The sequence below is a fragment of the Bombina bombina genome, chromosome 3, assembly GCF_027579735.1.
Source record: "Bombina bombina isolate aBomBom1 chromosome 3, aBomBom1.pri, whole genome shotgun sequence".
Classification (NCBI taxonomy): domain Eukaryota; kingdom Metazoa; phylum Chordata; class Amphibia; order Anura; family Bombinatoridae; genus Bombina; species Bombina bombina.
This window is the reverse complement of record NC_069501.1, coordinates 26605312-26749490: the sequence shown is the minus strand read 5'-3', so window position 1 is coordinate 26749490 and position 144179 is coordinate 26605312.

Here is a 144179-nt window from a genome sequence, read left to right as displayed (position 1 = left end):
TAACTGACAGGAGCTTAAAGGGACAGTTTACTAAAAATTTGTTTCCAATGATCCACTTAACCTGCTGCAGTGTATTAAATTGTTTGCAGGTAGCTACTTTAACCTTATATTGGCATTTGAAATAGTTGATTTAGCATGTGGTATCCCCACCTATTCTGAAAGTTTGTGGCCGCAGGTCCAAGCTATAGATAAGCTTTGTAAACACAGCCAGCAGAAGAAATTACACTCCCAGTGGGATATAGCAGAGATAAGGTAATAAAATGTTGGTTTTCCATTGTTCTCTCCAAGTACTGGTGATTGTTTTATAGACAGATTTAAGATAAAGAAACAGGTATAGGTATACAATGTGATACAGTAATGAGATCTGATTACACCTACAAGCTCAACCCATTTTATTAGGTTGTGGCTTCAAAACACAAAATAAGAGCTTTAATATGCACAAATAAACCTTAAAAAGCTAATTTTCATAAATGTTTTACTTTTAGTTGGTAAAAAAAGCAATTGTAAACACATTAAGGGCAAAACTATTTTACAGTATACTGTCCCTTTAAGGACCAGGTCTGACTTAGAGTGTGAGTATAAAACTGACAGGAGCTTAGGCACCAGGTCTGACCTAGAGTGTGAGTATATAACTGACAGGAGCTTAAGGACCAGGTCTGACCTAGAGTGTGAGTATATAACTGACAGGAGCTTAAGGACCAGGTCTAACCAAGAGTGTGAGTATATAACTGACAGGAGCTTAGGCACCAGGTCTGACCTAGAGTGTGAGTATATGACTGACAGGAGCTTAAGGACTAGGTCTGACCTAGAGTGTGAGTATATAACTGACAGGAGCTTAAGGACCAGGTCTAACCAAGAGTGTGAGTATATAACTGACAGGAGCTTAGGCACCAGGTCTGACCTAGAGTTTGAGTATATGACTGACAGGAGCTTAAGGACTAGGTCTGACCTAGAGTGTGAGTATATAACTGACAGGAGCTTAAGGACTAGGTCTGACTTAGAGTGTGAGTATATAACTGCCAGGAGCTTAAGGACTAGGTCTGACTTAGAGTGTGAGTATATAACTGACAGGAGCTTAAGGACTAGGTCTGACTTAGAGTGTGAGTATATAACTGACAGGAGCTTAAGGACTATGTCTGACTTAGAGTATGAGTATATAACTGACAGGAGCTTAAGGACCAGGTCTGACCTAGAGTGTGAGTATATAACTGACAGGAGCTTAAGGACTAGGTCTGACCTAGAGTGTGAGTATATAACTGACAGGAGCTTAGGGACCAGGTCTGACCTAGAGTGTGAGTATATAACTGACAGGAGCTTAAGGACTAGGTCTGACCTAGAGTGTGAGTATATAACTGACAGGAGCTTAAGGACTAGGTCTGACTTAGAGTGTGAGTATATAACTGACAGGACCTTAAGGACTAGGTCTGACCTAGAGTGTGAGTATAAAACTGACAGGAGCTTAAGGACTAGGTCTGACCTAGAGTGTGAGTATATAACTGACAGGAGCTTAGGGACCAGGTCTGACATAGAGTGTGAGTATAAAACTGACAGGAGCTTAAGGACTAGGTCTGACTTAGAGTGTGAGTATATAACTGACAGGAGCTTAAGGACTAGGTCTGACCTAGAGTGTGAGTATATAACTGACAGGAGCTTAAGGACTAGGTCTGACTTAGAGTGTGAGTATATAACTGACAGGAGCTTAAGGACTAGGTCTGACTTAGAGTGTGAGTATATAACTGACAGGAGCTTAAGGACCAGGTCTGACCTAGAGTGTGAGTATATAACTGACAGGAGCTTAAGGACCAGGTCTGACCTAGAGTGTGAGTATATAACTGACAGGAGCTTAAGGACCAGGTCTGACCTAGAGTGTGAGTATATAACTGACAGGAGCTTAAGGACTAGGTCTGACCTAGAGTGTGAGTATATAACTGACAGGAGCTTAAGGACCAGGTCTGACTTAGAGTGTGAGTATAAAACTGACAGGAGCTTAAGGACCAGGTCTGACCTAGAGTGTGAGTATAAAACTGACAGGAGCTTAGGCACCAGGTCTGACCAAGAGTGTGAGTATATAACTGACAGGAGCTTAGGGACCAGGTCTGACCTAGAGTGTGAGTATATATCTGACAGGAGCTTAAGGACTAGGTCTGACTTAGAGTGTGAGTATATAACTGACAGGAGCTTAGGCACCAGGTCTGACCTAGAGTGTGAGTATATAACTGACAGGAGCTTAAGGACCAGGTCTAACCAAGAGTGTGAGTATATAACTGACAGGAGCTTAGGGACCAGGTCTGACCAAGAGTGTGAGTATATAACTGACAGGAGCTTAAGGACTAGGTCTGACCTAGAGTGTGAGTATATAACTGACAGGAGCTTAAGGACCAGGTCTGACCAAGAGTGTGAGTATATAACTGACAGGAGCTTAAGGACTAGGTCTGACCTAGAGTGTGAGTATATAACTGACAGGAGCTTAAGGACCAGGTCTGACCAAGAGTGTGAGTATATAACTGACAGGAGCTTAAGGACCAGGTCTGACCAAGAGTGTGAGTATAAAACTGACAGGAGCTTAAGGACTAGGTCTGACCTAGAGTGTGAGTATATAACTGACAGGAGCTTAAGGACTAGGTCTGACCTAGAGTGTGAGTATAAAACTGACAGGAGCTTAAGGACTAGGTCTGACCTAGAGTGTGAGTATAAAACTGACAGGAGCTTAAGGACTAGGTCTGACCTAGAGTGTGAGTATAAAACTGACAGGAGCTTAAGGACTAGGTCTGACCTAGAGTGTGAGTATATAACTGACAGGAGCTTAAGGACTAGGTCTGACCTGGAGTGTGAGTATATAACTGACAGGAGCCTAAGGACCAGGTCTGACCTAGAGTGTGAGTATAAAACTGACAGGAGCTTAAGGACTAGGTCTGACCTAGAGTGTGAGTATAAAACTGACAGGAGCTTAAGGACTAGGTCTGACCTAGAGTGTGAGTATATAACTGACAGGAGCTTAAGGACTAGGTCTGACTTAGAGTGTGAGTATATAACTGACAGGAGCCTAAGGACCAGGTCTGACCTAGAGTGTGAGTATAAAACTGACAGGAGCTTAGGGACCAGGTCTGACCTAGAGTGTGAGTATATAACTGACAGGAGCTTAAGGACTATGTCTGACTTAGAGTGTGAGTATAAAACTGACAGGAGCTTATGGACCAGGTCTGACCTAGAGTGTGAGTATATAAATGACAGGAGCCTAAGGACCAGGTCTGACCAAGAGTGTGAGTATATAACTGAGAGGAGCTTAAGGACTAGGTCTGACCTAGAGTGTGAGTATATAACTGACATGAGCCTAAGGACCAGGTCTGACCAAGAGTGTGAGTATATAACTGAGAGGAGCTTAAGGACTAGGTCTGACCTAGAGTGTGAGTATATAACTGACAGGAGCTTAAGGACCAGGTCTGACCAAGAGTGTGAGTATATAACTGACAGGAGCTTAAGGACCAGGTCTGACCTAGAGTGTGAGTATATAACTGACAGGAGCTTAGGGACCAGGTCTGACCTAGAGTGTGAGTATATAACTGACAGGAGCTTAAGGACTAGGTCTGACCTAGAGTGTGAGTTTATAACTGACAGGAGCTTAAGGACTAGGTCTGACTTAGAGTGTGAGTATATAACTGACAGGAGCTTAGGGACCAGGTCTGACCTAGAGTGTGAGTATAAAACTGACAGGAGCTTAAGGACTAGGTCTGACTTAGAGTGTGAGTATATAACTGACAGGAGCTTAGGGACCAGGTCTGACCTAGAGTGTGAGTATAAAACTGACAGGAGCTTAAGGACTAGGTCTGACCAAGAATGTGAGTATATAACTGACAGGAGCTTAGGGACCAGGTCTGACCTAGAGTGTGAGTATAAAACTGACAGGAGCTTAAGGGCTAGGTCTGACTTAGAGTGTGAGTATATAACTGACAGGAGCTTAAGGACTAGGTCTGACTTAGAGTGTGAGTATATAACTGACAGGAGCTTAAGGACCAGGTCTGACCTAGAGTGTGAGTATATAACTGACAGGAGCTTAAGGACCAGGTCTGACCTAAAGGGTGAGTATATAACTGACAGGAGCTTAAGGACTAGGTCTGACCTAGAGTGTGAGTATATAACTGACAGGAGCTTAAGGACTAGGTCTGGCTTAGAGTGTGAGTATATAACTGACAGGAGCTTAAGGACTAGGTCTGACCTAGAGTGTGAGTATATAACTGACAGGAGCTTAAGGACTAGGTCTGGCTTAGAGTGTGAGTATATAACTGACAGGAGCTTAAGGACTAGGTCTGACTTAGAGTGTGAGTATAAAACTGACAGGAACTTAAGGACTAGGTCTGACTTAGAGTGTGAGTATAAAACTAACAGGAGCTTAGGGACTAGGTCTGACCTAGAGTGTGAGTATAAAACTGACAGGAGCTTAAGGACTAGGTCTGACTTAGAGTGTGAGTATATAACTGACAGGAGCTTAAGGACTAGGTCTGACTTAGAGTGTGAGTATATAACTGACAGGAGCTTAAGGACTAGGTCTGACTTAGAGTGTGAGTATATAACTGACAGGAGCTTATGGACTAGGTCTGACCTAGAGTGTGAGTATATAACTGACAGGAGCTTAAGGACTAGGTCTGACCAAGAATGTGAGTATAAAACTGACAGGAGCTTAAGGACTAGGTCTGACTTAGAGTGTGAGTATATAACTGACAGGAGCTTAAGGACCAGGTCTTACTTAGAGTCTGAGTATATAACTGACAGGAGCTTAAGGACTAGGTCTGACCTAGAGTGTGAGTATATAACTGACAGGAGCTTAAGGACTAGGTCTGACTTAGAGTATGAGTATATAACTGACAGGAGTTTAAGGACCAGGTCTGACTTAGAGTGTGAGTATATAACTGACAGGAGTTTAAGGACTAGGTCTGACCTAGAGTGTGAGTATATAACTGACAGGAGCTTAAGGACTAGGTCTGACTTAGAGTGTGAGTATATAACTGACAGGAGCTTAAGGACTAGGTCTGACTTAGAGTGTGAGTATATAACTGACAGGAGCTTAAGGACTAGGTCTGACCTAGAGTGTGAGTATATAACTGAGAGGAGCTTAAGGACTAGGTCTGACTTAGAGTGTGAGTATATAACTGACATGAGCTTATGGACTAGGTCTGACCTAGAGTGTGAGTATATAACTGACAGGAGCTTAAGGACCAGGTCTGACTTAGAGTGTGAGTATATAACTGACAGGAGCATAAGGACTAGGTCTGACTTAGAGTATGAGTATATAACTGACAGGAGTTTAAGGACCAGGTCTGACTTAGAGTGTGAGTATATAACTGACAGGAGCTTAAGGACCAGGTCTGACCTAGAGTGTGAGTATATAACTGACAGGAGCTTAAGGACCAGGTCTGACTTAGAGTGTGAGTATATAACTGACAGGAGCTTAAGGACCAGGTCTGACCTAGAGTGTGAGTATATAACTGACAGGAGCTTAAGGACTAGGTCTGACTTAGAGTGTGAGTATATAACTGACAGGAGTTTAAGGACCAGGTCTGACTTAGAGTGTGAGTATATAACTGACAGGAGCTTAAGGACCAGGTCTGACCTAGAGTGTGAGTATATAATTGACAGGAGCTTAAGGACTAGGTCTGACTTAGAGTGTGAGTATATAACTGACAGGAGTTTAAGGACCAGGTCTGACTTAGAGTGTGAGTATATAACTGACAGGAGCTTAGGGACTAGGTCTGACCTAGAGTGTGAGTATATAACTGACAGGAGCTTAAGGACCAGGTCTGACCAAGAGTGTGAGTATATAACTGACAGGAGCTAAAGGACCAGGTCTGACCTAGAGTGTGAGTATATAACTGACAGGAGCTTAAGGACTAGGTCTGACTTACAGTGTGAGTATAAAACTGACAGGAGCTTAAGGACTAGGTCTGACTTAGAGTGTGAGTATATAACTAACAGGAGCTTAAGGACTAGGTCTGACCAAGAGTGTGAGTATATAACTGACAGGAGCTTAAGGACCAGGTCTGACTTAGAGTGTGAGTATAAAACTGACAGGAGCTTAAGGACTAGGTCTGACTTAGAGTGTGAGTATATAACTGACAGGAGCTTAAGGACTAGGTCTGACTTAGAGTGTGAGTATAAAACTGACAGGAGCTTAAGGACTAGGTCTGACTTAGAGTGTGAGTATAAAACTGACAGGAGCTTAAGGACTAGGTCTGAACTAGAGTGTGAGTATATAACTGACAGCAGCTTAAGGACTAGGTCTGGCTTAGAGTGTGAGTATATAACTGACAGGAGCTTAAGGACTAGGTCTGACCTAGAGTGTGAGTATATAACTGACAGGAGCTTAAGGACTAGGTCTGACCTAGAGTGTGAGTATATAACTGACAGGAGCTTAAGGACTAGGTCTGACCTAGAGTGTGAGTATATAACTGACAGGAGCTTAAGGACTAGGTCTGACTTAGAGTGTGAGTATATAACTGACAGGAGCTTAAGGACTAGGTCTGACCTAGAGTGTGAGTATAAAACTGACAGGAGCTTAAGGACTAGGTCTGACTTAGAGTGTGAGTATAAAACTGACAGGAGCTTAAGGACTAGGTCTGACTTAGAGTGTGAGTATAAAACTGACAGGAGCTTAAGGACTAGATCTGACTTAGAGTGTGAGTATAAAACTGACAGGAGCTTAAGGACTAGGTCTGACTTAGAGTGTGAGTATATAACTGACAGGAGCTTAAGGACTAGGTCTGACCAAGAGTGTGAGTATATAACTGACAGGAGCTTAAGGACCAGGTCTGACTTAGAGTGTGAGTATAAAACTGACAGGAGCTTAAGGACTAGGTCTGACTTAGAGTGTGAGTATATAACTGACAGGAGCTTAAGGACTAGGTCTGACTTAGAGTGTGAGTATATAACTGACAGGAGCTTAAGGACTAGGTCTGACCAAGAGTGTGAGTATATAACTGACAGGAGCTTAAGGACCAGGTCTGACTTAGAGTGTGAGTATAAAACTGACAGGAGCTTAAGGACTAGGTCTGACTTAGAGTGTGAGTATATAACTGACAGGAGCTTAAGGACTAGGTCTGACTTAGAGTGTGAGTATATAACTGACAGGAGCTTAAGGACTAGGTCTGACTTAGAGTGTGAGTATAAAACTGACAGGAGCTTAAGGACTAGGTCTGACTTAGAGTGTGAGTATAAAACTGACAGGAACTTAAGGACTAGGTCTGACTTAGAGTGTGAGTATAAAACTGACAGGAGCTTAGGGACTAGGTCTGACCTAGAGTGTGAGTATAAAACTGACAGGAGCTTAAGGACTAGTTCTGACTTAGAGTGTGAGTATATAACTGACAGGAGCTTAAGGACTAGGTCTGACTTAGAGTGTGAGTATATAACTGACAGGAGCTTAAGTACTAGGTCTGACTTAGAGTGTGAGTATATAACTGACAGGAGCCTAAGGACCAGGTCTGACCTAGAGTGTGAGTATATAACTGACAGGAGCTTAAGGACCAGGTCTGACCTAGAGTGTGAGTATAAAACTGACAGGAGCTTAGGGACCAGGTCTGACCTAGAGTGTGAGTATATAACTGACAGGAGCTTATGGACCAGGTCTGACCTAGAGTGTGAGTATATAACTGACAGGAGCCTAAGGACCAGGTCTGACCAAGAGTGTGAGTATATAACTGACAGGAGCTTAAGGACTAGGTCTGACCTAGAGTGTGAGTATATAACTGACATGAGCCTAAGGACCAGGTCTGACCAAGAGTGTGAGTATATAACTGAGAGGAGCTTAAGGACCAGGTCTGACCTAGAGTGTGAGTATATAACTGACAGGAGCTTAAGGACCAGGTCTGACCAAGAGTGTGAGTATATAACTGACAGGAGCTTAAGGACCAGGTCTGACCTAGAGTGTGAGTATATAACTGACAGGAGCTTAGGGACCAGGTCTGACCTAGAGTGTGAGTATATAACTGACAGGAGCTTAAGGACTAGGTCTGACCTAGAGTGTGAGTTTATAACTGACAGGAGCTTAAGAACTAGGTCTGACTTAGAGTGTGAGTATATAATTGACAGGAGCTTAGGGACCAGGTCTGACCTAGAGTGTGAGTATAAAACTGACAGGAGCTTAAGGACTAGGTCTGACCAAGAATTTGAGTATATAACTGACAGGAGCTTAAGAACTAGGTCTGACTTAGAGTGTGAGTATATAATTGACAGGAGCTTAGGGACTAGGTCTGACTTAGAGTGTGAGTATATAACTGACAGGAGCTTAAGGACTAGGTCTGACTTAGAGTGTGAGTATATAACTGACAGGAGCTTAAGGACCAGGTCTGACGTAGAGTGTGAGTATATAACTGACAGGAGCTTAAGGACCAGGTCTGACCTAGAGTGTGAGTATATAACTGACAGGAGCTTAGGGACCAGGTCTGACCTAGAGTGTGAGTATATAACTGACAGGAGCTTATGGGCTAGGTCTGACCTAGAGTGTGAGTATAAAACTGACAGGAGCTTAAGGACTAGGTCTGACTTAGAGTGTGAGTATATAACTGACAGGAGCTTAAGGACTAGGTCTGACTTAGAGTGTGAGTATATAACTGACAGGAGCTTAAGGACTAGGTCTGACTTAGAGTGTAAGTATAAAACTGACAGGAGCTTAAGGACTAGGTCTGACTTAGAGTGTGAGTATAAAACTGACAGGAACTTAAGGACTAGGTCTGACTTAGAGTGTGAGTATAAAACTGACAGGAGCTTAGGGACTAGGTCTGACCTAGAGTGTGAGTATAAAACTGACAGGAGCTTAAGGACTAGGTCTGACTTAGAGTGTGAGTATATAACTAACAGGAGCTTAAGGACTAGGTCTGACCAAGAGTGTGAGTATATAACTGACAGGAGCTTAAGGACCAGGTCTGACTTAGAGTGTGAGTATAAAACTGACAGGAGCTTAAGGACTAGGTCTGACTTAGAGTGTGAGTATATAACTGACAGGAGCTTAAGGACTAGGTCTGACTTAGAGTGTGAGTATAAAACTGACAGGAGCTTAAGGACTAGGTCTGACTTAGAGTGTGAGTATAAAACTGACAGGAGCTTAAGGACTAGGTCTGAACTAGAGTGTGAGTATATAACTGACAGCAGCTTAAGGACTAGGTCTGGCTTAGAGTGTGAGTATATAACTGACAGGAGCTTAAGGACTAGGTCTGACCTAGAGTGTGAGTATATAACTGACAGGAGCTTAAGGACTAGGTCTGACCAAGAGTGTGAGTATATAACTGACAGGAGCTTAAGGACCAGGTCTGACTTAGAGTGTGAGTATAAAACTGACAGGAGCTTAAGGACTAGGTCTGACTTAGAGTGTGAGTATATAACTGACAGGAGCTTAAGGACTAGGTCTGACTTAGAGTGTGAGTATATAACTGACAGGAGCTTAAGGACTAGGTCTGACCAAGAGTGTGAGTATATAACTGACAGGAGCTTAAGGACCAGGTCTGACTTAGAGTGTGAGTATAAAACTGACAGGAGCTTAAGGACTAGGTCTGACTTAGAGTGTGAGTATATAACTGACAGGAGCTTAAGGACTAGGTCTGACTTAGAGTGTGAGTATATAACTGACAGGAGCTTAAGGACTAGGTCTGACTTAGAGTGTAAGTATAAAACTGACAGGAGCTTAAGGACTAGGTCTGACTTAGAGTGTGAGTATAAAACTGACAGGAACTTAAGGACTAGGTCTGACTTAGAGTGTGAGTATAAAACTGACAGGAGCTTAGGGACTAGGTCTGACCTAGAGTGTGAGTATAAAACTGACAGGAGCTTAAGGACTAGTTCTGACTTAGAGTGTGAGTATATAACTGACAGGAGCTTAAGGACTAGGTCTGACTTAGAGTGTGAGTATATAACTGACAGGAGCTTAAGTACTAGGTCTGACTTAGAGTGTGAGTATATAACTGACAGGAGCCTAAGGACCAGGTCTGACCTAGAGTGTGAGTATATAACTGACAGGAGCTTAAGGACCAGGTCTGACCTAGAGTGTGAGTATAAAACTGACAGGAGCTTAGGGACCAGGTCTGACCTAGAGTGTGAGTATATAACTGACAGGAGCTTATGGACCAGGTCTGACCTAGAGTGTGAGTATATAACTGACAGGAGCCTAAGGACCAGGTCTGACCAAGAGTGTGAGTATATAACTGACAGGAGCTTAAGGACTAGGTCTGACCTAGAGTGTGAGTATATAACTGACATGAGCCTAAGGACCAGGTCTGACCAAGAGTGTGAGTATATAACTGAGAGGAGCTTAAGGACCAGGTCTGACCTAGAGTGTGAGTATATAACTGACAGGAGCTTAAGGACCAGGTCTGACCTAGAGTGTGAGTATATAACTGACAGGAGCTTAAGGACCAGGTCTGACCTAGAGTGTGAGTATATAACTGACAGGAGCTTAGGGACCAGGTCTGACCTAGAGTGTGAGTATATAACTGACAGGAGCTTAAGGACTAGGTCTGACCTAGAGTGTGAGTTTATAACTGACAGGAGCTTAAGAACTAGGTCTGACTTAGAGTGTGAGTATATAATTGACAGGAGCTTAGGGACCAGGTCTGACCTAGAGTGTGAGTATAAAACTGACAGGAGCTTAAGGACTAGGTCTGACCAAGAATTTGAGTATATAACTGACAGGAGCTTAAGAACTAGGTCTGACTTAGAGTGTGAGTATATAATTGACAGGAGCTTAGGGACTAGGTCTGACTTAGAGTGTGAGTATATAACTGACAGGAGCTTAAGGACTAGGTCTGACTTAGAGTGTGAGTATATAACTGACAGGAGCTTAAGGACCAGGTCTGACGTAGAGTGTGAGTATATAACTGACAGGAGCTTAAGGACCAGGTCTGACCTAGAGTGTGAGTATATAACTGACAGGAGCTTAGGGACCAGGTCTGACCTAGAGTGTGAGTATATAACTGACAGGAGCTTATGGGCTAGGTCTGACCTAGAGTGTGAGTATAAAACTGACAGGAGCTTAAGGACTAGGTCTGACTTAGAGTGTGAGTATATAACTGACAGGAGCTTAAGGACTAGGTCTGACTTAGAGTGTGAGTATATAACTGACAGGAGCTTAAGGACTAGGTCTGACTTAGAGTGTAAGTATAAAACTGACAGGAGCTTAAGGACTAGGTCTGACTTAGAGTGTGAGTATAAAACTGACAGGAACTTAAGGACTAGGTCTGACTTAGAGTGTGAGTATAAAACTGACAGGAGCTTAGGGACTAGGTCTGACCTAGAGTGTGAGTATAAAACTGACAGGAGCTTAAGGACTAGTTCTGACTTAGAGTGTGAGTATATAACTGACAGGAGCTTAAGGACTAGGTCTGACTTAGAGTGTGAGTATATAACTGACAGGAGCTTAAGTACTAGGTCTGACTTAGAGTGTGAGTATATAACTGACAGGAGCCTAAGGACCAGGTCTGACCTAGAGTGTGAGTATATAACTGACAGGAGCTTAAGGACTAGGTCTGACCTAGAGTGTGAGTATAAAACTGACAGGAGCTTAGGGACCAGGTCTGACCTAGAGTGTGAGTATATAACTGACAGGAGCTTATGGACCAGGTCTGACCTAGAGTGTGAGTATATAACTGACAGGAGCCTAAGGACCAGGTCTGACCAAGAGTGTGAGTATATAACTGACAGGAGCTTAAGGACTAGGTCTGACCTAGAGTGTGAGTATATAACTGACATGAGCCTAAGGACCAGGTCTGACCAAGAGTGTGAGTATATAACTGAGAGGAGCTTAAGGACCAGGTCTGACCTAGAGTGTGAGTATATAACTGACAGGAGCTTAAGGACCAGGTCTGACCAAGAGTGTGAGTATATAACTGACAGGAGCTTAAGGACCAGGTCTGACCTAGAGTGTGAGTATATAACTGACAGGAGCTTAGGGACCAGGTCTGACCTAGAGTGTGAGTATATAACTGACAGGAGCTTAAGGACTAGGTCTGACCTAGAGTGTGAGTTTATAACTGACAGGAGCTTAAGAACTAGGTCTGACTTAGAGTGTGAGTATATAATTGACAGGAGCTTAAGGACTAGGTCTGACCTAGAGTGTGAGTATAAAACTGACAGGAGCTTAAGGACTAGGTCTGACCAAGAATGTGAGTATATAACTGACAGGAGCTTAAGGACCAGGTCTGACTTAGAGTGTGAGTATAAAACTGACAGGAGCTTAAGGACTAGGTCTGACCTAGAGTGTGAGTATATAACTGACAGGAGCTTAAGGACTAGGTCTGACTTAGAGTGTGAGTATATAACTGACAGGAGCTTAAGGACTAGGTCTGACTTAGAGTGTGAGTATATAACTGACAGGAGCTTAAGGACCAGGTCTGACGTAGAGTGTGAGTATATAACTGACAGGAGCTTAAGGACCAGGTCTGACCTAGAGTGTGAGTATATAACTGACAGGAGCTTAAGGGACAGGTCTGACCTAGAGTGTGAGTATATAACTGACAGGAGCTTAAGGACTAGGTCTGACCTAGAGTGTGAGTATATAACTGACAGGAGCTTAAGGACCAGGTCTGACTTAGAGTGTGAGTATATAACTGACAGGAGCTTATGGACTAGGTCTGACCTAGAGTGTGAGTATATAACTGACAGGAGCTTAAGGACTAGGTCTGACCAAGAATGTGAGTATATAACTGACAGGAGCTTAAGGACTAGGTCTGACTTAGAGTGTGAGTATATAACTGACAGGAGCTTAAGGACTAGGTCTGACTTAGAGTGTGAGTATATAACTGACAGGAGCTTAAGGACCAGGTCTGACGTAGAGTGTGAGTATATAACTGACAGGAGCTTAAGGACCAGGTCTGACCTAGAGTGTGAGTATATAACTGACAGGAGCTTAGGGACCAGGTCTGACCTAGAGTGTGAGTATATAACTGACAGGAGCTTAAGGACTAGGTCTGACCTAGAGTGTGAGTATATAACTGACAGGAGCTTAAGGACTAGGTCTGGCTTAGAGTGTGAGTATATAACTGACAGGAGCTTAAGGACTAGGTCTGACCTAGAGTGTGAGTATATAACTGACAGGAGCTTAAGGACTAGGTCTGACTTAGAGTGTGAGTATATAACTGACAGGAGCTTATGGACTAGGTCTGACCTAGAGTGTGAGTATATAACTGACAGGAGCTTAAGGACCAGGTCTGACTTAGAGTGTGAGTATATAACTGACAGGAGCTTAAGGACTAGGTCTGACTTAGAGTGTGAGTATATAACTGACAGGAGTTTAAGGACCAGGTCTGACTTAGAGTGTGAGTATATAACTGACAGGAGCTTAAGGACCAGGTCTGATCTAGAGTGTGAGTATATAACTGACAGGAGCTTAAGGACTAGGTCTGACTTAGAGTGTGAGTATATAACTGACAGGAGCTTAAGGACCAGGTCTGACCTAGAGTGTGAGTATATAACTGACAGGAGCTTAAGGACTAGGTCTGACTTAGAGTGTGAGTATATAACTGACAGGAGCTTAAGGACTAGGTCTGACCTAGAGTGTGAGTATATAACTGACAGGAGCTTAAGGACCAGGTCTGACTTAGAGTGTGAGTATATAACTGACAGGAGCTTAAAGACTAGGTCTGACTTAGAGTATGAGTATATAACTGACAGGAGTTTAAGGACCAGGTCTGACTTAGAGTGTGAGTATATAACTGACAGGAGCTTAAGGACCAGGTCTGACCTAGAGTGTGAGTATATAACTGACAGGAGCTTAAGGACTAGGTCCGACTTAGATTGTGAGTATATAACTGACAGGAGTTTAAGGACCAGGTATGACTTAGAGTGTGAGTATATAACTGACAGGAGCTTAGGGACTAGGTCTGACCTAGAGTGTGAGTATATAACTGACAGGAGCTTAAGGACCAGGTCTGACCTAGAGTGTGAGTATATAACTGACAGGAGCTTAAGGACCAGGTCTGACCAAGAGTGTGAGTATATAACTGACAAGAGCTTAAGGACCAGGTCTGACCTAGAGTGTGAGTATATAACTGACAGGAGCTTAAGGACTAGGTCTGACCTAGAGTGTGAGTATAAAACTGACAGGAGCTTAAGGACTAGGTCTGACTTAGAGTGTGAGTATAAAACTGACAGGAGCTTAAGGACTAGGTCTGACTTAGAGTGTGAGTATAAAACTGAGAGGAGCTTAAGGACTAGGTCCGACTTAGAGTGTGAGTATATAACTGACAGGAGTTTAAGGACCAGGTATGACTTAGAGTGTGAGTATATAACTGACAGGAGCTTAGGGACTAGGTCTGACCTAGAGTGTGAGTATTTAACTGACAGGAGCTTAAGGACCAGGTCTGACTTAGAGTGTGAGTTTATAACTGACAGGAGCTTAAGGACTAGGTCTGACTTAGAGTGTGAGTATAAAACTGACAGGAGCTTAAGGACTAGGTCTGACTTAGAGTGTGAGTATAAAACTGACAGGAGCTTAAGGACTAGGTCTGACCTAGAGTGTGAGTATATAACTGACAGGAGCTTAAGGACTAGGTCTGGCTTAGAGTGTGAGTATATAACTGACAGGAGCTTAAGGACTAGGTCTGACTTAGAGTGTGAGTATATAACTGACAGGAGCTTATGGACTAGGTCTGACTTAGAGTGTGAGTATATAACTGACAGGAGCTTATGGACTAGGTCTGACCTAGAGTGTGAGTATATAACTGACAGGAGCTTAAGGACTATGTCTGACCTAGAGTGTGAGTATATAACTGACAGGAGCTTAAGGACTAGGTCTGACCTAGAGTGTGAGTATAAAACTGACAGGAGCTTAAGGACTAGGTCTGACTTAGAGTGTGAGTATATAACTGACAGGAGCTTAGGGACCAGGTCTGACCTAGAGTGTGAGTATAAAACTGACAGGAGCTTAAGGACTAGGTCTGACCTAGAGTGTGAGTATATAACTGACAGGAGCTTAAGGACTAGGTCTGACTTAGAGTGTGAGTATATAACTGACAGGAGCTTAAGGACTAGGTCTGACCTAGAGTGTGAGTATATAACTGACAGGAGCTTAAGGACCAGGTCTGACTTAGAGTGTGAGTATATAACTGACAGGTGCTTAAGGACCAGGGGTCTAACCTGAGGTCTCATGTTGGCATACAACTGACAGGCTTCAGATAGGGCATGTCATTTTAAACAACTTTCTAATTTATTTTTATCATCAAATTTGCTTTGTTCCTTTGGTATTCTTAGTTGAAAGCTAAACCTAGGTAGACTCATATGCTAATTTCTAAGCCCTTGAAGGCCACCTCTTATCTGAATGCATTTAACAGTTTTTCGCAGCTAGAGGCCGTTAGTTCATGTATTTCATATAGATAAAATTGTGCACATGCACATGAAGTTATTTAAGAGTCAGCACTAATTGCTTAGGCACCAGGTCTGACCTAGAGTGTGAGTATATAACTGACAGGAGCTTAAGGACCAGGTCTAACCAAGAGTGTGAGTATATAACTGACAGGAGCTTAGGGACCAGGTCTGACCAAGAGTGTGAGTTTATAACTGACAGGAGCTTAAGGACTAGGTCTGACCTAGAGTGTGAGTATATAACTGACAGGAGCTTTAAGGACCAGGTCTGACCTAGAGTGTGAGTATATAACTGACAGGAGCTTAAGGACCAGGTCTGACCAAGAGTGTGAGTATAAAACTGACAGGAGCTTAAGGACTAGGTCTGACCTAGAGTGTGAGTATATAACTGACAGGAGCTTAAGGACTAGGTCTGACCTAGAGTGTGAGTATAACACTGACAGGAGCTTAAGGACTAGGTCTGACCTAGAGTGTGAGTATAAAACTGACAGGAGCTTAAGGACTAGGTCTGACCTAGAGTGTGAGTATAAAACTGACAGGAGCTTAAGGACTAGGTCTGACCTAGAGTGTGAGTATATAACTGACAGGAGCTTAAGGACTAGGTCTGACCTAGAGTGTGAGTATATAACTGACAGGAGCCTAAGGACCAGGTCTGACCTAGAGTGTGAGTATAAAACTGACAGGAGCTTAAGGACTAGGTCTGACTTAGAGTGTGAGTATATAACTGACAGGAGCTTAAGGACTAGGTCTGACTTAGAGTGTGAGTATATAACTGACAGGAGCTTAAGGACTAGGTCTGACCTAGAGTGTGAGTATATAACTGACAGGAGCTTAAGGACTAGGTCTGACTTAGAGTGTGAGTATATAACTGACAGGAGCCTAAGGACCAGGTCTGACCTAGAGTGTGAGTATAAAACTGACAGGAGCTTAGGGACCAGGTCTGACCTAGAGTGTGAGTATATAACTGACAGGAGCTTAAGGACTATGTCTGACTTAGAGTGTGAGTATAAAACTGACAGGAGCTTATGGACCAGGTCTGACCTAGAGTGTGAGTATATAACTGACAGGAGCCTAAGGACCAGGTCTGACCAAGAGTGTGAGTATATAACTGACAGGAGCTTAAGGACTAGGTCTGACCTAGAGTGTGAGTATATAACTGACATGAGCCTAAGGACCAGGTCTGACCAAGAGTGTGAGTATATAACTGAGAGGAGCTTAAGGACTAGGTTTGACCTAGAGTGTGAGTATATAACTGACAGGAGCTTAAGGACCAGGTCTGACCAAGAGTGTGAGTATATAACTGACAGGAGCTTAAGGACCAGGTCTGACCTAGAGTGTGAGTATATAACTGACAGGAGCTTAGGGACCAGGTCTGACCTAGAGTGTGAGTATATAACTGACAGGAGCTTAAGGACTAGGTCTGACCTAGAGTGTGAGTTTATAACTGACAGGAGCTTAAGGACTAGGTCTGACTTAGAGTGTGAGTATATAACTGACAGGAGCTTAGGGACCAGGTCTGACCTAGAGTGTGAGTATAAAACTGACAGGAGCTTAAGGACTAGGTCTGACCAAGAATGTGAGTATATAACTGACAGGAGCTTAAGGACTAGGTCTGACCAAGAATGTGAGTATATAACTGACAGGAGCTTAGGGACCAGGTCTGACCTAGAGTGTGAGTTTAAAACTGACAGGAGCTTAAGGACTAGGTCTGACCAAGAATGTGAGTATATAACTGACAGGAGCTTAAGGACTAGGTCTGACTTAGAGTGTGAGTATATAACTGACAGGAGCTTAAGGACCAGGTCTGACCTAGAGTGTGAGTATATAACTGACAGGAGCTTAAGGACCAGGTCTGACCTAGAGTGTGAGTATATAACTGACAGGAGCTTAGGGACCAGGTCTGACCTAGAGTGTGAGTATATAACTGACAGGAGCTTAAGGACTAGGTCTGACCTAGAGTGTGAGTATATAACTGACAGGAGCTTAAGGACTAGGTCTGGCTTAGAGTGTGAGTATATAACTGACAGGAGCTTAAGGACTAGGTCTGACCTAGAGTGTGAGTATATAACTGACAGGAGCTTAAGGACTAGGTCTGACTTAGAGTGTAAGTATAAAACTGACAGGAGCTTAAGGACTAGGTCTGACTTAGAGTGTGAGTATAAAACTGACAGGAACTTAAGGACTAGGTCTGACTTACAGTGTGAGTATAAAACTGACAGGAGCTTAGGGACTAGGTCTGACCTAGAGTGTGAGTATAAAACTGACAGGAGCTTAAGGACTAGGTCTGACTTAGAGTGTGAGTATATAACTGACAGGAGCTTAAGGACTAGGTCTGACTTAGAGTGTGAGTATATAACTGACAGGAGCTTAAGGACTAGGTCTGACTTAGAGTGTGAGTATATAACTGACAGGAGCTTATGGACTAGGTCTGACCTAGAGTGTGAGTATATAACTGACAGGAGCTTAAGGACTAGGTCTGACCAAGAATGTGAGTATAAAACTGACAGGAGCTTAAGGACTAGGTCTGACCTAGAGTGTGAGTATATAACTGACAGGAGCTTAAGGACTAGGTCTGACTTAGAGTATGAGTATATAACTGACAGGAGTTTAAGGACCAGGTCTGACTTAGAGTGTGAGTATATAACTGACAGGAGCTTAAGGACTAGGTCTGACTTAGAGTATGAGTATATAACTGACAGGAGTTTAAGGACCAGGTCTGACTTAGAGTGTGAGTATATAACTGACAGGAGTTTAAGGACTAGGTCTGACCTAGAGTGTGAGTATATAACTGACAGGAGCTTAAGGACTAGGTCTGACTTAGAGTGTGAGTATATAACTGACAGGAGCTTAAGGACTAGGTCTGACTTAGAGTGTGAGTATATAACTGACAGGAGCTTATGGATTAGGTCTGACCTAGAGTGTGAGTATATAACTGACAGGAGCTTAAGGACTAGGTCTGACCTAGAGTGTGAGTATATAACTGACAGGAGCTTAAGGACTAGGTCTGACCTAGAGTGTGAGTATAAAACTGACAGGAGCTTAAGGACTAGGTCTGACTTAGAGTGTGAGTATAAAACTGACAGGAGCTTAAGGACTAGGTCTGACCTAGAGTGTGAGTATATAACTGACAGGAGCCTAAGGACCAGGTCTGACCTAGAGTGTGAGTATAAAACTGACAGGAGCTTAAGGACTAGGTCTGACTTAGAGTGTGAGTATAAAACTGACAGGAGCTTAAGGACTAGGTCTGACTTAGAGTGTGAGTATATAACTGACAGGAGCTTAAGGACTAGGTCTGACCAAGAGTGTGAGTATATAACTGACAGGAGCTTAAGGACCAGGTCTGACTTAGAGTGTGAGTATAAAACTGACAGGAGCTTAAGGACTAGGTCTGACTTAGAGTGTGAGTATATAACTGACAGGAGCTTAAGGACCAAGTCTGACTTAGAGTGTGAGTATAAAACTGACAGGATCTTAAGGACTAGGTCTGACTTAGAGTGTGAGTATAAAACTGACAGGAGCTTAAGGACCAGGTCTGACCTAGAGTGTGAGTATAAAACTGACAGGAGCTTAAGGACTAGGTCTGACTTAGAGTGTGAGTATAAAACTGACAGGAGCTTAAGGACTAGGTCTGACTTAGAGTGTGAGTATAAAACTGACAGGAGCTTAAGGACCAGGTCTGACCTAGAGTGTGAGTATATAACTGACAGGAGCTTAAGGACTAGGTCTGACTTAGAGTGTGAGTATATAACTGACAGGTGCTTAAGGACCAGGGGTCTAACCTGAGGTCTCATGTTGGCATACAACTGACAGGCTTCAGATAGGGCATGTCATTTTAAACAACTTTCTAATTTATTTTTATCATCAAATTTGCTTTGTTCCTTTGGTATTCTTAGTTGAAAGCTAAACCTAGGTAGACTCATATGCTAATTTCTAAGCCCTTGAAGGCCACCTCTTATCTGAATGCATTTAACAGTTTTTCACAGCTAGAGGCCGTTAGTTCATGTATTTCTTATAGATAAAATTGTGCACATGCACATGAAGTTATTTAAGAGTCAGCACTAATTGCTAGAAATGCAAGTCTGTCAAAAGATCTGAGATAAGGAGGCAGTCAGCAGATGCTTAGATACAAGGTAATCACAGAGGTAAAAAGTATATTTCTATAACAGTGTTGGTTATGCAAAACTAGGGAATGGTAAATAAAGGGATTATCTATCTTTTTAAACAATAACATTCTTGGTGTTTACTGTCTCTTTAAGTTCTAGTTAAAACATGAAGAAGCAGGAAATTCCTGGTTTGCTTAAAGGGACATGGAACCCACATTTTTACTTTCATGATTCAAAAAGAACATACAATTTTAAACAACTATACAATTTACTTCAATTATTTAATTTGCTTTCTTCTCTTGTTATCCTTTGCTGAAAGGTTTATCTAGGTAAGCTCAGGGGCAGCAAAGAACCTAAGTTCTAGCTGCTGATTGGTGGCTGCATATATATACCGATTGTCGTTGGCTCACGCATTTGCTCACTTAGAAATCAGTAGCGCATTGTTGCTCCTTCAACAAATGATACAAAGAGAATAAAGCAATTTTGATAATAGAAGTAAATTGGAAAGTTGCTTAAATTTGCATGTTCTATCTAATGCCTGAAAGAAAAAATGTGGTTGTTAAAGGAGCAGCAAGCTTTAAAATAATCTATTTTGCATATTAAAGAGCACTGCTTAATATTTATATATATTATTTATTTTTTACATTAAAGCATTTAAAGCCATTTATGTTCATTTTGAAGCTATTAGGAATTTCATGTCTGTATACAACCGGGCCTTAAAGGGACAGTACACACCTTTTAATTACAGATGTTTTGGTTGCGTTGCTATAGAATAAACCAAGTCTAAACATTTTTTTTAATTAACATCTTGTTTGCTGTGTTTGTTTTTCATTAGTCAATCTTAAGTCACAAATTGCTTTGTTTGGAGGAGCCAGTCCAGACTTTAATCTGGAGACAATAAGGCTCATTATTGTCAATATGTATAGACTGAATTATTTTTCAGTTGCTAAGTGCTGAAACCAATGAAATACATATATGTAGCAGAGTTGGCCAAGAGAAGTCAGCAGGGACATTTCCAGCTCTGGGAATTAGAAAATCCACAATTTTCAGAGCTAAATTACACGAAAAGGAGACAGAAAAAAATAATGAGAGTATATTGCAATGGTTTTTTTACTGTACATAACGAGTTATTTTATATACAACTCTCAGTGTTCACTGTCTAATTGCTCACTCACACGCACATCTCCCTCTGCTCTATAGGAGGACAGTGACTCACACAATACAGCAGCACCTGCTTATCAAGAAACTAACTACAATACATATTAAGACGCCCTTTGTTAGATGCAATAAAAAAACATTTACTGTCCCTTTAAATGAAGAGCTATTTGGTAATAACAGGGTCTTTTGCAGCTGTGCTACCAGGCAGCACCACTAGGGGGAGCATAGTGTTTAGGTTTTGCATTTCCATTATCCAAATTCCAAAACAAAGACTTTCTCTGCTTTTCTTTATTTGTGTGAGAAATGTAATTCAGACACTAACAAAGTTGTTTTGGCATTTAATTATACATAGAAAACAGAAAACTGTATTGTAGTGAATGAGTGATCCTTCTTACATATCTATAGTACAAATACTTAGGATCACTGTGTATTATTCACAGTTTTTCTGTCTTGTGACCCAATACACTTCCATAAACACAACAAGCTATGGGGCCGATGATTTAATCCTTGCCAGATCACACGTGGTTTTACCGCTGACCTTCACAAGGGCTTCCCTGGTGGATTTATCGTTAAAAAAAGGTGCAGTCCCAGCGAATGGCGAGAGTTCTCCTCTTGAAAGTAATGGAGCTCGCTGGAAAGGGAAACTTCTCTGTGTAGGGGGAAGTTAGCAGTGAGAAGGGGGTAACTTAAAAACAAAATCCTGTTGCCAATACAAATCACATTATGCCGCTTTCTGCGTACATCTTAAATTCGCCTACATTTTCGTTTGTGTATTTCTATTATGTTATTGAGTATTTTGGTAAAAACTCGCCACCTTTTAACTGGCGAGAAAAAACAGTGAGATCTGTAGGGCAGGAATCAGCGGCGAAACTATAGGGGGTGCAGAGGTCGCTTAAAAAAAAATATTTTTTTATTTTTTTTTACAATAAAAAACGTTGACCTGCCACTGGCTGCATTTATATCATGTGAGTGTGACATGATGCTTCACTAGTGTCTCTGACTACAGGGGTTAGTGTTTCTGTTTTACCCATTGGTGTTTATGTGTGTGTGTATTTATGCATGTATGTGTGTGTGTGTATGTTTGTGGAACCAGAAAATTACAGACCTTGTTACTACAGCATGAGGGGTGAGGGGTAAACAGTGTCAGTCTATACAGTACCACTATATACAGTACGGGGGGCTGGACCATGTCACAGACTACTGTGGTCACTTTATAAAGTACTGGGGCGGGTACGGTCAGGCCAGCCATCTCACAGATTACAGACTGTGTCACTGACTCACTATATACAGTGCTTGTCAAGGTATATGTGAAGATTAATATATATATTATTATATATTTGGCTAATCAGTACCAAATGATTCATTCATTCATAAAACATTAAATTATTTGACTGACCAAATTCAATCCTCCCCCATTCAGTATGCAAAGTTAAATGCATTCAAGTGAGGACAATAAAACATTTGGTTTACTTAACTTTAACAGCCATTTCAAGAGACCATATGGCCACTGCCTGAAAATGTGTGATACAATCTCCTACTCCTTACAAAGTAGCCTAGAAGTCTGGCGTAAGTGACATATTTTGTGGGAAAGTAACCATTTACATTTCAATGCAAATTAGTCCCTGCTGTGTAATTGAAGCAATGAAAATTTGACCAGCTAAAAACAAATTGTGACAGACCCTTCTGTCAGAACTGAAGGGGTTAACTTTGTTCAGCTTTAAGAAGCTATTTTCTAAATACAAGGTTGCTGGCATCAGCTATTGTGTGCTGTAATTAAGTTTAGTGATAAACATTCCCATTGTTTAATCACCTCCAGAGTCAGACTGTTGGTGATAAGGATTGTTTTCTTGTGTCTAAATTGTTTATCTGCTTAAGTAATGTAATTCTATTGTGGCATGTCAAAGGGCGTTTTCCCTCTATCTAAATGTACAATATTCTTTCAACCCCCCAGCTGGGGTCAGACCTGCATAAATACTAGGCATATAGCCTTTAATAAATGGCATTCTGTTTTAACCTTCAATGTGAAGCCTAGTCTCATGTTTGAGGGGGGAATTAGCTGGGTTGTGAGTTGCTGATCTCACATTCAGGGCATCGTCCATCTGGTATTAACCCTTGGTATCCTGTTGGTACCGTAACAATTGGTGGCAAGCGACGGGAGGATCCTTATCGCCCAGAAGAGCAACTACACAAGCCAGTAACCTCAGGAAGAGGGGGATTATTACAATACTGACTAAGATGGAAAGAGTACCAGGGACAGAAGGAACCAATGGGCCCAGCATATCAGACAGAACCCCTGAAGAAGCAAGCTTTGATCGGGCGGTTAAAATAAGACTGACATATTATGGCCCCAACCCATCTGCCGAAATTATCGACCGGGTCATAGCAGCTGTGGAGGCCAACCTACTTCGCCAAAGCGGCGCTGCAGCAGCCCAAGTCACAGCAACCCCAGTGGAAAAGGGAAAAGTAAATTTTGCAGCTTTTAAAAACTTCCTGGAAACAGAAGGAGAGATTGATGGGTACCTTGCGGATTTTGAGAGGCAATGTGCACTACAAAAGGTACCCGCAGAGGACTGGGTCACGATATTATGCAGAAAATTATCCGGCCGGGCCAGTGAGGCTTTTTGGGCCATTCCAGATGAGGAAGTCGGGGATTATAATACTGTGAAAGAGGCTCTGCTCTCCAGGTATGCGGTTACACCGGAGGCATACCGGAGGCGGTTCAGAGACACTGTTAAATTAGCTGGTGATTCCTACGTTGAGTGGGCATGTAAGGTGCACCGCACAGCAGCTCACTGGATAGCGGGGTGCCAAGCCGTATCTGGGGAAGAGGTGCTGCAGCTATTCCTGTTGGAACATTGCTTTGACAAGTTATCAGCAGGAGTTAGAGAGTGGGTTCGGGACCGTAAACCCTCCACCCTGCATGAAGCTGCTCGCTTGGCAGATGAGTATACAGATGCCCGCAAACTGGACACTGCTACCACTAAACCCCCTGCCAGAGTGGAGTACAGACCCCCAGTCACCCCAGCAGCTGCCAGTTACCAACCCCTGGCGCACCGCTATACCACACGGCCTCCGGCCACGAACTACCCTCAGAGAGCCCGGTTCAATTCGTGGGGCTACTCACAACCTATTCGGTGCTTTGGATGTAAGCAACTAGGGCACAAAAGACCAGAGTGTCCCCTAAACGCAGCGAACCAAGCACAGTCCTGGAGAAGACCCGCCGGCGGAATCCCACGTAATCCTCAGCCTGCGGCCCGCTACGTAGAGGAGCAAGAATGCTGGGGAATCCTACATGAGGCAGACCTTGTGCAAGCTGCCCACCGGAATAACCGGCAACTGGTTAAAGTGAATGGGAAGGAGGTCAGTGGTCTACGGGATACTGGTGCTACCATGACCTTGCTTCGAAAGAACTTGGTGTCTGAGAAACAGCACACTGGAGACACTGTGGCTGTGAGGGTAGCAGGGGTCACTGTGTTCCGCCTACCTGTTGCCAGGGTACATTTGGATTGGGGAGGGGGCGCTAGACCTGTGAATGTGGGGGTCAAGAAGGACTTACCTGCTGATGTTCTCCTTGGAAATAACTTGGCCCCCCTTGTTTCTGCCTATGCTCCCATGGGTCCCACTGATGTTAACCCTGTGACTACCCGTGCCCAGATCCGTACAGCAGAGACTGACCCACCTGCTGCTAAGCCCCAGGACTCTGAGCTCAGTAAATCTCTATCCGCTATTGATACGTGGAAGTCCCGTTACAATGCGCTGATGAAGGAGAAGAGTCAAGTAGAGGATGAAATGGTCACGTTAAACAATCACGTAACAGTGCTAGCGGGAGAGAAGAGGAGCGCAGAGGAAAAAGCGCGGTTAGAACAGGAATCTCTGCTAGACAAGCTGCACCGACAGACCGCAGAAAACACCAGATTGAGAGTGGAACATGAAACATTAAAGACAAACTTAGCGACACTGGAGGAGAAGCTGACGCTGGCCCATAGTGAGGTGCAGCAACTCAAGGGCAACCTACGTCAGCATGAAGGGATTCTGGATACCTATAAAGAGCAGGTACAAAAAACTCGTAAAGAAGCTGATGAGATTTTGAAGGACTATTTAGCCCTGGTCTGGGCACTGAAGAAGTTGAACCCTTATTTATACGGGCAGGAATTCTCTCTCATAACGGGAATACAGATGGATTGTCCCGGCAAACTGACATGCCTACCACCTCCTAGTCCGGTCATCCCCAGGTTGACCCGCCAAAGGGTCAAGCCGGGTCTGCCGGAGTGTTCCACAAGGGGGGAGCTATGTGACAGACCCTTCTGTCAGAACTGAAGGAGTTAACTTTGTTCAGCTTTAAGAAGCTATTTTCTAAATACAAGGTTGCTGGCATCAGCTATTGTGTGCTGTAATTAAGTTTAGTGATAAACATTCCCATTGTTTAATCACCTCCAGAGTCAGACTGTTGGTGATAAGGATTGTTTTCTTGTGTCTAAATTGTTTATCTGCTTAAGTAATGTAATTCTATTGTGGCATGTCAAAGGGCGTTTTCCCTCTATCTAAATGTACAATATTCTTTCAACCCCCCAGCTGGGGTCAGAACTGCATAAATACTAGGCATATAGCCTTTAATAAATGGCATTCTGTTTTAACCTTCAATGTGAAGCCTGGTCTCATGTTTGAGGGGGGAATTAGCTGGGTTGTGAGTTGCTGATCTCACATTCAGGGCATCGTCCATCTGGTATTAACCCTTGGTATCCTGTTGGTACCGTAACACAAATGTTTTTTAAATTATACTCTTAAACCCCATTGTTTAAATACTGCATAGAAATGAGTGCATGTGTATATATATATATATATACACACACATGTACATATGTATTTAGACAAAATATTTAATATATATACCTTAGACTGTATTACATTTCTATAATGAAATTCAGATTAAAATAAATTAGATGAATAACTACATTAGTAGATATAAAATGTTTACGTTATTCCAAAATTAATAAAATTTCTCTATATTACAGGAAGCTAATGGAAAATGAAAGGAAGAACATAAATGGATATGAAATTTTCTGTTCGTATGATATTAAATATGAATGTCTGCTAAATTAAAAATATAAATAACACTATTATTTAATTTCAGATCTGCATAGACAAGATTCATGCATTCAGGATTTATTAGAAATATGAAATATATTATATTCATGTTGGGATGCAGTGCAGTATTGAATATGAAATACGCTGTAGTTTTTATATAAATGCCAGGATACTGAAGACTATTTTAAATGGATTTTAAGCTAATCAGTTAGCAGAGTAAATTACTTTGATATAATATAATGTTAACAACATAATGTATTTGGTATTAGGGTAATTAGAAAAATGATATGATACTACCCCATCTATAATTAATATTGTAATTTATTAATGCAATAAATTATAGTATGTTTAATATAATCATTGTATTGGAAGATATTGGGATTGGCAGTGTGGGATGAATGTTAGAAATGATTAAATGTATTGCTGTTTGTTTGTCATGATGCCCCCGATGGCCAAAATCCGGTGTTGCGATGCAAGAATTACAGCCAAAAGGCAATTGGTTGTTAACAAAGATGCATCTCCCTAGCAACATACATTGCCAAAATGATCCAATCACAAAGCAGATCCGTAGGGCCACCCATTTGTTTCATCAATGATTAAAGCATATATAAGTCAATGCAAAAGAGGAACAGAACAGGCTGCTGAGCTGACTTGTAACTGGAAATTGGCTGCGTTTGTAATACAGTTTACTATAGCAAAGCTGGGCTAACTTTTCTCATTAATTGCAAAATATACTTATATTGTCTTCTGAGATGAAACAAGAAGTTTTCTGAAAATTGCATTATCGATTTTGGTCATTTTGGTAAAGTATAAAAGGTTGCTAATTACAGGTAATATTTTAAAACAAAATATATGCATAGTCACCGCAGTTAAATAACAACTGATAGACTTAAAGAGCATTATTTATATTTTAGAATATATTCATAGTCCTGAATAGCTTTTAGCTTGCCTTTTTGTATGCAAAATATTCAAAACAAACATTCATTGTTGCAGTAAGTAATAGATTCAAGAGAGCAGTTTTTTTTTATCTTATATTCATAGCCTGTGTATTTTAAACTAATCCTAAATTTTAAGTTGTTTATCTTTGCAAAACAAAAAAAATTATATATATATATATATATATATATATATATATATATATTAGAATTGGTCTTAATTGTAAGTAACTAACGCCTAGATTTAGAGTTTGGCGTTAGCCGTCAAAACCAGCGTTAGAGGCTCCTAACGCTGGTTTTGGGCTACCACTGGTATTTAGAGTCACTCAGGAAAGGGTCTAACGCTCACTTTGCAGCCGCGACTTTTCCATACCGCAGATCCCCCTATGCCATTTGCGTATCCTATCTTTTCAATGGGATCTTTCTAACGCCGGTATTTAGAGTCGTGGCTGAAGTGAGCGTTAGAAATCTAATGACAAAACTCCAGCCGCAGAAAAAAGCCAGGAGTTAAGAGCTTTCTGGGCTAACGCCGGTTCATAAAGCTCTTAACTACTGTGCTCTAAAGTACACTAACACCCATAAACTACCTATGTACCACTAAACCGAGGCCCCCCCACATCGCCGCCACTCTATTAAATTTTTTTAACGCCTAATCTGCCGACCGCACACCGCCGCCACCTACATTATCCCTATGTACCCCTAATCTGCTGCCCCTAACACCGCCGACCCCTATATTATATTTATTAACCCCTAATCTGCCGCCCCCAACGTCGCCGCCACCTACCTACAATTATTAACCCCTAATCTGCCGACCGGACCTCACCGCTACTCTAATAAATGTATTAACCCCTAAAGCTAAGTTTAACCCTAACACCCCCCTAAGTTAAATATAATTTAAATCTAACAAAATAAATTAACTCTTATTAAATAAATTATTCCTATTTAAAGCTAAATACTTACCTGTAAAATAAATCCTAATATAGCTACAATATAAATTATAATTATGTTGTAGCTATTTTAGGATTAATATTTATTTTACAGGCAACTTTGTATTTATTTTAACCAGGTACAATAGCTATTAAATAGTTAATAACTATTTAATAGTTACCTAGTTAAAATAATTACAAAATTACCTGTAAAATAAATCCTAACCTAAGTTACAATTAAACCTAACACTACACTATCAATAAATTAATTAAATAAAATACCTACAATTATCTACAATTAAACCTAACACTACACTATCAATAAATTAATTAAATACAATACCTACGAATAAATACAATTAAATAAACTAACTAAAGTACAAAAAATAAAAAAGAACTAAGTTACAAAAAATAAAAAAATATTTACAAACATTAGAAAAATATTACAACAATTTTAAGCTAATTACACCTACTCTAAGCCCCCTAATAAAATAACAAAGCCCCCCAAAATAAAAAATGCCCTACCCTATTCTAAAATTAAAATAGAAAAGCTTGTTTACCTTATAGCCAGGAACAGCCAATAGAATGCGAGCTCAATCTGATTGGCTGATTGGATCAGCCAATCGGATTGAACTTGAATCTGATTGGCTGATTCCATCAGCCAATCAGAATTTTCCTACCTTAATTCCGATTGGCTGATAGAATCCTATCAGCCAATCGGAATTCGAGGGACGCCATCTTGGATGACGTCCCTTAAAGGAACCTTCATTCTGTTTTAGGACGTCGGAAGAAGAGGATGGACCCCCGCCGGAGGTCTTGAAGATGGAGCCGCTCGTCATCGGATGGAAGAAGATAGAAGATGCCGCTTGGATGTAGATGTCTACCGGTCCGGATCTCCTCTTCTGCCCGGATAGGGTGAAGACTTCTGCCCGATGATGGACTTCTTCAGCCGCCGCTTGGATCAAGACTTCAGCCGGAGGATGGACGTCTTCAGCCCCCGCTTGGGCTTGGATCAAGACTTCAGCCGGAGGATGGACGTCTTCAGCCCCCGCTTGGGCTTGGATCAAGACATCGGAGCCTGGACCGATTGGTGATACCCGGCGTGGTGAAGATAAGGTAGGAAGATCTTCAGGGGCTTAGTGTTAGGTTTATTTAAGGGGGGTTTGGGTTAGATTAGGGGTATGTGGGTGGTGGGTTGTAATGTTGGGGGGGTATTGTATGTTTTTTTTTACAGGGAAAAGAGCTGAATTCTTTGGGGCATGCCCCGCAAAAGGCCCTTTTAAGGGCTGGTAAGGTAAAAGAGCTTTTCTATTTTAATTTTAGAATAGGGTAGGGCATTTTTTTGTTTTTGGGGGCTTTGTTATTTTATTAGGGGGCTTAGAGTAGGTGTAATTAGCTTAAAATTGTTGTAATATTTTTCTAATGTTTGTAAATATTTTTTTATTTTTTGTAACTTAGTTCTTTTTTATTTTTTGTACTTTAGTTAGTTTATTTAATTGTATTTATTCGTAGGTATTGTATTTAATTAATTTATTGATAGTGTAGTGTTAGGTTTAATTGTAGATAATTGTAGGTATTTTATTTAATTAATTTATTGATAGTGTAGTGTTAGGTTTAATTGTAACTTAGGTTAGGATTTATTTTACAGGTAATTTTGTAATTATTTTAACTAGGTAGCTATTAAATAGTTATTAACTATTTAATAGCTATTGTACCTGGTTAAAATAAATACAAAGTTGCCTGTAAAATAAATATTAATCCTAAAATAGCTACAATATAATTATTATTTATATTGTAGCTATATTAGGATTTATTTTACAGGTAAGTATTTAGCTTTAAATAGGAATAATTTATTTAATTATAGTTAATTTATTTCGTTAGATTTAAATTATATTTAACTTAGGGGGGTGTTAGTGTTAGGGTTAGACTTAGCTTTAGGGGTTAATACATTTATTAGAGTAGCGGTGAGGTCCGGTTGGCAGATTAGGGGTTAATAATTGTAGGTAGGTGGCGGCGACGTTGGGGGCGGCAGATTAGGGGTTAATAAATATAATATAGGGGTCGGCGGTGTTAGGGGCAGCAGATTAGGGGTACATAGGGATAATGTAGGTTGCGGCGGTGTACGGAGCGGCAGATTAGGGGTTAAAAAAATATGCAGGGGTCAGCGATAGCGGGGCAGCAGATTAGGGGTTAATAAGTGTAAGGTTAGGGGTGTTTAGACTCCGGGTACATGTTAGGGTGTTAGGTGCAGACTTAGGGAGTGTTTCCCCATAGGAAACAATGGGGCTGCGTTAGGAGCTGAACGCTGCTTTTTTGCAGGTTTTTTTTCAGCTCAAATTGCCCCATTGTTTCCTATTGGGGAATCGTGCACGAGCACGTTTTTGAAGCTGGCCGCGTCCGTAAGCACAGCTGGTATTGAGAGTTGCAGTGGCGGTAAATTATGCTCTACGCTCCCTTTTTGGAGCCTAACGCAGCCCTTCTGTGAACTCTAAATACCAGCGGTATTTAAAAGGTGCAGGGGAAAAAAAGCCAGCGTTAGCTACGCGGGTCGTTACGGACAAAACTCTAAATCTAGCCGTAAGAATTTAATTCAGCTCAGATAAATTGGCATAGAATTTGGTTATTGGCACAAATAATAGATACAATTTCTGATTTTTAAATTAGAATTGTGTTAGAATCAATTGTGACTATATAGTTAATTGTACCAGTCTGAATGTTAGTGACTCAAATTCTGGTATTTCACTGTGATGTTTTAAATGCAATCCTGATTTGAAAAACTACAAGGCAACTTTTATGAACTTTGCATAGCATATTTTAATAGTTTTAAACGTGTATAGTATTGACTCATATCCTGATTCCTACAAATATATTTCAATGTGTTTATAGATATTAACTAATAAAAAGAATTCAGGAATTTATATTAATTTTATGGTCTAGTATATGAATATTGATTGTGGGTTTAGTTTAAAGGGTAATTATTAAATATATGGTGTTATAACCCAGCCATATACTGACATATTGGTGGGTTAAACAGTGTCACTATATACAGGGGGTCAGACCATCTCAGAGACGTAATCTGATTCACATTTTTTTTCTGTGTTAAATGTAAAAAAAAAAAAAAGATATGTATCAAATTCACTTTTTTTGGGGGGTGGGGGAGGGCCCTTCTTAAATTTTTGCACCTGTGCCCTGTGGTTTCTAGTTACGCCTCTGGCAGAAATGTTCATCCCATTTTACAAAAAAATAACACTTTCGGCTAGATTACGAGTTGTGCGTTAGGCTTAAAAAGCAGCGTTGGCCGGTCCTAACGCTGCTTTTTAACGCCCGCTGGTATTACGAGCCTTGCAGGTACAGGTGTACCGCTCACTTTTTTGGCCAGACTTAGAAATACCGCAAATCCACTTACGTCAATAGCGTATCCTATTTTTTCAATGGGACTTGCATAGCGCCGGTATTACGAGTGTGACAAAAAGTGAGCAGTAGACCCTCTCCTGTCAAGACTGGTACCGCATTTTAAAGTCAGTAGTTTAGAGTTTTATGGTACAACGCCATAACATAAAACTCTTAACTAAAGTGCTAAAAAGTACACTAACACCCATAAACTACATATTAACCCCTAAAACGAGGACCTCCCACATCGCAAACACTCAAATTAAATTTTTAACCCCTAATATGCCGAACCGGACATCGCCGCCACTATAATAAATATATTAACCCCTAAACCGCCGCACTCCCACCTCGCAAACATTAGTTAAATATTTTTAACCCCTAATCTGCCATCCCTAACATCGCCACCACCTATCTACATTTATTAACCCCTAATCTGCTGCCCCCAACGTCGCCACCACTATACTAAAGTTATTAACCCCTAACACCCCCTAACTTAAATATAATTACAATAAATCTAAATAAAATTACTATCATTAACTAAATTATTCCTATTTAAAACTAAATACTTACCTGTAAAATAAACCCTAAGCTAGCTACAATATAACTAATAGTTACATTGTAGCTAGCTTAGGGTTTATTTTTATTTTACAGGCAAGTTTGTATTTATTTTAACTAGGTAGAATAGTTAGTAAATAGTTATTAACTATTTAATAACTACCTAGCTAAAATAAATACAAATGTAACTGTAAAATAAAACCGAAGCTAAGTTACACTAACACCTAACACTACACTATAATTAAATTAATTCCCTAAATTATATACAATTAAATACAGTTAAATAAAATTAGCTAAAGTACAAAAAAAAAAAAACACTAAATTACAGAAAATAATAAACAAATTACAAGATTTTTAAACTAATTACACCTAATCTAATCCCCTAACAAAATAAAAAAGCCCCCCCAAAATAAAAAAGCCCATAGCCTACACTAAATTACAAATAGCCCTTAAAAGGGCCTTTTGCGGGGCGGAGCGGGTCAATCTTCAAGACATCCGACGCGGAGCATCCTCTTCTTTCCACAGCAACTGAAGAATGAAGGTACCTTTAAGTGACGTCATCCAAGATGGCGTCCCTTCAATTCCGATTGGCTGATAGAATTCTATCAGCCAACTGGAATTAAGGTAGAAAAAATCCTATTGGCTGATGCAATCAGTCAATAGGATTGAGCTGGCATTCTATTGGCTGATTGGAACAGCCAATAGAATGCCAGCTCAATCCTATTGGCTGATTGGATCAGCCAATAGGATTGAAGTTCAATCATATTTTCTGATTTGCATCAGCCAATAGGATTTTTTCTACCTTAATTCCGATTGGCTGATAGAATTCTATCAGCCAGTCGGAATTGAAGGGACGCCATCTTGGATGATGTCACTTAAAGGTACCTTCATTCTTCAGTCGCCGTGGAAAGAAGAGGATGCTCCGTGTCGGATGTCTTGAAGATGGACCCGCTCCGCGCCGGATGGATGAAGATAGAAGATGCCGTCTGGATAAAGACTTCTGCCCGTCTGGAGGACCACTTCTGCCGTCTGGAGGACCACTTCTGCCGGATTCGTTGAGGACTTTGGCCCGGTTGGATGAAGACTTCTCCCGGTAAGTTGATCTTCAAGGGGTTAGTGTTAGGTTATTTTAAGGGGGTATTGGGTGGGTTTTAGAGTAGGGTTGGTTGTGTGGTGGGTTTTAATGTCGGGGGGGATTTGTAATTTTGTTTACAGGTAAAAGATTAGGTGTAATTAGTTTAAAAATCTTGTAATTTGTTTATTATTTTCTGTAATTTAGTGTTTGTTTTTTTTGTACTTTAGATAATTTTATTTAATTGTATTTAATTTAGGGAATTACTTGAATTATAGTGTAGTGTTAGGTGTAAGTGTAACTTAGGTTAGGTTTTATTTTACAGGTACTTTTGTATTTATTTTAGCTAGGTAGTTATTAAATAGTTAATAACTATTTAATAACTATTGTATCTAGTTAAAATAAATACAAACATGCTTGTAAAATAAAAATAAACCCTAAACTAGATACAATGTAATTATTAGTTATATTGTAGCTATCTTAGGGTTTATTTTATAGGTAAGTATTTAGTTTTAAATAGGAATAATGTAGTTAATGATAGTAATTTTATTTTGATTTATTTAAATTATATTTAAGTTAGGGGGGTTAGGGTTAGGGTTAGACTTAGGTTTAGGGGTTAATATGTTTATTATAGTGGTGGCAACATTGAGGACGGCAGATTAGGGTTTAATAAGTCTAGGTAGGTTGCATCGACATTTGGGGGCTGCAGATTAGGGGTTAATAAATATAATGTAGGTGTCTGCGATGTTGGGGGCAGCAGATTAGGGGTTCATAAATATAATGTAGGTGGCGGCGGTGTCCAGAGCTTCAGATTAGGGGTTAATAATATAATGCAGGTGTCGGTGATGTCGGGGGCGGCAGATTAGGGGTTAATGAGTGTAAGATTAGGGGTGTTTAGACTCGGGGTTCATGTTAGGGTGTTAGGTGTAGACATAAATTTTATTTCCCCATAGGAATCAATGGGGCTGCGTTAGGAGCTAAACGCTGCTTTTTTGCAGGTGTTAGACATTTTTTCAGCCGGCTCTCCCGTTGATTCTGATGGGGAAATCGTGCACGAGCACGTTACACCAGCTCACCGCTGACTTAAGCAGCGCTGGTATTGGAGTGCGGTAATGAGCAAAATTTTGCTCAACGCTCACTTCTTGTCTTTTAACGACGGGTTTGTAAGTGAGCGGTGAGCATAAACTGCTCGTTAGCACCGCATAGCCTCTAACGCAAAACTCGTAATCTAGGTGTTTGTATTTTGTACTTAGAAGTATGAATTTTTAAGTGTTTCCTGTTCAATTTACATACAAATTTTTACATTTTTGATAAAATATGATTTTTGGTTAACAATATAGTTAGGATTTTTGTTGCACCTTAACAATATGATTTATCTCTGCATATTTTTGTGTGAATGGTTTAATTATTTATTTTGACCAAGATTACAAGTTGTGCGGTATGGCTTTACCGCTAAAAAAATTACCTTTGAGTGCGGAATGGTCAGCTACTCGGTATTACAAGTCCTGCAGTATGGCTTTTCCGCAATCGTTATGGCCTATGCCGCAACGATCCATTCAAAAACCTGTTTCACAAAACCATTAAAAAATATGTTGGGAGGCGGAGCTAACCACCGAGCCAGATAGTCACATAACAGGGGAGCTCCATCTATAATATATAGCTTTTTGGTTATTGAAGCTATTTCAAAGAAGAAAAGTACTACTCTGCCTACAAGTTTCACCAGGTACACCCAGCTAAGAGACTAAGTATAACCAGGACTTGCCCGAGAAGCTAAGTACTTTCACACTCCTGAAGTCTTTCTGGGCGACAGCCCATAGCGGTCCCTGCTGAAACCTATACTTACTCCTTCTTGAACTTCGGGACTAACCTGCATCAACAGTCCAGACTGCATCTCCGGAGGGTCGGGGCTCAACTCCAGAAGATAGGCAGCTAAGGTGGAGAGTGGCGACACAACTGTGCCTACATCGGGACCACCTCCATTCTGCGGCCCCGCAACTGCTTACATCAGAGACCGGATCGGTCACTGCTGCCTGACGCAACTGGTCGGGTATTGGCACCTTTGAACCGGCTGGTTGAGCGACAGGTATTTGGCCGTCTCTGCGGGGATCATGAGAGAACAGTCGGCTGCTACTTACACATGGATTGGAGAGAACCAGACAGAGTGTGATCGGCGCGAAAATCCGCCATCTTACCCCCTTTCATCCCTGGAAACTGTGCGCTGCCGATGCCATAGGTGAGCCATATCCCTTAATATTAGAGTCATCAGGGTTTACACCGGAGTCTCTCCAGACTACCTGAAGGCTGTACTCCCATTGGTGTCCTGGCTCACACGGACAAACCTAGGTACATGGGAGAGATCCGGAACCTCATTGTGGGATCAAGGGAGTTTGCTACTGCATTTTAAGTGGGTGCCAGCATTTAATACAACTAGGAGCCATTATACCCTAATCCCGTTCAGAAGGACACAGAATACCTCATCCCTCCTATATTTCTCCTATACAGTGTTTATACACATAAAAAGGTCCTCCTTAGTCAGGCAAATAGCAGCTGTTTTTGCACGACAGGCTATAGCACCCATATGAAAAAAGCTCTCATTCATATTGATTAAAGCTTACTACTTCTGGGCCACCGACTGCTACCCCACCCCACTCACTCTCTGTCCCTCCTTCAAGTAGCCACGCAACTTAACCAAAGTGTGCCTCCTACATTTCTACATTATTTTGATCCTCTAAGACTTATCTTCAGGGTATTATACTATCCTGGCACTCCTGGGAGACCCCAGGTTTAGTTCTCAGGAACTTGTGAGGAAGCCCCACAGGACTGTACAGTGATCTGGGGTCTTACTGGAACATAACCCATATTCGTATCCACAAGGGTTCACTGCTAATTACTACCCAGCTCAGGTCTGAGTCAGCATATCACACAACAGGCCCTTTGAGATAGACACCCCCATTAGCCTTGTTTTGGGGCGACACTTTGGGTCATTGTGCAACTCATATGTTGGATTACCTTATAGCTACTGCGCCAGCTTATGTACCTTTGCTGCCCAGACACAGAGTGGAGTGTGATTATTATATGTTTGTTTGTCCCATGTTCACTTAGTGCAATTAAAACAGTTTAAGGGATTGTTAAATTGACCTGCTGCGAGTCCCACATCTAGTTTGCTGTGATTTATATTGCTCCTCTGTACATTTTATTTGCATTGTGTATTGGGTCAGTGCAGATTGCGAGTCTCACAAGTGGAGATTGGGTGCTGTGGGCCCCCTCGCGCCTCTCCCTTTCCGGCCCAGCTTGTCTGGGTTGGTCACTTCCCCTCCCCCTTTCCCCTTCCTACTGGTTGTATCCCTTTCTCCCTGAGGTGAGCGGAGGTCTGTAAGGTCCGTATTTTCTGCGAATGATAGTAACCTCATTAGGTCTTTTACAGATAATAGGTATGATATAGGCTATTATGTTACTGCTTTAGTCTATACAGGTATGTAGTGACTGGCCCCGCTCTCTCTCATTCTAAGACTAGCTTCATATGTGCTAGGCTGTTTCACTAGCTTAACATGCTTTAGAATAAGGTCATCAATCCGGTACAGGGTTTGTTTGTTTTTCTGTCCCCTACAGAGTTTCCAGTGGTCAGGGTGGGCCATCTTGAAGGATTGTACTTAAATCTTTAACTATATCAACCATGCCACACTCCTCCAGAAGGAACCCTAGGACCCCAGCTGCTATTAAAGAGACTGTTCTTGATCATTTCTCACAACCACACAAAGAGTCTAATCCCCAGAGGAGAAAAGCTAGTGACCATGAGTCACAAGATGAGGGCTCTCAATCGAGTTCCCAGTCTGTTGTCCAGCTGAATCACTACATTACAGAAAGCACTTTGCAAAAAATGCTAGCAGCACAGACCAAATCTATCACTGCAGAGATCCAGCGAATCTCAGCAGAACTCAGGAAAGACATAGCGGAAATTGGAGACAGAGTGGACACTCATGAGCGTCAACATGATGACCTTGCCACTCGAATCTACTCTCATATGCCGAGAACCTTGCAGATCAAATCACTCAGCTCCAATTAAAATTAGCTGACGAGGAGGATAGGGCTAGAAGGAACAACGTCCGTTTTCGAGGCATCCCTGAGAGTGTAGCAGTAGGGGATCTACAAGATTTCCTCAAATCACTTTTTTTCCACACTTTTGGGTCCTCTGGAGGGCACTTTGCATGTCATGGAGTGGGCCCATAGGGCTGTTAGGCCAAGGTCGATGTCATCTGATAAGCCACGGGATGTGGTGGTTTGCTTTCACCACTTCACTTTCAAAGATCGCTTAATGCAGGCAGCCTTTAGCAAGCCCGTTCTTCCTGACACCTTTAAGGACATACAGCTATTACCGGATCTCTCTTCTCATACGTTGCAACAACGCAGGCAGTTTGCCCCTATCACCACCCAACTCAGGAAGGCTAACATCAAATATAGATGGGGATTCCCCACTAAACTTATTGTGACAAAGGATAATCAGACCCATGTAGTGTCCTCTCCCTCCATGGGCAACACTCTCCTTGCTAATTGGGGTCTCCTTATGGATCCGGAAACCCAGGTGGCGACCCATTCTAGATTAAGGGTCTCAGCCCCTGCATGGTCACTTAAAGAACAGAGATCTAAGCGGCAGAAACCCAGCCCACCTGACCACACCCTGAGGCCTCAAGCCTTACCTACCTGAAGCTTTTTAGATGTAGTAGGGTGAATGTACTCTGTTAAATGCCGTTGAAAAGCACCTCCTAATTTTTTGTACTCAGTATAGTTTCTGTTAGAAAATTTTGGCTAGTTTATTATGTTTACTGTGTTTGTATTGAGAGCGGGGCTACTCACTATGGCCTTTGTTCCCCAGGTTCGCGTTAGCTCCCCCCCAGACACTGAAGCCCGTATTAGGGCTCCACATAGGTGGACTATTTCCATCAAATTCCTATTTCACTCCTTCTCCTCTTATTTTTTTTTTCCATCCCAATCCTTCCCCAGCCATTTCCAAGTAACCAGTTTTTCTTTTATATAGAATATAGATACACAAATGTCCTCCCTTAGGTTCCTTACCCATAATGTCAGAGGCTTGAACACCATTGGTAAGAGGAGCCTACTAACCAGATCCCTACGTTTTCATAAAGCCGATGTGGCCTTCCTCCAGGAAACACACTTACTCGCAGACTCTCCCCTTATGTATATTTCCTGGCATTTCCCTGTCATTGAGGTAGCTTCCTATTCTAAAAAAGCTAGAGGCGTAACCATTTTAATTCACAAAAGAGTGGCCTTCGAACCCCTGCATGTGATTAGGGACCCACACGCGAGATACCTTATCCTTGTCTATAACCTAGATCATGTCACCTACACTCTAGTTTCCATCTACCTACCAAACGCCCTACAACCTAAATGCCTGAGGAAGATCTTAAATAAAGTAGAACAGTTCAGACAGGGTAGGGTGATTCTGGCAGGCAATCTGAACATGGTATGGGACAGTGGGTTTGATAGAAAGACGATACCTCCCAAGAGGAGGACAACTGGCCCCGACCCAACAAGTCGTAGATTTAGAGAGCTTGTGTCCCAGTTTAACTATTTTGACATCTGGAGGTCCCTACACCCCCTAGATAAGGATTACACCCACTTCTCTCACCCTCACTCTACATTTTCCAGACTGGATTATTTTTTTCTGCCACCCAGATACCCTGGACCTTGTACGGTCTACGAGTATATATACATGTCCTTGGTCTGACCACAACCAGGTCATAATAGACCTAAATTCTGAACACACCACCAGATCTAGACCCTCTTGGAGGTTACCCCATCGCCTTTTGTCAGACATCCCCTTTAGAGAGGAACATAGGAAGGAAATACATTTTACCCTGCATATTAATGATTCTCCCAAGATCCGAGAGGACATGATTTGGGGGGCGTTTAAGGCCACTACTCGCTGTCTATTTATACGCAAACAGGCACACTGTAAGTTACGGTATCTACGCTCCCTGAATCTTCTTACCTTAGACGAGGCCCACTTCAAACTCATAGATGTTCCCATCACATGCCAGGAGGTCAAACAGGTTATCAAAAACCTGAAACCCCTTAAAGCCCCCGGCCCGGACGGGTTCTCCGCAATCTTCTATAAGATATACCTCCATGAGACAACGCCCATCCTCACTAGATTCTTTAACTTAGCAATGGATGAGGGCAAATTCCAAAGTGAGTTCCTTGAGGCCTCTATTATTTCCATACTTAAACCTAACAAAGATCCAACCCTTTGTGCTAATTACAGACCCATCTCACTCATCAATACTGACAATAAAATATATTCCAAAATTCTGGCCAATAGGTTAGCGAGATTACTTCCAGCCCTTATTAACCCTGACCAAGTGGGTTATATCCCTGGAAGGGAGGGCCCAGACAACACCAGGAGACTGCTGAACATTCTCTTAGAGGCTAAGAGGCTGAATAAGCCACTTGCTGTGCTCTCCCTCGATGCTGAGAAGGCGTTTGACTGATGGGAGTATTTGTGGAGGGTCCTTGAAACCCTCCAGTTCCCGACTTAGATCATTCGGGCAGTGAGGGCTTTGTACTCGGCTCCCATGGCCACGGTAAGGGGTTTAGGGTTTAGTTCTGCACCCTTCTCCATTTCTAACGGCACACGACAGGGCTGTCCTCTCTCCCCCATTGTTTTTGTGCTAGCAATTGAACCCTTAGCTGCCGCCATTAGAGCAGACAGGGAAATTGAAGGAGTTACGCTCCATGGTACGGTACACAGGGTGGCCCTATTTGCCGATGACACCACAATCTTTTCCTCCAAACCCCTAAAAATGATCCCCAAACTCCTATCCCTCCTAGAGACTTTATCGCCCTTTCGTTCTATAAATTAAACCAAAATCAATCTGAAATATACACATATGGCTTCCCAGAGGACATTTACAAAAGTCTACATGATAGATATTCTTTTATAACTAACGACACCCATATATCTCATTTGGGAGTTAAACTCTCCAATTCACTTTCCCAAATGATAGATGACAACTATAAACCCCTTCTTTCTGAACTACGCTCCTTAAGCCGGAAGTGAAACTATAAATCTATTTCATGGCTGGGACGTATAGCAGCCCTAAAGATGTGCTTCTTACCCAAACTAACATATGTTTTTAGATGTTTGCCTATTAGGGTACCTAGATCCCTTCTAATATATTTCCAGAGCGCATGCACTAAGTATATTTGGCAGGGCAAACCCCCCTGAATAGCCCATAAACTCTTACATTGCCCTAGAATGCATGGAGGGGTGGCCTCTCCATCCATATCTAGATACTTTGAGGCAGTAATGCTCACACACATCTCCCAGTGGGGGTAAAGGACTCGGATAGTAAATGGAGGACGATTGAACAGGCTTCTCTACCTTACGACCTATCCTTGAGGGACTTGATATGGACGCCTCCACACTGCAGGAGAAATCTTACTGTGGTAAACCCGGTAATTCGAGAATGCTTAGCTCAGACTGTACTAAGAGATGCAAAAAGATTTGCAGCACAAAGAAAAGACTGCAGGTTACTGGACTAGTTTAATACTAAAAACCCACTGATAGGATATTCTCAAATGAGTGATATAAGATTTAGATTCTTTAAAATAACACAGACATATTCATTTACACTAAATAACTTTATTGGGAGAAAAAATAATAGTCCAGCAGGACTAGTACTCACGCACACACACACATACAGGTTAAAACTTGCTGGAACTCAGAAAGTGAAATTATCTAGAATGCACCCATTCAATGATAATTGGTTACTCGCAAGAGATATCTATAATATATATGTTTATACAAATAATTGACCCTTGGGGGTAAGCAAATTTGTTATCAGCAGTTATAGTGTAGTGTGTCTGATGCGTTTGTTAGTTATTACTAAAAAGCACCACGCTGTTGTATATAATACGCAAATGTAAATTTGTTAAATAATCTCAAACACACACCGTATATATATATTAATAATTCAGTCACATACAAAACTAATGGTTACAATGTTTGTTGGGTTTGTAGTTACAAATGTTGCAAGCTGTGCTGATTTTGTGTCAGGAAACCTAAGTTTAAGCAAAACCGTTGGTAGCTATGAGGTATGGTATATGCCTTTAAGGTCAGAGAAAGTAGGCAACTATGTATTATAAAGTTAGCGCAAGTTATCAGTTTAATATTTGAATAGCACCCAAACTATGTCTCTCACTAACAGTGGCAGTTAAACGTTAATTAGGTCTCCGCTATAGAAGAGACCTTTTTTAGCTCAGTCTGACATTTTCTCTTTATTGGTAAACTTGTGGGTTTAGTATATAGCAGTGGCTGAACTTAAGTTTTTACTCTCATCCTTTTGTTTATGGAAAAGTGAACATTAAAAGGTATAAGTGGTATAGAGAAATCTTAAACCGCACTTTGCGGTGGTCATTTTCCTGCGCAAAATCATAGTATTGATTACAATAACAGATATCTGTGTATATTGCATCAATATATTATTTGTGGCTTTTGCTAATATACAAATATAATATCGCTGACTCATATTATTGAGCCAGAGCCTACTATAATAATAACAATCTTTGCAACAAAAAGACACACATAGGGAGAAAAAATACTGGTGATATTAATTGCGCTAACTTTATAATACAGAGTTGCCTACTTTCTCTGACCTTAAAGGCATATACCATACCTCATAGCTACCAACGGTTTTGCTTAAACTTAGGTTTCCTGACACAAAATCAGCACAGCTTGCAACATTTGTAACTACAAACCCAACAAACATTGTAACCATTAGTTTTGTATGTGACTGAATTATTAATATATATATACGGTGTGTGTTTATATATTTCATTGCGTATTATATACAACAGTGTGGTGCTTTTTAGTAATAACTAACAAATGCATCAAACACACTACACTATAACTGCTGATAACAAATTTGCTTACCCCCAAGGGTCAATTATTTGTATAAACATATATATTATAGATATCTCTTGCGAGTAACCAATTATCATTGAATGGGTGCATTCTAGATAATTTCACTTTCTGAGTTCCAGCAAGTTTTAACCTGTATGTGTGTGTGTGCGTGAGTACTAGTCCTGCTGGGCTATTATTTTTTCTCCCAATAAAGTTATTTAGTGTAAATGAATATGTCTGTGTTATTTTAAAGAATCTAAATCTTATATCACTCATTTGAGAATATCCTATCAGTGGGTTCCTAGTATTAAACTAGTCCAGTAACCTGCAGTCTTTTCTTTGTGCTGCAAATCTTTTTGCATCTCTTAGTACATTCTGATGTATATTACTGTCCAAGGTTCTGGAATTTAAGGGTTACAAATAACAATTAATAATTTTGATTTATCCCTTAAATTTAGACTAACACAACCCACTCAACTTTCCCTCACCCTTTCCTTTATAGATAATGCTTAGCTACCTGGGAACAGCTATGGCACTATAGACCCCTCACCCCTCCCCCATTACTACTATGGATGGCCTCCTTACTGGCCTACCGGATTCACATCCGGTATCCTGGGCTAAGCTGAGCATTGTGAAGGTTGCGGACCTTTGATCCACGGTCTCCCAAGGTGCCTTTATTGCACTCAACCAAATTGAGAGTTCCCTACCCATCCCACAGTACATGGCATTTGAATATACCAGGGTTATTAGTTTCTTGTCCAGCTGGGGCTTTAAGCCCTCATCATCTCGCCAACTTACCATATGGGAGGCCAGATGGCAGCAGGGGCTTTGGTTAGGTAAACCTCTGTCCTTACACTATTCTATAATGGAAGGTGCGACACCAGCAGATAAGGCCATACACATTCATAAATGGGAGCAGAAGCTAGTCTTTTCCGTACCTACTAAGGAATGGCATAGTACACTCTTGCTCACGAAAAAAGCACTACACTGTGTGACAATTTATGAAACCTATATTAAACTCCTCATGCACTGGTACTATGTTCCAGCACGGCTAGCCACACTCTTTCCCACGACCTCCCCTACTTGTTGGAGGGATTGCACACACATAGGGGACATGACTCATATATGGTGGAGCTGTCCTAAACTTAAATATATTTGGAGTAGGTGCTTCATTACACTTGCAAGTATGGGAATCTCCCTCCCCAGAACCCCTGAGACGGCCTTATTCCATTTAGGTACATGTAAAATGCCCAGGCAACAAGGTATACTTTGTATATATCTTTTCTCAGCTGTCAAACTCGCTATAGCCAGAGCATGGAAAAGAGTGAGTCCCCCCCACATGGTCAGATATTGTTTCAACAAAGGCATACATATACTCCATGGAAAACAACATATACTATACTATGGGACAGTAAGATTTGTTTGAATTAGTTTGGGCGGAATGGAAGCATAGCTTTGACACCCTATGGCTCCCCAGCTTTGAGACTTAGGATAGCCTTTCTCCGCCTGTCGGAGGTGCCCGTGGACCCACATCAGTTCTGCCTGTTTTGAAAACTTTACTATAATCCTTGTTTATCCCACTTCATTCCTACCCTCCCCTGTAATCCCCCCTATTCCTTCTCCCCCCCTCTACTTCTGGATCGTATAGACAGACCCAATTTGCTCCCTTAGGTTAATGAAGGAGACCAGGGTTCTCTATTTGCATATTGATCTTGTTATGTTGTCATCGAATATGTTATGTTGTATCTCTATTTTTGTATTCATAGTGTTGGCGATGTAGGAGGTGGCGGTTTAGAGGTTAATCAGTTTATTTTAGTAGTTGCGATGTGGGGGGTGGCAATTTAGGGGTTAATAGCTTATTTAGTGTTGGTGATGTGGGGGGACGGTAGTTTAGGGATTATTAGACTAGGGGTTGATGTTAGGGTGTTAGGTTTTTGTAAAACATTCTATTCTCCATAGACTTTAATGGGGAATGAGAAAATGCGGTAGCGATTTCACAATCGCAGGTGTTAGGCTTTTTTCCAACATTTTTTCTCCATTGATCTCTATGGGGAATACGTGCACGAGCAGGCCAAGTCGGAACTTGGATTTTGTGCAGGGATAGGCACAGACAAAGGCTGTGCCGGATATTTTCCAAAGTACAGACTTTAGTGAAGGACACCAAGCAACATTTGAAATCAAAAACATTTTATAGTGCTTGATTATATTATACTGATGCAGATACCACTGATCCTATAACCAGCCCTCCTCTGGCTATACCCATGTGCCAGTGTCACTACTGTGTCTTTGTATAGTGCTGGGTGTTATTATACAGATAACACTGATCCTATGACCAGCCCTCCTCTGGCTATACCCATGTGCCAGTGTCACTACTGTGTCATTATATAGTGCTGGGTGTTATTATACTGATGCAGATACCACTGATCATATAACCAGCCCTCCTCTGGCTATACCCATGTGCCAGTGTCACTACTGTGTCATTGTATAGTGCTGGTGTTATTATACTGATGCAGATACCACTGATCCTATAACCAGCCCTCCTCTGGCTATACCCATGTGCCAGTGTCAGTACTGTGTCATTATATGGTGCTAGGTGTTATTATACTGATGCAGATACAACTGATCCTATAACCAACCCTCCTCTGGCTATACCCATGAGCCAGTGTCACTACTGTGTCATTATATAGTGCTGGGTGTTATTATACTGATGCAGATACCACTGATCCTATAACCAGCCCTTGTCTGGCTATACCCATGTGCCAGTGTCACTACTGTGTCATTATATAGTGCTGGGTGTTATTATACTGATGCAGATACCACTGATGCTACAACCAGCCCTCCTCTGGCTATACCCATGTGCCAGTGTCACTACTGTGTCATTATATGGTGCTGGGTGTTATTATACTGATGCAGATACAACTGATCCTATAACCAACCCTCCTCTGGCTATACCCATGAGCCAGTGTCACTACTGTGTCATTATATAGTGCTGGGTGTTATTATACTGATGCAGATACCACTGATCCTATAACCAGCACTTGTCTGGCTATACCCATGTGCCAGTGTCACTACTGTGTCATTATATAGTGCTGGGTGTTATTATACTGATGCAGATACCACTGATGCTACAACCAGCCCTCCTCTGGCTATACCCATGTGCCAGTGTCACTACTGTGTCATTATATAGTGCTGGGTGTTATTATACTGATGCAGATACCACTGATCCTATAACCAGCCCTCCTCTGGTTATACCCATGTGCCAGTGTCACTACTGTGTCTTTGTATAGAGCTGGGTGTTATTATACTGATGCAGATACCACTGATCCTATAACCAGCCCTCCTCTGGTTATACCCATGTGCCAGTGTCATTACTGTGTCTTTGTATAGAGCTGGGTGTTATTATACTGATGCAGATACCACTGATCCTATAACTAGCACTTCTCTGGTTATAACCATGAGCTAGTGTCACTACTGTGTCATTATATAGTGCTGGGTGTGAATATACTGATGCAGATACCACTGACCCTATAACCAGCCCTCCTCTGGTTATACCCATGAGCCAGTGTCACTACTGTGTCTTTGTATAGTGCTGAGTGTTATTATACTGATACAGATACCACTGATTCTATAACCAGCCCTTCTCTGGTTATACCCATGAGCCAGTGTCACTACTGTGTCTTTGTATAGTGATGGGTGTTATTATACTGATACAGATACCACTGATTCTATAACCAGCCCTTCTCTGGTTATACCCATGTGCCAGTGTCACTACTGTGTCTTTGTATAGTGCTGGGTGTTATTATACTGATACAGATACCACTGATTCTATAACCAGTCCTTCTCTGGTTATACCCATGAGCCAGTGTCACTACTGTGTCATTGTATAGTGCTTGGTGTTATTATACTGATACAGATACCACTGATTCTTTAACCAGCCCTTCTTTGGTTATACCTAAGAGCCAGTGTCACTACTGTGTCATTATATAGTGCTGGGTGTTAATACAGGGAGTGCAGAATTATTAGGCAAGTTGTATTTTTGAGGATTAATTTTATTATTGAACAACAACCATGTTCTCAATGAACCCAAAAAACTCTTTAATATCAAAGCTGAATATTTTTGGAAGTAGTTTTTAGTTTGTTTTTAGTTTTAGCTATTTTAGGGGGATATCTGTGTGTGCAGGTGACTATTACTGTGCATAATTATTAGGCAACTTAACAAAAAACAAATATATACCCATTTCAATTATTTATTTTTACCAGTGAAACCAATATAACATCTCAACATTCACAAATATACATTTCTGACATTCAAAAACAAAACAAAAACAAATCAGTGACCAATATAGCCACCTTTCTTTGCAAGGACACTCAAAAGCCTGCCATCCATGGATTCTGTCAGTGTTTTGATCTGTTCACCATCAACATTGCGTGCAGCAGCAACCAAAGCCTCCCAGACACTGTTCAGAGAGGTGTATTGTTTTCCCTCCTTGTAAATCTCACATTTGATGATGGACCACAGGTTCTCAATGGGGTTCAGATCAGGTGAACAAGGAGGCCATGTCATTAGATTTTCTTCTTTTATACCCTTTCTTGCCAGCCACGATGTGGAGTACTTGGACGCGTGTGATGGAGCATTGTCCTGCATGAAAATCATGTTTTTCTTGAAGGATGCAGACTTCTTCCTGTACCACTGCTTGAAGAAGGTGTCTTCCAGAAACTGGCAGTAGGACTGGGAGTTGAGCTTGACTCCATCCTCAACCCGAAAAGGCCCCACAAGCTCATCTTTAATGATACCAGCCCAAACCAGTACTCCACCTCCACCTTGCTGGCGTCTGAGTCGGACTGGAGCTCTCTGCCCTTTACCAATCCAGCCACAGGCCCATCCATCTGGCCCATCAAGACTCACTCTCATTTCATCAGTCCATAAAACCTTAGAAAAATCAGTCTTGAGATATTTCTTGGCCCAGTCTTGACGTTTCAGCTTGTGTGTCTTGTTCAGTGGTGGTCGTCTTTCAGCCTTTCTTACCTTGGCCATGTCTCTGAGTATTGCACACCTTGTGCTTTTGGGCACTCCAGTGATGTTGCAGCTCTGAAATATGGCCAAACTGGTGGCAAGTGGCATCTTGGCAGCTGCACGCTTGACTTTTCTCACTTCATGGGCAGTTATTTTGCGCCTTGGTGTTTCCACACGCTTCTTGCGACCCTGTTGACTATTTTGAATGAAACGCTTGATTGTTCGATGATCACGCTTCAGAAGCTTTTCAATTTTAAGAGTGCTGCATCCCTCTGCAAGATATCTCACTATTTTTGACTTTTCTGAGCCTGTCAAGTCCTTCTTTTGACCCATTTTGCCAAAGGAAAGGAAGTTGCCTAATAATTATGCACACCTGATATAGGGTGTTGATGTCATTAGACCACACCCCTTCTCATTACAGAGATGCACATCACCTAATATGCTTAATTGGTAGTAGGCTTTCGAGCCTATACAGCTTGGAGTAAACATGCATAAAGAGGATTATGTGGTCAAAATACTAATTTGCCTAATAATTCTGCACTCCCTGTATACTGATGCAGATACCACTGACCCGAGAACCAGCCCTTGTCTGGCTATATGTATGTGCCAGTGTAACTACTGTGTCTTTGTATAGAGCTGGGTGTTATTATACTGATGCAGATACACATCCAGTATTTCACTGAGGCTTTATTTATTCTATATCTTATCACCCAATATCGCTAGCAGTCTCTTGACAAGCCACTAACTTTATTCACACTACATATTTTTTGTTTCCTATTATTTAATCAGAAAGAATAGATATACTAAAGTTGTGGCGGACCATGTACGGACACCTTGCCTATTCCTGATTTTGTGCAGTATAGAAAAAGTGGTACGATCCCTTTCTCACAGTGTGTACACAACGGCTATAACGCACAACTTGTAATCTTGGTCTTTGTTGATTTTTAAATTACGATTTTTATTGTGCACTTTTGTACTGTATGTATCTCCTTCCTATATTTAAATGCAGTATACGCCCCTTAGAAAGACACCCTGGTGGCTTTAGATCATTCCATCAGGGAAATGGAAGGACTGGTGCATTCTTAAAGACTCTAACCAAGTAAATAGTAGTACTAGCAGCATTCTTAGAGACTCTCAATAGGAAAATAGTAGTACTAGCAGCATTCTTATAGACTCTCACCAGGGAAATTTTATTACTAGCAGCATAGCATTCTTATAGACTCTCACCAGTGAAATAGTAGTACTAGCAGCATAGCATTCTTATAGACTCTCACCAGGGAAATAGTAGTACTAGCAGCTTTCTTATAGACTCTCACCAGGGAAATAGTAGTACTAGCAGCATTCTTATAGACTCTCACCAGTGAAATAGTAGTACTAGCAGCATAGCATTCTTATAGACTCTCACCAGGGAAATAGTAGTACTAGCAGCATTCTTATAGACTCTCACTAGGGAATTAGTAGCACTAGCAATATTCTTATATAATCTCACCAGGGAAATAGTAGCACTAGCAACATTGTTATATAATCTCACTAGGGAAATAGTAGCACTAGCAACATTCTTATATAATCTCACTAGGGAAATAGTAGTACTAGCAGCATTCTTATATAATCTCACCAGGGAAATAGTAGCACTAGCAACATTCTTATATAATCTCACTAGGGAAATAGTAGTACTAGCAGCATTCTTATAGACTCTCACCAGTAAAATAGTAGTACTAGCAGCATTCTTATAGACTCTCACTAGGGAAATAGTAGTACTAGCAGCATTCTTATAGACTCTCACCATTGAAATAGTATTACTAGCAGCATAGTATTCGTATAGACTCTCACCAGTGAAATAGTAGTACTAGCAGCATAGCATTCTTATAGACTCTCACCAGGAAAATAGTAGTACTAGCAGCATTCTTATAGACTCTCACTAGGGAAATAGTAGTACTAGCAGCATTCTTATAGACTCTCACTATGGAAATAGTAGTACTAGCAGCATTCTTATGGACTCTCACCAGGGAAATAGTAGTACTAGCAGCATTCTTATAGACTCTCACTAGGGAAATAGTAGTACTAGCAGCATTCTTATAGACTCTCACCAGTGAAATAGTAGTACTAGCAGCATTCTTATAGACTCTCACTAGGGAAATAATAGTACTAGCAGCATTCTTATAGACACTCACTAGGGAAAAAGTAGTACTAGCCGCATTCTTATAGACTCTCACCAGGGAAATAGTAGTACTAGCAGCATTCTTATAGACTCTCACTAGGGAAATAGTAGTACTAGCAGAATTATTATAGACTGTCACAAGGGAAATAGTAGTAATAGCTGCATTCTTATAGACTCTCACCAGGGAAATAGTACTACTAGCAGCATTCTTATAGACTCTCACCAGGGAAAGAGTAGTACTAGCAGCATTCTTATAGACTCTCACCAGGGAAATAGTAGTACTAGCAGCATTCTTATAGACCCTCACCAGGGAAATAGTAGTACTAGCAGCATTCTTATAGACTCTCACCAGTAAAATAGTAGTACTAGCAGCATTCTTATAGAATTTACCAGGGAAATAGTAGAACTAGCAGCATTCTTATATACTCTCACCAGGGAAATAGTAGTACTAGCAGCATTCTTATAGACTCTCACCAGGAAAATAGTAGTACTAGCAGCATTCTTATAGACTCTCACCAGGGAAATAGTAGTACTAGCAGCATTCTTATAGACTCTCACCAGGGAAATAGTAATACTAGCAGCATACTTATAGACTCTCACCAGGGAAATAGTAGTACTAGCAGCATTATTATAGACTCTCACCAGGGAAATAGTATTACTAGCAGCATTCTTATAGACTCACTAGGGAAATAGTAATACTAGCAGCATTCTTATAGACTCTCACTATGGAAATAGTAGTACTAGCAATATTCTTATAGACTCTCACTAGGGAAATAGTAGTGCTAGCAGCATTCTTATAGAATATCACCAGGGAAATAGTAGTACTAGCAGCATTCTTATAGACTCTCACCAGGGAAATAGTAGTACTAACAGCATTCTTATAGAATCTCACCAGGGAAATAGTAGTACTAGCAGCATTATTATAGACTCTCACCAGGGAAATAGTAGTACTGACAGCATTCTTATAGAATCTCACCAGGGAAATAGTATTACTAGCAGCATTCTTATAGACTCTCACTAGGGAAATAGTAATACTAGCAGCATTCTTATAGACTCTCACAAGGGAAATAGTAGTACTAGCAGCATTCTTATAGACTCTCACCAGGGAAATAGTAGTACTAGCAGTATTCTTATAGACTCTCACTAGGGAAATAGTAGTGCTAGCAGCATTCTTATAGAATATCACCAGGGAAATAGTAGTACTAGTAGCATTCTTACAGACTCTCACCAGGGAAATAGTAGTAGTGATAGCATTCGTATAGACTCTCACCAGTGAAATTGTAATACTAGCAGCATTCTTATATAATCTCACCAGGGAAATAGTAGTACTAGCAGCATTCTTATAGACTCTCACCAGGGAAATAGTAGTGCTAGCAGCATTCTTATAGACTCTCACCAGGGAAATAATAGTACTAGCAGCTTTCTTATAGACTCTCACCAGGGAAATAGTAGTACTAGCAGCATTCTTATAGACTCTCACCAGGAAATAATAGTACTAGCAGCATTCTTAAAGACTCTCACCAGGGAAATAGTAGTAATAGCAGCATTCTTATAGACTCATACCAGGAAAATAGTAGTACTAGCAGCATTCTTATAGACTCTCACCAGGAAATAGTAGTACTAGCAGCATTCTTATAGACTCTCACCAGAAAATAATAGTACTAGCAGCATTCTTAAAGACTCTCACCAGGGAAATAGTAGTAATAGCAGCATTCTTATAGACTCTCACCAGGAAAATAGTAGTACTAGCAGCATTCTTATAGACTCTCACCAGGAAATAGTAGTACTAGCAGCATTCTTATAGACTCTCACCAGTAAATAGTAGTGCTAGCAGCATTCTTATATACTCTCACCAGGGAAATAGTGCACTGTATAGTGAGGCACATGACTCATTCTCCTAGTATTATTATTATTAGTATCATTTATTTGTAGAGCGCCAAAAAATTCTGCAGTGCTAGTACACATAATAGTGAGGCACTTGTCAGATTCTTCTAGTGCACAGAATAGTGAGGCACATGTCACATTTATCTAGTGCACAGAATAGTGAGGCACATGTCACATTCTTCTAGTGCACAGAATAGTGAGGCACATGTCACATTTATCTAGTGCACAGAATAGTGAGGCACATGTCACATTCTTCTAGTGCACAGAATAGTAAGGCACATGACACATTCTCCTAGTGCACTGTATAGGGAGGCACATGACACATTCTTCTAGTGCACAGAATAGTAAGGCACATGACACATTCTCCTAGTGCACTGTATAGTGAGGTACATGACACATTCTCCTAGTGCACAGTATAGTGAGGCACATGACACATTCTTCTAGTGCACAGTATAGTGAGGCACATGACACATTCTCCTAGTGCACTGTATAGTGAGGCACATGACACATTCTCCTAGTGCACTGTATAATGAGGCACATGACACATTCTCCTAGTGCACAGTATAGTGAGGCACATGACACATTCTCCTAGTGCACAGTATAGTGAGGCACATGACACATTCTTCTAGTGCACAGTATAGTGAGGCACATGACACATTCTCCTAGTGCACTGTATAGTGAGGCACATGACACATTCTCCTAGTGCACAGTATAGTGAGGCACATGACACATTCTTCTAGTGCACAGTATAGTGAGGCACATGACACATTCTCCTAGTGTACTGTATAGTTAGGCACATGACACATTCTCCTAGTGCACTGTATAGTGAGGCACATGTCACATTCTCCTAGTGCACTGTATAGTGAGGCACATGACACATTCTTCTAGTGCACAGTATAGTGAGGTACATGACACATTCTCCTAGTGCACTGTATAGTGAGGCACATGACACATTCTCCTAGTGCACAGTATAGGGAGGCACATGACACATTCTTCTAGTGCACTGTATAGTGAGGTACATGACACATTTTCCTAGTGCACTGTATAGTGAGGCACATGACACATTCTCCTAGTGCACAGAATAGTGAGGCAGATGACACATTCTCCTAGTGCACAGATTAGTGAGGCACATGACACATTCTCCTAGTGCACAGATTAGTGAGGCACATGACACATTCTCCTAGTGCACTGTATAGTGAGGCACATGTCACATTCTTCTAGTGCACAGAATAGTGAGGCACATGACACATTCTCCTAGTGTACTGTATAGTGAGGCACATGACACATTCTCCTAGTGTACTGTATAGTGAGGCACATGACACATTCTCCTAGTGCACTGTATAGTGAGGCACATGACACATTCTCCTAGTGTACTGTATAGTTAGGCACATGACACATTCTCCTAGTGCACTGTATAGTGAGGCACATGTCACATTCTTCTAGTGCACAGAAAAGTGAGGCACATGACACATTCTCCTAGTGTACTGTATAGTGAGGCACATGACACATTCTCCTAGTGCACTGTATAGTGAGGCACATGACACATTCTCCTAGTGTACTGTATAGTGAGGCACATGACACATTCTCCTAGTGCACTGTATAGTGAGGCACATGACACATTCTCCTAGTGTACTGTATAGTGAGGCACATGACACATTCTCCTAGTGTACTGTATAGTTAGGCACATGACACATTCTCCTAGTGTACTGTATAGTTAGGCACATGACACATTCTCCTAGGGCACTGTATAGTGAGGCACGTGTCACATTCTTCTAGTGCACAGAATAGTGAGGCACATGTCACATTCTTCTAGTGCACAGAATAGTGAGGCACATGTCACATTTATCTAGTGCACAGAATAGTGAGGCACATGTCACATTCTTCTAGTGCACAGAATAGTAAGGCACATGACACATTCTCCTAGTGCACTGTATAGGGAGGCACATGACACATTCTCCTAGTGCACTGTATAATGAGGCACATGACACATTCTCCTAGTGCACAGTATAGTGAGGCACATGACACATTCTCCTAGTGCACAGTATAGTGAGGCACATGACACATTCTTCTAGTGCACAGTATAGTGAGGCACATGACACATTCTCCTAGTGCACTGTATAGTGAGGCACATGACACATTCTCCTAGTGCACAGTATAGTGAGGCACATGACACATTCTTCTAGTGCACAGTATAGTGAGGCACATGACACATTCTCCTAGTGCACTGTATAGTGAGGCACATGACACATTCTCCTAGTGTACTGTATAGTTAGGCACATGACACATTCTCCTAGTGCACTGTATAGTGAGGCACATGTCACATTCTCCTAGTGCACTGTATAGTGAGGCACATGACACATTCTCCTAGTGTACTGTATAGTTAGGCACATGACACATTCTCCTAGTGCACTGTATAGTGAGGCACATGTCACATTCTCCTAGTGTACTGTATAGTGAGGCACATGACACATTCTTCTAGTGCACAGTATAGTGAGGCACATGACACATTCTCCTAGTGCACTGTATAGTGAGGCACATGACACATTCTCCTAGTGCACTGTATAGTGAGGCACGTGTCACATTCTTCTAGTGCACAGTATAGTTATGCACATGACACATTCTCCTAGTGCACAGTATAGGGAGGCACATGACACATTCTTCTAGTGCACTGTATAGTGAGGTACATGACACATTTTCCTAGTGCACTGTATAGTGAGGCACATGACACATTCTCCTAGTGCACTGTATAGTGAGGCACATGACACATTCTCCTAGTGCACAGAATAGTGAGGCAGATGACACATTCTCCTAGTGCACAGATTAGTGAGGCACATGACACATTCTCCTAGTGCACTGTATAGTGAGGCACATGTCACATTCTTCTAGTGCACAGAATAGTGAGGCACATGACACATTCTCCTAGTGTACTGTATAGTGAGGCACATGACACATTCTCCTAGTGCACTGTATAGTGAGGCACATGACACATTCTCCTAGTGTACTGTATAGTTAGGCACATGACACATTCTCCTAGTGCACTGTATAGTGAGGCACATGTCACATTCTTCTAGTGCACAGAAAAGTGAGGCACATGACACATTCTCCTAGTGTACTGTATAGTGAGGCACATGACACATTCTCCTAGTGCACTGTATAGTGAGGCACATGACACATTCTCCTAGTGTACTGTATAGTGAGGCACATGACACATTCTCCTAGTGCACTGTATAGTGAGGCACATGACACATTCTCCTAGTGTACTGTATAGTGAGGCACATGACACATTCTCCTAGTGTACTGTATAGTTAGGCACATGACACATTCTCCTAGTGTACTGTATAGTTAGGCACATGACACATTCTCCTAGGGCACTGTATAGTGAGGCACGTGTCACATTCTTCTAGTGCACAGAATAGTGAGGCACATGACACATTCTCCTAGTGCACAGTATAGTGAGGCACATGACACATTCTCCTAGTGCACAGAATAGTGAGGCAGATGACACATTCTCCTAGTGCACAGATTAGTGAGGCACATGACACATTCTCCTAGTGCACTGTATAGTGAGGCACATGTCACATTCTTCTAGTGCACAGAATAGTGAGGCACATGACACATTCTCCTAGTGTACTGTATAGTGAGGCACATGACACATTCTCCTAGTGCACTGTATAGTGAGGCACATGACACATTCTCCTAGTGTACTGTATAGTTAGGCACATGACACATTCTCCTAGTGCACTGTATAGTGAGGCACATGTCACATTCTTCTAGTGCACAGAAAAGTGAGGCACATGACACATTCTCCTAGTGTACTGTATAGTGAGGCACATGACACATTCTCCTAGTGCACTGTATAGTGAGGCACATGACACATTCTCCTAGTGTACTGTATAGTGAGGCACATGACACATTCTCCTAGTGCACTGTATAGTGAGGCACATGACACATTCTCCTAGTGTACTGTATAGTGAGGCACATGACACATTCTCCTAGTGTACTGTATAGTTAGGCACATGACACATTCTCCTAGTGTACTGTATAGTTAGGCACATGACACATTCTCCTAGGGCACTGTATAGTGAGGCACGTGTCACATTCTTCTAGTGCACAGAATAGTGAGGCACATGTCACATTCTTCTAGTGCACAGAATAGTGAGGCACATGTCACATTTATCTAGTGCACAGAATAGTGAGGCACATGTCACATTCTTCTAGTGCACAGAATAGTAAGGCACATGACACATTCTCCTAGTGCACTGTATAGGGAGGCACATGACACATTCTCCTAGTGCACTGTATAATGAGGCACATGACACATTCTCCTAGTGCACAGTATAGTGAGGCACATGACACATTCTCCTAGTGCACAGTATAGTGAGGCACATGACACATTCTTCTAGTGCACAGTATAGTGAGGCACATGACACATTCTCCTAGTGCACTGTATAGTGAGGCACATGACACATTCTCCTAGTGCACAGTATAGTGAGGCACATGACACATTCTTCTAGTGCACAGTATAGTGAGGCACATGACACATTCTCCTAGTGCACTGTATAGTGAGGCACATGACACATTCTCCTAGTGTACTGTATAGTTAGGCACATGACACATTCTCCTAGTGCACTGTATAGTGAGGCACATGTCACATTCTCCTAGTGCACTGTATAGTGAGGCACATGACACATTCTCCTAGTGTACTGTATAGTTAGGCACATGACACATTCTCCTAGTGCACTGTATAGTGAGGCACATGTCACATTCTCCTAGTGTACTGTATAGTGAGGCACATGACACATTCTTCTAGTGCACAGTATAGTGAGGCACATGACACATTCTCCTAGTGCACTGTATAGTGAGGCACATGACACATTCTCCTAGTGCACTGTATAGTGAGGCACGTGTCACATTCTTCTAGTGCACAGTATAGTTAGGCACATGACACATTCTCCTAGTGCACAGTATAGGGAGGCACATGACACATTCTTCTAGTGCACTGTATAGTGAGGTACATGACACATTTTCCTAGTGCACTGTATAGTGAGGCACATGACACATTCTCCTAGTGCACTGTATAGTGAGGCACATGACACATTCTCCTAGTGCACAGAATAGTGAGGCAGATGACACATTCTCCTAGTGCACAGATTAGTGAGGCACATGACACATTCTCCTAGTGCACTGTATAGTGAGGCACATGTCACATTCTTCTAGTGCACAGAATAGTGAGGCACATGACACATTCTCCTAGTGTACTGTATAGTGAGGCACATGACACATTCTCCTAGTGCACTGTATAGTGAGGCACATGACACATTCTCCTAGTGTACTGTATAGTTAGGCACATGACACATTCTCCTAGTGCACTGTATAGTGAGGCACATGTCACATTCTTCTAGTGCACAGAAAAGTGAGGCACATGACACATTCTCCTAGTGTACTGTATAGTGAGGCACATGACACATTCTCCTAGTGCACTGTATAGTGAGGCACATGACACATTCTCCTAGTGTACTGTATAGTGAGGCACATGACACATTCTCCTAGTGCACTGTATAGTGAGGCACATGACACATTCTCCTAGTGTACTGTATAGTGAGGCACATGACACATTCTCCTAGTGTACTGTATAGTTAGGCACATGACACATTCTCCTAGTGTACTGTATAGTTAGGCACATGACACATTCTCCTAGGGCACTGTATAGTGAGGCACGTGTCACATTCTTCTAGTGCACAGAATAGTGAGGCACATGACACATTCTCCTAGTGTACTGTATAGTTAGGCACATGACACATTCTCCTAGTGCACTGTATAGTGAGGCACATGACACATTCTCCTAGTGCACAGTATAGTTAGGCACATGACACATTCTTCTAGTGCACAGTATAGTGAGGCACATGACACATTCTCCTAGGGCACTGTATAGTAAGGCACATGACACATTCTCCTAGTGCACTGTATAGTTAGGCACGTGTCACAAGACCTGCAGAGGGCATCTACCAAGCACTGGTATCCTGCTTCAGTACCCAAGAAAAATGTATTCAGACGTTAAATGGTTAGATCTGCCTTTTGTGACATTATGGGGGCCCGCATGGTGGAGGTAAGGAAACCACATCGGAAAAAGATCTAACCATTTCATGCCCTGCAGAGGGCATCTACCAAGCACTGGTATCTGGCTTCAGTACCCAAGCCCTGCATAGGGAGTCTGCCAAGGACAGGTATCCTGCTTCAGTACCCAAGCCCTGCATAGGGTGTTTGCCAAGGTCAGGTATCCTTCTTCAGTACCCAAGCCCTGCATAGGGTGTTTGCCAAGGACAGGTATCCTTCTTCAGTACCCAAGTCCTGTGTAGGTTGTTTGCCAAGGACAGGTATCCTTTTTCAGTACCCAAGCCCTGCGTAGGGTATTGGCCAAGGACAGGTATCCTTCTTCAGTACCCAAACCGTGCATAGGGTGTTGGCCAAGGACAGGTTTCCTCCTTCAGTACACAAGCCCTGCATAGGGTGTTGGCCAAGGACAGTTATCCGTCTTCAGTACCCAAGCCCTGCATAGGGTGTTTGCCAAGGTCAGGTATCCTTCTTCAGTATCAAAGCCCTGCATAGGGTGTTTGCCAAGGACAGGTATCCTTTTTCAGTACCCAAGCCCTGCGTAGGGTGTTGGCCAAGGACAGAATCCTTCTTCAGTACCCAAACCGTGCATAGGGTGTTGGCCAAGGACAGGTTTCCTTCTTCAGTACACAAGCCCTGCATAGGGTGTTGGCCAAGGACAGGTATCCGTCTTCAGTACCCAAGCCCTGCATAGGGTGTTCGCCAAGCATCAATATCCTGTTCCTGTCTTTGGCCCTCAAGTGGGCACTCCTGTCTTTGGCCCTCAAGTGGGCACTCCTGTCTCTGCCTTAGAAATGGCACTCCTGTCTTCAGCCCTCAACTCCACTGGCCGCTTTTAATGCACAATATGGGACTTTGTCTGACACCTCTACACATGAACTCCAATGCCATATATACAAATATCACATACACTGATGCCATATATACAAATATCACATACACCAATGCCATATATACAAATATAACATAAACCGATGCCATATATACAAAAATCACATACACCAATGTCATATATACAAATATCACATACACCAATGTCATATATACAAATATCACATACACCAATGTCATATATACAAATATCACATACACCAATGCCATATATACAAATATCACATACACCAATGCCATATATACAAATATCACATACACCGATGCCATATATACAAATATCACATACACCGATGCCATATATACAAATATCACAAACACCAATGTCATATATACAAATATCACATACACCGATGCCATATATACAAATATCACATACACCAATGTCATATATACAAATATCACATACACAGGTATTACATACACAGATATCACATAAACATTTTTTTTAATTTGTACTTTAGATTTTTTTAACTGGTAGGTAGTAATTTTTGTTTTATTAGAATAGTTATTTTAGGTTAATATATAGTTTAAACTTAGTTTTTTTTATTTCACAAGTAAGTTTATATTTATTTTAAGATAGTTATATTGTAATTTTAATTTAAAGTTAGGGGGTGTTAGGTTTAGGGGTTAATAGTTTAATTTAGTATTTTTCAATGTGGGGGCCCGGCGATTTAGGGGTTAATAGGTTTATTTAATGACGCCGATGTGGTGGTGGCGATTTAGGGGTTAATAGGTTTATTTAATGGCGTTGGTGTGGGAGGCTGGAGGTTTAGGGGTTAATTAGTTTATTTAGTGGAGGCGATGTGGGAGGCCGGAGGTTTCGGGGTTAATAACTTTATTATAGTGTTGGCGATGTTGGGAAGCGGTGGATTAGGGGTTAATAGCTTTATTATATTGTTGGTTATGTCGGGGGGGAATTAGGGGTTTATAGGTTTATTTAATAGTCGCTACAAAAAATAACACACTAAATTATGAAAAATAACAAACAAAATTATCAAAAATAAAAAAGAATTACACCTAATCTAATAGCCCTATAAAAATAAAAAAAACCACCCAAAATGAAAAACCTAGAATACAATAAACTACCAATAGCCATTAAAAGGGCCTTTTGTAGGGCATTGCCCTAAGTTAAACAGCTCTTTTACCTGTAAAAAAATACAAAGACCCCCCCAACAGTACAACCCACAACCCAACCAACCCCCAAAATAAAAAAAAACTAATTCTAACAAAAACATAGCCTACCCATTGCCCTGAAAAAGGGCATTTGTATGGGCATTGCCCTTAAAAGGGCATTTAGCTCTTTTACGAAAAGCCCAAACCCTAAACTAAAAAAAAAAAAAAAAAAAAAAAAGTTTAAAAAAATCCTAACACTAACCCCTGAAGATCCACTTACAGTTGTTGAAGTCCCACTTGAGGGATCTTTATCCTGGTGGCTCCATCTTCATCCAGACGGCTCCATCTTCATCCAGGCGGCATCTTCTATCTTCTTCCCGGCAGCGTCTTCTATCTTTATCCCGGCGGCACGGAGCGGGTCCATCATGAAGACATCTGGCGCGGAGCATCCTCTTCATACGGTCGCCACCGTACACTGAATCTTCAATGCAAGGTACGCGATTCAAGATGGCTTACATTGCAATCCTATTGGCTGATTTGATTTTTTAAATTTAAATCAGCCAATAGGATGAGAGCAACTGAAATCCTATTGGCTGTTCAAATCAACCAATAGAATGAGAGCTACTGAAATTCTATTGGCTATTCAATCAGCCAATAGGATTTCAGTAGTTCTCATCCTATTGGCTGATTTGAATTTCAAAAATCAAATCAGTCAATAGGAATGGAAGGGACACCATCTTGAATCACGTGCCTTGCATTGAAGATTCAGTGTAAGGGGGTGTTGTTTTGTAGCAAAAGAGCTGTTAACTTTAGGGCAATGACCTACAAAAGGCTCTTTTAAGGGCCCTTGGTAGTTTATTATAGATTAGGCTTTTTTATTTTGGGGTGGTTTTTTTAATTTTTTTAAAAGGGTATTAGAATAGGAATAATTTTTATTATTTTGGATAATTTGTTATTTTTTGTAATGGTAGTTTTAATTTTTGTAACGTTAGGTTTTAGTGTAAGGCAGCTTAGGTTTTATTTCACAGTTAAGTTTGTATTTATTTTAGCAAGGTAGCTAGTAAATAGTTAATAGCTAATTACTAACAAGTATACCTATTTAAAATAAATACAAACTTACCTGTGAAATAAAAATAAAACCTAAGCTAGCTACAATATAACTAATAGTTATATTGTAGCTAGCTTAGGTTTTATTGCACAGGTAAGTTTCGGCTAGATTACTAGTTTTTCGTTTTGAGCTGTGCGGTGCCAACGAGCAGTTTTCTCTCACAGCTCACTTACCTGCAGCACTGGTATTACGGGTTTTTACAAACTTGGCGTTGAGCAAAATTTTGCTCCTTACCGCACTCCAATACCAGCGCTGCTTAAGTCAGCGGTGAGCTGGTCGTACGTGCTCGTGCACAATTTCCCCATAGGAATCAATGGGGAGAGCCAGCTGAGAAAAAGTCTAACACCTGCAAAAAAGCAGCGTAAAACTCAGTAACACAGCCCCATTGATTCCTATGGGGAAATAAAATTTATGTCTACACCTAACACCCTAACATGAACCCCGAGACTAAACACCCCTAATCTTACACTTATTAACCCCTAATCTGCCGCCCCCGACATCGCCGCCACCTACATTATACTTATTAACTCCTAATCTGCCGCCCCGACATCGCCGCCACCTACATTGTACTTATACTTATTAACCCCTAATCTGCCGCTCCGGACAACGCCGCCACCTACATTATACTTATGAATCCCTAATCTGCTGCCCCCAACATCGCCGACACCTACATTATATTTATTAACCCCTAATCTGCCGCCCCCAATGTCGCCGCAACCTACCTATACTTATTAACCCCATATCTGCCACCCCCAATGACGCCGCCACTATAATAAACATATTAACCCCTAAACCACGACACTCCCGCCTCACAAACATTAGTTAAATATTATTAACCCCTAATCTGCCGTCCCTAACATCACCGCCACCTACCTACACTTATTAACCCCTAATCTGCCGCCCCCAACGTCCCCGCCACTATACTAAATGTATTAACCCCTAAACCTAAGTCTAACCCTAACCCTAACACCCCCTAACTTAAATATAATTAAAATAAATCTAACTAAAAATTCCTATCATTAACTAAATTATTCCTATTTAAAACTAAATACTTACCTATAAAATAAACCCTAAGATAGCTACAATATAGCTAATAGTTACATTGTATCTAGCTTAGGGTTTATTTTTATTTTACAGGCAAGTTTGTATTTATTTTAACTAGGTAGCATAGTTATTAAATAGTTATTAACTATTTAATAACTACCTAGCTAAAATAAATACAAAAGTACCTGTAAAATAAAACCTAACCTAAGTTACAATAACACCTAACACTACACTATAATTAAATAAATTAACTAAATTAACAACAATTAAATAAATTAAATTAAATTAGCTAAAGTACAAAAAAACTTTAAATTACAGAAAATAATAAGCAAATTACAAGATATTTAAACTAATTACACGTAATCTAATAGCCCTATCAAAATAAAAAAAGCCCCAACAAAATAATAAAAACCCTAGCCTAAACTAAACTACCAATAGCCCTTAAAAGGGCTTTTTTTGCGGGGCATTGCCCCAAAGTAATCAGCTCTTTTACCTGTAAGAAAAAATACAAAAAAAACCCCCAACAGTAAAACCCACAACCCACACAACCAACCCCCCAAATAAAATACTATCTAAAAAAAACTAAGCTCCCCATTGCCCTGAAAAGGGCATTTGGATGGGCATTGCCCTTGAAAGGGCAGTTAGCTCTTTTGCGGCCCAAACCCTAACCTAAAAATAAAACCCACCCAATACACCCTTAAAAAATCCTAACACTAACCCCCTGAAGATCGACTTACAGTTCTGAAGACCAGACATCTATCCTCAAGGAAGCGGCAGAAGTCTTCATCCAACCGGGCCGAAGTCCTCAACGAACCCGGGAGAAGTCTTCATCCAAGCCGGGGGAAGTGGTCCTCCAGACGGGCAGAAGTCTTCATCCAGATGGCATCTTCTATCTTCATCCATCCGACGCGGAGCGGCTCCATCTTAAAGACATCCAACGCGGAGCATCCTCTTCTTCCAATGACTACCCGACAAATGAAGGTTCCTTTAAGTGACGTCATCCAAGTGGCGTCCCTTAGATTCCAATTGGCTGACAGAATTCTATCAGCCAATCGGAATTAAGGTAGAAAAAATCCTATTGGCTAATGCAATCAGGCAATAGATTGAAGTTCAATCGGAATCTAAGGGACGCCATCTTGGATGACATCACTTAAAGGAACCTTCATTCATCGGGTAGTCGTCAGATGAAGAGGATGCTCCGCGTCGGATGTCTTGAAGATGGACCCGCTCCGCGTCGGATGGATGAAGATAGAAGATGCCATCTAGATGAAGACTTCTGCCCGTCTGGAGGACCACTTCACCCGGCTTGGATGAAGACTTCTCCCGGCTTCGTTGAGGACTTCGACCCAGTTGGATGAAGACTTCTGCCACTTCCTTGAGGATGGATGTCCGGTCTTCAGAACTGTAAGTCGATCTTCAGGGGGTTAGTGTTAGGATTTTTTAAAGGTGTATTGGGTGGGTTTATTTTTAGGTTAGGGTTTGGGCCGCAAAAGAGCTAACTGCCCTTTTAAGGGCAATGCCCATCCAAATGGGGGAACCAGACGTGGACTCCTTGCTCAGTGTGCTTAGAGGAATATGGCTACACCTCACTGACGAGGCCCAATGAAGGCCGAAACAATCGTCTGGGGTTGCTGTGTTCCTTGTTCAGAGAGGAATTGCCTGGTATTTTGGTGCTGGACTGACCGTAATAGACGGGATCAGACTGATATACTACAGGAAAGTTCTTCTCTGTGAAAAGCATTACTTGGCTAAAAGAAGCTGCACCCAGGTGGTAAATCGCCATAGAACAGACTAACAATAGTATTGAGCCAGTTGTTCGTTCCTGTGAGTGTGCTTCTCTCTGTGTGTATTTAGTTTCCCTATGGGAAAAAGGGGAAACCAGACGTGGACTCCTTGCTCAGTGTGCTTAGAGGAATATGGCTACACCTCACTGACGAGGCCCAATGAAGGCCGAAACGATCGTCTGGGGTTGCTGTGTTCCTTGTTCAAAGAGGAATTGCCTGGTATTTTGATGCTGGACTGACCGTAATAGGCGGGATCAGACTGATATACTACAGGAAAGTTCTTCTCTGTGAAAAGCATTACTGGGCTAAAAGAAGCTGCACCCAGGTGGTAAATCGCCATAGAACAGGCTAACAATAGTATTGAGCCATTTGTTCGTTCCTGTGAGTGTGCTTCTCTCTGTGTGTATTTAGTATCCAAATGCCCTTTTCAGGGCCATGGGGAACTTAGGTTTTTTTTAGATAGTATTTTATTTGGGGGGGTTGTTGTGTGGGTGGTGGGTTTTACTGTTGGAGGGGTTGTATGTATTTTTTTTTACAGGTAAAAGAGCTGATTACTTTGGGGCAATGCCCTGCAAAAGGCCCTTTTAAGGGCTATTGGTAGTTTAGTTAAGGCTAGGGTTTTTTTTATTTGGGGGGGGCTTTTTTTTAATTTTGATAGGGCTATTAGATTAAGTGTAATTAGTGGTAATTTAGTGGGGTGTTTTGTACTTTAGCTAATTTAATTTAATTTATTTAATTGTTGTTAATTTAGTTAATTTATTTAATTATAGTGTAGTGTTAGGTGTTATTGTAACTTAGGTTAGGTTTTATTTTACAGGTACTTTTGTATTTATTTTAGCTAGGTAGTTATTAAATAGTTAATAACTATTTAGTAACTATTCTACCTAGTTAAAATAAATACAAACTTGCCTGTAAAATTAAAATAAACCCTAAGCTAGCTACAATGTAACTATTAGTTATATTGTAGCTAGCTTTGGGTTTATTTTATAGGTAAGTATTTAGTTTAAATAGGAATAATTTAGTTAATGATAGGAATTTTTTGTTAGATTTATTTTAATTATATTTAAGTTAGGGGGTGTTAGGGTTAGACTTAGGTTTAGGGGTTAATACATTTAGTATAGTGGCGGCTCGTTGGGGGCGGCAGATTAGGCGTTAATAAGTGTAGGTAGGTGACGACGATGTTAAGGACGGCAGATTAAGGGTTAATAATATTTAACTAATGTTTGCGAGGCAGGAGTGCGGCGGTTTAGGGGTTAATATGTTTATTATAGTGGCGGCAGATTAGTGGTTAATAAGTGTAGGTAGGTTGCAGCGACATTGGGGCGGCAGATTATGGGTTAATAAATATAATGTAGGTGTCGGCAATGTTGGGGGCAGCAGATTAGGGGTTCATAAATATAATGTAGGTGGCGGCGGTGTCCGGAGCAGCAGATTAGGGGTTAAAAATTGTATTTTAGTGTTTGCAATGCGGGAGGGCCTCGGTTTAGGGGTTAATATGTAGTTTATGGGTGTTAGTGTACTTTTAAGCACTTTAGTTATGAGTTTTATGTTACGAGTTGTACCATAAAACTCATAACTACTGACTTTTAAATGCATTAGGACTCTTGACTGGGTAGGGTATACCGCTCACTTTTTGGCCTCCTAGGACAGACTCGTAATACCGGAGCTATGGAAGTCCCATAGAAAAAAGACTTTATGAAGTTTACGTAAGTCGTTTTGCGGTAAGGCCAGAAAAGTGTGCGGTGACCCTAAACCTTCAAGACTCGTAATACAAGCGGGCGTAAAAAAGCAGCATTAGGACCTGTTAACGCTGCTTTTTTTCCCTAACGCACAACTCGTAATCTAGCCATTTGTATTTAGTTTTAAATAGGTATTATTTTGTTAATAATTGTAAGTTTAATTTAGCTCTATTTTAATTTTGTTAAAGTTAGGGGCTGTTAGGGTTAATTTAGGGTTAGGTTTAGGGGTTAATAGTTTAATTTAGGTTGTTGCAATGTGGGGGGCTGGCGGTTTATCCTTAGACCACACGGAATTCTCCTATCCCTGTAGTATTCTGCCAGGGTGGTTGCGTGAAGGTCCCATTTCATGAGCTTGATTTTTAATGCCTCATACTCTCTGCCAGTGGTGACCGTTGGAGCGGTTCTGAGGAAGTCCCTTGAGCCTTTCATGAGTGCCCTGATGCGGGCTTCATCCACATCACTGTAGGCGAACATTTTACTGCTGTCCGTCATGGTAATTCTGTCCTTTTCCAATTGCTAATGGTCTTTAAGAAGTAATATATAATATTCACCACTAGATGGTGCTAGAGATAAGCACAGGAATTCCTGGAGCGAAAGTTTATGTTTAAAAGCAGAGAACCTGTGTATATGTAACATACAGCATGACTAAGGGGTTAATCCCCGAAACGTGGCTTGTTTTTATGTGTCTTCAATAAAGATAACATCTTTTAAAAGATTTGGTGCTGGTGACAATTTGTATATATATCGTTTGGAGGAGATTTTATTATTATTATTATTATTCTTTATTTATAAAGCGCCAACAGATTCCCATGGGTACAAGGATAAAAGTACAACGGAGGAACAATACAATAAGAGACAACATTTTACAGACAAATACAGTGGGAATTGAGGCCCCTATTCCTGTGGGAACTTACAATCTAGATGGGGTGGGAGGATGGGAAACAGGAGGTGGGGACTGCAAAGGTAAGAATGATATTAGTGAGGAGATAGATGAGGGTAACTTGTTGGGTAAGTGAAGTTAGTTTGTTAATAAGTCAGGTGATAGGCTTCCCTGAACAAAAAGGTCTTTAGGGAACATTTAAAGGAGGAGAGTTTAGGGTAAAGTCTGACAGCTTGAGGAAGTGCGTTCCAGAGGGTTGGTGCCGCACAAGAGAAGTCCTGTAGTCTAGCATGAGAGGAAGTGATGGTAGAGTCTTTGCTTAAAGAAATGGAAATACAGACGGAGATTGTCAAGAAACATCAAACTGAGCTACTTACATCTTTAACGCCCAAAGAGTTTGAAAATTTGGAGAAAAAAAATGATGACAAGGTTGTGGCAGAGCAAAAGGTTATCAAAGAAACCAAAAGAACAAAACTTCAAAGGGATGAGGAAACTATAGTCAGCGTAAAGTCTATAAGTGGCGATACAGTAACCAAGGCTACCAGTCATCATACAGGTTTGGAGCACGACGCAGAGCCAATAAATGGAGAAATAACCCACCTCGTGATGGTAGCGGCTCAAGCACACCAGATACATCATCAGATGGTGCATCGTTTTCCCCTTTGGAACAGAGCAGGGGCGTATGCAATATCGCCGGGGAGGCCGCAAACACCATAAGCAGCAGAGTAAAAAAAAACGTCATATGCAGGTCCGCAGCAGGACCAAGCGAGGAAATCACACCGCAAGGTGACCAAGAAGTAGCCGAACATCAAGGGACAGTGGTAAATATATTTGATCACACCCTTACATTAGATGAACTTAACGTATTGAATAAGGGACTTTCTTTTTGCCATTACCAGGGTACTGACTTTTTTGAGTTGGCTAAAGACTTACAGAGACTTTATAGGAACATCAAACTTAAAGTTTGGTTTAGTGGTAATGAAAACAGAACTAAAGTCAATTGCCAACCTAATAAAAATGTATTATCTTTGCATGAGTTGGGACTCAAAAAGAAAAGTTCCTTTAACCCTAGCTTCTAGCTTAATTAACCATAGCATCAATACTTTTATGAATTTGGTAGAAAATTAAATTAAAAAGTTGATGCAAAAAGGAGTGATCTTACCATGAGATGAGAAAAGGGACAATATGTAAAGCTTACTAATTTTACTAAAAGTGACAATCAGGCTTTAAAAATGTTGAAAAAGAATGAGGGAATTGTACTTAAGGGGGCCAATAAAGGTGGGGCCACTATCATTATGGACAAAAGTTATTATGTCAAAGAGATCAAAGAACAACTCAATGACATAGAAACTTATAGAAAAATTTCAACTAATCCATTACAAAAGATTCAAAAAGAGATTAAGTCTATACTCAACAAAGCGGTTGAATTAGGTATTATCGATAAAAAATTGACAAAGTACCTATATGTAGAGACACCTAGAAACCCCATATTTTACACCGTTCCCAAGGTGCATAAGGATGCAAAGATGCCCCCTGGGAGACCTATAGTCTCTTGTGTTGATTCGGTCTATACAAATATATTCAGATTTATAGACAAATTACCTCAGCCTGAGGTAACCAAAATGTCAAGCTATTTGAAAGATACTGGTCATTTTCTGGATAGGGCCAGACAGCTTGAGTTCCATTCTAACAAGTACCTGCTATTCACCATGGATGTCAAAAGCTTATACACCTCCATTAAACACGAGTCAGGTATAGCTATTATAAGAAAGACACTCATGGTGAATGGCAGATATACTGAAACACAATGTCAAACTATTTTCTGTTTCAAGACGAGTGGTTTATACAAATTAGGGGTACAGCCATGGGTTCCAACGTTGCCCATCATATGCCAACCTATCTATGAATGAATTTGAGGAAAGAATTGTTTATGAGAATAACTTTTTTAAAAAATATGGTGCGGTGTGGTGGCACTACATCGACAATGTGTTTGTCGTGTGGTGGGGCAACGTTGAAACCCTGGAGAATTTTGTTACCGAGCTTAATTCTATGGTTAGAGGCTTGCAGTTCACTATTACTTATAGCGAGGAGTCTGTTCATTTTCTCGATACACCCCCAATGTATCTAAGAATGTTTCCAATTCTAGAACATCTAGTGATCCCAATATTTTGGAACAGGTTTTTCCCGTAGACAGGATAGATATGGGGGGAGGGGGTCAGGGAGACACACACAATATCATTCAGGAACGTTATCAATTGAGAAGGAGCCGGAACCAAATTCAATCCAAGTGCAAACCCTCAATGTGATTAATTTATCAAAATGTGTTTTGACCAGAGTACAACTTAAAGTGTTATCATATGGTTTAAATTTTGCACCAAACACTGACTTTGACCTGTTTAATACATTGATTGATGTTAACAGATTTATTAGAAATGTTGCTCTACGTAAACCTTTTAGGAGTGATAGGACTTTGAATGATTTTCCTATAACTGAACAAAGAACAGAGGTTGATTTACCATTTGATGAATGTTGTGATTTAAACTCTCTTGAAACATTGGAACGGGAGGGGAAAACAGAGGCTGACCATCTTGAAGGAATAAATAGGATTAGGAGTTTTAAAAATCCTTCTGTTTTATCCTATCCACAGTAGAGGTCCCACTCTAGAATTGTTTTTCAATAGAGTAGAAAGGGATCTCACAAAACTTAAAAGTGAAGGTGGGATTACTCCATCTAATCTTTCTAGACAGGAGAGGTTAGCTTTGAGGGAGCTTCAGAATAACAATGAGCTTGTTATATGCAATGCGGACAAAGGAGGGTCAGTAGTAGTACTCAATAAGAGTGACTACATAGCTGAGTCCCTTCGACAGTTGGACAACAGGGATAATTATACTTTGATGAGCCATGATCCCACCTTCCAATACCAAAGACAATTGAAGAATCTCCTGGACAGGGGTGGTGACTTGGGGATCTTGGATATGAATACCAAGGAATATCTCTATGTGGAGTATCCCAGAATGCCTATTTTTCATCACTTGCCCAAGGTCCACAAGTCGCTAAACAATATCCAGGGGAGACCAATTGTCAGAGGTATTGGTTCCCTGTTTGAAAAGCTCTCTCAGTGGTTGGATGAGGTTTTACAACCTATTGCCAAAAACCTTCCTAGCTATCTCCGTTAAACATGTCCTGAAAATAGTGGAAGAAATTGGTTGGGATACACAGTCCAGTTGGTTGACAATAGATGCATGTTCTCTCTATTCTTCAATCCAACACCAATTTGGTCTCAATGCGTTGCAATATTTTTTGAACAATTATACCAATTACTCCACTGTTTTTCAGGATTATGTATTGGAGGTGGCCTCTTTTCTATTAACCCATAACTTCTTCTGTTTTGATGGTAAGGTTTATCTGCAGAAATGTGGGACAGCTATGGGGGCAAAATTTGCCCCATCCTACACCAACATTTTTATGGGGTGGTGGGAGCTGTCCCACATTTTTGCAGATAATAATTCCTTTAGACCAATGATTCATTTATACAGACGTTACATCGACAATCTGTTATTGGTGTGGCGGGGTGATGAACAGTCTGCATATGACTTTGTGAATTGGTTGAATACCAATGAGGTGGGCTTGTGATTCACCTACGAGTTCCACAGAGATACCATTAATTTTTTGGATTTGAGTCTGAAGGGACTGCCCAATGTTAAAATTGAAACAGGGATGTATCGCAAGCCTATCTCGGGCAATACGCTATTGAGTGCCAAAAGTTGCCATCCCAAGCATGTACCACGTGCTGTAGCCAAAGGCCAGTTTATACGCACTAAGAGAAATTGTACAGATACTCGGCAGTATGAACAAGAAACAAACAATTTGAGCAATAGACTCCTAGAAAGGGGTTATAAGAGATCTGTCGTAAATAGAGCTAGACTCGAAGTGGAAAAGTTGGATAGAAGGTCTTTGTTGCAGGGGAAAAATTTTAAAAATTTAAAAGACAACAAAACCTTTGAGAGTGTAACATTCATTGCCAATTATAGTGCCCAATACAATAGTGTGTGTGGTATAATACGCAAACAAGTATTGATTGCAGATAACCTATTGGTCACTACAGTGGAAAAAGGCATAAGATGTGCCTATAGGAAAGCGAGAACTTTGGGTAATGTGGTAGCACCGTCAGAAGTAATCAAACCTATTCAGGCAAAACATACTTGGTTACAACAGAAGGGCATGTTTAAGTGCGGTAGATCAAGGTGCAAACCATGTGAACATGTACTCCTGGGAAATACCTTCAAGTCTGCAGTAACACAAGAAACCTTTGATATTTGTAGTTGTTTAAACTGCACTTGCAACTTTGTTATATATCTCCTTACCTGCACATCAGGTTTTTTACAATATGTGGGACTCACAACTAGGGATGTGAATTCCCGCATCAGGGAACATCTCTCAGTTATACATCTGGGCAAAGCTAAAACTACCTTGGTACAGCATTTTGCCCACTCACACAATAAAAGCACTGACACTCTAGCCTGGAATATTATTGAGAAAATCCCACTAACAGGTAGGGGTGGAGATAGGAATAAACGTCTTGAGCAACAGGAAATCTTTTGGATACTCTGTTTAAAAACTAAAGTACAAACAGGGTTAAACTAGGAGTATCTTATCAATTTCTAGCAATAGTCTTCTCATTGAATTAATATTTAATTGTGTTTATCACCTTTCCTATCTAATACTCTTTCGGCTAGATTTAGAGTTCTGCGGCCAAAGGGGTGCGTTAGCTACGCGTGCTTTTTTTCCCCCGCACCTTTTAAATACCGCTGGTATTTAGAGTTCACAGAAGGGCTGCATTAGGCTCCAAAAAGGGAGCGTAGAGCATAATTTACCACCACTGCAACTCTAAATACCAGCGGTGCTTACGGACGCGGCCAGCTTCAAAAACGTGCTCGTGCACGATTCCCCCATAGGAAACAATGGGGCCGTTTGAGCTTGAAAAAAATCTAACACCTGCAAAAAAGCAGCGTTCAGCTCCTAACGCAGCCCCATTGTTTCCTATGGGGAAACACTTCCTAAGTCTGCACCTAACACCCTAACATGTACCCCGAGTCTAAACACCCCTAACCTTACACTTATTAACTCCTAATCTGCCGACCCCGCTATCGCTGACCCCTGCATAATTTGTTAACACCTAATCTGCCGCTCCGTACACTGCCGCAACCTACGTTATCCGTATGTAACCCTAATCTGCTGCCCCTAACACCGCCGACCCCTATATTATATTTATTAACCCCTAATCTGCCGCCCCCAACGTCGCCGCCACCTACCTACAATTATTAACCCCTAATCTGCCGACCGGACCTCACCGCTACTATAATAAAGTTATTAACCCCTAATCCACCTCACTCCCGCCTCAATAACCCTATAATAAATAGTATTAACCCCTAATCTGCCCACCCTAAATCTAACCCTAACACTAACACCCCCTTAAGTTAAATATAATTTTTATCTAACGAAATAAATTAACTCTTATTAAATAAATTATTCCTATTTAAAGCTAAATACTTACCTGTAAAATAAACCCTAATATAGCTACAATATAAATTATAATTACAGTATAGCTATTTTAGGATTAATATTTATTTTACAGGCAACTTTGTATTTATTTTAACCAGGTACAATAGCTATTAAATAGTTAATAACTATTTAATAGGTACCTAGTTAAAATAATAACAAAATTACCTGTAAAATAAATCCTAACCTAAGTTACAATTAAACCTAACACTACACTATCAATAAATTAATTAAATAAAATACCTACAATTATCTACAATTAAACCTAACACTACACTATCAATAAATTAATTACATACAAATACCTACAAATAAATACAATTAAATAAACTAACTAAAGTACAAAAAATAATAAAAGAACTAAGTTACAAAAAATAAAAAAATAATTTACAAACATTATAAAAAGATTACAACAATTTTAAGCTAATTACACCTACTCTAAGCCCCCTAATAAAATAACAAAGCCCCCCAAAATAAAAAAATGCCCTACCCTATTCTAAAATAAAAATTGAAAAGCTCTTTTACCTTACCAGCCCTTAAAAGGACCTTTTGCGGGGCATGCCCCAAAGAATTCTGCTCTTTTGCCTGTAAAAAAAACATACAATACCCCCCAACATTACAACCCACCACCCATATACCCCTAATCTAACCCAAACCCCCCTTAAATAAACCTAACACTAAGCCCCTGAAGATCTTCCTACCTTGTCTTCACCACGCCGGGTATCACCGATCCGTCCAGAGGAGGCTCCGAAGTCTTCATCCAAGCCCAAGCGGGGGCTGAAGAGGTCCATCATCGGGCTGAAGAGGTCGATCATCCGGCTGAAGTCTTGATCCAAGCGGGGGCTGAAGAGATCCATCATCCGGCTGAAGTCTTGATCCAAGCGGGGGCTGAAGAGATCCATCATCCGGCTGAAGTCATCTATCAAGCAGGATCTTCAATCTTCTTTCTTCCGGATCCATCTTCATCCCACCGACGCGGAACATCCATCCTGGCCGACGACTTCCCGACGAATGACGGTTCCTTTAAGGGACGTCATCCAAGATGGCGTCCCTCAAATTCCGATTGGCTAATAGGATTCTATCAGCCAATTGGAATTAAGGTAGGAAAATTCTGATTGGCTGATGGAATCCAGAAGAAAGAAGATTGAAGATGCCGCTTGATAGAAGACTTCAGCCGGATGATGGATCTCTTCAGCCCCCGCTTGGATCAAGACTTCAGCCGGATGATGGATCTCTTCAGCCCCCGCTTGGATCAAGACTTCAGCCGGATGATGGACCTCTTCAGCCCGATGATGGACCTCTTCAGCCCCCGCTTGGGCTTGGATGAAGACTTTGGAGCCTCCTCTGGACGGATCGGTGATACCTGGCGTGGTGAAGACAAGGTAGGAAGATCTTCAGGGGCATAGTGTTAGGTTTATTTAAGGGGGGTTTGGGTTAGATTAGGGGTATGTGGGTGATATGTTGTAATGTTGGGGGGGTATTGTATGTTTTTTTTACAGGCAAAAGAGCAGAATTCTTTGGGGCATGCCCCGCAAAAGGCCCTTTTAAGGGCTGGTAAGGTAAAAGAGCTTTTCAATTTTTATTTTAGAATAGGGTAGGGCATTTTTTTATTTTGGGGGGCTTTGTTATTTTATTAGGGGGCTTAGAGTAGGTGTAATTAGCTTAAAATTGTAATCTTTTTATAATGTTTGTAAATTATTTTTTTATTTTTTGTAACTTATTTCTTTTATTATTTTTTGTACTTTAGTTAGTTTATTTAATTGTATTTATTTGTAGGTATTTTATTTAATTAATTTATTGATAGTGTAGTGTTAGGTTTAATTGTAACTTAGGTTAGGATTTATTTTACAGGTAATTTTGTAATTATTTTAACTAGGTAGCTATTAAATAGTTATTAACTATTTAATAGCTATTGTACCTGGTTAAAATAAATACAAAGTTGCCTGTAAAATAAATATTAATCCTAAAATAGCTACAATGTAATTATAATTTATATTGTAGCTATATTAGGGTTTATTTTACAGGTAAGTATTTAGCTTTAAATAGGAATAATTTATTTAATAAGAGTTAATTTATTTCGTTAGATAAAAATAATAACAACAAGCCTGATGAAACAGCTTATTGCTGAGAAACGCGTCGCCTTGTTTTTATTATTTTAATAAAGCAAATTTATATTTTGAACACTTTATTTTGAACCATCTTTTTTGCCATATTTATCCCTCTGGCTGAGAGGGAAATATCTTTGGGTCTATCCTGACCACTGGTGTATCCTGGGTCTATCCTGATCATTGGTGTATCCGGAGTTCCTTCTGTATCCAGCTGGCCTATGATTAAGTCTGGTGGGTGACTAAATTGATCCCATCCTGCTTCTATAGCATCAAGGGAGATGCTACAACTATTGTGAGTACCATTCTTTTCTATTGTATTGACTCACCTGTGTTAAGGCAATACTAGGCCATATAGGCAGGCACCTGTGTTTCTTCTTGTCATTCTGATACAGACACCACATCAATACCGGCAGTTGGTCTTCTGGGTGACTGTTATAGATCCCAGACTGTCTCCATAGCACTAATTGAGGTGCTTTCACAAATGTGAGTTCACTCCCTTATATATCAAGTTGTTTTCTGGACCAAACAATATTGGGCCATGTGGCGCTTCTGTCTTCTCTTGTCTTTGTAGATAAAAATTATATTTAACTTAGGGGGGTGTTTGTGTTAGGGTTAGACTTAGCTTTAGGGGTTAATAAATTTATTAGAGTAGCAGTGAGGTCCGGTCAGCAGATTAGGGGTTAATAATTGTAGGTAGGTGGTGGTGACGTTGGGGGCAGCAGATTAGGGGTTAATAAATATAATATAGGGGTCGGCGGTGTTAGGGGCAGCAGATTAGGGGTACATAGAGATAATGTAGGTTGCGGCGGTGTGCGGTCGGCAGATTAGGGGTTAAAAAAATGTATTAGAGTGGCGGCGATGTGGGGGGCCTCGGTTTAGGGGTACATAGGTAGTTTATGGGTGTTAGTGTACTTTAGAGCATAGTAGTTAAGAGCTTTATGAACCGGCGTTAGCCCAGAAAGCTCTTAACTCCTGGCTTTTCTCTGTGGCTGGAGTCTTCTCGTTAGATTTCTAACGCTCACTTCAGCCCAGACTCTAAATACCAGCGTTAGAAAGATCCCATTGAAAAGATAGGATACGCAAATGGCGTAGGGGGATCTGCGGTATGGAAAAGTCACGGCTGCAAAGTGAGCGTTAGACCCTTTCCTGACTGACTCTAAATACCAGCGGGCGACCAAAACCAGCGTTAGGAGCCCCTAACGCTGGTTTTGATGGCTAACGCAGAACTCTAAATCTAGGCGTTTATTACTGTGACTATATATCATTTTGATCATACCATCTGACAGAGTACCACATAATACCGGGTATGGAAATTATCAACCTAGGTATTTTTTTTTTATTTTTTTTTAATACCTTAAAGTTTGTGCTAAGTGCTTACTGAACTTGGGTGCCTTGTTTTGAGTAGTTTTGATCAGTTAATCCTTACCTTATTATATATACTTAAGAATTGTGAATGTTACCCACGTAACCTACAATGTAAGAGACATTAATTTCTAACATTTTGAACTGATACATTTTTAAGGGCTATTTGACTCCTAGGTTTTATATCTAGAGGCAAATATAGTGAAATTTGAATCTTTAGGTAAGCAATTGAATTGATATATTTCTCTGTCTTATTGCCCTTTAAAATCTATAATTTATTTATTTATTACTTACATGTACTTTATAAATATTATCAGTTCATTAATAGGTTCAATATGTATTTATATATTCCATACAAGAGAGGGGTTTTATGAGACAGGAGACTCCTTCTGCCAAAACACTGCAGCAAAGGAATATGTATAAATCCAGACAATAATAGTAGTAATGTTATGAGAGGAGCCCACTCTCGCTATCCGGCATTTGCATATGAGTACGGTGCCCCAATAAAAGTTCTCTTACATAGTAGTGAAAAAGAGTAGAATGAGGGCTTACTCTGTTACTGTCCATAGTTCCTCATAGAAAACCGCCAAGTCGTGGGCGTGAGGACAGCTTTCTGCCGATATCCAGCACAGAAAAGGCCAGTGCTCCAGTCCCTGATAACTTTGTTACCGGAAGGGGACCAAGCCGGATCCGAGGCACTCTGTGCAATGGCTTCTACTGAAACGCGTATGCTTATCTATACAGCTGTTTTCTGAACCTTTTTGTATTTTATATGGTGGTGCAACTATGGACCTTTTAATACCATTATGGGTGAATAAATGCTAAGTTTTACATACTTTTGGATACTGCTCAGTTTTTTCTCTTTTTGCCTTATTTATATGTTCCATGAATTGTTTGCTAACATTATTATGCAATCGTTTTAGGTTAGTGGTCTGATTATTTCAGCCATTCCAGCACTGGTCACATATACATTGTTAGAGGGTGTGATTATGTAAATTCTATCATTTGTCAATTAACCAATGAATATCCTTTTATGCATTTAAATAGGTTCAGTGTATTTGATAGAAAATGCTATGACTACGGCTCTCGCCGAAACGCGTAAGCCTATCTAATACACTACACCCTCTTTGTGGATCCATGGATTCTGAACTGTTTTAACTTGTGGAAATAAAAATTACTTTTTATTTATACACGGACCGATCGCCTTTTATCCTTTGTTGAAAAGTATTTCCTATTGCCGGATGATCGATCCGTGGAACGGGATAGCCAGCTAGCCACCATTGGATTTCTGCAGCATGTGATCACTCTATTACATGAGTTGGTACGTACCTGGAAGAGAACGGATGTGGACGTAAGACTCGACAGGCAGTGTACTCCAAACAGACCACAGTGTTTGTAAATTGCGGGTCTTTGAGTAGACTTGGTTAATCCCTGGGTTTCCTGTCTTGTCTCGCCTGAAGGTCTGTATACCCGGAGGGAGGAAAGGTGAGCAATACCTTCCGTATGTTGAGACTGTCCTTGGTTTATACGGCTAGCTGTTATCATACCACTAGTTTGCTAGTGGGTGTTGAACTTGAGCTTATTATATATATTTAGCAGTGCAGCTTCTCCTTTTGACTTTGTATCTAAAAAAAGGAAGCATATTAAAATGTGACTTGTACACTAAAGATACAGACAGAAATACACTTCTGCAATATTATAGTTTACACCCTAAAAAACTAATTGAGTCTTTGGCCAAGAGCCAACTACTCAGAGTTCAAAGGAATGTTAGTGATGTGTCAGATAGAGATATCAGATTTAAAGAGACGACCAAAACATTTTTGGATAGGCGATACCCAGTGAACCTTATTAACAAAAAAATAAGAGAGATCAAAAATCCTATTCCCAAAGAGGATAAAATGAATAAAAATAATAGGATGGTCTTTGTATCTCAGTATAGCCCCCATAGTGACAAAATTACTAAGATAATTCAAACAAATTGGCATGTCCTTACCTTAGGGACTGTAACCAGCAGGTAACTCTGATTAAAGAAGCTCCTCTTATGGCCTATAGGCGATTGAAAAGTATCCGAGATCACCTCATTAGAACAGATATAGGCTCTGGTAAGGGTAACAAACAAACCTAATACAAACACAGTTGTATCCAAAGAACAAAACTGTAAAGACCCCTGGCGCTGTCAGAGACAGCTTAAATAAGTGAAAATAGTATTGAAGAATAATGTATCAATTTATAATATATCAATGTATCCAATATATAGTCTAAAACCACAAAGAATTAATAATTTATCATTTATCAGTGGAGAAGGCTCACTAGGAAAATTGAGTCTTAAATGGTCACAAAAATTTACAAAAATGTATTAAAACAATCATATAAACATTAGTACATATCTAAAACCCTTAGAGCACTGATCAGGCGTTTAAGCAAGTGTAGCATCAAATAAAATAAAATAAAATTCCCTATACAATAAAGAATCCCTAATACAATAAAATCTAAACAAAGCAAAGAAAAGAATACAAATGTATTTTTAAGTTGGAACGTTGGAAAAAAGAGCCAGAATGGTGATCCCAAAGAGGCAATCAAATTGGAAACCACGTCAGCTGGAGATATGGACGGTCTGGAGCTGCAATGAGATCGAGACCCACATCAAAAGCAAGAAAAGAGCCACAAAATGATGGTGTTCACTTTTACTTACACCATAACGGTTCTCTGTAGTCTCCGGCTCTCTCTCCTCTTTCCTGGTGTTTAGCAGATGATCACTGCAGTATCCTCTTTCAAGCGGCGCTTTTGCGATAAAACAAACAAGACGGCTCAAAGAAACTCCTGCAATCTCAGTCAGAGCGGTTTCGTAAGGAACACCTGATGCACAGGTGTAAGTGGGCGGAGCAACGCATTTCAGCCCGTTCTGGGCCTTTGTCAAGCTCCTGTTGATCGGAATACCCGGTCTTTTGAACCGTCAGGGACTCATCTGATTGGCTGTAACTCAAATTGAGACAGATAGTCATTTCATTAACATAACCACCAAGATACGGATCAGAAGCAACCCAATGTTTTTTAACTTAACAAACTTGTCTGTGTATAGTTAAAAAACATTGGGTTGCTTCTGATCCGTATCTTGGTGGTTATGTTAATGAAATGACTATCTTTCTCAATTTGAGTTACAGCCAATCAGATGAGTCCCTGACGGTTTAGGGAATTTTATTTTATTTTATTTGTTGCTACACTTGCTTAAATGCCTGATCAGTGCTCTAAGGGTTTTAGATATGTACTAATGTTTATATGATTGTTTTAATACATTTTTGTAAATTTTTGTGACCATTTATGACTCAATTTTCCTAGTGAGCCTTCTCCACTGATAAATGATAAATTATTAATTCTTTGTGGTTTTAGACTATATATTGGATACATTGATATATTATAAATTGATACATTATTCTTCGATACTATTTTCACTTATTTAAGCCGTCTCTGACAGCGCCAGGGGTCTTTACAGTTTTGTTCTTTGGATACTACTGTGTTTGTATTAGCTATTTGTTTGGAGTTAGGGGAATCTCCATTTAACCCGTTGGCTTATAAGTGTATTTACTATCCCAGCGCAGTGTGATCTATTTTTGTTTTGTTGTAATAACAAACAAACCTACATTGGCAGCAACGAAAAGGTAGTTATCCTTGTTTAGGCTGCATGAGTTGTAGCTCCATTATCAAAGGAGCCCACTTTTTCCATCCCCATAGTGGCAAAAGGTATGATATAAATGGATTTTACACCTGTGATACTACCCATGTAGTGTACCTTATCAAGTGCCCTTGTTCTCTTTTTTACTTGGGGGAGACAACACAAAAGGTCAGGGTCCGTATGAGTCCACATCGCTCCAACATAAGGAGAAAGAACTTGGAGGCTCCTCTGTCCAAACACTTCTTAGAGTGTGGTCATCGTATTAGCCAATTAAGGTGGCAAATTATAGTACAAATAAATACCCCCAGGAATGGGATGGACAGAGAGAGATTACTGAAACAAAAGGAGATGCGGTGGATCCACAAGCTCGAAACTCTCATACCAAAGGGCCTTAATCAGGACTTTGATTTAACTTGTTTCTTTTAAATCAAGATATGATTAATCTATATTTTTACATATATAGTTTACTACATGCCACATTAGAGTATATATGGTTGTTGCTCCTACCCAAAAATGTACCTATGTATTTATCCATAGATATTCCTACATGTCTTTGTATACCTGGTTGGTATATATGGTTGTTGCTCCTACCCAAAAATGTACCTATGTATTTATCCATAGATATTCCTACATGTCTTTGTATACCTGGTTGGTATATATGGTTGTTGCTCCTACCCAAAAATGTACCTATGTATTTATCCATAGATATTCCTACATGTGTTTGTATACCTGGTTGGTTCCTTTAAAGTACTATAACCAATAAGATATGTAGTGTCAACTGGAATAATAACAGTGTATTTGTGTCCTTTAAATATATCAAATGTATCTTTCATGCTGCCGTCCTGTCTAAGGTAACATATTGTTTTTAATATTGTTACTAATGGTCTTTAAGAAGTAATATATAATATTCACCACTAGATGGTGCTAGAGATACGCACAGGAATTCTGTAAAAGTAGAGAACCTGTGTATATGTAATATACAGCATGACTAAGGGGTTAATCCCCGAAACGTCACTTGTTTTTATGTGTTTTTAATAAAGATAACATCTTTTAAAAGATATGGTGCTGGTGACAATTTGTATATATAACATTATGTAGGTGGCGGCGATGTCAGGGGCAACAAATTAGGGGTGTTTAGACGTGACTTTTATGTTAGGGTGTTAGGTTTAAACGTTATTTTTTTTTCCCCCATAGACATCAATGGGGCTGCGTTACGGAGCTTTTCATTCCGCGATAACAGGTGTTAGGTTTTTTCCAGACACCTTCTCCCCATTGATGTCTATGGGAAAGCTTGAACGAGCACGTCAAAACAGCGCTTGTATTTTGTGCGGTATGGAGCTTAAAAGCACCATATTGCACGCACAATACGGCTGTTTGAAAATTTGTAATGGCTGTGCTATACTTTTGTTGTGTTTGTTAATTTCCCTGTAGCGCGTATAACTCGTAATCTACCTGATTGTAAGTAAGGGTCAGTAATGAATGAAAATGACACAGCTGTTTAGTGAATCAGCTGCATGGGAACAGATGAGGGAGGTGATCTCAGTGAGGCCATTGCGCTGCTGAGATTAGCGATACCTTTAAGTGACCTTTGAGCAGTGTAACGCTATGTACGCACAGACAAAAGCTACGGTCACGCACATGGTGCTGAGATCACTAAAGCATTGGATATTGTCACTTGTCTTTCAGCACTCACGATCAGCCTGTTAAGACACTGCCTGGAATGGCCTGAAGGAACATTAAAGTCAGTTTCCATCAGGCAAATGAAAACAGCGCAATGTAAACATTAGGGTTAGGTTAAAGCTGTTTAATTTAGATTGTTAGCAGGAAATGCATGTTTGTGCGTAACCCTTCTCTTAGCAACTGATTGCTCCTCAAGCATGAAATTTTTTTTTTTTATTTCCAATACAAGAACAAATAAAAAGAACTGTAAATAATGTTAAAGTATCTTTTACAAGGACAATCACTTTAATGTCCTTTCTTCACATTAACAGCACTAATCAGAGACTCACATTTGCCTGGATTCATTACATCTCACTGTAAAACTAATGTGTAGCTGGAAAAAAACTCACCATAAACTCCCAAACTCGAAAATGACAGAACCCACCCTTTGTCAGAGCAGAGAGTGGTGAGACCAACTCTATTAAAATCAACAGACCCACTTCTATCTCGTTATCTTCCGCAACTTCCCCTGTAAACTCTACCAGCATCACAAAAGTGTTTAAAAAACTTAACAAAAATAAATAAAAAAAATAGCACCCTCTATAAAACTTTACATAAATAAATAAAAATTAGCACACTCTATAAAGCTTTACATAAAAAAATAACAAATTGCACCCTCTATAAAACTTTACATAAATAAATAAAAAAGCACCTTCTTTAAAACTTTACATAAATAAATAAAAACTAGCACCCTCTATAAAACTTTACATAAATAAATTAAAAAAAGCACCCTCTATAAAACTTTACATAAATAAATAAAAATTAGCACACTCTATAAAACTTTACATAAATAAATAAAAAATAGCACCCTCTATAAAACTTTACATAAATAAATAAAAACTAGCACCCTCTATAAAACTTTACATAAATAAATGAAAACTAGCATCCTCTATAAAACTTTACATAAATAAATTAAAAAAAGCACCTTCTATAAAACTTTACATAAATAAATAAAAAAAGCACCTTCTATAAAACTTTACATAAATAAATAAAAAATAGCACCCTCTATAAAACTTTACATAAATAAATAAAAACTAGCACACTCTATAAAACTTTACATAAATAAATAAAAACTAGCTCCCTCTATAAAACTTTACATAAATAAATAAAAAATAGCACCCTCTATAAAACTTTACATAAATAAATAAAAACTAGCACACTCTATAAAACTTTACATAAATAAATAAAAACTAGCTCCCTCTATAAAACTTTACATAAATAAATAAAAAATAGCACCCTCTATAAAACTTTACATAAATAAATAAAAACTAGCTCCCTCTATAAAACTTTACATAAATAAATAAAAACTAGCTCCCTCTATAAAACTTTACATAAATAAATAAAAAATAGCACCCTCTATAGAACTTCCAGAAAAATAAAATAAAACAAAAAATGAAACAAACTTGTCATGTTTGACATAGCAAGAACAACCGAGAGATGAGAAACGCGGGCACTTGCTATATCTTGAATGCAGAGTCATATGGTTTAGGTGACATTGTTTAACATTTAATGAGGGGTCTAAGATAGAGAAACAAGGGTTTATAGATTAGACAATCATGTTCACCTGATGTTTAATAATTTAATCCCATTGGGTCATTTTGCTGAGGTACCCTACTGTACATTTACTTTTAAATTAAGATATAAAATTAGTGTTTATTTGGAATTTAAATGTAAATTATTAATCAGCACTTTGTCATTTAAGGGAGAGACCTACAGCAATAAAACTAGTTTCCTTTCCCTATGAGGGATGTATAGATATCTGAGCGCTAGATTACAAGCGGCGCTAACAGTTGCGTGAGAGCGTTATCAGATTTATTGCAGGTTTTTGCATGTGTCAGAAGTAGAGCATGCATTACAAGTTGAAAGTAAACACATTTGCTCAAGCGAAATTGAATTTCTTTCATGTAAGTGGCAAGAGCCCATGAGCTAGTGACGTATGGGATATACATTCCTACCAGGAGGGGGCAACATTTCCCAAACCTCAAAATGCCTATAAATACACCCCCCACCTCACTCATACAAACTTTGCCTTCGTTGGAGAATGGGGAAGCAAGTTGTGCTTGTCGTGTCCAATTCCTCTCAAAGTACAGTGTTTGTCTGAGGGATGTGAAGGGAGTATTGCCTAATGATGCCATGTTTTCACCTATGGGAAATCTATTCTAAAGCTCTCTGTAAATTCGGTTGTGGGGATTCATCTGCCACCTCCCTTTACAGATCAACATTGAACTCCACTACCATTACCTCTGCTGATATGTTTCAGTACTGGTTTGGCTGTCTGCTATATGTGGATGGGTGTCTTCAGGTAAGTATATATCTTTTTTAAGACACTGTCAGCTATGTTTGGCACTTTATATTTTAAAGTTTTAAATATATATTGCATATATTTGCAATGAGTCAGGTCTATGTTTATTTCCCTTTGCAGTCTAACAGTTTCAGTATGGAAAATTATGTTTTGGGAGGAATTTAGTAGATTTTTTTCTAACCTGGGGTTCCAGCTAGTTGTAACTTCGATCTTGTTTTTTCAAATTTTCGCGGGCAAATTAGGCTTGCAATGATGCAAAATGCTTCTATTTATGGGGGGCGGAGTTAACTGCTGTGTCAAGCAGAAGCACATTTGCAGAGCTCCGGGCCATTTACTTGTAAAAATTTAATTAAAGTTCTTTGATTTGGCCGAATTTATATGGAAAAGGGACACGCAGCCTATCTGACACCCACACCGTGGATCAGGTCACAGACCTGACGTCTCTGAGTGCTTTTGAGGTGTTTTACAGGCACTTACCGTCTCCTTCACCTGAAGACCTAAAGACGCTGAGCCAGACTACCGGATGAGTGCAAGTCTACTTACTTACGCCTCAGCAGTGACATCCTCTATGCTCCGGCGGGTCGGGGATCTGCCCGGAGCTGAAGAATTGCCCCACCTGAGTTGCCTTACTGTTCACGGCAGGAGAGAAGCTGAAGGAAATCTTGGCGAGCCTGCCCCACGCAAAGTGACAGCCTTGTCTCGGACCAGTACCGGAGGTGGAAGGGCTTGCTTTGCTCTACGGGAGCGTGTGTGAGAAAGCGGCGGCTAGCGGGAGCCGACTGGAAAGCCCGGGGAGTGCGGAGCTTATAGAGTGTGGCTGTCCTGCCATCTTGAGGCCCTGTAAGGTGGTAATCTCGGCCAACTAATTTCAAGGAGCCGGTACAGGGAAACAGGACTCCCTCCTCCTACTCAACCATCTTCTGGCCTTCTACTTGCCCCGGTGCCTCCAGAGAGGGAGAAAGGGTGAAGACAAAGGGACCAAAGGACGTTTACTGTGCCCTGAGTGTGCTGGAAGAGATCCACGTGAGCAATGCCCTAACTGAGCAGAGGAAACAGCTTGCAGCGTTTATGTGGGTGAGATCAAGGCCACTGGCCACCCTTTCTCTTTAGATCCCTCTATACCTAAACTGTCCAACACAGATTAGCCAATCTACATGATCTAGGCATAGTTATCTATATACAGCCCCTCTCTGGTACAGTACCTGACACAGGTGGACATAGCCCTTTTTTCCTTTAAAGTACCCAGACCAAAAGTAGGGATACTAAAACACTCTAAAGCCTGCCTTGCAACCTACCTGGATCCCTGACCTCCCTCAACTTCAATTTCTATCAGGGAGACTCTCTCTGAGGCCCATATCCTCTCAGGGGACTTCTGTGGCTTACCATCATACTCTGTCACCTGAACACCCTCATAGTAGTGTGCGACCCTGTCAGGAGTTTTAATTTATTAAGGGAAAGCTAACTCTTACTACTCAACAGGCCCCCCCTGCCCAAGGTGAGACTCTAAAGGTTGCCTATGCACAAACTATCTCGTGCAATGTATTTAAGTATGCTGACCCTCAACTGCCATATGGTTTAGATCACACGTGACTATATTTCACTCCATAATGGTGATAACAGTGACTCTTCTGGAAGCAGACCTAGACCTTTTATCTGCCATCTGAGTTGTTCCTTTGTTGGCTACTTATGCCGATGGCTGCTGCGTAAGCTTTACTGTCTTTGGGTTGATAGCCCAGAGTGTAGTGTCATTTATTTTTCAGTTGGGCTACTGTGCCAGCTCAGGTGTCTCTGAACTTTGCCTTCAGAGTGTAGTGCTATTATTTTAACCTGCATTTTTCCTTACAGGTACTATCTTATGATGCATACATAACACTAGCCCAGCACATAATTAGATAATACTACTCGCTCAAATTAGACCCAACACACACCCTTCACTATACACCTACACGAACAAGCTGACCTACGCTCCTTCTCAAACAATATTTCAGATTATTTTACTTACCCCTCACCCTTTCCCATAAGGTAAGGTGCACAAGAGCCTTTTGCATCAAACTAGCTAGGCCCATATTTACTCCCATACTACGTCATACAATTTACCTTTCATTTCACATTCTTAGGTAACTCTACGCCTTATTCCCAAACCCAAGGTAATTCCCTATCCCTACTCATAGTGTTTAGGGGAAATTCCTTGTTTTGTGGTGTACTACTGCCAACTATACTCTTGGCCTGTCCTTCTGGCATTGTATTGCTTTCCTGTACATTCTAATAACAGGGTGTATCGTTAGCATAAACTTAGTGTCTCACAGACCTAGACTGGTTGCTGAGGGCCCCCTCGCGCCTCCTGCTTTCTGGTCCAGCTAGTCTGGACTGGTCACTTCCCCTATCCTTTTTCCCTTCTATATAGTCATATCCCACATATACCTGAGGTGCGTGGGGGTCCATAATCTGAGGCAACCCCCTGTCGCTGAGGTTTGTAATTCTTGTTTTTTGAATGATGACTTAACAAGAATGCTTTAGCCCCTGTATGGTGACAATCAACCCTGCTCCGCAGCTTGAATATATGTAATTGGGGTTAGTAAACTCTACCTTAAAGTGCCTTATATTCTCAGGTTGATTCTGTGTTCTTTACCCATAACTAACCTTTGATTTACAGCTTAACCTTAAAGTTTTGTCAACATGCCTCATACGTCCATGAGACAGGGGAAGACCCCTACTATCACTAAAAAGACTGTTTATGACCATTTTACTCAATCCGGAAAAGAGCCTAATTTAGCCCCCAATGAGGAGTTAAGTGATCCTGAGTCGCTTGATGCTGAATCCCAATCGAGTATGCGCTCAGAGACACCGTCACATCATTACATTACGAAGTCCACTCTACAAAAGATGTTGGCCAATCAGACACGCTCTATTACTCAGGAAATCCAGCGTTCCTCTGCGGAACTGAAAAAAGATATTTCTGAGATTGGGGATAGAGTCAAAGCGCTTGAGCGAAAGCAAGATGACCTGATGGTAGATCAGACGAACCTACTAGCCTATTCTGAAACCCTAGCAGACTAGATGATCCAGCTTGAATTCAAAATGGCGGACATTGAAGACAGATCCTGTAGAAATAACATACGGTTCAGAGGCATCCCGGAGAGAGTTGAGACCTCTGATTTATAGTCTTTTTAAGGGAGCTATTTGTGGGGCTTGTGGGATCCCCAGAAGGCCTAACAGATACAATGGAAAGGGCCCACAGAGCTTTAAGATCACGATCTGTTCCTGTAGAAAAACCATGGGATGTAATTGTCTGCTTTCACAGCTATATCTATAAAGATAAATTGATGCAAGCCGCTTTTAAAAGACCGCCCCTACCAGAGAAATTCAAAGATATACAACTCTTGCCTGACTTATCGGCTCACACACTACAGTACCGCAAAACCTACCAACCAATCACTTTAGCCCTTCGGAAGGCTAATATCAAATATCGATGGGGACACCCCACGAATCTGGTGGTTACAAGAGACAATCAAAGTCATGTAATATCTACCCTTCCTCAAGGCATGAAACTGAGAGCTACAGCCCCTGAATGGTCCATAAAGGAGCAAAGAGCAAAAAGAACTAAAACCAACCCACCTTAAACTCATGTTTGGCTGCTCTCACCTATAAGATGCTACCAAACCTGGACACTCAGCCTGCTTCTAGTAGCATATAGCTGAGACTTCTGTTAACATTTAAGTTTTGTAAGTAACCTGATAGATGCACTTTATATGCACTCATCCCTTGCAATGTTAATTTTCTGTTATGTGTTTTGCACAGTTGTTGTTATAAATTAAGTGAAGTTATGTCTGCGGAGCAGGGTTAACCCTGTTGACTTCTGTTCTTGTTTATTGTTCTCCCCCCCTCACCAGTAGCCCACGCTAGGGTTCCATTAGAGCGGACTATTTTCGCTAACCCCTCCCCTCCCTCTTATACCTAATTTCCCCCACTCTCTCCCACTCAATTCTCCTTAACTGACTCAGTTACTCCCTTATAGCCTCCTGTTATAGTGACTTTCCGTTCAATAGAACGAACCAACATAAGGCCCTCCTGGCGCCTTCCACATCACGTCCTCCAGGACGCCTCCTTTTAAAGAAATGCTCAGAAAAGATATCATCTTTTACTCTCATTCCAACGATAATAAACAGGTTCGGGACGACACACTTTGGGGTGACGCAAAAGCTACTTTTAGAGGCCTCATAATTAAGAGACAACCTTATTTAAAAAACTCTCGGGCCTTCCCCTCTCTAGATCTCATATTGAACTACGCTGCCTAGAACTCCTTAATAGATCAACACCCTCGGACACTATCATAGAACAAATCACAAAGATAAGAAACCATTTCAATCAGCTGGAATTAAAACGCACCCAAGCAAACCTATTTAAATTAAAACAGATATCTTACTATAAGAGTAATAAAGCAGACACGCTTTTAGCCAATAAGCTCAAAAGCAGGGCGAGTTCATCCAGAATTCACCGTATTCAATCCGGGAATCAGACCTACTGACTACCCTCAGAGATAGGCACATGCTTTGAAAAATTTTATTCAAAACTATATGACTTAGAAGACACTCCAGGTAACTCATTAGCCACTGTCTCTGAAATTCGCTTGTTCCTAGAACTCCCTTCCTTACCAATCGAGGACCAAGAATCACTCTCATTCCCCTTTACAATAAAAGAAATCAAACATGTCATCACACATATGAAAACCTTTAAAACTCCGGACCCAGACGGTTATTCTGGCATCTTTTAATAAAACCTATATAAATGAACTAGCGCCTTTGCTCCTTAGGTTTTTTAACCAGGCTAGAGAAGAGGGGAAATTTGCTAGGGAGTTTTTAGAAGCCACTGTATTAACCATCCCCAAACCTCAAAAAGACCCATCTCTTTGTTCCAGCTATAGACCAATTTCCTTGATTAATTTAGATGTTAAAATTTACGCCAAATTGTTAGCCACCCGCATATCTTAATTACTCCCGCAACTTATAAACTTAGACCAAGTCGGGTTCATCCCTCACCACGAAGGGCCTGACAATACCAGGCGCCTACTAAAAATTTGCACCGAATCCGCCAGATTGAACAAGCCATTCTCTGTAATCTCGTTAGATGCAGAGAAGGCCTTTGACCGCGTTAGATGGTCTTATTTATGGAGGCCTTTAGGACCTTTGGTTTCCCGGATCAGATTATTACGGTGATACAGGCACTCTATTCCATTCTTTCGTCAATGGTTAAGGGACTAGGATTCCTTTCACTCCCCTTCCCAATCTCCAATGGCACTAGACAGGGGTGCCCCCTTTCACCTTTGCTTTTTGCCCTTGCAATAGAACCACTTGCGGAACAAATCAGGCAAGATAAGAAAATACAAAGAGAGAAGCGCTCTACCAGGAACGAACAACAGCTCAGTGGCTTGTTCTATGGCGATTTACCACCCGGAAGCAGCTGCTTCTAGGGTGGTAACTAGCCATAGAACAAGCTATTATGCTATTGTTCGTTCCCAGGTTGAGCGCTTCTCTCTTTTTATTTATGCAAATTATGACACTTAGGGAAGTCTCCCTAAGTGTGATGCGGTAATCCAGACGTGGACCCGTTGCTCAGTGTGCCTAGAGGGATATGGCTGCACCTCACTGACGAGGCCCACAATAGGCCGAAACGTACGTCTGGGGTTTTGCTATTTCTCTTGTTCAGAGAGGGATTGCCTGGTATTTCGGGGCTGGACTGCACTGTTAAGTCAGGATCAGACTGATATGCTACAGGAAAGTTCTTCTCTGTGAAAGGCACATATTGAGCAAAAAGAGGCTGCTTCTAGGGTGGTAACTAGCCATAGAACAAGCTATTATGCTATTGTTCGTTCCCAGGTTGAGCGCTTCTCTCTTTTTATTTATGCAAATTATGACACTTAGGGAAGTCTCCCTAAGTGTGATGCGGTAATCCAGACGTGGACCCGTTGCTCAGTGTGCCTAGAGGGATATGGCTGCACCTCACTGACGAGGCCCACAATAGGCCGAAACGTACGTCTGGGGTTTTGCTATTTCTCTTGTTCAGAGAGGGATTGCCTGGTATTTCGGGGCTGGACTGCACTGTTAAGTCAGGATCAGACTGATATGCTACAGGAAAGTTCTTCTCTGTGAAAGGCACATATTGAGCAAAAAGAGGCTGCTTCTAGGGTGGTAACTAGCCATAGAACAAGCTATTATGCTATTGTTCGTTCCCAGGTTGAGCGCTTCTCTCTTTTTATTTATGCAAGATAAGAAAATAGATGGCATTCGCCTTCATGGCACTAACCATAAAATAGCGCTATTTGCCGATGATATAACAATATTTTCCTCAGACCCACTATCCTCATTCCCTAGATTGAAGGAAACCCTGGAATCCTTTGGCCATTTGTCCCTCTATAAACTAAATTTAGATAAAACTGAAATTTTCACCTGGGGATTCCCCCAAGATACAGATGATACCCTTAAGACCCAGTATAGAGTCCATTGCGTTAATAATTATATCTCACAATTAGGAGTTAATATATCGAACAATATCCCACAGATGATTAAAGAAAATTACTTACCGTTGCTCTCTGAGTTACGCACTCTGAAAGACAAATGGGATTACACCTACATTTCATGGATAGGTAGACTAACGGCTCTCAAAATGTCATTTTTACCCAAAATCACTTACCTCTTTAGGTGCCTCCCATTTGGAGTCCCAGGATACCTTCTACACCAATTCCAAAGTGAATTTACGAAATACATATGGCAACACAAACCCCCCAGAGTAGCGCATAAAATCCTCCAGAGCTCTTTACACAGAGGAGGGATTGCCTCTCCTTCGATCCTTTGTTACTACGAAGGAGCAATGCTCACACATATAGCACAATGGGGCACCACAGAGTCTTCCAGTAAATGGAAAACCATAGAACAGGCATCATTACCGTACCACATATACTTACCTGACTTAATTTGGATCCCTCCCCACCTATGGTGAACATCGAACATTAGCAACCCCATAATACGAGAATGTTTTACTATGTGGAACAAGCTTAGACATTATCCACATATTGCCCCGCACCCCTAGCCTATTACTCCTCTAACAGGTCTTCTCCGAGGGCTACCTGACTCTCACCCGCATGGATGGGCACAATTAGGGGTCCAGACAGTCCCAGACTCTGGGCCACTTCTCCAACCCCGTGATTTCTAGCACTCACAGAACTACAGACCGAACTTGCACCTCCCCGACATATGACTTATGAATACACTAGGTTAAGGAGTTTTCTGCTTAGCTGGGGATTTAAGCCTGAACTATGTCGCCCCCGAACATTTTCGGAAATAACTTGGCAACAAGGTAACAGATTACACAGACCCCTTTCAATACATTACTCCCTAATAGGAAGCACAGACTCTGAGAACAAGCTCCCTCATCTACTCAAATGGGAATCATGCCTAAATATGACCATATCTCCACAGACATGGCAACATGTAATCTCCCTCACTAAGAAGGCCTTACACTGCGTCACCCTATTTGAAACGTACTATAAACTTCTAACGCACTGGTACCTTATCCCCACTAGGCTTAACAAAATATATGGTTCTACTTTGCCCCTGTGTTGGCGTAATTGTGGGAAAAGAGGAGACGCCTTACACATATGGTGGGACTGCCCTACTCTAACGCCCTTATGGAATACCTGCTTCCGAACATTGGATGGATTGGGTATAATGCTCCCCAAAACCCCTTCAAATGCCCTACTTCACATTGGTACCCGCGCTTTACCCAAGCACCAAGCATACCTATGCATTTATCTACTAACAGCCACTAAAGCGGCAATAGCCAAATAATGGAAAAGCGCGACCCCCCCAAATTGGTCCTCTATCTTAAATTCAATGGCGTATATTTACAGTATGGAGAAAAGCATCTTTTACACTTTAAACAACTCAGATCTGTTCCAACTTATATGGGCAGACTGGCACATGCGCTATGACACCACCTGGTCTCCAAATGTTGTGACAAACACATGTTAAGTAGCCTCATACAGCCTATTCCTATGATAAGGTTCCCTTCCAACTTCCTACACCCCATCCCACCCCTTCTTCCTTCCCCCCCCCCCTCACCCTTGTACCTAATTTAAAGAGTCTTATACTGGTATTATTCTGTATAACATGCACAAATATTACTTCCATGTGTTTGAACTTGTTAGATTCTTTATATTCTTGTAAAGTAGGAGCCTGTGTGCTCCACACATGGTTTTCATTTTTGACTCTTGTACCTGACGGTAATTTATCTCAATAAAAACATTTAAAACTTAAAAAAAAAAAAAAAATTAGCTATTTGATCTGACGTTGGTTGAATAATAAACAATTTCTGGCGTTCTCTAAACTAAAAAAAAAAAAAAAAAATGCTTCTATTTATTACGTCATTTTTGGCGCAAATTTTTTTGGCACAAAGATTGTGTTTGTTGTGATGCGAGTCACGTCATTTCTTGAGTCTTTGTTGGCACAAATTCTTTTGGTGCAAAGTTGCACCTGTTATGATACGAATCGTGTAATTTCCTGTTAACCTTGGCACCAAAAGTTTTTTCTCTGCATTTGCGTCATCTTTGTTAGCGTCATTTTTGGCACCAAAAAATGTGTTATATTAAGTCTCTCTCTCTTTTCATCTCTGCTTTCATTTGTTCAGAGAGCTATGATGTTTGCTTCTGTTTTGCATATAAGTATTTTTTCATAAACATGTTTTCCCTTTCCTGAAACTGCTATTTTGAGGAAATTGGATATTTTGATTAAAAGTAATTTTTTCTTTTTTTGTTACATTTATCAAGATGTTTAAAACTGATCCTGCCTCTGATGTTACCAAAGCTAAGTGTGTATGTTGTAAATTGGCTGATCTTCCTTCTTCAGCTCAAGTATGTGGCACTTGTTATGAGAAATTGTTACATGCTGATAATGTTTCTATAAGTACTAATACATCTACTGTTAAACCTTCAAAGTTTAATATATATTATATTCCTGTATATATAAAAGATTATATTGCTGCAGCCATAGAGAAGGCTATGGCTGCTATTCCACCTTCAAATAAACGTAAAAGGTCTCTCCTTACTTCTCATAAATCTGATGAAGTTTTTATTGACCAACAGCATACTGAAGTATTGTCTGCTGATGAGGATTTCTCTGGCTCAGAGTATCCTACCTCAGACTCTGAAATTGATAAACTATCCTTTCTTTTTAAGATGGAATATATCCGTTCTTTGTTAAAGGAAGTATTGTTTACTTTGGGTATTGAGGAATCTAGTCCTCTTGATAACAAGAATAGCAAACGTTTGAATTCTGTTTTTAAGACTTCTGAGGTTACTCCTGAAGTTTTTGCTATTCCAGATGCTATCTCTAATATGATTAATAAATAATGGTCTAAGCATGGTACTTATTGTAATCCTTCTTCTAGGTTTAAAAAATTGTATCCTTTACCTGTGTCCAATTTAGAGCTTTGGGAGAAAGTCCCTAAGGTTGATGGCGGTATTTCTACTCTTGCTAAATGTACTACTATTCCTATGGAAGATAGTACTTCTTTTAAGGATCCCTTAGATAGGAAGATTGAATCTTATCTTAGGAAGGCATATTTACATACTGGCTATATTCTTAGACCTGATATTTCTATAGCTGATGTTGCTGCTGCTTCAACTTTTTGGTTGAACAGTCTAGCACAGCAGGTATTGGATCCTGATTTGTCTAGCATTGTTTTTTTTACTTAAACATGCTAATCGTTTCATTTGTGATGCTATATTTGATATTATTAAGATTGATATTAAATCTATGTCTTTAAGCTATTCTATCTAGAAGAGCTTTATGGCTTAAATCATGGAATGCTGATATGGTGTCTAAATCTAGATTACTATCTTTATCTTTTCAAGGTAATAATTGATTTGGTTCTTAATTGGATTATATTATCTCCACTATCACTGGGGGTAAGGGAGTTTTTCTGCCCCAAGATAAGAAATCTAAGGGTAAATTTAAAGCTCCCAATCATTTTCGTTCCTTTCGTCAGACTAGAGAACAAAAAACACTCCTTCCCCTCTGGTTCCAAAATTGGAATAAATCCAAGCCTTATAAGAAACCAAACACAGCCCCTAAGACTGCATGAAGGTGCGGCCCTCAAACCAATTCAACTGGTGGGGGGCAGATTGAAATTGTTTCAAGACATTTGGGCAGATTCTGTCCAAAATCAGTGGATTCAGGATATTGTTTCTCAGGGGTATCAAATAGGTTTCAGAATAAGACCTCCCATGGGAAGATTCTTTCCCATGTTCCAACAAACCCTGTAAAGGCTCAGGCTTTTCTGAAGTGTGTTTCAGATCTAGAGGTTTCAGTGGTGGTTGTTCCAGTTCCTCAACAGGAACAGGGTTTGGGTTTTTTTCAAATCTGTTCATTGTCACAAAGAAGGAAGATTCATTCAGACCAATTCTGGATCTGAAAATTCTAAATCATTTTGTAAGAGTCCCAACTTTAAAGAAGGTGACTATAAGGACTATTCTGCCTTTTGTTCAGCAAGGTCATTTCATGTCCTCAATAGACTTACAGGATGCTTATCTTCATATTCCAATTCATCCAGATCACTACTGGTTTCTGAGATTCTCTTTTCTAGACAAGCATTACCAATTTGTTGTTCTTCCATTTGGCCTAGCGCCAGCTCCGAGAATCTTTTCAAAGGTTCTCGGTGCCCTTCTATCTGTAATCAGACAGCAGGGTATTGCAGTGTTTACTTATTTGGACGATATCTTGGTACTAGCTCAATCTGCAATACCCTGCAATACCCTGCTCAATCTGCAATACCCTGCTGTAATCAGACAGCAGGGTATTGCAGTGTTTACTTATTTGGACGATATCTTGGTACTAGCTCAATCTTTTCATTTAGCCAAATCTGACACAAAACAACTTGTGTGTTGTCTTCAAAGACATGGTTGGAGGATCAATTTACAAAATAGTTTCTTGATTCCTCAGACAAAGGTCACCTTATTAGGTTCCCAGATATAGATTCAGTGTTTATGACTCTTTCTTTGACAGACAAGAGATGAATGAAGTTAGTTTTAGCGTGTCTAAACCTTCGGTCTCTATCATTCCCTTCAGTGGCTATGTGCATGGAAGTTTAAGGTCTCATGACTGCAGCATCGGGCGCGATCCCCTTTGCTCATTTTCATATGAGACTTCTACAGCTTTACATGTTGCACCAATGGTGCAGGGATTATACTCAGATATCACAGTTGATAACTTAAATCCCAACATTCAACACTCTTTGACTTGGTGGTTAAACCATCACCTTATTTTTGAAGGGGCCTCTTTTATTCATCCTTCCTGGACTGTGATCACAAAAGATGCAAGTCTTTCAGGTTGGGGAGCTGTCTGGGGGTCTATGACAGCACAAGGGGTTTGGGAACCTCGGGAGGAAAGGTTACCAATCAATATTTTAGAACTCTGTGCTATTTTCAGAGCTCTTCAGGCCTGGCCTCTATTGAAGAGAGAACTTTACATTCGATTTCAAACAGACAATGTCACTACAGTGGCATATGTCAATCATCAAGGGGGGACTCACAGTCCTTCAGCAATGAAAAAAGTATCCCTGATACTTTCTTGGGCGGAATCCAACTCTTGTCAAATTTCTGCAATTCATATCCCAGGAGTAGACAATTGGGAAGTGGATTATCTCAGTCATCAGATTTTACATCTGGGAGAGTGGTCTCTCCATCCAGATGTGTTTTTTCAAATGGTACAGATGTGGGGTCTTCCAGAAATAGATCTGATGGCCTCGCATCTGAACAAGAAGCTTGGTATGCAGGCTTTGTCAAGCCTTGGCCACTTCCTTTAAGGCTAGACCTTCTGTCTCAGGGACCATTTTTCTCTGAGACATGGCATGGAAATTGAAAGCATAGTGCTTAGTCGTAGAGGTTTCTCTGACTCAGTGATTACTACTATGATACAGGCTTGTAAGTCTGTTTCAAGGAAGATTTATTATCGGGTTTAGAAAACCTATATTTCATGGTGTTCAACTCATGATTATTCTTGGCATTCTTTTAGAATTCCTAGGATTTTACAGTTTCTTTAGGAGGGTTTGTCAGCAAATACTTTGAAAGGACACATTTCTGCTCTTTCTCTTTTATTTCATAGAAAGATTGCTAAACTTCCTGACATTCACTGTTTGGTTCAGGCTTTGATTTGTATCAAACCTGTTATTAAATCAATTTTTCCTCCTTGGAGTCTCAATTTGGTTTTGAAAACTTTACAGGCTCCTCCTTTTGAGCCTATGCATTCTCTGGACATTAAATTGCTTTCTTGGAAAGTATTATTTATTTTGGCCATCTCTTCTGTCTGCTCTCTCTTGTGAGTCTCCTTATCTGATTTTCTGTCAAGATAAAGCTGTTTTGCGGACTTCATTTACATTTTTGCCTAAAGTTGTGAATTCTAATAACATCAATAGGGAAATTGTTAATCCTTCCTTGTGTCCTAATCCTAAGGATACTCTTGAAAGGTCTTTACATTCTTTGGATGTGGTAAGAGCTTTTAAATATTATGTTGAGGCCAGTGTTCCCTCTAAGGCCAGTTTTGTGTGCGGCCCAGCAGTGAAACAGTTAATTAGGTAACCACACCCTGCAATTAGCAAACACTGCACAATGCAGATGGCAATGTATGGTACTCTTGTTAACTGTTTTACTGCTGGGCTGCACACAAAACTGTCCTTAGAGGGAACACTGGTTGAGGCTACTAAAGATTTCATAAAGACTTCTAGTCTATTTGTTATTTTTTCTGGCTCCAGGAAAGGTCAGAAAGCTTTTGATATTTCTCTGGCTTCTTGGTTGAGACTTTTGATTCACACAGCTTATTTGGAGGTGGGGCAGTCTCCGCCTCAGATAATTACAGCTCATTCTACTAGATCAGTTGCCACTTCTTGGGCTCTTAAGAATGAAGCTTCAGTTGATCAAATTTTCAAAGCAGCAACTTGGTCTTCTTTGCATACTTTTACTAAATTTTACCATTTTGATGTATTTGCTTCTTCGAAGCAGCCTTTGGTAGAAAGGTTCTTCAGGCAGTTGTCTCAGTTTGATTCTGATGCCTTTGTTTTGAGTTTTATTGAAATTTTTGTGTTTCCGTGTAAGTAAACATGGAGAAACACGTATGCTTTGAGGAATAGTCATGTGTATAGCAAACAGGTGCAGTTGATAGAGGGGTACGGAATCACTAAAGAGTTATCCTCCTGCACTTTTGCTTTGCTTTGTCTTGCTGCATTACTAACTCACATGTTTCATGTGCTTTGCTATATATTCCACTGGCTCACATAGCAATTTGCTGCATGGCTTTATGAATGACCTTATTTTCTCAGCATTACTTGCATTTTGTGGGACTTTGTACGAGGTTTCAGCCACTTTGGAAGTTTGATAACAGCGGAAGGACTTAACATTTAAACAGTCTATAATAGACTAGCAGCCCTTCGATACTGAATGTACATAGCCCCTTGGTGGCTCTGATGGTACAACTTTGCTGCATCTCTGCCTATAAAGTATAGTGATATTGCTATTGTTATTTATGTATCCGTGACTTTGTATAACATCACCCTAGAGATCATGTACTGCTAAGTAATAGAATACATTGTGTCATTGTCCATAATAAGACAAGTGACTATGCACAGATCTTTTAAACCTCAGCTACCTCAGTTTTCACTAAAACCCAAATAGATCTGAGAATCCAACTAGAGGTTTTCGATCTGCGCTTACTCAGCTGTAGCATTGTTACTAAAATAGTCAATAATCACTTTGACTAAGTTTAGACAAACTACATGTCAGTTCAACGGGACCGGTCCTACTATTTTTAAATATATGTGAATATATTTTGGTCTATTTTCTTTGTACTGTTAACCACAACATTTACTTTACCCAGTGTAACTGGATTCTGTCAGTTTGACGGGCCTGCGCTCGACACAGTGTGATAATAAACCTAACTTTGATACAAATTTTAAGAGTTGCAATTCTGTAAAATGTTTTTAAAAGAGTGCTGAATTCCCAGTCTTTATAGTGACTTTATTATATTTCACTGAGTCTCTCTTTTTTCATTATTTTTTCATTATTTGATATATATGTGTGTGTGTATACAGATGTATTTAGGTATTTATGTGTCTTGTTGTATATTAACGTCATATTCCACTGTTCTTCTATATAGATATGTATTTTACATGAACAGTATCAGATATATATATATATACATACACTAAACACGGGTGGGGTTAGCACTCTCAGGCCGGACCGGGTACACATCCTATGACCCTGTAACATGCACAGCCCTGGGTGCAAAACAGCACTCTCAGGAAGCTGCACTGTCACCAGAGTCACAGGCAGTCAGTTAACCCCAGACAGGCCTGGGTGCAAGGCCCAAACAGGGAAAATTACAAAAAAATAATACATTAATATAGCACACAGAGAAAGTCCAGCACTCACTCACAAGCTCTCAACTAAGATAAAAAGCAGCAATGGAAGAGTTAGTTACCGCATCTGGCCAAATGGGAAAACCCCAGGTACCTCGTCAAGGTCTCTTCCAGAAAAACCTGGGTCCCTAAACAACCACACAATGCAGGCTCACATTCAAATAACTGTGAAAAAATGGAGGGTGCACAGGCTTATGCAATCTCCCCAAACATATACAAAACACGGGTGGGGTTAGCACTCTCAGGCCGAACGGGGTACACATCCTATGATCCTGTAACATGCACAGCCCTGGGTGCAAAACAGCACTCTCAGGAAGCTGCACTGTCACCAGAGTCACAGGCAGTTAATCCCAGACAGGCCTGTGAAAAAATGGAGGGTGCACAGGCTTATGTATCTCCCCAAACATATACAAAACACGAATCTAGGCCTGTCTAGGGTTAACTGCCTGTGGGTTATAGGATGTGTACCCGGTCCAGCCTGAGAGTGCTGACCCCACCCGTGTTTTGTATATGCTCAGGGAGATTACATAAGCCTGTGCACCCTCCATTTTTTCACAGATGTTTGAATGTGAGCCTGCATTGTGTGGCTGTTTAGGGACCCAGGTTTTTGGAAGAGACCTTGATGAGGTACCTGGGCTTTTCCCATTTGGCCAGATGCAGTAACTAACTCTTCCATTGCAGCTTTTTATCTTAGTTGAGAGCTTGTGAGTGAGTGCTGGACTTTCTCTGTATATAGATAGATAGATAGATAGATAGATAGATAGATAGATATAAATATACAGTATATTTAATAATAAAAAAGTACATTATTTTCTATGTGAAGAATAAAGTAATGTAAAATACGCGTTTTGCAACTTGTGTTTCTCAATTTAGATTTTAGCTCAGTTGGGTTAGCACACATGAAAACGTAGGAGCATTATTGAAATATTATAAAATATATAGATATATTCTATGGATTATTTTAGAATATTTTACTGTATGTTTAATCATTTTTAATAATTTATATTAATTTATTTTGATATATATTTACATATAATAATATATTATATATCATATTTCAATAACACGCCTTAAAATTATTGTTTTCATGTGCGGTAACCCGACTGTGTTAAGATCTAAATTGAGAAACGAAATGCGCAAAACGCATATTTTACATTCCTATGTTCTTCACATAGAAAATAAGGTACAACATTTGTAATATTAAATATATATATATATGTGTGTGTGTGTGTGTAAAATACATATCTATAACTATATATCTATAGGAATAGATATGCAGGTACAGGTATATATCCAAACATATATATAGAAATATACATTTAAGAATAAAAATAACATTATCCTGAAAGTGAAGAACATTGGAATGTGAAATGATTAGTAAATATACAGTAAAACACATATAAACACATAAATATATAAATACATATGTAGAAAGAAAAAAAGGAATAAATGTATATACACAAATCTCCTTTAGGGGGCGCTCTCTATGTAGTGTAAAAAACAAAATATCTAAACTCAAAAAACACACAGATTAAATTAATTAAAGCAAAAGTCCATAATCAATCCTATAAAAGGCAGCACTCTGTCAAAAGATGGTCAAAATCCTGATAGTGAAGATGATCTGAGGCGCCAAAATGGCCTAGTACCATCACAACAAATAGTAATGGGACATAGAACAAAAGGCTATTCACAAACATAGTGCACCCAATGGTGCTATTGAAGCCGGCTGGAGCTTCTCAGGAGTCCAGCTCACTGAATGTAGGCAAGCAGCTGCGCAGTTCTATGTGCTTCCAAATCACTCCCAAGCAATACCTATATAGGGATAGAAATGAACCACCATAGCCCTGTAAAAAAGTTTTTTTTATTTAGCCTGAGGAAACAGCCCTGTGTAGGCTGATAAACGTGTTGCTTTAAATAATAATTGTTTTTATTATATACACTTGCTGCTGTTTGGACTCTGTTACCTTAAACCCTGTGAATTGGAGTGAAACCTTTTTGGCTCTGGAGATCAGTCTGCTGGGTGACTGAGAAGTCCCAGTCTAACTGTATTGCACCTGGAGGTGCTTTCTATGCTGTGAGTGGGACCTTTAACATTATATTCTGCTTACTCCGAGCTGTACTGGGCTATGGTGGTTCCTTTCTATCCCTATATAGGCATTGCTTGGGAGTGATTTGGAAGCACATTGAACTGCACAGCTGCTTGCCTACATTCAGTGAGCTGGACTACTGAGAAGCTCCATTGGGTGCACTATGTTTGTGAGTAGCCTTTTGTTCTATGTCACATTACTATTTGTTGTGATGGTACTAGGCCATTTTGGCGCCTCTGTTTTTGTCCTTTTTAAATATATATATATGTAACAGGTTAAGCCAGAAATTTACAAAGTGGCTCTGGATAAAGTCCAATATAAGATCATACTTTGAGCTTTTCCCGGGTAATCCTAGGATTACCCAAATGCTTCTGGATAAAGCTAATAAAATCATACATTGGGCTTTACCCGGGTAATTCTAGGAAACACCACAACAGTAAATTAAACATTTTTATTTTAGATTATTATTATTATTCTTTATTTATAAAGCGCCAACAGATTCCGCAGCGCTGCCCATGGGTACAAGGATAAAAGTACAACGGAGAAACAATACAATAAGAGACAACATTTTACAGACAGATACAGGGGGAATTGAGGGCCCTATTCCCGTGGGAACTTACAATTTAGATGGGTAGGAGGGTGGGAAACAGGAGGTGGGGACTGCAAAGGTGGGAATGATATTAGTGGGGAGATGAGGGCAACTGTTGGATTAGTGAAGTTCATTTGTTAATGAGTCGGGTGATAAGCTTCCCTGTACAAAAAGGTCTTTAGGGAACGTTTAAAGGAGGAGAGGTAAGGAGAGAGTCTGACTGCTCGAGGAAGTGCGTTCCAGAGGGTTGGAGCCGCACGAGAGAAGTCCTGTAGTCTAGCATGAGAGGAGGTGATGGTAGAGGACGCAAGGAGCAGGTCATTGTTGGATCTTAAGGGGCAGGCTGGAGTATATTTGCTGATGAGTGAGGACAGGTAGGGTGGGGCAGCATTGGTGAGGGCTTTGTAGGTCAGGGTGAGAATTTTGAATTTAATTCTGCTGTGAATGGGGAGCCAGTGAAGGGACTCACAGAGAGGGGCAGCAGAAACGGAGCATCGAGAGAGGTGGATTAGAGGTGAATCATGAAAGAAAAATGTTGGGCTTAGTGTCCCTTTAAGCACATTGTGTTTGTCTATACTTCTAACGTTGATGAAGATGAGATATCTTAAGACCAATTCATGCAGAAAACCAACTAATTCCAAAGGCTTCACCTACTTTTTCTTGCCACTGTATAGGTATAGATATATATTGTACCATAAAAACATCAGATATATGTAGAAATATTTATTTATGAATAAATAGAACATATTCTGGTATGTGAAGAAGATTTTTATGTGAAATATTGATATTTTCATGTCAGGTAGGAGCACTTGATAAAATGCGATCGGTTTAGCGTGTGAGTAGTGTGTTTGTTTGTTTTTCCACTTTTCGGGCTCCATTGAAGTCTATGGGGAATACGATAATGCGGTTGCGATATTGTCGGCTTTTGCGGGGGTAAATTAGTGATAATTAGTGTATGACTCGTAATCTAGCCCACATTTAATAAACAGATTATGACATACACAGTGAAACATTCCAGGTTCTCGAAAATGCTTTAAAAATGTTACTAAATTAACCAGTTAAAAAATCAGCTGTATAACATTCAACTCCAACAAAAAACGAAACTTCAAAACAGTAAAAGAAAAAGAAAAAAAAGACAACTTTGTCAGGTCGGAAGAAGAGAGACTCAGCTGCACAACAAGGTATTTCATGCTGGTAATAGCGAATGAATTCTGCATGCTTGAACTACGTTAGGTGAAAAGCCTGACTGCACTCTAGAGCACACGGAACACTGTCAGCCCTGTGTTCCGCTTCGTAAGTTTCCTGAGACGCCTGTCACTGTCTAATAAAACGCACATGTATATATTTCACACTTACAAACATTCACACAACTGGTTTAACCATTGTGATTCCCATGTGCTGCAGATATAACTATTTCTTTTACACGTTGCTAGCGGTTCTGGTTTGCTGTGCAAGGTGTCCTGTATTGGGCATTTAACACACCTATGAGCTAGATCACAAGTAAAGTGGAGATATCTTGCACAGCACTTTTTTATTTAGATTTTTACAGCATCCTCTTCTTTTAATAGATAGTGCAAGGAGTGCTAATAGCTTGAGCGCAACATAAAAAGAACTGAAAAATGTGCTTTTGGAGACGACATAAAGTGTTAATGCTTGAAAATATACAAAGTACAGTCATCATATATTTATTATTATTGTTGTTGTTATTATTATTAATATATATTATTGGTATAGCATTGTGCTGGAATATTTATAAATATAAATAAGACTTAGAAAATCCATAATTTTCAGAGCTAAATTATATGAAAAAGAGAAAAATTAAATAATCAAAGTAAATTGCAAAGTTGGTTTATATATTAAAAGGTGTTTATGGTTTAAAAACAAGACAGCACCTGTCAGCCTAATCAGCATCCAGCCCACTGTCTCCCCGGTAAATGTCTATATGTTGTTTGTTTGTGGTGTGATGTGCAAAGCGCAGAGATTCTTTATCACAGTGTTTCATGATATTTTATAAAAGCACATTAATAAAATAATTTATACTTACCTGATAAATTAATTTATTTTGTGGTGGTGAGAGTCCTTGATCTATTACCCATGGGTATTACTCATCTCTACCGCTAGGAGAAGGCAAAGATTCCCAAACCCCAGGAGCTCTATAAAACCCCTCCCACCTCACACGTATCTCAGTCTAACGTATAGCCAAGCAAGTGAGGTAAGAAAAAGGAATGAGTCATAAAAGGAGCAGGGAAAAAGATGTGCTAAAGAAAAAAATAACCCCAAAAAAAAACATAAGGGTGGGGTCTCATGGACTCTCACCACCATGAAATAAATTAATTTATCAGGTAGGCATAAATGATGTTTTCTTTCATATAGGTGGTGAGAGTCCATGACCCATTACTCCTTAGAACTAATTCGCAAGCTGTGGAGTCCATGAACAATAACATAAAGGGAGGGATTTAAAACATATTTTTTCACTGAGAAATTAAATCCACAACCCCAATAAAATTTATTTTTTATGCACTTAAAGGGACAGTAAAGTCAAAATTAAAAATGAATGAAACAGATAGACCATGCAATTGTAAACAACTTTCCAATTTACTTCTGTTATCAAATTTGCTTTGTTCTCTTGGTATCTTTTATGGAAGAGTAAAACTAGGTAGGCTCATAAGAGCTCAGGAGTGTGCACAAGTATTTAGTACTCTATGGCAGTGTTATTTGTAGCTTTGTTATACAATGTTACAAAACACTGCTGCCATAGAGTACTAAAGACACGTGCACACTCCTGAGCTCTTATGACCCTACCTAGTTTTACTCTTCCATAAACGTTTCCAAGAGAACAAAGCTAATTTGATAACAGATCCATAAAGGGAGGCAAAAGGCAAGTTCCTGCGACCGATTATATAGGGTTTATGAAAAATTTCCCATGAGGTGAAAAAAGAATCACAAACCATACCCCATATTAGACATGTGCATGGCGAAAAAATTCGGTTCGGTTCGCATCGATTCGGATGTTTTCGAATTTTGGTTCGGATCGATTCAAATACGGAAAAATTCAAATCAATTCGGTTTGGATTCGTTTCGGACTCATTCGGATTCGAATAAATTCGGCTGGATTCGGTTCGGTTCGGAAATTCAGAATTTTGGTATGTGTTAGGTGGGATGTGCTGTGTATTAGACTAGTATTATGTACTGTATATTAGGTGTAACCCATAGCATGTAATCCATGGCCATCCGAATCTACCGAATAAATCTGAACTAATTCGGATTTATTCGGTAGATTCGGCACTATTTCAATTTCGGAAATTCGGATTGATCCGAATCTCCGAATTTAACGAATTCGGCCGAATTTCCAAATCGATCCGAAAGGAATCGCACATTTCTACCCCATATACATCTCTCTGACAAGCACTGTACTCTGAGGGGAAACCGGGCCTCAACATAGGCTGAAAACCCCTCTCTCTGAAGAATCAATTGCACATCTTCAACCTTCATTCTTCAACCACCTCCAGTGGAGGCAAAGTAAAGACTGAGGTATGTGTGAGGTGGGAGGGGTTTTATAGAACTCTTATTGTTTGTGAAGCTTTGCCTCCTCCTAGTGGTAGAGAAGAGCAATTCCCTAGAGTAATAGATTGTGGACTCTCACCACTTGTATGTAAGAAAGTATATTGAAGAGTGAGTGGGGGTGGTTATTGGCCTTTCCTAGGAGAGTGACAGATCACAATAAATAGGGATAGAGCAGATTTTTTTCATGCTTGTTAAATGTTTTAATTATGTTTTGCTATGTAGATTATGTTTTTTAAAACTATTTTTTGATAATTAGTTATGTTTTAAATTAATTTAAAGATTTACATTTTCATTTTTCAATAATGTTTTTTTATCAAATAGCTTTAATAGGTTAATGGATTTCCTTTGCAAATAAATTATTTTTTATGTGAAAACTAAATTATTATTAGAAATGATTTGCCAGCAGACATAGGTATAAAATACAAAAGGTAACATTTATGAGGCACATTATGGACCAGATGTATGGGTAGAGGGTCCGGCAATGAGTTGCCAGCTGTTGTAGATTATCTTACAAGAAAGTGATGTGCAGGCCAGCTGGGCTCGTAAGCTTAAAGGGACATGAAACCTCGTATTTTCTTTCATGATTTAGAAAGAACATGCCATTTTAAACAACTTTCCAATTTAATTATTTCTAATTTGCTTCATTCTATTGATATCCTTTGTTGAAAAACATATCTAAATAGGCTCAGTAGCTGCTGATTGGTGGCTTCCCATAGATGCCTCCTGTGATTGGCTCACCCTGTGCATTGCAACAAAGGATATCTGAAGAATGAAGCAAATTAAATAATAGAAGTAAATTGGAAAGATGTTTAAAATTGTATGTTCTGCCTAAATCAAGAAAGAAAATGTGTGGGTTTCATGTCCCTTTAAGTGTAAGGGGCTGAGGAAAGAATGACCAGATTGATGTTAAAGGGACAGTCAAACACTAAAATTGTTATTGTGTAAAAAGATAGATAACTCATTTACTACCCATTCCCCAGCTTTGCACAACCACCATTGTTCTATTACTATACTTTCCTCTACATTTCTGCCAGTTTCTAAGCCACTACAGACAGCCTCTTAATCACATGTTTTTTTGTTTGCTATTAACAACAGCAGACTACTAGTTCATGTGGGCCATATAGATAACATTGTGCTCACACTTGTGGGTTGTGCACAACACAGCTAAAATGCAAGTCAATAGATAATAAAGTCATGTGATCAGGGGGCTGTCAAAAAGGAAATTTATGCTTACCTGATAAATTGATTTCTTCTACGATACGACGAGTCCACGGATTTCATCCTTACTTGTGGGATATTATCCTCCTGCTAACAGGAAGTGGCAAAGAGCACCACAGCCGAGCTGTATATATAGCTCCTCCCTTCCCCTCCACCCACAGTCATTCGACCGAAGGTTATAGGAAGAGAAAGGAAAAGCTAAAAAGTGCAGAGGTGACTGAAGTTGTAAATAATAAAAAAAATATATATAATCTGTCTTAAATTGACAGGGTGGGCCGTGGACTCGTCATATCGTAGAAGAAATCAATTTATCAGGTAAGCATAAATTTCCTTTTCTTCTACAAGATACAACGAGTCCACGGATTTCATCCTTACTTGTGGGATACAATACCAAAGCTACAGGACACGGATGAAAGGGAGGGATACGATAGAGACCTAAACGGAAGGCCTCAGAAGAAGCAAAAGTATCAAATTTGTAAAATTTGGAAAAAGTATGAAGGGACGACCAAGTCGCAGCCTTACAAATCTGTTCAACAGATGCATCGTTTTTAAATGCCCATGTGGAAGCCACAGCCCTAGTAGAATGAGCAGTAATTCCTTCAGGAGGCTGCTGTCCAGCAGTCTCATATGCCAGGCGGATGATACTTCTCAGCCAAAAAGAAAGAGAGGTAACCGTAGCTTTCTGACCCCTACGCTTTCCAGAATAAATAACGAATAACGAAGATGATTGACGGAAATCCTTAGTTGCCTGTAAATAGAACTTTAAGGCACGGACCACGTCCAAGTTATGTAACAGACGCTACTTCTTAGAAGAAGGATTAGGACACAATGAAAGAACAACAATTTCCTGATTAATATTCTTATTGGAAACAACCTTAGGAAGGAACCCAGGTTTGGTACGTAAAACCACCTTATCAGAATGAAATATGAGATAAGGCGAATCACACTGCAACGCTGACAGCTCAGAAACTCTTCGAGCAGAAGAAATAGCAACCAAAAACAGAACTTTCCAAGATAACAATTAAATATATATGGAATGCAAAGGTTCAAACGGAACCCCTTGAAGAACTCGAAGAACTAAATTTAAACTCCAGGGAGGAGTAATTGGTCTAAATACAGGCTTAATTCTAAATAGAGCCTGACAAAAAGACTGAATATCTGGCACATCTGCCAAACGCTTGTGAAACAAGATTGACAAAGCCGAAATTTGTCCTTTTAAAGAACTTGCTGATAACCCTTTCTCCAATCCTTCTTGGAGAAAAGACAGAATCCTGGGAATCCTAACTTTACTCCACAAGTAACCCTTGGATTCACACCAATAAAGATATTTACGCCATATCTTATGATAGATTTTTCTAGTAACAGGCTTTCTAGCCTGTATCAAAGTATTGATGACTGAATCAGAGAATACTCGCTTAGATAAAATCAAGCGTTCAATCTCCACGCAATCAGCTGCAGAGAAGTTAGATTTGGATGTTGGAAAGGACCTTGAATTAGAAGGTCCTGTCTCAAAGGAAGTTTCCACGGTGGCAGAGAGGACATGTCCACTAAATCCGCATACCAAGCTCTCTCCTGTTTGATTCAAGCAATCACGCCTGGAAGGAGAGGAAACGGTGGAAACACATAAGCTAGGCTGAACGACCAAGGCCCTGCCAAGGCATCTATCAGTTCGGCCCAAGGATCCCTCGACCTGGATCCGTATCTTGGAAGCTTGGCATTCTGTCGAGATGCCATCAGATCCAATTCCAGTCTGCCCCATTGGAGAATCAGTGAGGCAAACACCTCCGGGTGGAGTTCCCACTCCCCCGGATGAAAGGTCTGTCGACTTAGAAAATTCGCTTCCCAGTTCTCTACTCCTGGGATGTAAATTGCCAACAGATAACAAGAGTGAGCCTCCACCCATCAAATTATCTTGGATACTTCTATCATCGCTAAGGAACTCCATGTTCCCCCTGATGATTGATATATGCCACAGTCGTGATGTTGTCCGACTGGAATCTGATGAATTTGTTCAAAGCCAACTGAGGCCACGCCTGAAGCGCATTGAATATTGCTCTCAGTTCCAGAATATTGATTGGAAGTAGAGACTCCACCAGAGTCCAAACACCCTGAGCCTTCAGGGAATTCCAGACTGCACCCCAGCCCAGAAGGCTGATGTCCGTTGTCACTATCACCCACGAGGGTCTGCGGAAACAAGTCCCCTGGGACAGATGATCCGGCGACAACCACCAAAGAAGAGAGTCTCTGGTCTCTTGATCTAGATTTATCTGAGGAGATAAATCCGCATAATCCCCATTCCACTGACCTAGCATGCACAGCTGCAGTGGTCTGAGATGAAAGCGAGCAAACAGAATGATGTCCATTGCCGCTACCATTAATCCAATTACCTCCATACACTGAGCCACTGATGGCCGAGGAATGGACTGAAGTGCTCGGCAAGTATTTAGAATCTTTGATTTTCTGACCTCCGTCAGGAATATTTTCATGTCTACCGAGTCTATCAGAGTTCCCAAGAAGGGATCCCTTGTCTGTGGAACTAGTGAACTCTTCTCTATGTTCACCTTCCAACCGTGAGTTCTCAGGAAAGACAACACTGTGTCCGTGTGAGATTTTGTCAGTTGATAAGTTGATGCCTGGATCAGAATATCGTCCAGATAAGGCGCCACTGCTATGCCTCGTGGTCTGAGAACCGCCAGAAGAGACCCTAGAACCTTTGTAAAGATTCTGGGTGCTGTGGCCAACCCGAAGGGAAGAGCCACGAACTGATAATGTTTGTCCAGGAAGGCAAACCTTAGAAACTGATGATGATCCTTGTGGATAGGAATATGAAGGTAAGCATCCTTCACGTCCACGGTAGTCATATATTGACCCTCCTGGATCATTGGTAAGATTGTTCGTATAGTCTCCATCTTGAATGATGGGACTCTGAGAAACTTGTTTGGACACTTGAGATCTAAAATGGGTCTGAAAGTTCCCTCTTTTTTGGGAACCACAAAAAGATTTGAGTAAAACCCCTGTCCGGGTTCCAATTTTGGAACAGGACAAATTACTCCCATGGTAGAGAGGTCTTTTACACAGCGTAAGAACGCCTCTCTTTTTATCTGGTCTACATATAATCTTGAAAGATGAAATCTCCCTCTTGGGAGAAATTCTTTGGATTCCAGTTGATACCCGTGGGTCACTATTTCCAGCACCCAGGGATCTTGAACATCTCTTGCCCAAGCCTGGGCAAAGAAAGAAAGTCTGCCCCCTACTAGATCCGGTCCCGGATCTGGGGCCGCCCCTTCATGCTGTCTTTGTAGAAGTAGTGGGCTTCTTGGATTCTTTACCTTTATTCCAGCTCTTGTTGGGTCTCCAGACTGACTTAGATTGGGTAAAATTCCCTTTCTGCTTTGTGAAGGAAGAAGAAGCAGAGGGTCCTCCTTTAAAATTCCGAAAGGAACGAAAATTATTTTGTTTACCCCTCATTTTAACAGACTTATCCTGAGGTAGGGCATGGCCTTTACCTCCTGTAATGTCAGAAATGATTTCCTTCAATTCAGGCCCGAAAAGGGTCTTACCTTTAAAGGGAATAGCTAAAAGCTTAGTTTTTGATGACACATCAGCAGACCAAGATTTGAACCACAACGCTCTACACGCTAGAATAGCAAATCCTGCATTTTTCGCCGCTAATTTAGCAATTTGAAAAGCAGCATCAGTAATAAAAGAATTAGCTAGCTTGAGAGCCTTAATTCTATCCAAAATGTCATCTAACAGAGCCTCAAATCAAAAAGCTGCTGCAGTAGTTACTGGAACAATGCAAGCCGTAGGTTGTAAAAGAAAACCCTGATTATTAAATAATTTCTTTAGAAGACCCTCTAATTTTTTATCCATAGGGTCTTTGAAATCACAACTGTCCTCAATGGGTATAGCTGTATGCTTAGCCAGGGTAGATATAGCTCCCTCTACCTTAGGGACCGTTTGCCACGAGTCCCGAATGGTGTCTGATATGGGAAACATTTTCTTAAAATTAGGAAGGGGAGAAAACGGTATACCTGGTCTATCCCATTCCTTTTTTATAATTTCCGAAATTCTTTTAGGAACCGGAAAAACATCAGTGTAAGTAGGTACCTCTAGATATTTGTCCATCTTACACAATTTCTCTGGTGGTATCACAATAGGGTCACAATCATCCAGAGTCCCTAAAACCTCCCGAAGTAACAGACGGAGGTGTTCAAGCTTAAATTTAAAGGACATAGCGTCCGAATCTGTCTGAGGTAACACATTCCCTGAGTCTGAAATCTCTCCCTCAGACATCAATTCCCTAACCCTAAACTCAGAACACTGTGAGGGTACATCGGAAATAGCTAATAAAGCATCAGAGGATTCAGTATTCACGTTAATACCTGACCTACTGCGTTTACCCTGTAACACTGGTAATTTAGAAAATACCTCTGTAAGGGTAGTTGACATAACTGCAGTCATCTCCTGCAGAGTAAAGGAATTAGACGCACTAGAAGTACTTGGCGTCGCTTGTGTGGGCGTTAAAGGTTGTGACACTTGGGGAGAATTGGATAGCATAGCATGATTCTCTTCAGACTGAGAATCATCCTTAGGCACACTTTCTTGACCTAAAATATGCTTTTTACATTGTAAGGCCCTTTCAGTACAAGAGGTACACAATGTAAGGGGGGGGTTCCACAATAGCTTCTAAACACATAGAGCAATGAGATTCCTCAATGTCAGACATGTTGAACAGACTAGTAATAACCACAGAAGTCGTTTAAAACACTTTATTTATTGCTTAAAATAAATTTTGAAAAACGTGTACTGCGCCTTTAAGAAATAAAAAGCGCACAATTTTTCCAAAACTGCTTCAAAAACGTTATTTTTCTTTGAAAATCAACAAAAACACGTTAATGGCTCCAAAAATTATTGCACCCCAGGAGTAAGGGGAGAAATAAACCTCTAAAGGTAACATAATAATAATAATAATCTCAAAAATGTCAATTGTCACAAAAATACCCCCTGCACCTCGCCACAGCTCTGCTGTGGTGCCTGCCTGCCCCCAGGGTACTTCAAAATGACTCGCCAACAATCCGGACCAGAGAATCACTGTCTAGGAGCAACCGGAGTCACTGCTTGCTGCTTCTCAGCCAGAAGGAAGTGCGCATCTGAGCGCGCGAAACTAAGCCCCACCCATCATGGCCGATGTACGAATAGGCCTCAAACAACCGCATGGAGAAGCGGTTTTAAATGCAAACTAAAGTGGAACATAAAAAAACAACCCCCACAACATATCCAGTCACACCGGTTTATAAAGTGCCCACAAAAAAACGATCAACAGTTTCTGCCTCTCCCAGTGTCAAATAAATGCCCCTTATATGATTGCCAACAGAATAAAGCATAGGTCTCCAGTAACACCTCTCTCTGTTTAACAGTTCTACTGCTTACCCCATTCCCTTGCAGGGAAATAACTGCCAGCCAATTCTGATATATCAAGTCTCCTCAGAAATAAAGGGCTGCACATACCTCAATGCTGCTTCAACTGCTTGTAGCATGAAACGGTTCTCCACACTGAAGATGTCTCTTGTGTTACCTTCAGAAGTCTTGTGGGAACTAACATGGATCTTAGTTACAGCTGCTAAGATCATCAACTTCAGGGCAGAAATCTTCTTCCATATCCCCCTGAGGGAAATAGTACTCACCGGTACCATTTAAAATAAAAAACTTCTTGATTGAAGAAACTAAAACTAACACCTCACTTTACCTCTTCCTAGTATAACACAGGCAAAGAGAATGACTGGGGGTGGAGGGGAAGGGAGGAGCTATATATACAGCTCTGCTGTGGTGCTCTTTGCCACTTCCTGTTAGCAGGAGGATAATATCCCACAAGTAAGGATGAAATCTGTGGACTCGTCGTATCTTGTAGAAGAAAGAGGCTTAGATACAAGGTAATCACAGAGGTAAAAAGTATATTAATATAACTGTATGAGATAAAACAGAATGGAGGGGCGCCTCATGTGTGGTATCATCTATTAATTAACAACGAGTCACAGAACTATTGCCAAATGGGTACTCACAAATTTGGAGAGCACACTTATGTGCTGGTAGGGGCAGGCTGCCCCTACCAGCACATAAGTGTGCTCTCCAAATTTGTGAGTACCCATTTGGCAATAGTTCTGTGACTCGTTGTTAATTAATAGATGATACCACACATGAGGCGCCCCTCCATTCTGTTTTATCTCATATAGTACCACCTGGACCATCCAGTGAGGAGGAGGCAGCCGCTACAGCAATCGCTATCCTTTGAAGAACATATAAACGACTGTTTAATTTTTCACAATTGCAAGTGTATTTTCACTACAGTATCTAAGAATTTACTGTTTTCTGCCTTTATTGTGTATATACTCATCTATGATAGCTTAACATTGCCCCATCATATATACTTTTGTTCTAGATTAATGATTATACTGCATCTTGAGCGCCCCCTTCAGTGATTAGGTTTTTACAGTATATTAATATAACTGTGTTTGTTATGCAAAACTGGGGAATGGGTAATAAAGGGATTATCTATCTTTTTGTGGAGTTGACTGTCCCTTTAAGAAAAGGTGAGCATAGATTGTATGCAAACCCAGCAGAAGAGTCTTTTATGAGTGCTTAAAGCTTTTAAAGCTAGTGTTGAATTTTGTGGAGCAAGGTAGAGAATTCCACAAGACACACCCACAGAACATCCACAGTAGGCCCAGATACTCCAATGGAACATCCGCAGCTAGCCCAGACACTCCATGGGAACATTCACAGCCAGCCCAGACACGCCAACAGAACATCCACAGCCAGCCCAGACACGCCAATGGAACATCACCAGCCAGCCCAGACACGCCACTGGAACATCCACAGTCATCCTAGACATACCAAGGGAACATCCACAGCCAGTCCAGACACGCCAAGAGAATATTCACAGCCAGCCCAGACATGCCAATGAGACATTTACAATGTAGGGAGAGACAGTACTGGCGCTAACAGCTAGGTAGTGATTAAACAAATAAAGTGAGTAATTCTCAAAGTGAGTATATCCAAATAGGAAAGGTAACAATAGTCTATTACTACTAGATTTATTCACAAGCAAAGCAAAAAGAGACAAAGGTTAAAAACTTAAATGTTTATTGTATATAAGGAAGAAATAAATAAGCCTAAATAGGATAGCACAAGTTGTATCTAGTGTATAGTGGATACATTTAAATGACCTAGCTCTAAAGATGAGCTCGAACAAGCAAATTACAATAGGTAAGTATATCAAAACTATCCTATACACTAATCCCTAGTTAATCCTAAATAGGGACAGTAATAACAAGATATCAATAGTAGTCACAAAGCTACACTTAAGCTATGAATGATAAAAATACATAAAAAATAATACAAATCAAAATATTAACAGACTGGACGTCCAGTTATAATGATAAAACAGGCACAATAGTGATAAAACAGGCACATATGTAAAATATGCAAAAAATTAATTAAAACTAATTGGACAAGTACTAGCTGCCCAATGGTAACAAAGTCTATTTATACAGACAGGGAGTGAAGTACGAATGACCGGTCAAAAATAAAAGTGGTAATGGACGATCAAGTAAGGATTACTGCAAAAAATGAACAGTTCACTCTCATATGCTGTTGATCTTGCTCAGGCGAGTATTGGATCACACTAGCATATGAGAGGGGTACCTGAGGTGGCCGGCGTTATATCCGTTGATAGGGGTGGCTGCCAGGAGCCGTGCACTCTTAGCAATACTCGAGTGCTGTGGGAAATCCCCTTGTAGGATCTTAGTTTTCTGGGTCTTTTTCTCCTATCGCAAGTCGCTTGCTTTACCGCTGTCCTCTATGAAGGCGAGTGCGGTGCAGGCTGCTGGGGCTGTTCCGGTTTCCTTGGCCACAACAAAGTGACGTAACCGCTTACGTGTATGAGGTTTGCGTGCGGTCGTCAACAGCTGGGCTCAGGTTTGGACTATAGCCAAAAAAGTTCCGATTCAGGTGCAGGGCTTACCAAACGTATTTAGATTCACGCTTGGAGTAATAAAGTTCTTTTTCCTTTGGTAGTAAAGCAGTGGGCCAACTTCAACGCGTTTCCCCCCTTCCTTGGGGCTTTTTCAAGAAGTATTGAATGTTTGTCTTAGGTGTTATTAAATACCCCTCCTCTTATTTGTGATTGGAGGATCTTAATACAGGGGTGTGGGTTTCTCCAGAGTGCCTTCTTAAGGTGGTGCCGGTATAATTATCATTTTTCAAAATGCACAATAATAGTCCTTTATTTCAGAATGCAACACAGATGGGTATTCTGCACATATAACAGTATAAATATGCCTCAAACTGACTATGATCACACCTATGGGTAATAAATGAACAACGGACTAATAAACAGTGGATTCCTATTGCCAAAGGTGCTTTTTCTCTTTTTATTTATATATAGCTTGCAGAGTGTGAACCTCTAAAGACGTATGGCAATATATATGAATTATATAAAACATATAATTAAGAATTACAATACTTGTTAGAAAGTGTGAGAAATTTCCAAACTTATAGCATATATTAGTATGCTCAAACATTCACCCTATCAATCGAACATGAATGGTGTTAAATCTAATTCTGAGTTTAGCCCTAAGGGGTGTAGGGTCTTCATGTTGTATATTAGTTCTGCCTCTTTTTTAAGTAGCTTTGTCTCATAATTACCACCTCTCCAATCAGGTTTCACTTTCATTATACCCCAAAAGGAAAGGTCTTTTATTCTGTTATTGTGTACATCTCTAAAATGCTTATATAGATGTGTATCCATTTTTCCTTTTTCTATTATGCAAAGATGTTCTCTTATTCGTTCCCTTAGTGTTCTTGAGGTCTCCCCCAAGTATTGTTTTTTACAGCTACATTGTAGTAAATAGATTATGCCCTTATCGGTACAGCGTATGGTGTCTCTAATAGGGAATATCTCACCAGTTTGTGTTGACTCATATTCTTTAATTTTGCTGCTATAATTGCAAGATCTACAGCAATGGCAAGGGAAAAAACCATATAGTGGGTTACCTGATAGGTCCTGTTCTTTTAAATTGTGTTTTGTTTTGAATTCACTTGGTGCCAGCATAGTTTTTAAATTTCTAGCTTTTTTGTAGATGAATTTAGGATTTTTTGAAATTTTATCTCCTATAATGGGATCTTCTCTGACGTGATGCCAATGTTTTCTAATAATTTTCTCTATTCTTTTATGTTCTCCATTATATTGTGTTATAAAGGGGACTATTATCTCATCAGTATCTCTTGTTTCTTTTGTAGTCTTGTTTTTATATTTTAATAGCTGCTGTCTATCAGTAAGCCTGACTTCCTCAAGATTGTCTTCTATTAATTTATCTTCATATCCTTTTTCACCAAATTTTAGACTCAAAATTTTTGCTTGTTCCTCGTAGTCTATTACACTGGAACAGTTCTTTCTTATTCATAGGAACTGCGCTCTGGGGATATTGTTTTTCCATTTTGACAAATGGCAACTATCTGCGTGTATAAAGTTGTTTGAATCAACTTTCTTAAAAAAGGTTTTTGTAATGAATTTATCTGTTTCCAGTATAATGTCGAGATCAAGAAAGGAGATTTTTTCTTTGCTTAGTTCATAAGTGAAAGAGAGTCCTTTATCATTAGTATTCATAGCAGTGAAAAATTCAATTAGTGAGGTATTATTTCCCTTCCAAATTATTAAAATATCGTCTATGTACCTTTTGTAAGACACCAGGTTTTGCGCCAAGCCACTAGAACTCAGAAATTCGGTTTCCCAATCTCCCATAAAAAAGTTTGCGTAGCTTGGCGCAAACCTGGTGCCCATGGCTGTCCCTTTTATTTGTAGGTACATTTTCTGGTTAAAGGAGAATATATTATTCTCCAATATAAACCTTATACTGTCAAGTATAAATTCTCTTTGTTCTTTGTCTATTGTATTGTCTTTTAGAAGAAATTTAGAGACTGCCTTAATACCTAATTCGTGTGAGATATTCGTATAGAGAGATGTCACATCACATGTTGCCATTATTATCTCTCCTTCTACTTTCAGATTATCCAGTAGTTGTAAAACTTGTGTTGAGTCTCTCAAGAAGGAAGGTAGTTGTCTTACATATTTTTGGAGAAATTTATCAATATACTGTGACAGATTTGCAGTTAATGACTGTATGCCAGATATAATTGGGCGGCCTGGGGGATTTTCTAAATTTTTGTGTATTTTAGGCAAGAAATAAAATATTGGTACTTTTGGAAATACTGGATATAGAAAATTGTATTCTTTTAAGTTTAAAATGCCCTTTGTCTTAGCTTTATCTAGGTGCATCTTTAAAATGATTTGATCAGCTCTTGTGGGGTCCCTCTTAAGTTCCCTATATGTTGAATTGTCATTTAATAATCTTTCTGCCTCTTTTATGTAGTACTCTTTATCCATTATCACAATTCCCCCCCCTTTGTCCGCTGGTTTGATGATTATATCTTTATTCTTTTTTAACTTTTGAAGAGTGGCATTTTCTGATTTTGTCAAATTTAGTGGAAGTTTCTTGTTTAAATTACATTTTTCAAGATCCTTCTGGACTAGTTTTTCAAAGATTTCAACATTTTTACCTTTATCATGTACCGGATAAAATCTAGATTTTGGTTTTAGTTCTGTGTGTATAAATTTCGTTGTAGTTATTGTTGGTAGTTTAGTGTTGAATTCTAAAGGATGTTTCAGAAAATGTCTTTTTAGCGTTAATTTTCTTACAAATTGTGTCACATTTATATGTGTCTCAAACTTATTGAGTTTTGTTGTGGGAGCAAATGTTAGACCACGTCCTAGTACTGTTCTTTCTTCCTTACTTAGCTCTATTTTACTGATGTTAAATATTCCTTGATTAGAGGGTTCTACCATATCTCCCTTCTCTCCCTGGGTCTCTTTATTGGTTCGTCTCTTTCCTCCTCTCTTTCCTCTAATGTTCTTTTTCTTTGACTCATTAGAGGAGCTAGTTGGACTTTTTCTTGGATTACCCCTCTTGCATTCTCTGCTCTTGGGTTGTCCCCTAAAAAATGGGCTCCTTGGGGTAAGTCGTTTCTATCTATCTTAGGTTCATTTTCCGATTTACGGGAGAGGGGTTGGTATCTATTTCTCAGGGGTATACGCCAATTCTTTTCAAATCTCTGTTTGGTGTTACTTTGTCTTTCTAAAAATGGTCTATCTGAAGTTTTATAATTTCTCCACTCATGTTGAGTGTAGCCATTTGGTCTTTCCATGAATGGTCTCTCTAAATTCCTATAGTTTCTCCATCCATTGGGGGGGTAACTATTATATTGATTTGTAAAGCCTCTCTCATAATCTGGAAAGTTCCTACCATGATTGGTATTAGTTCTTTCAGGGTTAAAATAATATGACTGTGGATCGTTAAAATCCTGACTTTTCGGTGGTATATTTTGCCACCTGGGATTAGCCTCGTATTGGTTATCATTTCTGGGTATAATTGGTGAATTAAAAGCTGACATATTCCTTATTCCGTAATTCGTCTAACATTTGCTCCCACAACAAAACTCAATAAGTTTGAGACACATATAAATGTGACACAATTTGTAAGAAAATTAATGCTAAAAAGACATTTTCTGAAACATCCTTTAGAATTCAACACTAAACTACCAACAATAACTACAACGAAATTTATACACACAGAACTAAAACCAAAATCTAGATTTTATCCGGTACATGATAAAGGTAAAAATGTTGAAATCTTTGAAAAACTAGTCCAGAAGGATCTTGAAAAATGTAATTTAAACAAGAAACTTCCACTAAATTTGACAAAATCAGAAAATGCCACTCTTCAAAAGTTAAAAAAGAATAAAGATATAATCATCAAACCAGCGGACAAAGGGGGGGGGGAATTGTGATAATGGATAAAGAGTACTACATAAAAGAGGCAGAAAGATTATTAAATGACAATTCAACATATAGGGAACTTAAGAGGGACCCCACAAGAGCTGATCAAATCATTTTAAAGATGCACCTAGATAAAGCTAAGACAAAGGGCATTTTAAACTTAAAAGAATACAATTTTCTATATCCAGTATTTCCAAAAGTACCAATATTTTATTTCTTGCCTAAAATACACAAAAATTTAGAAAATCCCCCAGGCCGCCCAATTATATCTGGCATACAGTCATTAACTGCAAATCTGTCACAGTATATTGATAAATTTCTCCAAAAATATGTAAGACAACTACCTTCCTTCTTGAGAGACTCAACACAAGTTTTACAACTACTGGATAATCTGAAAGTAGAAGGAGAGATAATAATGGCAACATGTGATGTGACATCTCTCTATACGAATATCTCACACGAATTAGGTATTAAGGCAGTCTCTAAATTTCTTCTAAAAGACAATACAATAGACAAAGAACAAAGAGAATTTATACTTGACAGTATAAGGTTTATATTGGAGAATAATATATTCTCCTTTAACCAGAAAATGTACCTACAAATAAAAGGGACAGCCATGGGCACCAGGTTTGCGCCAAGCTACGCAAACCTTTTTATGGGAGATTGGGAAACCGAATTTCTGAGTTCTAGTGGCTTGGCGCAAAACCTGGTGTCTTACAAAAGGTACATAGACGATATTTTAATAATTTGGAAGGGAAATAATACCTCACTAATTGAATTTTTCACTGCTATGAATACTAATGATAAAGGACTCTCTTTCACTTATGAACTAAGCAAAGAAAAAATCTCCTTTCTTGATCTCGACATTATACTGGAAACAGATAAATTCATTACAAAAACCTTTTTTAAGAAAGTTGATTCAAACAACTTTATACACGCAGATAGTTGCCATTTGTCAAAATGGAAAAACAATATCCCCAGAGCGCAGTTCCTACGAATAAGAAAGAACTGTTCCAGTGTAATAGACTACGAGGAACAAGCAAAAAAATTTTGAGTCTAAAATTTGGTGAAAAAGGATATGAAGATAAATTAATAGAAGACAATCTTGAGGAAGTCAGGCTTACTGATAGACAGCAGCTATTAAAATATAAAAACAAGACTACAAAAGAAACAAGAGATACTGATGAGATAATAGTCCCCTTTATAACACAATATAATGGAGAACATAAAAGAATAGAGAAAATTATTAGAAAACATTGGCATCACGTCAGAGAAGATCCCATTATAGGAGATAAAATTTCAAAAAATCCTAAATTCATCTACAAAAAAGCTAGAAATTTAAAAACTATGCTGGCACCAAGTGAATTCAAAACAAAACACAATTTAAAAGAACAGGACCTATCAGGTAACCCACTATATGGTTTTTTCCCTTGCCATTGCTGTAGATCTTGCAATTATAGCAGCAAAATTAAAGAATATGAGTCAACACAAACTGGTGAGATATTCCCTATTAGAGACACCATACGCTGTACCGATAAGGGCATAATCTATTTACTACAATGTAGCTGTAAAAAACAATACTTGGGGGAGACCTCAAGAACACTAAGGGAACGAATAAGAGAACATCTTTGCATAATAGAAAAAGGAAAAATGGATACACATCTATATAAGCATTTTAGAGATGTACACAATAACAGAATAAAAGACCTTTCCTTTTGGGGTATAATGAAAGTGAAACCTGATTGGAGAGGTGGTAATTATGAGACAAAGCTACTTAAAAAAGAGGCAGAACTAATATACAACATGAAGACCCTACACCCCTTAGGGCTAAACTCAGAATTAGATTTAACACCATTCATGTTCGATTGATAGGGTGAATGTTTGAGCATACTAATATATGCTATAAGTTTGGAAATTTCTCACACTTTCTAACAAGTATTGTAATTCTTAATTATATGTTTTATATAATTCATATATATTGCCATACGTCTTTAGAGGTTCACACTCTGCAAGCTATATATAAATAAAAAGAGAAAAAGCACCTTTGGCAATAGGAATCCACTGTTTATTAGTCCGTTGTTCATTTATTACCCATAGGTGTGATCATAGTCAGTTTGAGGCATATTTACACTGTTATATGTGCAGAATACCCATCTGTGTTGCATTCTGAAATAAAGGACTATTATTGTGCATTTTGAAAAATGATAATTATACCGGCACCACCTTAAGAAGGCACTCTGGAGAAACCCACACCCCTGTATTAAGATCCTCCAATCACAAATAAGAGGAGGGGTATTTAATAACACCTAAGACAAACATTCAATACTTCTTGAAAAAGCCCCAAGGAAGGGGGGAAACGCGTTGAAGTTGGCCCACTGCTTTACTACCAAAGGAAAAAGAACTTTATTACTCCAAGCGTGAATCTAAATACGTTTGGTAAGCCCTGCACCTGAATCGGAACTTTTTTGGCTATAGTCCAAACCTGAGCCCAGCTGTTGACGACCGCACGCAAACCTCATACACGTAAGCGGTTACGTCACTTTGTTGTGGCCAAGGAAACCGGAACAGCCCCAGCAGCCTGCACCGCACTCGCCTTCATAGAGGACAGCGGTAAAGCAAGCGACTTGCGATAGGAGAAAAAGACCCAGAAAACTAAGATCCTACAAGGGGATTTCCCACAGCACTCGAGTATTGCTAAGAGTGCACGGCTCCTGGCAGCCACCCCTATCAACGGATATAACGCCGGCCACCTCAGGTACCCCTCTCATATGCTAGTGTGATCCAATACTCGCCTGAGCAAGATCAACAGCATATGAGAGTGAACTGTTCATTTTTTGCAGTAATCCTTACTTGATCGTCCATTACCACTTTTATTTTTGACCGGTCATTCGTACTTCACTCCCTGTCTGTATAAATAGACTTTGTTACCATTGGGCAGCTAGTACTTGTCCAATTAGTTTTAATTAATTTTTTGCATATTTTACATATGTGCCTGTTTTATCACTATTGTGCCTGTTTTATCATTATAACTGGACGTCCAGTCTGTTAATATTTTGATTTGTATTATTTTTTTATGTATTTTTATCATTCATAGCTTAAGTGTAGCTTTGTGACTACTATTGATATCTTGTTATTACTGTCCCTATTTAGGATTAACTAGGGATTAGTGTATAGGATAGTTTTGATATACTTACCTATTGTAATTTGCTTGTTCGAGCTCATCTTTAGAGCTAGGTCATTTAAATTTATCCACTATACACTAGATACAACTTGTGCTATCCTATTTAGGCTTATTTATTTCTTCCTTATATACAATAAACATTTAAGTTTTTAACCTTTGTCTCTTTTTGCTTTGCTTGTGAATAAATCTAGTAGTAATAGACTATTGTTACCTTTCCTATTTGGATATACTCACTTTGAGAATTACTCACTTTATTTGTTTAATCACTACCTAGCTGTTAGCGCCAGTACTGTCTCTCCCTACATTCAAAATATCCCTTGGTCTCTGTGAGAGGGACCATTTTTGTACTTGGCTGGTAGAAATAAGCGCTGATTCTTACCTCTATCCTAAAATGAGACATTTACAGCCAGCCCAGACACTTCAAGGGAACATTCACAGCCATCCCAGACACTCCAATGGAACATCTGCAGCCAGCCTATACACGCCAATGGAACATCCGCAGCCATCAAAGACACGCAAATGGAAGATCCACAGCTAGCACAGACACGCTAACAGAACATCCACAGCCAGCCCAGATACTCCAAGGTAACATTTGCAGCCAGCCCAGACACTTCAATGGAACATTCACAGCCAGCCCCGACACGCCAACGTAACATCCACAGCCAGCCCAGACATGGCAAGGGAACATCCACAGTCATCCCATATACTCCAAAGGAACATCCACAATCATCCCAGACACTCCAACGAAACATCCACAGCCATCCCAGACACTCCAATGGAACATCCACAGCCTTCCCAGTCACTCAAATAGAACATCCACAGTCATCCAAGACACTCCAACGGAACATCCACAGCCATCCCAGACACTCCAACGAAACATCCACAGCCATCCCAGACACTCCAATGGAACATCCACAGTCATCCCAGGCACTCAAACGGAATATCCACAGCCATCCCAGACACACCAACGGAACATTGACAGCCAGCCCAGACACTCCAATACAACATCCACAGTCATCCCAGACACGCTAATGGAACATCCACAGCCAGAAAAGACACGCAAATGGAACATCCTCAGCCAGCCCAGACACGCCAACCGAACACCCACAGCTATCCCAGACACGCCAACAGAGCATCACAGCCAGCCCAGACACTCCAACGGAACATCCACAGCCAGCCCAGACATGCCAAGGGAACATCCACAACTATCCCAGACACTCTAACAGAACATCCACAGTCATCCCAGACACTACAACGGAACATCCACAGCCATCCCAGACACACCAATGGAACATCCACAGCCAGCCCAGACACTCCAACGGAACATCCACAGTCATCCCAGACACCTCAACGGAACATCCACAGCCATCCCAGACACTCCAACAGAACATCCACAGTCATCCCAGACACTTCAACGGAACATCCACAGTCATCCCAGACACCTCAACGGAACATCCACAGCCATCCCAGACACTCCAATGGAACATCCACAGCCATCCCAGACACTCAAACAGAACATCCACAGTCATCCCAGACACTACAACGGAACATCCACAGCCATCCCAGACACACCAACGGAACATCCACAGCCAGCCCAGACACTCCAACGGAACATCCACAGTCATCCCAGACACTACAACGGAACATCCACAGCCATCCCAGACACACCAACGGAACATCCACAGTCATCCCAGACACTTCAACGGAACATCCACAGCCATCCCAGACACTCCAACAGAACATCCACAGCCAGCCCAGATACGCCAACGGAACGTCCACAGCCATCCCAGACACTACAACTGAACATCCACAGCCAGTCCAGACACAAAAACTGAACATCCACAGCTAGCCCAAACACTCCAATGAACCATCCACAGCCAGCCTAGACAAGCCAACGGAACATCCACAGCCATCCCAGACACTTCAACATTACATCCACAGCCAGCTCAGACACTCCAACAGAACATGCGCAGCCAGCCCAGAACACCCAGAACCCTGTCCCTTCATACATCACCCCTTCCTTCCCATGTAAGCTCCGCTCACAAAATGCACATGGGTCACTGCCCATAAGTTGGCCTGTATTGTAGGTCATCACTCTTCAGACATGATCCAGCAGGAGCACGTAGTTCATGGAGGAATTGAAGTAAGCACGGGGTGCAGCGCTCACTTATAGTCAGCTTTTTGGGGGATAAAGTGAGTGACAATTGTAGGTCAAGTGGTGGTCACACTCTTGAATGCAGAACAGCCAGCAGTGAGGATGGGAGGAACAGATGAGATTATGAGGGGGGTTATTATTATGAGAATTGTATTTTTCCTGGCTTGTGAGTGGCTACTTGTCTTTCTGTGTAACCCCCCCCCCCAAGACTAATGTGTTTATCAACTGACTTAAAGTGTTAAAGTGCCATAAAACATGTTGAGATCCGTGCATACTCTAAAAGGGCTAATTAAGTGAAAAATAGTTTGCATAAAAAATGTTTACAAATTGCTGGCAAGTATTTTAAAATAATTTTCCAAAATAAGCAAAATTACTTACATGGCCATGCTGCCTGGAGTAGTCTGCTCAACCCCCCTTATCAGTGTTTAGCCTCAGAAACACAGGCATTGTATTTCAACTGAGTTCACAGCTGCTTATTTGCTTCTATGCATGCTCCAGCAGATGAGTGTGTACTCCTGCATTCTACCAAAACAAAGGTAGATATAGATACAGCCATAGAAGGAAATGTGTGGGGGGAGTTAGAGCTGTACAATTCAGAAACTTAAAAGAAAGGGTTAAAGGTGAGGCACTGCAGTATAAATTTGCAAGTAAATAATTAAAGTACATATTATATTTTGTCTCTATCCCAACTTGTTTTATGTCCCTTTAAAGGGACAGTCTACTCCAGAATTGTTATTGTTTAAAAAGATAGATAATCCCTTTATTATCCATTCCCCAGTTTTGCATATCCAACACAATTATAATAAAACACTTTTTACCTCTGTGATTACCTTGTATCTAAGCCTTTGCCGACTGTCCCCTTATTTCAGTTATTTTGACAGACTTGCATTTAGCAGCCAATCAGTGCCCTCTCACTTGTAAATCCATGGGCGTGGTCACAACTGTATCTGTATGGCACACATGAACTTACACCTCTAGCTGTGAAAAGCTGCCAAATGCATTGAACTAAGGGGCGGTCTTCAAGGTTTTAGAAATTAGCATATGAGCCTACCTAGGTTTAGCTTTACATGACGAATACCAAGCGAACAAAGCAGATTTAATGATAAAAGTGAATTAAAATGTTGTTTAAAATTGCATTCCCTATCTGAATCATGAAAGTTAAATTTTGACAAGACTGTCCCTTCAGAAATGAAAGGGGAGTGCAATGTTTATCACACAGTTAAGCCACAAAAAATCCCCCTTACATGGAAAATCTATTAAAGTGCTGAAGAACTTTTGTAACTGTAAGAAAATCTTATTCCATGTAAAGTGTTAACAAATCTATCTATACTAAGCTATTTGTACATGGCAATTTATTACCCTATAAACGGTGGTGTCGTCATTGTGGGTGTTATACAGACCACCAGTGCCAGAGCTTTTAACATCCGTGAAGAAATGCAGATTGTGATGTCCCTAAAATAGGGGAATGTGATTTTTATAAAAATATTAATAGTTCCTTTGGGGCTTGTAAAGTTAGAGAAAGAGAATACTTTGTACAAATATAGTCATTTCATTTTTAAACTCTTAACCAAATCCTGTGTTACCGAGGTAGAGATGACCAAATATATCTGCATGTTGCACGCTGATGATGTCACAGAATACACAGAAAGAATCATGCATGTTATTTAGCAGATCCAGAGACTGATTCAATACCGGGTTATATGTAGATTTGTAATTAAAGGGACATTTGTCTTCCATCTAAAAGAGAATGTTTCATAATTTGATACAGAACTTAAACTTTGTATATTATTTTTTTTGCCCCAATAAACCATTTTCTTATCAAACAAAAAAGTAAAATCCCTTCATTTTGGAGCATAAAATATACAATATACATAGGAGGCTTTGCTATGTCTGTAAGCACAGAAGACAGCTGCCTGCTGCACTTTTCACCACCCTCTGAAATGCGTCACCTAGCTGGGAACTCACTGCTGTAGGTCGGGGTAGCGGAACAGACTCTGGCGCTGTCTGGAATTTCAGAAAGAGTAACAGAGACCCATTTGCTAAGTGCATTTAACTCAAGTGATAGGAATCTCAAAGTCATTTATATACACATACTCAGGGCCTGCTCGAGATATTGTGCTGCTTGTATCCGAGAATGTAATGAGGCCCCCCCAGTAGTAACATTACTGATCAACCTACTAGCCTGGCCTCTGACCTTACTAATCCTGCCTACCTACATGCAACCAATGCTTATGCACATATTCAGGGCCTGCTCGAGATATTGTGCTGCTTGGGTCTGAGAATGTAATGAGCCCCCCCCCAGTAGTAACATTACTGATCAACCTACTAGCCTGGCCTCTGACCTTACTAAGCCTGCCTACCTATGTGCAACCAATGCTTATGCACATATTCAGGGCCTGCTCGAGATATTGTGCTGCTTGTGTCCGAGAATGTAATGAGGCCCCCCCAGTAGTAACATTACTGATCAACCTACTAGCCTGGCCTCTGACCTTACTAAGCCTGCCTACCTACATGCAACCAATGCTTATGCACATATTCAGGGCCTGCTCGAGATATTGTGCTGCTTGGGTCTGAGAATATAACGAGCCCCCCCAGTAGTAACATTACTGATCAACCTACTCGCCTGGCCTCTGACCTTACTAAGCCTGCCTACCTACGTGCAACCAATGCTTATGCACAATTGTGCAATAAATCAGAAGGAAGTTTGGGAAGAGATGCACTTGTCTAACCTGTGTCTTTGTGCATGATGAGATTGAGATTATGCTGCTTGCTTCCTCCACAGAGACAGAGGACAGGAGTGGTCCGGGTCTGATTGTCTCAGTGCCTTGTCATGTGCTGCCTGGGTCCAGTTGGTCCCTGCACATATTACAGAACTCATGGTCCCCTGGATGATTTCTGCCTCTGACCCTCCCTGACTCCACCCAGCCCTGACCATATCATGTCTGGACACACCTTCAACATACCCGGTGCCTTGCCGTCAAAGCGCTGATAGGCCACCTCCAGCCCAGTCTTTTCCCTGTCCCACAAACGTTCCTTAAAGGCACGTGAAACCCAATTTGTTTTTCTTTCATGATTCAGATTTTCTTCATTCTCTTGGTATCTTTTGTTGAAAGGTAGGGAGATAAGCTCAGGAGTGTGCACATGTCTGGAGCACTATATGGCAGCAGCTTTGCAAGAATGTGATCCACTATTTCCTGCCAAAAAGTGCTCCAGACAACTACCTAGGTATCTCTTTAACAAAGAATACTATGGGAAACAAGAACATTTGATAATAGAAGTAAATTGGAAACATTTTTAAAATTGTCTGTTCTGCCTGAATTACAAAAGAGCATTCTTAGGTTTTATGTTCCCTTTAAGTGTTGGAAGTAATTATATTATAAATAAGGAATTGTATGGCCAATAAAACTTGTGTAACAGTTGTGCTTTGTGTCACACTCGCTAGGCACAACAAAAAAACATCTGTAAATCCTGCAAATATATATTAGTAATTTATTATACACGCACAGTATATATTAGTAATTTATTATATACGCACAGTATATATTAGTAATTTATTATATACGCACAGTATATATTAGTAATTTATTATATACGCACAGTATATATTAGTAATTTATTATATACGCACAGCATATATTAGTAATTTATTATATACGCACAGTATATATTAGTAATTTATTATATACGCACAGTATATATTAGTAATTTATTATATACGCACAGTATATATTAGTAATTTATTATAAACGCACAGTATATTAGTAATTTATTATATACGCACAGTATATATTAGTAATTTATTATATACGCACAGTATATTAGTAATTTATTATATACGCACAGTATATATTAGTAATTTATTATATACGCACAGTATATATTAGTAATTTATTATACACGCACAGTATATTAGTAATTTATTATACACGCACAGTATATATTAGTAATTTATTATATACGCACAGTATATATTAGTAATTTATTGTATACGCACAGTATATATTAGTAATTTATTATATACGCACTGTATATATTAGTAATTTATTATATACGCACTGTATATATTAGTAATTTATTATATACGCACAGTATATATTAGTAATTTATTATATACGCACAGTATATATTAGTAATTTATTATATACGCACAGTTTATATTAGTAATTTATTATATACGCACAGTATATATTAGTAATTTATTATATACGCACAGTATATATTAGTAATTTATTATACACGCACAGTATATATTAGTAATTTATTATATACGCACAGTATATATTAGTAATTTATTATACACGCACAGTATATATTAGTAATTTATTATATACGCACAGTATATATTAGTAATTTATTATATACGCACAGTATACATTAGTAATTTATTATATACGCACAGCATATATTAGTAATTTATTATATACGCACAGTTTATATTAGTAATTTATTGTATACGCACAGTATATATTAGTAATTTATTATACACGCACAGTATATATTAGTAATTTATTATATACGCACAGTATATATTAGTAATTTATTATATACTCACAGTATATATTAGTAATTTATTATATACGCACAGTATATATTAGTAATTTATTATATACGCACAGTATATATTAGTAATTTATTATATACGCACAGTATATATTAGTAATTTATTATACACGCACAGTATATATTAGTAATTTATTATGCACGCACAGTATATATTAGTAATTTATTATACACGCACAGTATATATTAGTAATTTATTATATACGCACAGTATACATTAGTAATTTATTATATACGCACAGTATATATTAGTAATTTATTATATACGCACAGTATACATTAGTAATTTATTATATACGCACAGTATATATTAGTAATTTATTATACACGCACAGTATATATTAGTAATTTATTATACACACACAGTATATATTAGTAATTTATTATATACGCACAGTATATATTAGTAATTTATTATATACGCACAGTATATATTAGTAATTTATTATATACGCACAGTATATATTAGTAATTTATTATATACGCACAGTATATATTAGTAATTTATTATATACGCACAGTATATATTAGTAATTTATTATATACACACAGTATATATTAGTAATTTATTATACACGCACAGTATATATTAGTAATTTATTATACACGCACAGTATATATTAGTAATTTATTATATAAGCACAGTATACATTAGTAATTTATTATATACGCACAGTTTATTTATTATATACGCACAGTATATATTAGTAATTTATTATATACGCACAGTATATATTAGTAATTTATTATATACGCACAGTATATATTAGTAATTTATTATATACGCACAGTATATATTAGTAATTTATTATATACGCACAGTATATATTAGTAATTTATTATACACGCACAGTATATATTAGTAATTTATTATACACGCACAGTATATATTAGTAATTTATTATACACGCACAGTTTATATTAGTAATTTATTATATACGCACAGTTTATATTAGTAATTTATTATAAACGCACAGTATATATTAGTTATTTATTATATACGCACAGTATATATTAGTAATTTATTATATACGCACAGTATATATTAGTAATTTATTATATACGCACAGTTTATATTAGTAATTTATTATACACGCACAGTATATATTAGTAATTTATTATATACGCACAGTATATATTAGTAATTTATTATATACGCACAGTATATATTAGTAATTTATTATATACGCACAGTAAATATTAGTAATTTATTATATACGCACAGTATATATTAGTAATTTATTATATACGCACAGTATATATTAGTAATTTATTATATACGCACAGTATATATTAGTAATTTATTATATACGCACAGTATATATTAGTAATTTATTATATACGCACAGTATACATTAGTAATTTATTATATACGCACAGTAAATATTAGTAATTTATTATATACGCACAGTATATATTAGTAATTTATTATATACGCACAGTATACATTAGTAATTTATTATATACGCACAGTAAATATTAGTAATTTATTAAATACGCACAGTATATATTAGTAATTTATTATATACGCACAGTATATATTAGTAATTTATTATATACGCACAGTTTATATTAGTAATTTATTGTATACGCACAGTATATATTAGTAATTTATTATACACGCACAGTATATATTAGTAATTTATTATATACGCACAGTATATATTCGTAATTTATTATATACGCACAGTATATATTAGTAATTTATTATATACGCACAGTATATATTAGTAATTTATTATATACTCACAGTATATATTAGTAATTTATTATATACGCACAGTATATATTAGTAATTTATTATATACGCACAGTTTATATTAGTAATTTATTATACAAGCACAGTATATATTAGTAATTTATTATATACGCACAGTATATATTAGTAATTTATTATATACGCACAGTATATATTAGTAATTGATAGTGAGATCAGGACCCCAACAGCTACAGTGTGTAGCAATCTCTTCCTGTTACACTCACACTGTTGGGATTGTCACTAACAATCTTCATAATAAAGCTTTAAAATTGGATTGCACAATAACCTACTGTTACTTTTGAATGATTGCCCGCCACCCTCACTCCTGTTTTTACTTACATCTTCAACCTATACGTTTCCACCGGTTCATTCCCATCTTCTTTCAAACATGCAAAGGTCACTCTCATGTTTAAAAAACTAATGCTCCATATCACTGTTTCCACTGACAACAAAACTTCTGGAAAAAAAAGTTTACGACAGTCTAACCCACTTCCTGTCCACCAACTCCTTGCTTGACCTCCTGCAATCTGACTTCTGCCCCAAACACTCAACTGAGACTGCCCTCACCAAGGTTACTAATAATCTTCTTTCTGCTAAAAGTCACGGCCATTTCGGTCTCGTTTGCTGGTGACTCTTCCTCTTCAATGCCTATGTCTGTTGGAGTACCTCAAAGCTCTGTCCTGGGTCCTCTACTCTTCTCCATTTATACTTCTTCACTGGGTAAATATATCAGCAGCTATGGCTTCAAATATCACCTCTATGCTGATGGCACTCAGATCTATACCTCCATCCCTGCTCTCTCCCTCTGTCCTTTCTCATGTCAGTGACTGTTTATCTGGCATTACTTCCTGGATGGCTTTTCCCCATATAAATATCAATATGTCCAAGACTGAGCTCCTTCTAATACCCCCTCTAGCCCTGCTCCAATTGCTGACTTTTCTATCACTGTTGGCAGCATCACTATCTCGCCATCACCTCAAGTCCGCTGCCTCTGAGTTACACTTGACTTTAATCTGTTCTTAATCCCCCACATCCAATTGCTCTCCTTATCCTGCCACAACCACCTACGCAATATTTCCAAAATGTGCTTGTTTCTGAATGCTGACACTACTAAGCAATTAATCCACTGCTGTGTAATTTCCTGACTTGAATACTGCAATAACCTACTAACTGGCCTTCCTCTCTCCCAATTCTACCTTCTTTAATGCATCCTAAATGCCTCAGCCAGGCTAATCCACCTTTCCAGCTACTCTGCTTCTGCTGCACCTCTCTGTGAGTCCCTTCACCCGCTCCCCATTCACAACAGAATTAATTTCAAGATTCTCACCCTATACTGATTACATGATTTTTATTTGGGAAGGGGAGGAAAAGAAAGCTCACAATTTCATCAAACATCTCAACGAGAACAATCTAGATATCCAGTTACTTTGAAAGTTGACAAAGATAGTATAGAATTTTTAGATGTATCCCTCTATTGGGATGTGAATGGGAGAGTAGAAACTAAAACCTATTTTAAAGATGTTGACACTAATAGTTATTTGAGCTATAAAAGTAACCATCACATCCCATAGAAACAAAATATTCCCTATAATCAGTTCTGCAGGATTAGGAGAAATTGTTCAGATTTGAATACGTTTGAGAAACAATCATTCGGCTAGATTTAGAGTTGGGCGGTAGCCGTCAAAACCAGCGTTAGAGGCTCCTAACGCTGGTTTTTACCGCCCTCTGGTATTTGGAGCCAGTCATTAAAGGGTCTAATGCTCACTTTCCAGCCGCGACTTTTCCATACCGCAGATCCCCTTACGTCAATTGCGTATCCTATCTTTTCAATGGGATCTTCCTCACGCCGGTATTTAGAGTCGTGGCTGAAGTGAGCGTTAGAAATCTAACAACAAAACTCCAGCCGCAGAAAAAAGTCAGTAGTTAAGAGCTTTCTGGGCTAACGCCGGTTTATAAAGCTCTTAACTACTGTGCTCTAAAGTACACTAACACCCATAAACTACCTATGTACCCCTAAACCGAGGTCCCCCCACATCGCCGCCACTCTATTAAATTTTTTTAACCCCTAATCTGCCGACCGCACGCCGCTGCCACCTACGTTATCCCTATGAACCCCTAATCTGCTGCCCCTAACACCGCCGACCCCTATATTATATTTATTAACCCCTAATATGCCGCCCCCAACGTCACCGCTACCTACCTACACTTATTAACCCCTAATCTGCCGACCGGACCGCGCCGCTATTATAATAAAGTTATTAACCCCTAATCCGCCTCACTCCCGCCTCAATAACCCTATAATAAATAGTATTAACCCCTAATCTGCCCTCCCTAACATCGCCGACACCTAACTTCAAGTATTAACCCCTAATCTGCCGATCGGAGCTCACTCCTACTCTAATACATTTTTTAACCCCTAAAGCTAATTCTAACCCTAACCCTAACACCCCCCTAAGTTAAATATAATTTTATTCTAACAAAATAAATTAACTCTTATTAAATAACTTATTCCTATTTAAAGCTAAATACTTACCTGTAAAATAAACCCTAATATAGCTACAATATAAATTATAATTATATTGGAGCTATTTTAGGATTAATATTTATTTTACAGGCAACTTTGTATTTATTTTAACCAGGTACAATAGCTATTAAATAGTTAAGAACTATTTAATAGTTACCTAGTTAAAATAATTACAAAATTACCTGTAAAATAAATCCTAACCTAAGTTACAATTAAACCTAACACTACACTATCAATAAATTAATTAATTACAATACCTACAATTATCTACAATTAAACCTAACACTACACTATCAATAAATAAATTAAATACAATACCTACAATTATCTACAATTAAACCTAACACTACACTATCAATAAATAAATTAAATACAATACCTACAAATAAATACAATGAAATAAACTAACTAAAGTACAAAAAATAAAAAAGAACTAAGTTACAAAAAATAAAAAAATATTTACAAACATTAGAAAAAAATTACAGCAATTTTAAACTAATTACACCTACTCTAAGCCCCCTAATAAAATAACAAAGCCCCCCAAAATAAAAAAAATGCCCTACCCTATTCTAAATTACAAAAGTTCAAAGCTCTTTTACCTTACCAGCCCTTAAAAGGGCCCTTTGCGGGGCATGCCCCAAAGAATTCAGCTCTTTTGTCTGTAAAAAAACAAAACATACAATACCCCCCCCCACATTACAACCCACCACCCACATACCCCTAATCTAACCCAAACCCTCCTTAAATAAACCTAACACTAAGCCCCTGAAGATCTCCCTACCTTGTCTTCACCATGCCAGGTTCACCGATCGGTCCAGAAGAGGGTCCGAAGTCTTGATCCAAGCCCAAGCAGGGGGCTGAAGAGTGAAGTCCATCCTCGGGCTGAAGTCTGGATCCAAGCGGCTCTAAAGAAATCCATCATCGGGCTGAAGTCTTGATCCAAGCGGGCGCTGAAGAAGTCCATCATCGGGATGAAGTCTTCTATGAAGCAGCATCTTCAATCTTCTTTCTTCCGGAGCCATCATCTTCCAGCCGACGCGGAACATCCTCTTCTACCGACGCCTACTCGCCGAATGACGGTTCCTTTAAATGACGTCATCCAAGATGGCGTCCGTCGAATTCCGATTGGCTGATAGGATTCTATCAGCCAATCGGAATTAAGGTAGGAAAATTCTGATTGGCTGATGGAATCAGCCAATCAGAATCAAGTTCAATCCGATTGGCTGATCCGATCAGCCAATCAGATTGAGCTTGCATTCTATTGGCTGATCGGAACAGCCAATAGAATGCGAGCTCAATCTGATTGGCTGATCGGATCAGCCAATCGGATTGAACTTAAATTTATTTCGTTAGATTTAAATTATATTTAATTTAGGGGGGTGTTAGGGTTAAAGTTAGACTTAGCTTTAGGGGTTAATACATTTATTAGAGTAGCGGTGAGTTCCTGTCGGCAGATTAGGGGTTAATACTTGAAGTTAGGTGTCGGCAATGTTAGGGAGGGCAGATTAGGAGTTAATACTATTTATTATAGGGTTATTGAGGCGGGAGTGAGGCGGATTAGGGGTTAATACATTTATCATAGTAGCGCTCAGGTCCGGTCGGCAGATTAGGTGTTAATAAGTGTAGTTAGGTGGAGGCGACGTTGGGGGCGGCAGATTAGGGGTTAATAAATATAATATAGGGGTCGGCGGTGTTAGGGGCAGCAGATTAGGGGTACATAGGGATAATGTAGGTGGCGGGGGTGTACGGAGCGGCAGATTAGGGGTTAAAAATAATAAGCAGGGGTTAGCGATAGTGGGGGCGGCAGATTAGGGGTTAATAAGTGTAAGGTTAGGGGTGTTTAGACTCGGGGTACATGTTAGAGTGTTAGGTGCAGACGTAGGAAGTGTTTCCCCATAGGAAACAATGGGGCTGCGTTAGGAGCTGAACGCGGCTTTTTTGCAGGTGTTAGGTTTTTTTACAGCTCAAACAGCCCCATTGTTTTCCATGGGGGAATAGTGCACAAGCACGTTTTTGAAGCTGGCCGCGTCCGTAAGCACCGCTGGTATCGAGAGTTGCAGTGGCGTTAAATTATGCTCTACGCTCCCTTTTTGGAGCCTAACGCACTGAAAACCCAGCCATTCTGTGAACTCTAAATACCAGCGGTATTTAAAAGGTGCGGGGGGAAAAAAGCACGCGTAGCTAACGCACCCCTTTGGCCGCCAAACTCTAAATCTAGCCGATTGTTTCTTAAAGAAAGGTTCCTTGAAAGAGGTTATTATTATTATTATTCTTTATTTATAAAGCGCCAACAGATTCTGCAGCGCTGTCCATGGGTAACAAAGATAAAAGGACAGTACAATATGAGACACCAGACAAAATTTAACAAACAAATACAGGGGAATTGGGAGCCCTGTTCCTGTGGGAACTTACAATCTAAATGAGTAGGAGAGTGAGAAACAGGTGGGTGCAGGTGAATAGAGGAGAGTGTTGAAAATGGAGAAGAGACGTTTAGGGTTTGAGGAGTGAGAAGATATGAGAGAAGAGAGGTAGTTTTGCTTGGCTAAGTGAAGGGCAGAGGAGTAAGAATAAAGAATGAACTTATAGTGTAGGAAATCATGTTCAGAGCGGGATTTCCTCCAGGAAAGTTCAGCAGCATGGGAGCATTTTTGTAGATAGCGTGTTTGCTGAGAGTGCCAGGGCTGGAGCTGATGACGTGGGGTTTTGCGTATTTGTGGAGGAGCAAGGGTGTCGAGTGCAGAGGAGAGAGTATTGTTATAGCGGTTTGTAGCAAGGTCAGAGCAGGATACAGTGGAAGTGTGGGGAAGGCATTTTTGAATAAGGTTAGAAAGTTGGAGTGCAGATTTCTACAGGTGCGGAGGCGGGGGGAGAAATAGGTTTAGCATGTACATTGAGATTATAGGTGAGCAGATGGTGGTCTGAGATGGGAAATGGGCGACAGGTGACATCAAAAGGGGAGCAGAGGTAGGAAAATACTAGATCAAGAGAGTGTCCGTCGTGGTGAGTAGGGAATAGGGTGGATTGTGAAAGACTAAAGGAGTTTGCGAGTGAGAGAAGTTTAGAGGCAGCAGGGGCAGATGGGTTATCAATGGGGATGTTGAAGTCCCCTAGGATTAGAGCAGGTGTATTTGTAGAGAGAAAGTGAGAAAGCCAGGCATCAAAGTTGTCGAGGAATTGGGAGGTTGGTCCAGGGAGTTATCCAGAAGACCTCATAATTAAAGGATATGAAAAATAAGAACAGAAAAGATCTATTTAAACCTAAGATGAGTGTAGATAACACAAAAAAATCCAACAAAATTCCACTTAAGAATATTAGGAAAAAAGATGAAAACAATCTGCGTTTTATCACTGGCTTTAATAGCAACCATCGTCAGATTGAAGGAATTTTAAAAAAAATATTATTTTTTTTACAGGGTGATTCTTCTCTAAAAGACTTAAGGGATAATCCTCTCTGTATTTTTAGAAGAGAGCCCACCTTAAAAAACAAACTAGCTCCCAGTAAAATTTTAACAAGAAAAGAAAATACGAAATACAGAAAACTGAATGCTAATAGTAATGAGAAGAGGATGAATATCGATATTAGCATACATTTAAATTTGAAACCATTTTGGACGTACAAGTGTGGAAAAAAGCTATGTGGGATGTGTGACCATGTTCCTGGTAAAATCAATGAATTTACATATTTTTCCACTGAAGAAACCATTAATATAAACACACATTTCACACGTGATTTAACTTTTGTAGTATATCTCCTCCAATGTGTTTGTGGTCTACAATACATTGGGAGATCCTGTAGGCCAATCAAGAAAAGATGGGGAGAACCTAATAGGAATATCAAACATAAACTTATAAAACTTAGTGTCCCTAAACATGTTGTCAGAGAACATAATGATTGTCAGAATGTTATAAAGATGATTCCCATTGAGTGGATCCCTGACACTTGGGGTACTAACAGATTTACGCACCTAAGACAAAGGGGCCGATTTATCAATGTCTGGCGGACTTGATACGCTGTAGTGTATTATGTCCGCCAGGCATCGCTGAATGCCGACAACGTATACAAGCAGTTCTGGTGAACTGCTTGTGCAATGCCACCCCCTGCAGATTCGCGGCCAATCGGCCGCTAGCAGGGGTGTCAATCAACCCGATCATATGCGATCAGGCGGATTGATGTCCGCAGCCTCAGGGGCAGCGGATGAGTTAAGGAACAGTGGTTTTAAGACCTTGGCTTCTTAACTCCTGTTTCCGGCAAACCCTAAAGGCTTAGACGAAAACGGGTATTTAACACCATTGGGGCCATGATAAATTGGCCCCATAGAGAGACTTTTTGGATATGGAAATTGAAAACACTTACTACTTATAGTCTTAATGAAAATATTGATATGGCTGCATTTGAACCTTAATATTTTTTTATTATTATATACCTTTCTATCACCAAGATTACAAGTAGTGAGCTAAACGCAAAAGAATGAGCGGTATCGCACTCTTCATTGTGCTGCCATTACAAGTTACTGAAAAACCTTTTCTTTTGTTGTGCGATATTGTCATATCACAGTAATTCTCAATCTCTATACTTCATGTTTTCCACGTTTCACTGTCCCTTTAAACATAATATCACATGACCGTTATGCCTTTATAAGCCCTCCTCTCTAATTCAACGATGCTTGGTATTTTGATTCGCATGAGGAGTGATCACAACTTTCAAGAAGCTCTCTCTATTTTCGTCAAGTTGTTTTCTAACTTTATATCTGCAAAGTTCTTTTCAATCACAGGACAGCATACTTCATTCTGAAACGCTAACTGACATACAGCGTGTCTGCAGTAGTTCGGCGTCTGACGTCATCAGCTCTCCGGGAGTCAGTGTCGCAGCTCCTCTCTGTTGCCGGATTCTACACTGCTTCTCAGGACAACTTATTGCTAGCTAGCAAAGTCTTCACAAGTACACGCTGGTCATGAAGTGTTGGGTATCGTACTAAACATAAAGTTATTGCTGAAGTTACGCTAATTTCATATGTTCCAAAGACTGTATATACTAACAATTCAAGCTTATACATATACGTTACTAATGGAAAGTTTGCATGTTTAACATCTTCTGCATATATCCTGGTTATTTCTGCATACAATACATTGCCATAACAATCCTGCTGCATTCATAAATAAGGTTGCATATGAACTTTACTAACCTGAACATTCAAGCATTGTACCTGAGTGATAAGCTACATTCTATTTAAAGAGATACTAACAGAGCTTCAATTTCATAAAGTTATAATTTATTCTATATCCAAAGAGATTATCTATTGTTTAGCAAATGCTATTATATTATTTAGGAGAGTATTAGCACATTCACATCGTTGTGCATATCTCCAGCAACTAAAGATAGTTGTAATTTACTTTTGACCTAAACAGGTCACCCTCAGTCAATGAGCAGAATAAGGTTCCTAGTTTATCAAGGTACCTAGGTTTGGTGTGAGACTGAGTGGAGTAGATACAACTGGGTTCACATTAATTATATAATAAATCCTCACATATTACCAAGCCACCCTTAACCCACTTGTATCTATAATGGATGTTACTGAATTGTCCAACCGTGTTGGAACCCTTTCTCAAAATATGGATATAATGATCCAGGGTCTTAGGGACCTCCAAGTTGAAAATCAGGAATTACGAAAATATATTAGGGATCATGTACCTGCTCAAACTTTACCATCACCTCTTGTTTCTCCTGAGCCACAAATATGTCCACCTGAGAGATTTTCTGGAGACAGAACTCAATTTAGAGACTTCAAAAATTCATGTACTTTATTATTTTCATTGAAACCAAGAACCTATCCTACCGAAAGGGTTAAAGTTCTAACGGTAATTTCTTATCTCACTGGTGAAGCCAAGGCATGGGCTAATGCATACTATGAGAAAGAAGATCCTATCTTAAACTCATTAGAATCATTTTTTAATGCCATGTCCTTACTATATGAAGATCACGACAAACAAGCTTCAGCAGAAAATTCTATCAGACATTTGCGACAAGGTAGACGCCCTGTAGAAGAATATATAACTGATTTCAAAAGATGGGCACCTGACACACAGTGGAATAACCCAGCTTTGACAAATCAATTCCGTATTGGATTAGCGGATGCTCTAAAAGATGAATTGGCACGTGTGGTTATTCCTAAGGACTTAGAAAATCTTATGACCTTGTCTATATCTATTGATCGTCGTTTGAGGGAAAGGAAGATTGAAAGAGGGTCATCAGAATTATCTACCAAGAAAGCCTATAGCTCTCATTCAGTTTCCACTGTCCGTTCAACAGATGAGCCTATGGAGATAGGTTTTGTCAAAGGTCCTCTTAAACCTGAAGAAAAGGCTAGACGAAGACAACATAATCTTTGTTTATATTGTGCTGCTAAGGACCACGGAGTAAAGGAGTGTCCAATTCTGTTAAAATCAAAAAAGGGTAAGCAAGAGATAGCTCATTTAAATGAGACTGTTATAAAAAACTCATCTCACTTTACTCTTTCTGTTTGTCTACAGTGGGATCAACATCAACTTAAAGCCCAGGTGGTAATCGATTCAGGAGCAACTAATAATTTCATTCATTCATCTTTTGTTGAAAATCACAAGATTCCTATAATTAAAAAATTAATTGCATTACCTATTCGAGTCGTTGATGGTTCTTTTATCAATTCAGGTCCTGTTACCCATCATACAGATCCATTATCATTAACATTTTCATCAGGTCACTCTGAATTGTGTACCTTTGAGGTTATTCATTCTCCTTTGTACCCCATAATTCTAGGACTTTCATGGCTAAAGAAACATCAACCAACCATCTCATGGAATAGTGGTACTATTTCCTTCGACTCACCATATTGTAAAAAACACTGTACACAATCACAAACTATATTACAGGTTGAAATCACAAATATACCAACAGAGTACTCAGATTTTTATGATGTTTTTGATAAGGTTGAGGCTCAATCTCTACCTCCCCACAGACCTTACGACTGTCCTATCGATTTAAAACCAAACAGTAAAATTCCTTATAGTCGTATATATCCACTCTCTGAACCAGAACTGCTTCATCTCAAAGGATATCTTGAGGAAAATCTAAAGAAAGGTTTTATTCGGCCTTCTACATCTTCAGCTGGTGCCGGGATCTTTTTCGTGAAGAATAAAGATGACAGTCTCAGGCCTATAATTGACTATAGACAACTGAACAACTGTACAATAAAAAATAGATATCCTTTACCTCTTATTCCAGAACTCATAGAGAGGTTACAGGGTGCTACCATTTTCACCAAACTGGATTTAAGAGGTGCATATAATTTAATTAGAATTCGCAAAGGTGATGAATGGTTAACTGCCTTTCGTACTAGGTATGGTCTCTATGAGTATTGTGTCATGCCTTTTGGTTTGTGCAATGCACCTGCAACTTTTCAGTTTTTCATTAATGATGTTTTCAAAGATTTACTTGACACATACATTGTCATTTATTTGGACGATATTCTCATTTATTCAAATTCCAAAGAGGATCACATACAACATGTCAGAACAGTTCTTTCAAGATTAAGACAGAACAACTTATATGTTAAGGCAGAAAAATGTATATTCAATTCTGATACTATTTCTTTCCTGGGGTATCATATTTCACCAAAAGGAATATCCATGGAGGACAACAAAGTACAAGCTATCACTAACTGGCCTATTCCAAAAAATAAGAAAGAGCTCCAGAGATTCTTAGGATTCTCAAATTTTTATAGAAAATTTATTAAAGGTTTCTCTACTATCGCAAAACCTCTCACACTACTCACCCGAAAGAATAACAAATACCACTGGAACCAAAAGGCAGATGCTCTATCTAGATATTCAACTCCATTAACTGAGAGTTCTGAACTAAACTCAATAATACCACCAGAAAAATTCATTGGCCTCTTAGTGGGGAAAACATCTATTCTCAAAGAACAACAACAGAATGATCCATTGATTAATGATTCTAGGATTCATAAAGGTAATGATGGATTTTTCTACCATGGTCATGCACTGTATGTTCCAGAATCTCTTAGGAATGACATTTTAACTATGGCACATGATATACCACTTTCAGGACACCCTGGTTTCAAGAAAACTCTTCATTTAATTCAAAGGGATTTCTGGTGGCCACATATGATTCAGTCTGTTAAACAATACATACAAGGGTGTGCTGTATGTACCAAATGTAAATCTCAAAGAATTCACCCTTATGGTTTACTTTTATCTCTTCCAATCGCTGACAGACCTTGGCAAGATATTGCCCTAGACTTCATTGTCGATCTACCTCCCTCTTCTAACAACACAGTCATCCTGGTTGTTGTGGATCTCTTTTCAAAAATGGCACATTTTATACCTATTCACACTTTGCCAACAGCTTCAGAAACAGCAGATTTGTTCATCAAACATATTGTCAGATTGCATGGGTTACCTAAGTCTATTACGACTGACAGGGGTACACAATTTACCTCTCGATTTTGGACACAACTCTGTTCTAGTTTGCATATTGATCGCCGTTTGAGTTCAGCTTACCATCCTCAAACAAACGGTCAGACCGAAAGGACTAATCAGAGTTTAGAGCAATATCTAAGATGCTACTGTACATTTCAGCAAGACAACTGGTCTTCTCTTCTACCTACTGCTGAATTCTCCTATAATAACACCATTAATTCATCTACCAATACAACTCCATTTTTCATTAACTATGGGTTTCATCCCTCTTATCATCTTCTTCAAAGATCAGAAAGTTCTTGTCCCTTGGTAAATGACACTGTGAATACAATTGCTGAAGGATTCATTCAACTAAAACAGATTTTACTACAATCTCAAGAAAGGCAAAAACGTTATTATGACTTAAGGAGAACGAAACCTCCTGAGTATAAGGTGGGAGATCTAGTTTGGTTGTCTTCTAAACACTTGAAGCTTCACATTCCCAGTAAAAAGCTTGGTTCTCTGTTTATTGGTCCTTACAAAATTATTAGGATTGTTAATGCTAATGCTGTCACTTTACAACTACCAAATTCTTTTAAGATACATCCAACATTTCATGTATCCGTTTTGAAACCTTATGTTCCAGTCAGAGATCAAGTCTTGACAACTCAAGTTCCGACACTCATTGAGGATGAAGTATCATATGAAGTTGATTCCATTTTGGATTCTAGATTCTATAAGAATTCTCTACAGTATTTAGTTCGGTGGAAAAATTATTCATCAGAAGAGGATTCTTGGGAACCATCCACTAACTTATCAGCCCCTAGATTGGTATCTCTGTTTCATCGCAGACATCCAGACCGTCCCAAACCCTGATCTGCGGAGCAGATCGTTAAGGGGGGTGTCCTGTCATATCACAGTAATTCTCAATCTCTATACTTCATGTTTTCCACGTTTCACTGTCCCTTTAAACATAATATCACATGACCGTTATGCCTTTATAAGCCCTCCTCTCTAATTCAACGATGCTTGGTATTTTGATTCGCATGAGGAGTGATCACAACTTTCAAGAAGCTCTCTCTATTTTCGTCAAGTTGTTTTCTAACTTTATATCTGCAAAGTTCTTTTCAATCACAGGACAGCATACTTCATTCTGAAACGCTAACTGACATACAGCGTGTCTGCAGTAGTTCGGCGTCTGACGTCATCAGCTCTCCGGGAGTCAGTGTCGCAGCTCCTCTCTGTTGCCGGATTCTACACTGCTTCTCAGGACAACTTATTGCTAGCTAGCAAAGTCTTCACAAGTACACGCTGGTCATGAAGTGTTGGGTATCGTACTAAACATAAAGTTATTGCTGAAGTTACGCTAATTTCATATGTTCCAAAGACTGTATATACTAACAATTCAAGCTTATACATATACGTTACTAATGGAAAGTTTGCATGTTTAACATCTTCTGTATATATCCTGGTTATTTCTGCATACAATACATTGCCATAACAATCCTGCTGCATTCATAAATAAGGTTGCATATGAACTTTACTAACCTGAACATTCAAGCATTGTACCTGAGTGATAAGCTACATTCTATTTAAAGAGATACTAACAGAGCTTCAATTTCATAAAGTTATAATTTATTCTATATCCAAAGAGATTATCTATTGTTTAGCAAATGCTATTATATTATTTAGGAGAGTATTAGCACATTCACATCGTTGTGCATATCTCCAGCAACTAAAGATAGTTGTAATTTACTTTTGACCTAAACAGGTCACCCTCAGTCAATGAGCAGAATAAGGTTCCTAGTTTATCAAGGTACCTAGGTTTGGTGTGAGACTGAGTGGAGTAGATACAACTGGGTTCACATTAATTATATAATAAATCCTCACAGATATGTTGCGATATGCTCCATACCGCACAAAACCCAAGGCCTGACTTTACGTTCCTGTGCACGCTTTCCCCTATATACATCAAAGGAGAGAAAATGTTATAAAAAAACTAACACCTGCGATCGCGGAATGGCGATCGCCGTAACGCAATCCCAATTGATGTCTATGGGGAAAAGAAAGTTTACTATGAATCTCACACCCTAACATAAACCCCTAGTCTAAATACCCCTAATCCACCAACCCCGACATCGCCAACACTAAATAAACTTATTAACCCCTAATCCGCCGCACACCCGCATTGCTAGCACCTAAATAAAACTATTAACCCCTAAACCCCCGCCCCCACATCGCTTCTACTATAATAAAGTTATTAACCCCTAATCCTCCACACACCGCATCACTAACACCTAAATAAACCTATTAACCACGAAACCGCCGGGCCCCCACATTGCTACTACTATAATAAAGTTATTAACCCCTAAACCGCCACCCACCCACATCGCCAACACTATATAAAGCTACTAACCCCTAAACCACCACCCCTCTCCTCTCCTCTTAATACTAAACTAAACCTATTAAACCCTAAACCGCCGGCCCCCCAAATTAGTAAATTAAACTATTAACCAGAGGCATAGCTAGAAACCACAGGGCCCAGGTGCAAGAATCTAAGAAGGGCCCCCCACCCCCAAAAAAGAGAATTTGATACATATCTTTTTTTTTTTTTTTAACATTTAACACAGAAGAAAATGTGAATCAGATTACGTCTGCGAAAGTAGGTACCCTGTGCCCACAGTCTGTGAGATGGTCTGACCCACTGTATATAGTAACACTGTTTAACCCACCAGTACTGTATATAGTGAGTCAGCGACACAGTCTGTAATCTGCCGGTGAGATGGCTGGCCTGACCCTACCCGCCCCAGTACTTTATAAAGTGACCACAGTAGTCTGTGACATGGTCCAGCCCCCATACTGTATATAGTGGTACTGTATAGTGACACTGTTTACCCCCGCCCCCCAATGCTGTAGTAACAAGGGTATGTAATTTGCTGATTCCACAAACATACACAAACACACATACATGCATAAATACACACACAGTCACATACATACACACACACACATACATGTATAAATACACACACACACACATACATGCATAAATACACACACAGTCACATACATAAATACACACACACACACATGTATAAATACACACACAGTCACATACATAAACACACACACATACATGTATAAATATACACACACACACATACATGTATAAATACACACACAGTCACATACATAAATACACACACACACATACATGTATAAATACAAACACTGTCACATACATGCATAAATACAAACACTGTCACATACATACATAAATACACATACAGTCACATACATACACACACACACACATACATGCATAAATACACACACAGTCACATACATACATACACACATACATAAATACACACACACACATACATGTATAAATACAAACACTGTCACATACATACATAAATACAAACACTGTCACATACATACATAAATACACATACAGTCACATACATACATACACACATACATAAATACACACACAGTCACATACATACATACACACATACATAAATACACACACACACATACATGTATAAATACAAACACTGTCACATACATACATAAATACAAACACTGTCACATACATACATAAATACACACACAGTCACATACATACATACATACATACACACATACATAAATACACACACAGTCACATACATACATACACACATACATAAATACACACACAGTCACATACATACACACATACATAAATACACACACACATACATGTATAAATACAAACACTGTCACATACATACATAAATACAAACACTGTCACATACATACATAAATACACACACAGTCACATACATACATAAATACACATACATGCATAAATACACACACAGTCACATACATACATACACACATACATAAATACACACACAGTCACATACATACATACACACATACATAAATACACACACACATACATGTATAAATACAAAAACTGTCACATACATACATAAATACAAACACTGTCACATACATACATAAATACAAACACTGTCACATACATACATAAATACACACACAGTCACATACATACATACACACATACATAAATACACACACAGTCACATACATACATACACACACATGCATAAATACACACACAGTCACATACATACATACACACATACATAAATACACACACAGTCACATACATACATACACACATACATAAATACACACACACATACATGTATAAATACAAACACTGTCACATACATACATAAATACAAACACTGTCACATACATACATAAATACACACACTGTCACATACATACATACACACATACATAAATACACACACAGTCACATACATACATACACACATACATAAATACACACACTGTCACATACATACATACACACATACATAAATACACACACAGTCACATACATACATACACACATACATAAATACACACACATACATACACACACACACACACACACACACACATAAACACCAATGGGTAAAACAGAAACACTAACCCCTGTAGTCAGAGACACTAGTGAAGCATCATGTCACACTCACATGATATCAGTGCAGGCAGCGCAGGTCAACGTTTTTTATTAAAAAAATATATATATAAAAAAAATTTTAAGCTGGGCCCCCACCCTTGGGGCAATGGGTAGCTTAGTTTTTTTTTAGACTTAGGTTTTTTATTTTGGGGGGTTGGTTGGTTGGGGGGGTTTACTGTAAGGGGGACTTTGCAATTTTTTAATGTAATTTAATTTTGTTTTTTTAATTTTTTTGTAGTTTTAGATTATTTTGATCTTGTAATTTAGGTTTTTTTATTTTTCGCTAATTTTATTGTTTTAAAATAGTTATGTTAGGTTTATTTATAGTTTAATCTTGTTTTTTTTTTTATCTCACAGGTAAGTTTTTATTTATTTTAAGGTAGTTATATTGTAAATTGAATTTAAAGTTAGGGTGATGTTAGGTTTAGGGGTTAATAGTTTAATTTAGTTAATTGCGATGTGGGGGGACGGTGGTTTAGGGGTTAATAGGTTTAGTATTAGCGATGTGGGGGCCGGCAGTTTAGGGGTTAATAGGTTTATTATAGTAGTAGTGATGTGTGGGGCTGGCAGTTTAGGGGTTAATAGTGTTATATAATGTTGGCTATGTGGGTGGGTGGTTGGCTGATTAGGGGTTAATAAGTTTAATATAGTATTTTCAATGTGGGAGGATGGTGGTTTTTAGGGGTTAATAGCGTTATATAATGTTGGCTATGTGGGTAATAAGTTTAGTATAGTATTTGCGATGCGGGAGGATGGCAGTTTAGGGGTTAATAGGTAGTTTATGGGTGTTAGTGTACTTTGTAACATGTTTGTTATGAGTTTTGTGAAACATTTTTTTTGCAAAATCCATAACTACTGGTCTCAAATTGCGGAATGGATCGTGGCGGTATAGGCTATAATGCTAGCGTAATAGCCTGACAGAACAACTTGAAATACGGTGCAATGAAAATTCCACACTCAAAAGCCATTTTTTGAGTGCGGAATGGAGAGTTACAGGCTAAAAAGCTTGCGCTATAGCTATACTGCCGCGATTTGTAATACAGGAGACCTGCCATTCCATGCGCAATGGCCAATGTTTCAGCGGTATAGCCGTACTGCTCCATACCGCAAAAGTTGTAATCTAGGTGTATCTTTTTTTGCTTTATTTTTTGCTTTATTATTTCTCATATTTTTATATATTTTTTAAATATCACATAACCCAAGAGAATAAGATTAGACCGTACTTTAGAGTCTCAGTCACCATTAGCAGTATAT